At 35.3% G+C, this 136923-nt stretch overlaps 7 protein-coding genes and 2 pseudogenes across 16 annotated transcripts in view; 6 read left to right on the top strand and 3 right to left on the bottom strand.

The window, feature by feature from the left end:
* The first annotated feature begins 30346 nt into the window (after positions 1-30346).
* On the top strand, positions 30347-30973 carry LOC132269773 (uncharacterized). Its single transcript, XM_059771020.1, has one exon. The coding sequence runs from the start codon at positions 30347-30349 to the stop codon at positions 30971-30973; it is 627 nt and encodes a 208-aa protein (XP_059627003.1).
* A 438-nt stretch (positions 30974-31411) lies between these two features.
* Positions 31412-32869, top strand: LOC132269772 (uncharacterized). The gene is made up of 2 exons (XM_059771019.1): positions 31412-31756; positions 32723-32869. Exons 1-2 carry the CDS (start codon positions 31412-31414, stop codon positions 32867-32869), a joined length of 492 nt encoding a protein of 163 aa, XP_059627002.1.
* Positions 32870-39615: 6746 nt separating this feature from the next.
* On the top strand, positions 39616-44718 carry LOC132269771 (auxin response factor 22-like; annotated as a pseudogene).
* A 427-nt stretch (positions 44719-45145) lies between these two features.
* Positions 45146-45717, bottom strand: LOC132269770 (protein NRT1/ PTR FAMILY 8.1-like). Its single transcript, XM_059771017.1, has 3 exons — positions 45589-45717; positions 45273-45479; positions 45146-45175 (listed from the first exon to the last, which is right to left on the bottom strand). The coding sequence occupies exons 1-3, from the start codon at positions 45715-45717 to the stop codon at positions 45146-45148; spliced, it is 366 nt and encodes a 121-aa protein (XP_059627000.1).
* Positions 45718-47949: 2232 nt separating this feature from the next.
* LOC132269570 (uncharacterized) lies at positions 47950-88602 on the bottom strand. Of its 10 annotated transcripts, XR_009469531.1 has the most exons (10): positions 88154-88596; positions 87942-88044; positions 86443-86508; positions 86120-86180; positions 84242-84684; positions 49224-49293; positions 48800-49137; positions 48664-48723; positions 48273-48575; positions 47950-48197 (listed from the first exon to the last, which is right to left on the bottom strand). XR_009469531.1 is itself a non-coding variant. In XM_059770806.1 (9 exons), the coding sequence occupies exons 5-9, from the start codon at positions 84554-84556 to the stop codon at positions 83282-83284; spliced, it is 933 nt and encodes a 310-aa protein (XP_059626789.1). In that variant the 5' UTR covers positions 84557-84684; positions 86120-86180; positions 86443-86508; positions 87942-88044; positions 88154-88595; the 3' UTR covers positions 83059-83281. The 10 variants fall into 10 exon arrangements, 4 of the variants coding, with proteins under 4 accessions (XP_059626789.1, XP_059626790.1, XP_059626791.1 ...); XR_009469529.1 differs by having other exon boundaries at positions 47950-48575; positions 88154-88599; XM_059770806.1 differs by lacking the exons at positions 47950-48197; positions 48273-48575; positions 48664-48723; positions 48800-49137; positions 49224-49293 and adding exons at positions 83059-83395; positions 83472-83829; positions 83920-84162 and having other exon boundaries at positions 84242-84440; positions 84538-84684; positions 88154-88595.
* A 2869-nt stretch (positions 88603-91471) lies between these two features.
* Positions 91472-102199, top strand: LOC132269569 (auxin response factor 18-like; annotated as a pseudogene).
* Positions 102200-109795: 7596 nt separating this feature from the next.
* Positions 109796-110983, top strand: LOC132269769 (GATA transcription factor 6-like). Its single transcript, XM_059771016.1, has 2 exons — positions 109796-110134; positions 110858-110983. Exons 1-2 carry the CDS (start codon positions 109796-109798, stop codon positions 110981-110983), a joined length of 465 nt encoding a protein of 154 aa, XP_059626999.1.
* Positions 110984-123359: 12376 nt separating this feature from the next.
* LOC132269568 (auxin response factor 18-like) lies at positions 123360-131768 on the top strand. The gene is made up of 3 exons (XM_059770805.1): positions 123360-124162; positions 124290-125510; positions 131460-131768. Exons 2-3 carry the CDS (start codon positions 124425-124427, stop codon positions 131538-131540), a joined length of 1167 nt encoding a protein of 388 aa, XP_059626788.1. The 5' UTR covers positions 123360-124162; positions 124290-124424; the 3' UTR covers positions 131541-131768.
* A 2688-nt stretch (positions 131769-134456) lies between these two features.
* LOC132269567 (uncharacterized) overlaps positions 134457-136923 on the bottom strand; it is a 3398-nt gene continuing 931 nt past the window's right edge. The window contains exons 2-5 of the mRNA XM_059770804.1: positions 135658-136111; positions 135309-135578; positions 134964-135226; positions 134457-134793 (exon numbers count right to left, since the gene is read on the bottom strand). Of these exons, the coding sequence (XP_059626787.1) occupies positions 134777-134793; positions 134964-135226; positions 135309-135578; positions 135658-136100 (993 nt within the window). The 5' untranslated portion in view covers positions 136101-136111 and the 3' untranslated portion in view covers positions 134457-134776. The remainder of the gene's footprint in view (positions 134794-134963; positions 135227-135308; positions 135579-135657; positions 136112-136923) is intronic.

Genomic DNA, 136923 nt, shown 5'->3' with positions numbered 1-136923 from the left:
AAAGCTCTCGTCGTGCTCATTAACTTTGTCTTTAGTGGCAAAGTCGAATTCCCAAGAAAAAATGAGAGATCTAAGCTTTAAATGAAGAAGAAAAAAAAAAGAAAAAAAAAAAAAGGAAAAGCTGTAGAGAAAGAGAGAAATAGCGTAGCAGAAGAGAAAGATTGATGGTCTGATAATGACCATGGTCATCTATGGGTCCCACGCAAACAAATATTTGTTTGTCCTTTATGTAAACATATATATACATACACTAAATACACTACAACCACACCTCTAAACATATATCCATATAAACATGCATCAAATAAATATGCATAAAATACAATGGTCCCAAAACATAATCCCCATGCACAACAAATCTGGTTACGAGTCCCACTCAGGACCTCCTGGCCTGAAAAACTGAAAATTGTCGAAATGACCAATAATGCATTTCTAAGAGTCCCGAACTTGAAGAAATGTCCCATCTAACTCCCGGAACTCACCCGGCACACCCCGCGGTTCCCGACACGCAAAACGAGAAAAATGAAAATAATCCCAAAAAATCCCAAAAAATAAAAAAATAAGAAAAATAAGAAATACTACATTGGAGCTCTAGCAACAAAGTTGTTGATAATAGAAGTTAGGGCATCAATAACAAAGATGAATGGGGAAATTGGATCTAATTGCCTTAATTATTTCTTCCCTTAAAAAAATCTTAGAATTCTCCATTTAAAGCAATTGTAAATGAAGGGGATGAGATACATGCTAGGATTAGGGAGATTAATTTTTTGAGAGAACTTGATAAAGGTGAGACAGTTGGTAATGAAGTCCCAATTTACTGAGTCAAAAGCTTTGATGAGATCAATTTTGATAGCACACCTTGAAGAACCTATTTCTCTGTGATAACCCCTTAATAGTTCATGAGCCAAATGGAGTCTATAATCTTCCTGCCTTGAATAAATGTTGTTTGAGATGTGTCAATCATGTGAGGAAGGGTAAGTTGGAGCATGGATGTAACGACCCGAACCAGTGGGTCCGAATCACTAGCCGGGTCCTTACCCGAACCCGAGAACATCCAAGGGTAAAATGGTCAACTAAGGTGTGGTAATAAATAATGTAACTCTAAATGAGTCTAAATAGGTCAACATAAGTCATAAGGGTCATTTAAACCCATGACACAAGGTCCTGGATATAAGGATAAAGATTTCACACAATTTCCGCCTTCGTTTTCAAAGAATTCTGGAGCAGTCTACTCTAAAAAGGTTATAACTCTCTCTATAATTGAAATTTTTGAGTGAAATTAATTTCATTGGAAAGCTAACTTAAAATCCTTGAAGTTAGACTCAAATTTGACCCAATTTGGAGTTAAAATGAGTGAAATATGATCATTTGAAGTCTGGAATTCAAAGTTGTCATAATTTTATTTCAGCAGACTTGTAAGTGCTATACCGATCGACCAAAATGACCTACCGGTCGACCGGTTGTGGCTCTGGAGTGTCTGAGGCTACTGGTTTCAATTCCAAATGGTACCGGTCGACCGAAATGGCCCAAAAATGTGAGTTTCTCACTGTTTAAGTGCCCAAGGCAACCCTATGGTTTTGCTTGTGACATCTAATATGGTTAAAATTTGTTCAAAAATATCCATAAACATGCTTACATTGATAAAATAATATTCGTATATCATAATGAGATTAAATTACATCATTATACATCAAAATAAATTCAATTACATTAAATATAGATACATGAACTTCAAATTATAAATTTTCAACTATGTATAAGCATGTGAAGACGTCTCATCCATTCCTCCACTCTTAAAACCCTGAAAATGTTTAAGATAAGAGGGGTGAGCATGTAGAGGATGCCTAAATGGTGTTTCCTCATGTCAAGTAAGCATGACACATAACACAAAAGAGCATAATAAAATGAGTGAGCATCAACACATTTTCCATCATTCCATACAATTACAATATGAATAATGACTTTACTTTAGCAACAATTTAACAAGAAGTCCTCTTTAACAACTAAGCAACACGTAGATAGCATTGATCTCAATTTAAACAACAACTTAACAAGCAATAATCATAAATGAAACCTATAATCCAATTCAGCCAATTCATGTAAAAATTCAGCATGCTTTTTAAGGGAAACACAATAATCACTTATAAGGACTTGGGACTACACAAGTTCGATAACCCCTACCTCAAGAAGTTAGCCATGCCAAAAAAGCCATAAGGCCTCCAAAATTTTGAAATCCTTAACCCCTTGGAATATTGGTCTCAATTAAAAGCTCTCCTCAAGCTCATCACTTCTTCATCTATGGCTTCATCAAAATCCTAACATAACTCACTCAAAAGGAAGCTTGAAAGCATGGAGACATGAATGTAAAAATATATAGAGAGAAAATGGAATATTGAGAAAGTGAGATTCATTCTGCCGAGGAGAAGAAGAAGAGGAAAAAGAGGTGGTCAACTTTTGACCTTGTGGCTAATGGCTTGCCACTTGTCAAAATGTGTGTGATTGTAACTTTTTGGTTAGTTACTCTTTTGCCCATCTACATCCATTTCAATACCAACAAGGTCCCTAAAATATCTCCCACCAAAATAGATACACACACACAAATAAATATATATATACATATAAAGTGACTACAATGCCCCTCACTTAAAATGTGAAAATCGGGAGAAGTTCCCGAACCCAAAAATCGTCTTGACTTCTGAAAATTCTAAAAATAGTCCTATCGCCTCTAAATAACTTAAAATAAATAAAAATTACATTTCTAAAATTCTCGACTTAAAAAAATGACCAAAACGACCCTCGGGGCCCACGTGACACGCAAAACGAGGCAATAATTAAAATAATCCAGAAAGTCAAATAAATTTCAGAAAATAGGAAAAATAAGTAACATTACATTAGATGCTAGCAATTTTGCTATACACTTATATATGGTATTACAACGGGAAATTAGTCTATAATCATTGAGGGATGAGGGGTTAGGACACTTGGTGACCAGTGAGATGTAGGTTCAATTCATTTCAGAGAGTAGTTTTCCATTCCTAAAAAATTCAGAAATGGCTATAATGACGGAGTTCCCCACAATGTGTCATGTCTTATGGAAGAAATAAGTATTCTAGCCATTTGGACCAGGAGCCTTATCCCTATTGAGAGACAACATGCATTCTTGGATCTGAAGAGGTAAGAGTGGGGACTCCAGAAAGCCATGCAAATGAAATGGCACTGATTTGATGATGAATGGGGAGAGATCAAAGATTACATGAGATGTAAGGGGAGGACACCCTAGTAAATTCTAAAAATGTGAGATGATTTCATGCTTGATGGACTCTGGATCAACAATCTTTATCCCAACAACAATAGTCAGACTAATAATCTTATTTCTATTATTTCTAGAAGTGAGGGGCTTGTGAAAATAAGAAGAATTGCAATTTCCTAATTTTAACCAAGTCATCCTAGATTTCTGACAAAGCATATCCTCTTGAACCTTTCCAAGCCTTAAAAATTCAGAAATTAGAGCTTTCTCTAACTGTTTAAAAGAAATGTCATTTGGGGTTGTATCATGATCATATTGGCAGGAGTCTAATTCCATCTTAACAACATCCAACTTTGAGTCAATCTCAAAAAATGCTTCCCTACAGTTGGATTTGAGGATGTGCTTCAATCTTTTGAGCTTTTAGACTACTTGAAACATAGAGGTCCCCTTGATATAGGAGATCCAAATACCTTGGATACTATAGTAGAAAAGAGGATGGTGGACCAAGCATTGAATAACTTGAATGGTATGCATTTCTTTTAGAAGTTGAAGTTCATAGAGAATAGGATTAGGCTATAATCAGAGATACCTGGGGGAAATGAAAGGTTTCATTGACAGTTTACTAAAGCTCTGTCAATTTTCCTGGCAATGCATGCATCTCCCAAACTTCTGTTGTGTCAAGTGTACAAAATGCCATTGTATTTGAGGTTCTCAACTTCAGCCTGCTATATACAATCTCTGAAGTTAGACATTGAGGGGCACCACTTCACTGATCCACCAAACCTTTCTGTAAAACTTGTGATTGCATTGAAGTCTTCCATGATGATCCAAGGAGAGTGTGAGAAGAGAGTTAAGTGGTTGATGATGTCACTTCAGAGAGAGAGTCTTTCATTCACAAGATTAGAGGCATAAACAAATGAGAAGAAGAATGATATATTCTGACCAATGATGGAAACAAAGCAATGTACGACTTGCTTATTGATGTTAATGATATTGAGATCAATGGAGTTGGGATTCCATAGAATCCAGACTCTCCCAAGGTTGGAGAAAGTATAGTTGTGAGCAATGGACCAATGAGGAACTACGAACTGGTGAATAGTTGCAACATTGTCATAAGACACTTTTGTTAAAATGGGATTCTTTTTATTTTTTTCTTTAAACTATTAAATTTGTTTTTGGTACTATAAAATTTTCACTTAAATTGTCTTTCCAAATCTTCCCTCTTTTCAATAACAAGTGAGAAATTTTAAGGGTTTGACTATTTTTCCAAATTAACTCTTTATTCTTTTTTTTCTCTCTCTGAAACCAAACATACAAAATCACCTTCTCTTACTCTCTTTTCATTTTTCCCCCTTCTCTCTTCAATATCATCCACCCAAACAAAGCCTTGGCCAGTGTGAGTGAATTGGTTTTCCTTCCAAGTCAAAGTTAGGACCACGTGACTAGTTGGACCCAGTCATCAAAATTCCACTTGCCAACAATTGGTCCCACTTCCTCAGCCTACAAAAGGAAATTTGGAGCCTAATTTTTTCGTATTTCTCCCACTTTTTTCTTCTTTGTTGTATATACCAAACTGCAAACTCTGATTAAAAACTGCAACTGGCATAGGAGGACGAGTCTTAGGGATGAATTTACCAATATATTCCTCTTATGCCATATATATATACATACATATTCATATTTCATACTATGCTCAAGGATTCATTTGCGGGTTTAGGGTTTATCAAAGGTTTGTTTCCCTTATTAAACCCTTGAGGGCTTTTGCTGAATATAAAGTCTTAAGTTTTTCAATTTACTTTTACCCTCTTTTTCATTTTCTGGGTAGGTATGAATGCATTTCTCTTACCTATGTTTGGTTAATGAGAAAATGGAAGGATTCTTCAATGTGAAAACATAACTAAAGTTGGTTTAGTTTGAAGTATTTAGTTTCCTTCGCTCTACAATCTTCAATTTTCTTTTCTTGTCTTCTTTTTCCCCTATTTAACCGCAAACCAAACAGTGGTTCTTGATAAATCAAGACTCTACAACGTTGTTCCTTATTTTGTATTCTAATCAGAGTTCTTCTTTTGGTATAATTTTAAACAATACTAAGATTTTAAAGGGCTTATAAAAAACAATTCACTTTTACCCTCTTTTTCTTTTTCTGAGTATGAATGCACTTCTCTTGCCTATGTTTGGTTAATGAGAAAATGGAAGGATTCTTTTTTTTAAAAGCATAGCTAATGTTGGTTTAGTTTGAAGTATTTAGTTTCCTTTGCTCTAAAATCTTCAATTTTATTTTCTTATCTTCTTTTTCCCTTGTTTAACTACAAACCAAACAAAGGTTCTTGATAAATCAAGACTCTACAACGTCGTTCCTTCTTGTGTATTCTAATCAGAGTTTTTTTTTTGGTATTATTTTAACTAATACTGAGATTTTAAAGGGCTTATCAAGAAAAAAAAAAAATTAGTGAACACGTTTTGTACAATACAAACGTATAATATTCTGTTTCTCACCTTGTTGACAAGCAGTAATATTCATATTATCCATACATGTGTGTATATGTGTTGGGTTGCAATGTATATGCTTGTACATGTTGAATAAAAGACAACATAGCTTGTTTGGTTTGTTGCTTTTTTTTATTGTTACAATCTGTTTGTTTATATTTCAGAATGAAAAGAAACAGTGGTTGCGTCTGGTTCTTTGGATGGAATTGACAATGGGGTCAACCTGGACAATTTTTTTGATTTCTCAATGGAAAGCTTGGAAATGAGTGAAATGGAAAAAGAAGGAGATTGGGATGATGATGATGATAAGTTCCAATGCCTGTAGCCAATTCCTTCTGTGCAGGTAGGGATGGCAATTTCCTCTAACCCGCGGGTTTCTACCCCACCCCTAATGGGGTGGATATGGTGTTCCCCTAAATGGGTTTGGGACAGATATGATAAAATAATTGAAAATCCAAAGCAGGCTTGTGGCTGGGGCGGATTTAGTGATAAACCTGTCCCGACTCTGCCCCAATTATATATGTACTTTCTACTTTATATATATATATATATATATATATATATATATAATATTTTATCTTTTTAAGACTCTTGTTATTTTGTTGGAAGTGTCCGTTAATATATTAATATTTATTATTTAGTAATTTAAAAGTTGAGTTAACTTATTTATCAGCCCAATTTGAATACATTAGGCTAGTTTTTTTTACTACATAATAAAAGTGGCATAACCTGACCGCCCCCACTGTGCCCTGTAATTAAATGGAATACATGGGGCGGAGTCTGTACTTTATCTACTGGAGTAGGAGCGGGGATGGTATAACAATTAAAAACCCGTTCCGGAGTATGGGCGGGGTTGGTATGGCAAATTTTCTAACAGGGCAGAGTAGGATTTAGCCAAACCCACCCCAACTCCCCGTTGCCATCCCTAGTTGCAGGATCGTTTAGCCTCTATTTCCAACGGCTAGTTGAAAGTTGTGCCTAATCTCTCTGTTCTGGTAAGTACACCACTACTACTATTATCTAACTCATTAAATTAGAAATTTGAATACCTGAATATCTTACATTTTTTATTATTATTGAATTTACTTCCTCATTTTCCAAACTAGAAGGTGGAGGGTTCATTCCGCGTAGGGGCAACGTGGGTGTATGAGTTTATTGCTTCAAAATTAGGAATTTAAAGGGTTCATGTGTGACGCAAACACTTTGTGCAAATAATGTCAAATGTGGGTTTATATTCAGTAACATTTGTTAAGTTCTTAAAGCAAATTTTGTAATAGTTGAAATGGCCTTATAAGCTATCATCTAAGCTTATGAAATAAATTTTATTTAGGTGTAGTAACTTTCATTATGAACAGAACCTTAGACTAAAATAACTGCTACCTTGAAAAATTTGGGTTTCAATCACTATTGCTTTGGCACCCAATCCAATGCTGAAATTCTTTCAAGAATGAAATTCCATTACTGTCAAGACTATGTATCATCTATATAGAGAAGCAAGGTAATGCTAGGAAAAAGACTTGGAATACATAACAACAAAGAATGCATATAGCCATATACCTCAAAACTTTGAAGAGTGGGTGGTTGCTAAAGTGATCGTATGATGTTTCATGAGTAGGGATGGCAACGGGGGTAGGTTTGGGGGGGTGTACCCTCCCCCGCCCCTGCAACCATTTAAAAACCCAGCCCCTGTTCCTACCCAAAATCGCAAAAACAGAGGGACTTTCCACCCTATCCCATAACTGTTTAACATTTTTACCTTCGTAGGTACCCGCCCTGCCCCGTTTAAAACCATAATTTATTTATTGTTGAAATAGATTTGCTCTTTTTTTCCCCCCTCGTCTTCAGTTCTTCACCATTGCAAATTTCCTTCTAATCAAATTCATTTGTTACTTTAATATTGTTATATAGGATACTTAATATATATACTGGGAAATATATATACTAATGAAATAGGGTACTTAAGTAACTTGTCTATCTAAATGAGGTGGGGCGGCCCCCGCACCAAATCAGTACAGGTTTTCATTACATCAAACCATTCCCACCCAAATAAGCTAAAAGGTTCCCCAAACCAGCCAAAAATGGGGCGGGGCGGGTAAGTGTGGGGGCGGGTTAAATTGACATCCCTATTTATGAGTCTTAATAATTCGAGACTTTATGAAACTTGATGTAACCAGCAAATGAGGCAGGATAGATTTTCTAATTTCTGCTATAGAAGTTTCAAAAATGGCATTAGCCATGAGAGATTATGGAAAAAAATATGTTGATCTATAAAATCGGTCAGTTTTTATCCGTTGATCACTTGTTAGATTTTGTTGCCCAAGTATTGACTCTAGAAGGGGGGTTAATAGAGTCTATGGTAAACAATGGCCAATTTTCGGATTTGCAAATTCTACTTAACACCCTCTAACAATTATGCCATAATTAAGATATGGACATAAGCAATTAATACCATAAATGTAAAGGAGATAAGGGAAGAGAGATTGCAAACATTCACACGGCGATTTTAGCGAGGTTCGGAAACTCCTACTCCTCGGCTCAAGACCCCTCTTGAGACTTCCCAATCCACTATGGCACCTCCTTACTGGTGAAAAGCAAACCTTTACTTGAAACAACTCATTGCTTCACTTTGCTAAGAGACAACCTCTCTTAGTCTTCCTTTGGGGTCACACCAACCCTTACAAATATGAAGCTAGCTTGCTTCTTCTTCCTTGGGCCACAACAGCCCTTACAAATTGAAGATCAAATTTGTTGCATACAAGTATATCTCTCAAATAGTGATATGCAAATCAAAGCTTACAACTTTCAGCTCACTCTAAAGTATATATATGAATAGATTGAAGCTCAAGACTCTATGAATGATGTGGGATGAGAGAGTATGATATAAAATAAAGAACAAAAGCTCTTTGGATGCTATATAATGTTTCTCAATGGTAACAACTCTTAATCCCGAAGTCCCCCTACTCTATTTATAGAGTTTCAGCAGCTAATTCAAAAATAGTGCTGTTATGCATACTGCCCGAGAGGAAATAGCCGTTTGAGTTTGAATCTGTGCAGGTTCGGTCGACCGAAATGAAACACTATTGTGTTTCGGTAAACCGAAATGACTTTAAGGTTGGTCATCATCCTCAGTATCTTTGTTTCGGTAGACCGAAGTAAAATCCTTCTCTGTTTCGGTAGTCCGAAATGGTTTAAGGCTGCCCATCAATCTTTATTTCGGTAGGCCGAAATGAAACACCCTTTTGTTTTGGTCAACCGAAATACCTTCAACCTTTAATCCAAAACTCTCTATTTGAATCGGTCGTCCGATTCATATTGCTTCTCCATTTCGGTCTGCCGAAATGGAACTGCTACCTATTGAAAACATTTAAGTAAATGTCTCTACTTTAATTTATATGTCCATTTACTTTAAGTTTACAATGTAAATAAGGAAATACCCCCCATTTGGATTCAATAAAAAATACTAGAAAATTGAAATCCAACTAAATCAAAATGTAGAAATTCAGTTTTAGTACAAATTCGGAATTCCGACAGTTTTGGTAAAATTGAATCCTTATGTAGACCAATGTAGACTTGGTCAAAAATTCTGATAAAATCAGTTAGGCTAGTTTAAGTATAAAGAGTTCTTACCGGGAAAAATTATTTTGAAATAATCATTATTCCAAAAATTCATTTTTCACACTTAGCCAAAAACACATTTTTTCATGTCGCGCATTTTGGGGTCCTAATATTCGTTACCAACTCATGGTAATGAAGGCTTTTCATGCTTTAATTGTTGACCAATATGAATTATATGAATGATGTGCATGGTCTTAGCATTTCTAACACAAGTGATGAGTTCTTTCAAAGCTTATGCAAGCTTGAACTAACTCACTCTTTAGCAAAGACTCCATACGTCAATTGTATATGAATGAAGTGCATAGTCTATTGCTAATGGATATAGGAGCATATGAATGATGATATGATATGCATAGTCCTATAGAGATGAGTTTTAAATGGACTCATAAATACTTTGACATTGAATCCTAAACACTCACCACCCTATCTACCTTTTTTCTTCAAGTTTTGTCAATGATCGTGTAGGCTTTTAAGTAGACTTGCTTTCTTCTTTTCTTTGAGTTGCTTTCTTGTTCGTTGTAGTCCAAGCTATCTTTGGATGGACTTTGCATTTGCTTCTTTGCAACTTCATGTCTTCTTTGTATCCATTGCTTTCCTTGGTGTGATCTTAAATAATGGAATACTTGGAATGATCTTTCGTGCTTCATTGAGGTCATCCTTTGAATGTGAATAATCTATAACTCTCAATGTAAACATTAGTCCTTAAACACCATTAATGGTTTGTTATCATCAAAACCTCTAGATTGTCCTTGGATGGAATCATTAAGGTCAACAGATTTGATTTAGCTCTGATTGAACTGATTTTGCGTGCTTATTGATACTCCTTAGTTGTAGAATTCAATTAACTTTAATTTGAAATGTCTTGTAAGGATTAAAGGATTCTATTTCCTTACTATTTGATGTTGTATGAAATATGAAATGACTGTTAAAAGAAATTGTTTACTGCTTCAGACACAACCATTTGATCAGTGTTCAGTTTTTGGTCATTATTCACCTTGAAGGTGGTTTATTGATATATATATTCCCAAGTCTCATTACTAATCCTCTGATGATATTAAGGTGATTTTATGCTAATGGTAATAGAATTGAATATTTTAGTTAATTTGACATTCTTCTAAACCATTAAAAGGACCATCGTCTAATTATTTATATTCAATCGAGTGTATGATTGCCCACGGTAAAAAGAACAAATAGGCTAGAATTGTTCAGCCAAAGATTTCTTAGGTCAATGTAATGTATTTATCTGTCTATTTCATCCGAATTTTTTTATTTTTTTCATTGTTAATTAATATTTTCGTCAGAGTGAAGAAATTTCTCATTCAAAAAGGCTTCAGAATGATACTTATGATATCCTGAAATCCAGTGTTGTGCAAACACCTAGCGCAGCTTCTGTCCTTGAAAATGGCATGATCCCAGCACACATTCGCAGCACGTAATCATCACTTGAGATGCCTTTCAGTTCTTCCACTTCCAGAAAATCTCATCATTTTGCTGCCTCTGAAGCATTTTCCCAATTACCTGACTTCCCTAAATCTAACCTGTACAGGAAGATGGCAAACCACATCAAAAGACAACCAAAGAAAAAGAAGCTATCACAGCTATTAAGTGCCACGGGGATGAAGGAAAAAAGCTTGCAACAACCGGTGGGAACCAAAAAATGCACACATTCTAAGATAACAAAGACCCCACAATAGAGGGATGGACCTATGGGGCCAAATACCATTTACAATGCTTGTGGGGTTCAATATAAATCTGGTACTCTCTTTCCATAGTATCACCCGGCAGCAAGTCCAATGAAAGAAAAAGCTTGCAGTAACCTGTGGGAATTAAAAAATGCATATATTGTAAGAGTACAAAGACCGATAATGGAGGGAAGAACCTATGGTGCAACAAACCCTTTGCAATTCTTGTGGGTTTTGATATAAATCTGGTGCTCTCTTTCCATAATATCACCCGGCAGCAAGTCCTATGAAGGAAAAAAAAACTTACAGCAACCTGTGGGAACCCATAAATATACACATTGTATGATAACAAAGATCACACAATAGATGGAGGGACCTATGGGGCGAAAGACCCTTTGCAATGCTTGTGGAGTTCGATACAGATCTGGTTGTGTTCTTCCAGATGATCGCCCAGCAGCAAGTCCTACGAAGGAAAAAAAACTTGCAGCAACCTGTAGGAACCAAGGCAACAAGTCCTACGAAGGAAAAAAGGTTGCAGTAACCTGTGGGAACCAAACAATGTACACATTGTAGGATAACAAAATCCGCACAATGGAAGAAAGGACCTATTGGGTGAAGGACCCTTTGCAATGCTTGTGGGCTTCCATACAATTCTGGTTGTCTCTTATCAGAGTATCGCGCGGCAGCAAGTCCTACATTTGTTCCATCTTTGCACACCAACTCCTACAAGGAGATTATACGAATGAGAAAAAGAGTTAGCCAGGAGGCCGCAGTATCCGAGACTGACCATGCATTGTCACCCATCATTTGAATTTGTTCCTATGAGTGGGCAATATTCATAGTCTCAAACTCTTTTTTGTTTCATTTATGTTTTGGGTGGGGGCTTAATATTTTGTGTACAAAGTTTGAGTAAAGGTAGCAGTGCAGTTGAATATATGTTTTTGTTTTGGTAAATGAGGAATATGGGAAATGGAATGTATAGATCTTTAATGTTCTGTTGTTACTTTTTGGGAATTTAAATATTGCAATCTCTGACTTAGCCCAATGACGGAATAGTTAGTGCTCAATTATATGTATTGGGAGAAGTCAATATTTCTAATTTCTAATTAATTTTATATGATACAAGATGCTTAGCTTCATATGTCTCTCTCATCAGCAATGGTTGGTTGTTGTGACTTGTAACCCATTGGCTGACTTCTTAAGCCCACCACTATACACCTAAAAAGGATAAACATACCATATTAAGAATTGTTGTTAGAAACCCAAAGGTCTAGAGTTCGAATGCCCTTGGGACCATTGTTGGGAATTTTTACGATAATTATTTGGTGCATGTTAGATGATGAGACTGATTGGGCATGGGATATGATCTCCTTATTTATTTTGCTTTATTTAGGCGTTTTTCATAATTAACATGGCTATTTATTTAAGGTTTTTTTCATAATTAACATAACACAACCATTTGACCAGTGTTTAGTTTTTGGTCATTATTCACCTTGAAGGTGGTTTACTGGTATATATATTCCCAAGTCTCATTGTTGCTCCTTTAATAATATTAAGGTGATTTTATGATAATGGTAATAGAACTGAATATTTTAGTTAATTTGACATTGTTCTAAACCATTGAAAGGACTGTCATCTAATTATTTATATTTAGTTGAGTATATGATTGCATATGATAAGAAGAACAGATAGGCTAGAATTGTTCAGCCAAAGATTTCTTAGGCCATTGTAATGCATTTATCTGTCTGTTTCATCTGAATTTTTTTTTTTTTTTTTCATTATTCATTAATCTTTTCCTCATAGTGAAGAAACTTCTCATTCAAAAAGGCTTCAAAATGATACTTATAATGGCCTGAAATCGAGTGTTCTGTAAACACCTAGCTCAACTTCTGTCCTTGAAAATAGCATGATCCCAGCACACATTCGCAGCACGAAATCATCACTTGAGATGCTTCTCAGTTCTTCTCCTTCCAAAAAATCTCATCATTTTTCTACCTCTAAAGCATTTTCCGAATTACCCGACTTCCCTGAATCTGATGTGTAGGAAGATGACAAACGACATCAAAAGACAACCAAAGAAAAAGAAATTATCAAAGCTATCAAGTGCCACAGGGATGAAGGAAAAAAGCTTGCAGCAACAGGTGGGAGCCAAGAAATGCACACATTATGAGATAATAAAGACCCCACAATGGAGGGATGGACCTATGGGGCGAAATACCTTTTGCAATGCTTGTTGGGTTCAATACGAATCTGGTATTCTCTTTCTAGAGTATCACCCAGCAGCAAGTCCTATGAAGGAAAAAAGCTTGCATCAACCTGTGAGAATTAAAAAATGCATACATTGTGAGAGTACAAAGACCCGACAATGGAGGGAGGGACTTATTGGGCAACAGATCCTTTACAATTCTTGTGGGATTCGATACAAATTTGGTACTTTCTTTCTAGAATATAACCGGGCAGCAAGTCCTACAAAGGAAAAAAATTGCAGCAACCTGTGGGAACCAAGGCAACAAGTCCTACGAAGGAAAAAAACTTATAGCAACCTGGGAAAACCATGGCAGCAAGTCCTACGAAGGAAAAAAAAACTTATAGCAACCTGTGGGAACCAAGCAATGCACATATTGTGGGATAACAAAATTCGCACAATGGAGGAAGGGACCTATAGGGCGAATGTGATGACCGTGTGGGCAGGTGCGAGACATTAACAGGCTACCACACTGGCGAGCTACGGGTGCACAATCCCACATCGCCTGGGAAAGGGAAAGATGAAGTGCTTATATGTAGGTGTGTCACTCCAATGGGTATGAGGCCTTTTGAGTAAATCCCCTAAGAGCAAAACCGTGCGATCTCAGACCCAAAGTGGATAATATCATACCATGTGGTGGAGTGGGTCGTTACAAATGGTATCAGAACCTGACCCAGATTGAAGTATGTCGACAGGGACGTCGGGCTCCAAGAGGGTGGATTGTGATGACCTTATGGGCGAGTGTGCCGTTGGCGGGTGTGAAACATTGACAGGCTACCACACTGGCGAGCAAAGGGTACACAATCCCATATCACCTGGGAAAGAGAAAGGTGAAGTGCTTATATGTAGGTGTGAGGCCTTTTGGGGTAAAGCCCAAGAGAAAAATCGTGCGGGCTCAGGCCCAAAGCGGACAATATCATATCATGTGGTAGAATGGGTCGTTACAGCGAAGGACTCTTTGCAATGCTTATGGGTACAATTCTCGTCATCTCTTACCAGAGAATCGTTCTACAGCAAGTCCTACATTTGTTCCATCTTTGCACACCAATTCCCACAAGGAGATTATACGGATGAGAAAGAGAGTTAGCCAGGAGGCCGCAGTGCTTGAGACTGACCCTGCAGTGTCACCCACCACCTGAATTTGTTCCCATGATAGTGGGCAGTATCCGTAGCCTCAAACTCTTTTTTGTTTCATATATGTTTTGGGTGGGGGCTTAATGTATACAAAGTTTGAGTGAAAGGTAGCAGTGCAGATGAATATATGTTTTTGTTTTGAATGAAAAGAAGGAAAATGACCGGTCATTACAACCTACCCTCCTTAAAAGGGATTTCATCCCCGAAATCAAATCGTACCTGAAAAAAAGAACAAATGGGGAAATTCTAAGAGTACACGACTCAACAAAAAGTGAAAATGAACCCCATACGAGGATCTAGGCTCAAAACAAGGCATTTAGCAATAACTTTCATTAATTGTACAATGACTCCTCCAGAAAGTAAAAACTACGTAACTACTTCCACACAGGCATTGGGCATAAAAAAACTAGCATGAACACAAAAAATGGTGTGTGAAGTGTGCATATGCAAATCTATGAAGTTCGATCGATCATGACTGACCAATGCTTTGAGAAAGTTAAAATTAATAAAAAATTCATAATTCTAATAAGTCAATTCATAAGTCAAAGGCAATAAGGTACTTTTAATTTGATTTGGGAGTTATATTTGAAACTATGAGTGCTAATTGCAATTGCATATGCGATTGTTCTTGCACATTTGCACCCCTTATTGGTCAATATTCCTAAAATTACAAATTTGTATTGCTATTAAGACACACAAAGGGTATTTTAATCTGTTCTTGAATATGTTTTGAGAGTTCTTGAAGTTGTTTCATGTGTTCTTTTGTGTTGATGATTAAAGTTGTATTTTTATTTTTCACCATAGCTAATGCATTGAATACTAGAGATGTTGGTAAATTACCTAACCAACCCGAGAGAAATCCAAAAGCCCAATATTGTCCTAAATAGTCCAATAATATTTATTTTTTAACCATAACCCAATAGAAAGAGTTGTTCATCTGGAAATGATTCATGAATTTCAAGATTTAGAGAAGATTCAACCATTAATCTAGACAGATGATTGGCAACGATATTGTCGGAGCCCTTTCTATCCTTGATTTCAAAGTCAAATTCTTGAAGAAGGCATTTGTTTGTGGTAAAGTCAAAAGTGTGAAAGAATATCTTGTATTTTTTGGAAAAATGAGAAAGAATATAATATTTTGAGAAAGTGAAAAAAAAAAAAAAAAAAAAAAAAAAAGACCAAATAATCTCTTTACTAGCCTTTGTCATCGCCACATACTCTGCCTCTGTAGGAGATAACGCTACAATCCTTGTTAGAGATGGATTTTTTGTCATAGAACAATGAAGAAGCGGATCGGGGGAAAGGGCAAAGAGGAGAAGCTAATTCGTAAGTCCAGGGAAGTCAAACACTTTTTGGATCTAATGAGAGGTCTGGAACGGAGTGACTCCGGGGGCCATTGAAGGGTCGTATCGGAGTTGCTGTCGGAGTTGGTTTAGGAGTTGACGTAGAAGGCAAGTCGGATGAGATCATTATATAAGAGTTTAGTGACTTCGCTAACGAGCGCGTTGAAGCAATCCATATTAAACCACCTAATCCACTGCCATCACTGCCACCATAGCATCAACCAATCGAGCCTTAAACTTCTCTCAAACCCAATCGAATCCTACTCTGCCCGCCTCAACTGTTTCACCATACGGTCAACAATGCGAACAGGTGTCTCAACATAGGTTGTATTAGAGCACAACTGAACCGAAGCTTACCGTCATTGCCAGTCGTTCAGAGCAAGCTGAGAGTTAAATTGGTGAAGGCAGAAGAGTTATGCTGATAGAAGGAGGAGATCCTTGTCTTTTGAGGTAGGGGACCATGTCTTTCTCAAGATTTCTCCACGAAAAGGAACTGCAGCAAATTCAAAAGATTTCTCGATGAGCAAACGAGAGAGATGGTCAGCGACAACATTGTCTCACCACCAGACCAGCATCATCGCATTATCGCCGCCACGGCGAGATCAATCTCAACGTTAACCCCAAACCTCACCTCGTTTTGAGTCTGGATCCTCGTACGGGATTCATTTTCACTTTTCGTCGAATCGTGTACTCTTAGAATTGCCTTCTGGTCGTTTTCCCCTATACAATTCTTGTCATCTCTTACCAGAGAATCGCTCGACAGCAAGTCCTATATTTGTTCCATCTTTGCACACCAATTCCCACAAGGAGATTATACGGATGAGAAAGAGAGTTAGCCAAGAGGCCGCTGTGCTCAAGACTGACCCTGCATTGTCACCCACCACCTAAATTTGTTCCCATGATAGTGGGCAGTATCCGTAGTCTCAAACTCTTTTTTGTTTCATATATGTTTTGGGTAGGGGCTTAATATTTTGTATACAAAGTTTGAGTGAGAGGTAACAGTGCAGATGAATATATGTTTTTGTTTTGGTAAATGAGGAATATGAGAAATGGAATGCATAGATCCTTAATGTTGTGTTACTTTTTGGGAGATTTATATATTGTAATCTCTGACTTAGCCCAATGAGGGAATGGTTAGTGCTCAATTATATGTACTGGGAGAAGTCAATACTTCTAATTTTTGATTAATTCTATATGATACAAGATGCTTAGCTTCATATGTCTCTCAAATCAGTAGTGGTTGGTTGTTGTAACCCATCGGCTGAATTCTTAAGCCCACCACTATACAGCTACCATATCAAGAATTATTGTTGGGAACCAAAGGTCAAGAGTTCGAATGCCCTTGGGACCAATGTTGGGAATTTTTACGATACTTATTCGGTTCAAATGAGATGATGAGATTGATTGGGCATCAGAAATGATCTTCTTATTTATTTATTTTGCTTTCTTTAGGCATTTTTTGTAATTAACATGGCTATTTATTTAAGGTAGCAACATTTCATTCGCTTTGTTAGGTTAGTTTCTTGGGTTGAGTGCAAATTTTGCAGGCCAACACACATTACAAATTTGTTAGTGAGAAGGTATTGTTGAGGTATCATCTCATGTAGTATGCTAATACTAGGATCCAAAATGAGAAAAATTGGCACCTTCCAATCCCAACTAAAAAAGTCCATTGACACATAGTTTAGTCCAGCCCATTGAAATTACTTAAGTTGTCCAAAATTAAATTGTTAAAAAACTAACATATGGTGTTTTATTAAAAATTAACGACCTAAAATTCACTACATAATTTGTTTTTCTAAACTATGTCATTTAACTGACGTAGGCAAGGAAAACTATATCATTTAATTTACAAAAGTATAACATAGGCAGGCGTAGAACCAATGTTTGGCTAGGAGGGCACGCATCCCTCGACCTAGCCTTGCCTATATAGTTAATTTTTTTATTTTCTTACATATATATGAAAATTTGTATACAGTGACTCTAAAATTATTAGTTTCTATCATTTTTTTCCTTCTGTTTTTTTTACTTCTTAAAATTATCCTCCTTCTTCATAATTCTTTTTCCAATTAAAATCCTGTGCCCCTAATATATAATGTTTTACCATTAAAAATACATTATATATAGTGACATGTAGGACTAATCCGAAAGACTTTTCAATTGATAACAATGGAAAAAGGGACCTATAGGGCGAGGGACTTGCAATGCTTGTGGGCTTCGATACAATTCTGGTCGTCTCTTACCAGAGTATCGCCCGGCAGCAAGTCCTACATTTGTTCCATCTTTGCACACCAACTCCCACAAGGAGATTATACGAATGAGAAAGAGAATTAGCCAAGAGGCCGCAGTGCCCGAGACTGACCCTGCATTGTCACCCACCACCTGAATTTGTTCCCATGAGTGAGAAGTATTCATAGTCTCAAACTCTTTTTTGTTTCATATATGTTTTGGGTGGGGGCTTAATATTTTGTGTACAAAGTCTGAGTGAGATGTAGCAGTGCAGATGAATATATGTTTTTGTTTTGGTAAATGAGGAATATGGGAAATGGAAATGCATAGATCCTTAATATTCTGTTGTTACTTTTTGGGAAATTTATATATTGCAATCTTTGACTTAGCCCAATGAGGGAATGGTTAGTGCTCAATTATATGTACTGAGAGAAGTCAATATTTCTAATTTCTGATTAATTCTATATGATACAAGATGTTTAGCTTCATATGTCTCTCTCATCAGCAATAGTTGGTGGTTATAAATTGTAACCCATCGGCTGACTTCCTAAGCCAACCACTATACACCTAAAAAGGAAGGTCTAGAGTTCAAATGCCCATGGGACCATTGTTGAGAATTTTTACGATAATTATTCGGTACATGTGAGATGATGAGACTAATTGGGCATGAGATATGATCTCCTTATGTATTTTGCTTTGTTTAGGCGTTTTTCATAATTAACATGGCTATTTATGTAAGGCAGCAAAGTCCAGCCCATTTCATTGGCTTTCTTAGCTTAGTTTATTGGGTTGAGTGCAAATTTTGCAGCCCAACACACATTACAAATTTGTTATTGAGAAGGTATTGTTGAGGTATCATCTCATGTAGTCCGCAGATACTAGGATCCAGAATGAGAAAATTTGGCACCTTCCAAGCCCAACTAAATAAGCCCATTGACACATAGTTTAGTCGAGCCCATTGAAATTACTTAAGTTATCCAAAATTGAATTGTTAAAAAATTGATATATGGTGTTTTATTAAAAATTAAATAACTTACAATTCACCACATAATTTGTTCTTCTAAACTATGTCATTTAACTTTCGTAGGTAAGGAAACTCTATGTCATTTAATTTACGAAAGTATAACATACACAGTCGCCGAGCCAATGTATGCCCAAGAGGTCACGCGTCCCCTCCCCTAACCATTACAAAAACATTATATATAGTGACTAATCCGAAAGACTTTTCAATTGATAAAAATGAAGTGCACGAATTGTTGTCTTCTTGTTTAATGAAATGGGTCGCATGTTGGTGGTTCACATGGGACATCTCTTGTCCTACCGATGGGATTCAACGGTTACGATTTGTGCAGTGGTCCAAAACATTTTCAAGATAAATAAATAATTATATATCATCATTTGACATACAAAATTAGAGTGGATATGTCTACTTTTTGGTGATATTTTTAGAATTAATGTAATGCATGAGAAGAGATCACCAATATATTGTTTTTAATCTAATCAACAACCATTACTAATTAGTCTAAAAATAAAATGTATCACGAACAAAACGAGTGTACAATTTATGGTCGTGACTACAAATTAAAGTGGTGGTTATGGGTGTTGTGAACGCAGAGATGACTCGGAAAAGCATTTCAATTAATTTAGTGCGAAGCTGCTGTTGACTGCCAACAGAATCACGAGGAATCTGTTACACTACTGACTGATCTAACATATATATACTAGTAGATTATAGACACAACGTGTGTGTATATGTATATATATACGTGTATATATTATGTATATGAAAACAATGCGAAATGATAGAGAAAGAAACGAGGAAGCGAGGGCGACGGCCACGGTCGTGGGATCGGCAACCCAACCGCCTCCTCCGACGAGTTTGCACCGAAGTATCTCTTTGAACTACATATGTCATTAGATGATGGGTCCTTAGCTTTCTGTTTTATTCACGTGGACTTGTTTGAATTCATTCACATAAAAAAATAAAATAAAATAAAATAAAAAATAAAAAATTAATGGAGTGAAAAATTAAAATTAGCGAATATTTTAACTTAAGTAAATGAAATTTTTTGGAAGATCAATTCAGATTCTATAAATATGTAGTAGAGACTACACTCTTCTAAACCTAATTAATACTTTGTCACTAATTTTCTACCAAATTAATTTTCGAAACGATTATAGCTAAATAATTTTAAATTGATTAGATATTCTTTTTAATGTAAGTTAATTACAATGATCTCCTTATGGGGTTTGGACAAATTACTCTTAATGTTTTTTATACAATAGATTTTGTCCTTCCCTTATATAAAAATCAGGATTAATTTTTCACACTTAAATAAAAGGGAAGAGATTCAAAGGAAGTTAAAGTAATAAATGTTAAACGATCTATTTTATATAATTTACCCAAATTTGAATTTTTTTTTTTTTTAAAGTTAATGTAATTTATCCTTTTAATATTTTCGTGTTGATTTTTTGATCTTTAAAATTGTAGAATTTTAGTTGAAAAAAATAAAAATAAAAATAAAAAAACAAAAGGTTAAAGAAAATTATGTACAACATCACAAGCGGAAGTGGTCTTATCGGACAGTGCTGAAAACGTTGGTTGTCGTGTGAGTGTCGGGTTGATGACCTAAAAAGCATGTTTTTGTGGTTCGTTTTAAGGCTTCCCTCACCAATCTACCCTCCATCATATACATGAAAGGCACTACCCTTCACTCGAAGGCGAAAACTCATCCGGCCACTTTGAGTGGGGACTTGGACCTATTCATTTGCCTAATCAAATCCGGCGACTCATCTTCTGTTCCTACAAACATTTTGAAAGGTAATTCCACAGGGATTTCTGAACTATCAAAATTTCGTATTAAAATTCATTTGTAATAGATCACACGACCATCTATCATAATTTACTAACTTTAAGTTGTGATATTTTTAGCTCTACTACATTTAAGTTATGATATTTTAAGCTGATTTTTTTTTTTTTTTTTTTTTTACAGTGTAATCATTATTTTTTTCCACCCAAAATATGCTAATTTAAAATAGAGCTCATGACAATTATCATGAAATCAATCTCACATTAACATTACTCAAAATAATATATGAAATACAGACCTGTTTGTTTCGATTTCAGGTAAAATGTATTATTTTATTTTTATTTTTTGATATTTGGCAAAGGTTGAGGTCGATTTCATCGGGTGGAGCGTGTAAAATAGTTTATTGATGAATAAATTATTTTTGTTAAATTTTAATATTTTTTTTCTTCCTAAATATTTTACGACAACCAAACTCCTTAAAATATAAAAATATTTCTCAAGCAGGTATAGTAGTAAAACCCGATTAGTTGCTTCCAAAATCATTTACAGTGAGGTGTATTAGAAAACAGTGGGAGAACTAATGACAGACTTGATTCACTTGACCATGTGCTTTAAAAAGTTCACAAATAAACCAAATTTTAAAAAAGAAAAAAAATAATAATAATAACTTGCAGGTATGATGAGGATTACCAGGCTCGTAAAACACATTCCTTATCTACAAAATATATCCATTCTGAACTTCACAGTGTCGCATTTAAACATCCAATTTGTATCATTTGTCTCATAAACTTGGCTAAATTTTACAAATTAACAAAAATAATTGAATGATAAATATTTTCATGAATTTGGAATTGGAATTCCCCTAAATTGTAGCAAAGATTTGGATTTCAAAGTTGAATTTTCATATATTGTTTGACAAATTCAAAATTGAACTACCTACCAAAAATTCAAATTTAGCTGAATATACAAATAAATTTCCAATTTTTTAAGAACACCATGTTGAAATTCTTTAAAGCTGCGGCACTTGCTAAACTATTTCTTCCTTTTGAACCATACGGGCAGAGGGAGGGGTGGGTGAGAGGGTGCATGGCCACCCAAACTTTTCGACACCATTTTATATTTTTAATAATACCATTCTAATGACAGATGTATTTCTCTTGCAAAATTAATTTTAATTTTATTTATTTATTTATTTATTATTATTTAAACTCAAGTGTTTGATACACCATTTTAATAAACATAAGATTTGTTAGTGATCCATGTAAGTGATCCATGTAAAAAATGATTACATTACTATTGTATAAATTCCTATTCTAAATAGATAAAAATATTTGTCATTTCCATTCTAAATTCGTTAGAGATGATATCAGGAATACAATTCTTCTTTTAATTCTTCTTTTGTGGTGATGTCTCGAGTAATCATGATTTCAGTAGATAAGTACCTAGTATCTTCCTATACCTTATATGATTATGAATGCAAATTAATAAAGATTAATCATCTTAAAGTTGAATAATCTGAAGTTTTTTTTTTTTGGGCACCAGGAACTCCCCTAGGCAGAACTCCTTCTATACCCACTCTAAGTTACAAATCTGGGATGTTGTTGACAGCTCACACCTCAACACGAATAATCTGAAGTTGAATATTGATTATGAATCATATTCGTCCATTACTTGTATTGATAAAAGTTATCAAAAGCCACTTCTACTTGGGTGGAAATATATTTTTGTTGTGACAATTTTTTTTATAATTTTAATCTTGCTCTGAATTCAAAAGACAAACATTTACATGTATATATAGACATTTATTCTTAAATGGACATTATAATCGATGATTGAGATTTACTTTCTAAAACTCAACTCAACTATATATATATATATATATATAGGATACCAAAGGCGGCATGGGTCGGATCTAACCCACGTGATGAAGAATGGGCCAGGCAAATCGCTTGGGCCCAAATCAAGTTGTCGTGAGGCAAGCCCAATGCCGAAGAGTGAAGTTGAAGGCCTGAAAGATGAATAGATCCATGGATACAAAAGCCTCAATGATGAGCCCAATGGAGGAAGTTAGTTAAGGATCTTCTAGAACATTGTAAACAATCTATAAATAGGTGAAAAATGAAGGAAAAAGGGGATCGAAATATTTGAAGTGTAATGAAACTCTGTCAATTTAGAAAGAGAAAATTTCTTGCATCTTCAATGGCGCCGTCCATGGGAATCGACGAGAGTTCATTGATGATTCACTCAGATTGATTTGATCTAGTAGTGTAGTGCGTGAAGACGAAGCCTGATCATTGAAGGCGGAATCAAGATCGGTGAAATCATGATCGGAGAAGTTGGCGTTCGATCTACGCAGTTCTGATTTGTGCTTGTTTTGGAAAGCTCTGCGGTCGAAAGTTGCTGAGATTGCTGAATTTGGCAAGTTCGTCGCCGGAGCAACTCAAATCTAGTTAATCACAATCAAAATTCAGCTGAGCTAGAATCCAGATCTAGAGCGTCAGCATTGGCAAAACTCAGATTTGATCAGAAATTTGCGGTTGATGACTTTGCTACAATCCAGAATGATGATCAGAGAAGAGAGTTCGAATCCAGTGGAGAATAACCAGCAGATGAAGCTTGATGAACTGATGAACATGATTGAGGCACTGAGAAAAGAAAATGCAGAGTTGAGAGCTGGAATGGAATGCCGAGAGGTTCCAGTTGCGCCGCGACCGCCTCCGATGGGTGAAAGAGGCGTACGACCTGATGACGCATATCAAGGTGAGCAAGAAGGAGATAACCACGTCAATCTCCACCGCGAGGAGGTTAGGATGGAGAATTTATCGCCAAACGCTCGTCGAGCTGAGGATCGAGAAGGATCTGTACATCTCGATCCACATCGTGAGCATATCAGGCGAGACAAAAATACAACTTTCAATCTGCATCAGGAAAGGCACAACCACGAACAGGATATGGAGTTTGATTGTCACAAGATTAACTCGCCGTGGCAGAAACAATTCACTAAGGAAAGGTCGTTCGATCCACCTTATCGGCCTTCAATGGCCACATATGATTATAGGAATTCGGACAGAAGATCTACAGATCAAAGAGTTGTCATGAGGTTTGAAAGAGAGAATGAGGCCCTCCATTCGGTAGCACGGACGATTGATTCGCCGTTTACTGACGAGATCCTGAATGCTCCAAGCCCGAGGAAGTTTTCCATGCCTATTTTCATTCTGTTCGACGGAACGACCGATCCGATTGATTATGTGTGATACCCCTCGATTCTAGAGCCACGGGTAATCAAGTCCGAGCACAGATCCGAGGGAATATCAAACAATTAATATTTTTAAAGCGAACACAGAATACAAAATTGAATTTAAGAAATAAAGTTTAATAGCTGACGGAAACTAAATTAAATCCTTTAACAATAAATACTTAAATTCGGTAATCCAAAACTCCATCAGTTTAACAACTCGGGAATCCATCTCTAGTGGACCCCTAATAAAAATCCCAAACTGAATGAAAGTAAGATCTGAAGATAAAATCCAAATCTAATATCTGGAAAGAAGTCCTACATCGTCGGTAGAATGGAAGACCGTCTCTGCTCAGCACGAACAAGCTCTAGACTGGAAATGTCCGATACCTGAAAAATGATGAGTGGGTCAGGCCTACATGCAAGTTCTATACTACTACTACCCAAGCAGAGACCCGATACGCATGTACATCCTAACCAATCCAACAATAGTTAATAGTCCGTAAATAAATATATATATATATATATATATATATATATATATATATATATATATAATCACACTACAGGACTCTCACTGGACTACAGGCCCGTCTCAACCTGACTAGTAGGCACCATGCTAAAACGCACCCAAAGGTGGGCATGACTACCTAGTCCTAGCAGGGTACATATCAAACCATCATAGCCAGCTATGCATCCCAATGCATATACGCTCCCTAACCAACGACTCTGAGACTCAGACTCATATCGTGGTATCATAAAAATATATTTAAATTCCATTCCAAACCAAAGTGCCACTCAATTATTTATTGATCTGACACAAAATATAGGTAGGACTTAACTTTTGTAGTTAATCCGTCCCTTAATCCAGAGTAGGTAGGACTTAGCATTTTTGAGCTAATCCCCCTAGTATGACACTGTCCCATACCGGTACATACGATCCATCCATCCAGTGTTGATAATATAAAAGACAGTAAGCATTACAATATCAACAAATTCATAAATAGTCTAATACCATCCATCCAATTGTTGATAAAACAGATGACATTATAAACATCAATACCAACACATCCATAACAAGTACAGCAAGAAGGTATAAATAGCATGCTTGTCATACACGAACAGTACATAATTCTCTTAATAGTTTAGAAACGTAGGGCACAAGTGTAATCCATCCTTTAATCCCCTATCTACATACTAATGTCAATATTAGAATTAATATGCTCACTTAAACCATTCCATATCATCCGGTAAGTTGATAATACAAAACATTGAATGTAAATACCAACTAAACCATATTAAGCAGTGTCAAAATATATGATCGAGCATGTTTAACTTACACACTTCTTAATTATCCAAGAACTGAAAATACATTTTGATATATGTAGACGTCAGTTTGTCCATTACAAATATATAATCATTCTGTAATCTAATATGCTTAATTTGAATTACAGAAATATGATTAAACAATATGTCCATTCCCAGATAAATAGCAACCCATAAGGCTCTGCACTTGAAATCCTCTACCTCCAAAAACAATTCACAAGTTCCCTTAAAACCATAACAGTTTAATCTACCGATTTCCTTGTGATTTATTATATATTAACACACCCTCAGAATTTCTTAATAAGACTTAGATGCTACTGAAAAATCCCTGTGTAGCTCCTAATTGCATCTGAAAACACCAAATTCTGAAACCCGTAGCCAAAACCATCACTGAAAAGGCGAAAAACTGAAACCTGTTGAAGGAGCCGGCTCCACACAAAGTGGAGCCGCCTCCACTACCAAGTAGAGCCTGCTCCACTTTTTAATTGAGCCTGCTCTACTTGAAATAGAGCAGGCTCCTTCCCCTGTGCGTCATCTTCTCCAGTTCCGGCGGTGTCCGACATCTGTATTCCTCCGACTAAGTTTATTACTGATTAAAACTAAGTCTTAGGGTGTTCCAAAGTTAATTAAATTCATAACTTATTAACCAAATCATATGGAACAAGAATTACACAAAACTGCTTCTAAGTGGATTAAAATCCATACAAGAACACATACTGTTTCAGGTATCTAGCCCTACGACCCAGATTAATTTTAATATTTCCCACTATGTTTTAGAACTATTAAAATTCTTAATCCTTCAATTGAAATCATTAAAATCGTGAATTAAGTAAAAAAAAAACAGTAAAATCACAACACTGTAAAACAAACAATTTAACAGATCATACACATATGGTTATTAAACAATGCAAGCATGCGAACCAGATTTGTTTTAATCCTTATTTCATCCTGAGATTGTGTTAGGGATGCAAAGAACACAAGTCAAAGAGGTAGAGCTAGTTATAAAACTTGCCTGTGAGACTCGGTTCAGAAATCTCAGAGCCTTTCTTCTAAGTTTTCCCGGCGCCCCTTTGGTTTTCCTTCTCTCTGTTTCTTGTTTCCAGTATGCCGTGAATAGGACTTTTAAAGCCCTAGGCAGATGCTCATTACATATATTTATAGGTTTTCACAAAACCCTAATCCATGTCTAATTCGGCCCATAAGCAAACCTAGGATATACAATGTCGGCTGCCTATGAAAACTATAAACCCCATGAAAATATATTCACGTTGCCACCTAACTAAAACCAACTAAATGTAATTTAACTAATCTAATTAAATTTAATTTTAACTTAACACAATTAAACCCATATGTAAGACAATTAAATAAATTAACTCAATTACATGCAAGTAACCTAAACCAGTAATCAAATGCAACAATTAAATCCATCACCAATCCAATTAAATTAAAACAAAACAAATTTATTAAACAATTACATCCAATAATTAAAACCCAATTAAATAAACAATTAAATAAAAACAAATAAAATAAAACAAACAAAGAAAAACAAGTCATTTAAATAATTCACAATTAAATCAACAAATTCACAACTAAATCAATAAAACACAATTTAAACAATTAAATAAATTCCCAAAGTATCCTTGTTAAATTAGGGGTATTACATTATGTATATCATATTTAGTTGAAGATGGCACTGAACACAGAGAATGATCCTTTGATGTGCAAATGTTTTCCTACAAGCTTAGCTGGACTGGCGCTCAACTAGTTTAAGAACCTGCCGAAGGGCTCAGTGGACAGCTTCCGTAGCTTGTGTGATCGGTTCATAAGCCAATACTATGGGAATAAGCGCCCGGCAAAAGATATCTCTAGCTTGTTCACCATGAAACAGCATGATGATGAGCGTCTCCAAGCTTTTCGTACCAGGTTTAACCTAACTAAGAGCATGGTGATAGAGTGTCATCCTTCCACAACAGTTCAGGCGTTCAAGTTAGCTATGACCCGAGGGACACTATTCCATACCAATCTGATGGTGAACAACCCGAAGACAATGGACGAGCTGAATGAGAGAGCTGATGGTTTCGTGCACCAGGAAGAGGAAGAAACAGCTAATGCTAGGAAGACGTCTATCATCTCCACGGAAGAGAAGTCCAAAGCGAAGATACGGCAGAAGCAAGTTCCTACGCAGCGTCAGACCTCCTGGAAGACAGAGAAGAGACCTAGGGAGGATGACTTGGTTACTTCACTCAAAGTTACACTGGTAAAGCTATACCAAGAGAACAAAGATAAGTTTTGCCCTCCCTTGCCAATTAGACAACCTCTTGAACAGAGGGATCAATCTAAACATTGTGTTTTTCATAGTGATTTTGGTCATCAGACTAATGAATGCAGGAACTTAAGGAGACAAGTGGAGATGCTAATCGCTAGGGGAGAGTTTGCAGGGTATGTTCAAGGACCAACCCAAGAGCAGAATCGACCAATTGTGCAAGTCAAAAAAAATCAAAAGTCGAATCACCATAACACTCAGCCCGTTTGGATTATAAATGCTATTCATGGTCGACCTAAACGAGCCGAAGAGTCCAAAGAATTGACCCGAACGCATCTTTGACAAGCACAAATGAAGAGAAGAATAGGTAGTGTCAACACTTTGCACCAGCAGAGCGCATCAACACAGATAAGATTCGATATAGCGGACTTGATGCGAGTTCAGATCCCTCATGAAGACCCCCTGGTGTTAGTTTAACAGTGGCAGAGTGTTTGGTATGAAGGGTGCTAATTGATCCAGGAAGCAATGCCAATATCATGCATAGAGTCACCTTCGATCGGCTGGAAATCAAGCAAGAAGAGCTCAAGTGTACTGGGAATCCACTGTTGGGATTTGATGGAAAACGAGTTGAACCGATCGGTACAGTAGAATTGCTTGTTCGGGCAGCCGAACGGGACCTTATCGAGAGCTTTGTAGTGGTGGAAATCCATCCCTCTTACAATCTACTGATGGGGAGAGGGTGGATTCATAGGGTACAGGGAGTCCCATCGACCTTGCACAAAGTGATGAGATGCTTGGGTCCGGACGGGAACAAAGTGATTGACATCCATGGAGATCAGGTTGCCGCAAAAGAGTGTTACTCAGTGACTTTGAAAGCTGCAGGGAAAGGGAAAGCTCCCATTCGCCCAGCTATCCCACAATAGCAATTAAAGAAACCTCCCCCCGGCACGAGTGGGGAGGAGCTTCCGGTGCAAACCGAGGAACCCCTAGTTGAAGTTTAAATTGATCATTTAAGGCCAGATCGAATCACAAAGGTAGGTTCAGGGTTTGCCGAGGAAGAAAAATGTCGATTGGTTGATTTCCTCTCCCAGAATGCCGATGTATTCGCTTGGAGCCTTCTCGACATGTCAGGGATCGACCCCTCAGTCTTCTGCCATTCTCTTAATCTAGATCCGAATGTCAAGCCAGTGAGGCAGAAGTAAAGAAGTTTTACCCCGGAGCGCAACCAGATCATTACAGACGAAGTTAATCGATTGCTGGAGGCTGGGTTCATTAGAGAAGTACAGTACCCGGACTGGTTGTCGAATGTGGTTGTAGTGCAAAAGAAGAATGGAAAATGGAGAGTTTACATTGATTTCACTAATCTGAACAAAGCCTGCCCAAATGATAGTTTTCCACTTCCAAAGATTGATCAAATAGTGGATGCAACAACCGGGTATGAGCGACTGACCTTTCTGGATGCATATTCATGCTACAATCAAATCCCAATAGACCCAGGCAATAAGGAAAAGACTTTTTTTGTCACTGAACGAGGGATCTATTGTTACAAAGTTATGTCGTTCGGACTGAAGAATGCTGGAGCCACGTACCAGAGGTTGGTTAGCAAATTTTTAAGGATCAAATGGGTAGGACAGTAGAGGCTTACATCGACGACATGGTGGTCAAAAGCAGACAAAAGGACCATCACTTACAACATTTACAGGAGGTGTTCAGCGTGCTAAGAAAGTATGGAATGAGGCTGAATCCAACTAAATGCTCGTTCGGCGTGGGATCCGGGCAATTCCTTGGCCACGTGGTCAACAACAGAAAAATTGAGGTTAGTCCAGCCCAAGCGGAAGCTTTGCTAAAAAATGTTGAACCAAGTACTATCAAAGAAGTCCAAGCTCTCACCGAACGCATAGCAGCACTGAGTCTATTCATTTCTAAGTTATCCGACCGATGCAAACCATTCTTCGATATAATCAGGGGTCATGGAAAACAGTCCTGTGGGGATGAGCAAAGACAAACGCTGATCAAGCTGAAAGAATATATGCGGAACCCACCAGTCCTGAACGCCCCAGTGCCAGGCGAAAAGCTTTTCCTGTACCTTAGAGTTTCTAACATTGCAACCAGTGGTGTGCTGATATGATGTGCTGAGGTAAGCAATTCCCGGTTTTTTATATAAGCAAAACGTTGACCAAGCCAGAGAAAAGGTATTCAAAGGCCGAACGAGTAATCTTATCCTTGGTAAACGAAAAAAGGAAGCTCAGGCATTACTTTGAGTCTCATCCTATAGTCGTCCTGACCACATTTCCTATAAGGGTGATCCTGCATAAGCCCGATTTGTTCGGACGAATGACGAAGTAGGCAATAGAGCTTAGTTCTTTTGACATAGCTTATGAACCCCGAATGGCTATTAAAGGGCAAGCTGTGGCTAATTTCTTACTGGAATGTGATGTAGATGAGCCAGATGAATGCCTTGAAGAATCTTCATGGAAGCTCTTCGTTGATGGCTCCTCAAATCAGATGGGGGCAGGAATCGGAATCGAGTTACAAACACTAGAAGGCACTACACTGAGCCAAGCGATTAGGCTTGAGTTCAAAGCAACCAACAATGAAATAGAGTATGAAGCGCTGCTGGCTGGCTTAAGGTTGGCCAATGAGCTAAAGGTCAAAAGTTTAGTTGCCTTCAGTAATTCGCAGTTAATAATTCGACAAGTAACTGGGGAATATTGAACAAAGGATGAGACAATGGAGGCATACCACTCCGCTGTTATGCAAGAAGCTAGAAGCTTCAATCGGATCAAGTTCATTCAATTGCCGAGGGAGCGTAATGAAGATGCCGATCGGTTAACCTGTAGTGCGTCAAGTTCAGGTGAAACATTGGCAAGGGTAATTCCAATCGGGGTGCTATGCCAGCTATCTATCCTTGAGGAACCGTCAAGTTCGGACCCATGGCAGGTGAATGCTATACCATGTGAACCGAGTTGGATAGATCCAATTATTACGTATATACAGGATGGTATTTTGCCAAAACAGAGGGATGAAGCAAGAATGATCAGATCGAATGCTGCAAAGTATGCCATAATGCACAACCAACTTTACAGGAGGTCTTATTTAGGACCATACTTAAAATGTGAAACCCCTGCAGAAGCTCAGCAGATATTGCGGACTATCGATGAAGGGGTTTGTGGCAATCATTCAGGGGGAAGGTCTCTAACACATAAGGCGATGACACAGGGTTACTTCTGGCCGAATATGGTACGAGACGCAGAGGAATTTTCGCAAAGTTGCGATAAGTGTCAAAGGTTTGGACCACTGATCTACCAACCACCAGAAGATTTGCACGTAATGGCCAAACCATGGCCTTTCGCGTAATGGGGGATAGATGTGGTTGGCCCGTTACCGACCGCCAGATCGCAAAATAAGTACGTTCTGCTTGCAACAGACTACTTTACCAAATAAGTGGAGGCAGAACTGTATCCCAGTGTAACTCAGACCCATGTGAGACGCTTCATCTGGAACAATATCATTTATCGATTTGGTGTGCCGAGGTTAATCATCATGGATAATGGAACTAACCTTGATTGTAAGCAGGTGAGGGAGTTGCTGGACGAATATGGAATTAATCAAAAGTTAGCGGCGATCAGCCACCCACAGGCGAATGGTCAGGCTGAAATCACAAACAGAACGATCTTTGTTTATATAAAGAAGAAGCTTGAAGAAGAGAAAGGGAAGTGGTTGGATGAACTCCCGAACGTCCTGTGGGCGTATAGAACAACTCCAAGACGACCGACTCGAGAAAGCCCATTCGCCATGGCATATGGTACTGAGGCAATAATACCGATAGAACACCAAGTTCCTACCATTCAGAGTTTAGCGTGGAATCAGGAGCAGAATGATCATATGCTGAAATTCAACCTCAACCTGCTTGAAGAAAAGAGGAATGGTGCAGCAGTAAGGCTCACATCATATCAACAAACGCTCATGAACAGTCACAACAGAAAGGTGAGGCATAAGGGTTTTGCACCTGGTGATTTGGTTCTGAAAAGAAAAATTGGTATTATTAAGAAAATTGTGTCACCATGGAAAGGTCCGTATAGAGTTGCAGAGGTTATCGGAAAGGGGGCATATGTCTTAGAGACCATGGCTGGAAGGCTGGTAAACAAGCCTTGGAATGCCACTTCTTTAAAAAGGTATTATCAATAAAAATTGAGTTTCAGTTTAACCAATGTCTACCTTCAATTGTATACTTGCAAGAGAGCAAAACTTTGAAAGATTTATAAAAAAGTACCGTCTTCTTCTAAACAAGGTGACTGAGTATGAGCAAAGTCAAGTGGTAAGTGACATTCTAGCCGAACGCCAGGCACTTAAGCAAAGTAAGTGGCAACTGGCACCACGAGCCGAACGCCAAACACTTGCTAAAAAATAATGAAAAAGCCAAGTGGAAAGTGGCATTCTAGCTGAGCGTCAGGCACTTAAGCAAAGTAAGTGGCAACTGGCACCATGAGCCGAACGCCAAACACTTGCTAAAAAATAATGAAAAAGCCAAGTGACAAGTGGCATTCTAGCCGAGCACCAGACATTTAAATAAAGTAAGTGGCAGCTGGCACCACGAGTCGAACGCCAAACACTTGCTAAAAAAAATAATGAAAAAAGCCAAGTGGCAAGTGGCATTCTAACTGAGCGCCAGACACTTAAGCAAAGTAAGTGGCAACTGGCACCACGAGCCGAACGCCAAATACTTGCTAAAAAATAATGAAAAACCAAGTGGCAAGTGGCATTCTAGCCTAGCGCCAGACACTTAAGCAAAGTAAGTGGCAGCTGGCACCACAAGCCGAACGCCAAACACTTGCTAAAAAAAAAAATAAGGAAAAAGCCAAGTGGCAAGTGGCATTCTAGCCGAGCGCCAGACACTTAAACAAAGTAAGTGGCAACTGGCACCACGAGCCGAACGCCAAATACTTGCTAAAAAATAATGAAAAAACCAAGTGGCAAGTGGCATTCTAGCCGAGCGCCAAGCACTTACTAAAAGTAATGAAAAAGACAAGTGGTTGGTGTTATGAGCCGAAGGCCACACACTTGTGTTAAACAAAAATTATTATTAAGTACTACCAAGTGATGCAGAGATTCAGATCAGATGTAGTCAAAAAGTATCCTTTCATTCATATTAAGCTGAAAGATTACAAAGAGATACATAAGATGAGTACAATCAAGTTCTATCTGTCTCCTTGTTCACTTGTTCACCCTCAGCAGCCTCCCCAGGATGGTTAGCATTCCCCTCCCCATCATTGGTAACGACATTCCTGTGAGGGGGGGAGTCAAGTTGAATCACCACTTCATTCTACTGAGTTCCACCTTCAGTGGAAGTCACAAGGGGAATTACAGTAAAGAGAGGAGATATGTCTAAAGGCTGAGTGGGAGGAGAAACAGGGATAACTCCAGATGAGGCAATCCCATCACATTCTTCAAAAATGTGTTCGGCAGGAGTGGGGTCTGGATCAGCATAGACTCCTAGAGGATCAATTCCCAGCTCCTTGTCAACATCATCCAGGCCTGTGCCTGAGATTGTCTGACCCTTAGCTAGAAGGCAATCGTTGAAACCTTCTCGATATCCTTCGGCATACCTGAGGGCCCCAGTGCGAGAAAAATGACTGTGCAGAGCCATCATCCCTCCATTGACCCTGCCGATGACACCAAGCAGGGCATTACGCTCATCCAGAGCCCTCTTTTCAAAGGCCATACACTCTGCTTGTTCATCATGAAGCAGGCGCTGAAGATTGTCTCTTTCAGCCTTGAGCGCTTCGCGCTCGGTCTGCCAGACACTCTTTTCGATCTGAAGGGCGTCTTTTTCGTCTTAAAGGGAGTTTATTTCCTTCTTCAAACTATCCATTTTCCTTCTCAACCTTATCCAACTGCACCATGAGTTTAGCATTTTTGGTGCTGATGATCTTGTTCTCTTTGTGACCCACTTCAACGTCTTTGGCAAACTTTCGTACCTTAGCATTGGCAGCCTCAACATGTTTTTGCATGGCCATCATGCCAAAGAGAGTCTGTAAAACAATGCATGAGTACTAATTAAACCGAATGCATGTCTGTAGGAATTGTAATGTAAAGACATTTCAAATGCAACAAAGAGAAGGGTAGGGAATTACCTCCATAGCCGCAAGGGGAAAACGGCTGAAGACCTCCTTCTGAGATAGAGATTTGGCAACCTCAATGTCTTTGGGATCCGTCAGCTCGGACTAGTTTGGGGGTCCACAGAGCCTCTCCAAAAGAGGAACTAGTGGCATTGCTGGACCCGAAAGGAGCAGTTGGCCTAACCTGAGGAGGGATAAGCAAACCAGGCCCGGAGGTAAGAATCCTCCTTGTCAGATGAGCGTCATCAGGGTTACCTTCGCTTTCAGGCTGAGGCCTTTTTCCCCATTCTTTATCCTGAACGGATGCAATGAGGACAGTGGTACTCCGAGTTTGAGGGACGGAGTTCTGGTTAATAGGTAGAGTGGTGACGATCGGGCAAACAGTCACCACGTTCGGGGTAATGCTGGATGTGGTGGCAGATGAAGATGCTGAAGCTGGAGAAGAAGAAGCTGCGGGAGCAGTATTGACCCTGGGAGGATCCTTCCTCCTACTGAAGGATGGAATCCGAAGCTGGCTCATTGTGGTACCGAGGAGAGATATATCACTTAAATTCTCGAATGTGAGGAGTTCTGAATAGGAAGGGATGTCGTTCAGAACGTAGTCCTTCAGGTAGTTGGTCCTATCCCTGCAAATGTTATAACTAAGTTCGTTATCCTGCGGGATACCCAAAGAATTGCAAAGAAACGAACAGAATCGAGGAATGCAAATTTCACAAGGGCAATCTATCTTATGGGTTTTGAATTTCTTATACGAAGACACGGAGCATTCGCCGAATGCGGTAGGGATAGGATAGTCCTTGGCAGCCGGAGTAAACCAAGCACCCCGAACGCCAACAATACCCTTTTTTCCACCCCTTTTCAGAATTAAGCTTGTCTGTACAGATGGATTTCTTTTCCAGAGGGTAAAGATGGTAATATGCATCCTCCAGCCTAATTTTGCTGACCTTGTAACAGAGGAAAAGATCAACCAAGTCAAGATCTAGGCCTCTGTCACGATTCAGAAGTAACAGAATGGACAGAACCCTAACAAAATTGGGGTTAACTTGAAGAGGAGAAAGTTTCAACCTATTGAACACGTAGCAGAAGAAAGGGTGAAGAGGGAATCTAATAATGTTGAGGTGATGAAGGGAAAACAAGACTTCGCCGAGAAGAAGACCGGCAATAGTTCTGACATTAACGTCTTTGGGACATTCTCTAAGGTGAATATTGGAAGGAAGATAGAGCTTCATACGTAGAATATCCAAATCTATAGGCATGATGCTGATGATTATGATCTTTGGGAAAATGTGCAAATACTTTAAGAAAAAGAAACAGAACTAACCTTGAAAAGATGAAGATCAGCGAGGGATGTTGCAAAAGAATTGAGAGTGAAGAACCTTTCATTGGATTCGTCGGAGAGTATCTGGATTGACTAGAAAAATCTAAGTTGCCTTGAGAGAACAAACTGAAATCGATTGACAGTGATTTGTGGGGGGTACGACAAGGGAAGATGTGGATATGAATGAGTGGTTTATAAAGGGGAAGTGGTCCCGCTAACCAAGGCGTCAGGGAGTTAAGAAGATTCAAATTTCAAAGACAATAATTCCGAGGCCAACTGCTTGATGCCACACGTGATCATCTCGACCCGTCGAATCATCATTAGCCATCAAGTCATCATTAGGTCTATTGATAATCACACCCTAATTAATAAGGGAGTGATTATGGGGGCAGATGAGGATACCAAAGGCGGCATGGGACGGATCTAACCCATATGATGAAGAATGGGCCAGGCAAATGGCTTGGGCCCAAATCAAGCTATCGTGAGGCAAGCCCAATGCCGAAGAGTGAAGCTGAAGGCCTGAAAGATAAATAGATCAATGGATACAAAAGCCTCAATGATGAGCCCAATAGAGGAAGTTAGTTAGGGATCTTCTAGAACATTGTAAACAATCTATAAATAAGTGAAAAATGAAGAAAAAAGGGGATCGAAATATTTGAAGTGTAATGAAACTCTGTCAATTTAGAGAGAGAAAATTTCTTACATCTTCATATATATATTTACAAAACTCTCAAACTTATAGAAGTTTCTCTAATCAAGAAATTTACACAAGCTCTTTAATGTTCTAGACATGGCATGGCCAGCATGGGCCTAAGGGCAGTTGCACCCATGCTGGCCTATTAATTTTTATTTTATATTAGACATTTAATTTGTAAAAAATTATAAAATGCCCCCTCAAATTGTTATTTTTCCCTAAAAATCTCTTTAATTTTTCTTCCTTCCTACCCTTATTCTTTTTCAAAAAAAAAAAATCTTACATTTCCTTTCTTCAATCAAAACCTAATTTCTTCCCTTCAAACTTCTCTCATATATTTTTCTTCTTTTTTTTTTTTTTTTTTTTTTAAAACTTTCGTGCAATTTATATTCGATAACCTTATTCTATCTTTTCTTATTTATTTTTTATCTACTTATTCTTTAAACTTATTACTAAAATTTATACACTTAGGGCATATTTGGCAATGGCTGTGTTTTTGTAAAAATTAATGTACTATTACAACACTAATATTTTTCGATTTGTTGTGCACTATTGGGTTGTTTTGAATTATCATGCTAACACTAATATAACTTTACCTCCATACATGCACTTTGAGCAATCATATATAGACTATGTGGCATAATCTCCCTGCAAATAAGGCAAATAGAATTAAATAGATAAAAAGATTTCGAAATAGTCTGCCTTGAATATCTATTTATAATCTTTAGCAACCAATCCAGCCTTGAGCCTTTCCATTGTATCATCAAGTTATTAGATGGTAATGGTATACACGGATGAACGACTGAGCCTTTCCCTGTTTGGTTCTAGTTTTGTATTTTGCGTTTTGTTTTAATCTGAAACAAAATAAGTATTTTGATATAGAGTAATTTGAATAATAATCATAATCACATTTGACACGGATGAACGACTGAGCCTTTCCCTGTTTGGTTCTAGTTTTGTATTTTGCGTTTTGTTTTAATCTGAAACAAAATAAGTGTTTTGATATAGAGTAATTTGAATAATAATCATAATCATATTTGATAATGTTCATTTGTTGCAAGATTTTTTGAAATAAAAATATGAAAATATGTTTGATTAAAAAGTGTTGTAAGTTTGAAAAATATAATGGTTAATTTAAAAATGTTATTTAAGGGTTTTTCAAAAATAATTTAATTTATTTTTTTTATTTTCTGGTGTTTGATTATAGTAAAATATTTACGAAGAAAAAATATTAAAATTTAACAAAAATACTTTACTTATTAATTTTCGATAAATTATTTTATATGTCCCACTCAATGAATTTGTCCTTAATCTCGACCTGAACTTTTACCAAACATCAAAAATGTAAAAATAAAAAATATATATATTTTATCTAAGAAGACATCGAAACAAAGGAGGCCTCCAAGTCGAATTTTCAATTTTTTTTTTTTTTTTTACCAATTCAAATTAAAATACTCAAGCAAAACTCAAAAAAAAAAAAAAAAAAAAGACCACCATGTTGAAAGTCTTTAAAGCCACTATACACTTGTGTGGTCCTCGTAGCTAGCTGTTTTGATTTCTGAAGCTTCATTCAAACTGCTCTTTTACTTTTCGACTATATGAGTGTACAAAACTACTTTAAATAATTATTTTTATTTTTTATTTACTTTTACAACGCATTTCCTTCCTAACATACACATACATCATGGTTTACGGTTGTGATAGTGATGTAACGGATTCAAATAAATATTGATGTAAACGGATCGAATCGATCAATTTATGAAAATGTGTAATAATATCGAACCCTTAAAAAAAAAAAATTATAAACCGATCTATACGAAAAACCATGACATACACCCACATATGTATAATAAGAAAATGCTATTGGCAAAGTGCTGTTAATCTTGTGCCAACATTGTTGGAATTTTTTTTTTTTTTTTCCCATTATAATGTCGAAATATAATGTAGAGACACTAAAGGTTACTCCATAGCAATTGTGACATTCATCATTTTCGGTGTCTCGGACGGTCCAATATATTGAAAAAGAGTGTCATTTTCTTTGGATGAAATGACTAACCAAAACATTAGATACTCTAGTTAATATAAAAATTATTGAATTACCAAAGGTTAAATATAAAAAAGAATACCATTAAGTTATACTTTTTTATTGTAATGACAACAATGTCCTTTTATTTTTATTTTTTTTAAGACAATGAGTCTTACATTTGGACGGTGCAAAAACTTGAGAAGGGTATCATTAGAAGATTGACACTTTCAAAATTTACATGAAAAAATATTTCAAAAAATATTATAACTTAATGGTTTTATCAAAACTTTAACTGATTCGTCCTTACAAATAAGAATAAACTATATTCACTTGTTATTCAATTCTAAACACTTAAAATTAAAATAAATTAATTAATTAAATTAAATTTACAAATATTGCTTAAAAATTTTCATACTTATTTTCACTTTGGTCAACCAACACCTATAAGAGGTTGATAATTTTGTGTTTTAATAAATGGAATTGAAATAAAACAAAGAATTGAAAGTAGACTTGTAAAGTCAGTATGGACCTATCCCAAAAAAACAACCAAATAATGTCAGCATTGTGTACACTTCTCTCTCTTCGCTCAACCAAAAGATCGCAAACGAGTAGGCACTTATCCATTACTCTAAAGTTTAAGTTATTGGATTGTATTGCATACTCATCCATTTATACCTAATTACTTTTCCATCCAAATTCGATGTGAAATAAATGATTCTTGTTACACCAAATTATACTGTCTATTTCGTTTAATTCAGGATGTACCTTATAAAAATATTTAATAAATATCATAACTTTGTTATCACGTATAATGTATTGAAAGACGGAATAATTGCTTCATATTTTGGTTTTCAACAATGCATTTCTCGTTTTTAACACTTTTGTTTTTATTTTGTTTTGGTTTTTTTCTATTTTGTTTAATTCAAGATGTGCCTTATAAAAATATTTAATAAATATCATGACTTTGTTATCACGTATAATGTATTGAAAGACGAAATAATTGCTTCATATTTTGGTTTTCAACAATGCATTTCTCGTTTTTAACACTTCTGTTTTTATTTTGTTTTGGTTTTTTTGTTTTTGTTTTTTTGTTTTTTTCTTTTATATGCATTTAAAATGAATTTAAGTAGGTTAAACAACATACACTACCAATTGTCACATATTGCATGCCTGTTATGGCATCATTAAATTAATCATCTAACAGATTACATCACAATATCACATGTAGAATACTCAAGCAACAACAGTATAGATTACAATATTAAATAAATAATTCAACACATTTGCATCGTTATTATGTTGTGGATTTATAAAAAGGTTTCTCTAATAAACCTGAACCCCTCAAAATAATTTTTCTAACGGAAGTGAATCCGGATCCTAATTTAACCTACTCAAGAATCTAGTTAACCATGGTTAAAATGATTAACTACAGTTAACTGTGTAGTTATGACCGTTCTGCTATGGTTTCAGAGCAGTACAAACAGACTGTCCAAAAAACTCGCGATATTTTCATGTGCCATACAACGACACGAGATCAACATATTATGAATTTTATCCAGAATTAAATACTGAGTAAATAATTTTCTAAATTTTAGGTTTTAGAGAGAGAAGAGATAGATAAGAACAAAAGACCTGATCTTCAACTCTTGCTTTTGGATTGTTCCAATGGCAAGAAAGATTTTGAGGTCTCTTTTCTTTTGAAAGGAAGACGGCGTCGTTCTGAGTTTTTGAGTCTCTGTACTTCCCTCCCTCTCCCTCTCCCGGCATATTGAATCTGATCCACCATGATTTTCTCTCTCTACTCTGAAACTAAATAGAAAGGCGGTGACTGTGGAGTTGTATATGACTATAATCAGCGTCATCATCGACCTTCAAGTGTTTTCTGAAGGTTTTTAGGTTTATTTGTGAGCTTTAATTGTCAGAATCTCATATTACTATTGTTTCAGATATTGCATTTCTTAGGTACTCTGTGAGGAAGAAAATTTGTTATATATATATATATAGAGAGAGAGAAAGAGAGAGAGAGAGAGGGAGAGAGAGATTTAAACTGGAATCTGAATAAACCGAAGTGTCTTATGCTGGCTTAGATTCGACCTTTGATTGATAGCAAAAAAGCGTTGGACATGTGTGTGTGTGAGTGTGTGTGGATGAAGACTAGAGGGAGACGTGTAGTTTTGTTGAAGTGAGAATCGAGGAAGCTATTGAAGATTTGTGTTTGTTTGGCACATTCTCAAATTCTGGCCTTTGGTTTAAGGAGGAACGCCGAGCACGCCCTTGCTAGTGTTGATTTTGGGGCCTCACGGAGGGTTCCGTCGCTAATCCTTTGCAGGGTTGCTGCTGTGAAGTTCATGGCAGACCCTGAAACTGATGGAGTTTATGCCAAGATTAGGTTGGTTCCGATTGGAAACAAAGAGCTTGATTATGGTGAAGATGGTGTTTTGGGGAGTAATGGGTCTGAAGCCCCTGAAAAACCTGCCTCTTTCGCGAAAACTTTGACTCAATCGGATGCGAACAACGGTGGGGGTTTCTCCGTTCCTCCGATACTGTGCAGAGACTATATTTGCCCCCTTGGATTACTCAGCTGATCCCCCAGTTCAAACCTTAATCACGAAGGACGTTCATGGTGAGATTTGGAAGTTAAGGCATATCTACAGAGGGACAACTAGGAGGCATTTGTTGACCACAGGCTGGAGTAATATTGTGAACCAGAAAAAGCTTGTTGCTGGGGATTCAATTGTGTTCTTCAGGGCAGAGAATGGGGATCTATGTATTGGAATACAGCGGGCCAAGAGAGGAATTGTTGGCGGCTCTGAATCCCCATCTGGATGGAACTCTTCTGCCGGAAATTGTGTTATGCCTTATGGGGGATTTTCAGTCTTCTTAAGGGGAGATGAGAATAAACTAATGAGAAATGGTAGTAGTGGGAATTTGAACTCCAGTGGTTCGAAAGGAAGGGGAAGAGTGAGACCAGAATCAGTTATCCAAGCCGTGTCCCTTGCTGCTGAAGGGCAGCCCTTTGAGGTTGTGCATTACCCTCGTGAAAGTACTCCGGAGTTTTGCATCAAGGCTTCGTCTGTTAGGACTGCAATGAGGATTCAGTGGTGCTATGAGACGACATTCAAAATGGCATTTGAAACCGAGGATTCTTCCCGGATCAGCTGGTTTATGGGAACTATAGCTTCTGTTCAGATTGCTGACCCCAGCCACTGGCGTAATTCCCATGGCGGATTCTCCAGGTATCTTTGTATAAAGATAGAGCTCTATTTTCTCAAATTTTTTATTCTGAATTTTGGATTAACTTCTATTGATGTATTTATATTTGTTTTAGCAATGTCATTTTGTTAATCATGTTACTTTGCACATTTAGCTTTCGATCTTCTTTGTTGATATTGTTGAACTGCATGTAAAAATAACTCAGATGTTCGGTAATGGAAGTTTTAACCTTCATAAATGCTGTATCAGTGCATAAAAACTCATTACTTTGAAATCTCTTGATCTGTGAGTTATCTTTCATTAATATCTTATAGGTTTCCTAATTTGCTTTTGATGAGTTTAATTTAGCCTGCTGAATTCATATTTCCACCTCACTTCCTAGCAGCTTATGCCATATGGTTGTATTTGTAATTGAATGCCAACTCACTCATAGCTGTTAGAATAAGCATGTAGTATTATACCGGCATATATTCTTGGATCAATGATAGTGTACTTCTATTATAATACAAATATTCCAAACATTTTAACTAAACTACACGACATCTAGTCCATCAGCTACTCAAATTTAGAAGTTTTATTTCCTCCTTCCCGCGGTGACTGACAGAAACCACATGCTGCATTTTCCTTAATATTCCATCTGCAAGTTTTATTAAAAAACTGACTTTCTCTGCAGTTTGACAATTTTGCACTATAGGCTTACTCTTCATGTGAAGTAATCTGTTGATATGGTTAGAATAGGAATACTAGCTGAAAAGTACATCTATTTACATGGATTTCTTATCTTCTAGTTCTGACACATCAAGATGCTTGAGATGTTACAAAATAAAGATGCCCTTATCGCTTGAGTACTTGTAGGATTCCTGTGAACTGCATGGGTAAAATGCTTAGTGTAGGTGTTTATGCACAATTATGAAGCTAAATTACTCTTCAATGTTCTTCTAACTGGTCTCTCTAATTCTTACTATTGTTAATATGTTTGATTCCTTTACGTAATTCTTGATTTTGCTAACTACTTATTTTGGCCTTTTCTGTTCTTTAAACAATGATGTGAAGAAACTTTTTGTTCTAACTTTTGTTTCCTTATTTCGTTCGCGGTGGTTATGATATGCCATTTAATGAGCCCCATCTTCGTCTTTATGTAGTCCAAGATCTGTTGTTGTTAGATGATTTTTGCATCTTTTGTCACTCAGTTTAGAAGTCTGCATGTGCTTATTTTCATAGTGAAGTTGATACCAAACTGTTTAAGAAAGATTTGGATAATCATGTCTATGCTCTTGGGATCTTGCTCTTGTTGGCCTCTTGTTCTTACATATTTGGAACCAATTGCAGGTGACATGGGATGAGCCGGATTTGCTGCAAAATGTAAAGTGTGTCAGCCCATGGCTGGTTGAATTGGTTTCAAACATGCCAGTCATTCATCTCTCACCCTTCTCACCGCCAAGAAAGAAGTTGCGGTTCCCGCAACACCCAGACTTTTCCTTTGACGGCCAATTTCCAATGCCGTCATTTTCAGGCAACCCCCTCGGTCCCAGCAGTCCCTTGTGTTGTCTCTCTGACAACATTGCTGCAGGCATACAGGGAGCCAGGCATGCTCATTTTGGAATACCCTTACCAGATATCCACCCTAGCAACAAATTGCAGCTGGGCCAATTCTCATCTAGTTTCCAGCGGCTTGATTTACGTGCTAAAATCACTGATGGCATCATCCCAGGCAACACAAATAGCAATGAGAATATATCTTACTTGCTAACCATGGGAAACTCTGTTCATAACTCAGAGAAAACTGATAATGTAAAGACACCCTTCATACTATTTGGTCAACCAATACTGACCGAGCAGCAGATATCCCATAGCTGTTCCAGTGATTCAGTTTCACAAGTTCCGACTCGGAAACATTCAGTAGAAAGGATTCCAGAAAAGGAAGAAAGATCTGCAATTCACCGGCAAGATCACGAAGTTGAGGAGGTTACTTGGGAGCTCGAGCAGGAGGTTCGCTCCGGGTATCCCGCATTGTTCTCTTCACCAAGTATGGTTTGATTTCAGGAACGAAATCCTTTTAAGTTGGGGAGATTGTAGTGCTCCTGTTTTTCGCCATTTTTTATTTTTTAGGAATTTTTGTTTTTACGAGAGCCCTTTCGTCTTTTCTTGTTTTGCGTGCCGGACACTGTGGGGTGTGCCGGATGTTTTTGAGAGTTGCGTGAGACATTTCCTTGGGTTCAGGACTCTTGGAAATGCACCGGTTGTCATTTTGGTATTTTTTCGTTTTTCAAACCGGAAAGTCCCGGGTGGGACCCGCTACCGGAATTGTTGTATATGGGAATTGCGTTACGGGTCCATGGCATTTCATGCATAATTATTTTGTGCATAATTTTATGTTGTAAGTTAAATTGGGTGGTTATGTAATTTGAGCATATACATATATTTTGTGGTGGGAAATTAAAGGTGGGATTTTTGTGTTAGTGGTGGGACCCACCAATGTCCCTTTCCTCTTTATGGCCAATTGCCATTGCATGGCCTCATTTGATTGGAGTCGAGCACCATTTAGCCAACCATTGGATTTTTGAATTTAGGGCTTGATTTTAGGGCTTTTCTTATCTTTTGAGGTAGAGATCTTTAATACACAATTTCTTCTGCTTTTGTGGGTTATTCTTTCTTAAATTGTTATCTAGCATGCTTAACTTGTGTAAATTCTTGCAAAATTACTTAAATGTTGTATATGGAATGTGTGACTATGTGTTAGTTGATATGTTGTGAAAAAGCATACTTCTTTGAAATAGAATTCATGTTTTATATGCCTATTATGTTAGATCAATATTAAATGAAAGCACGAGTTATGAAATTTATTTTGACAAGTATGTGTGAAATTCTTTGGTTGAATTGGTGATTAGAAGTATGAAACATTTATGCATCCATTGGGAAATGAAAAGATAAAAGTATTTTAAGACAAATGAAATTGTTTTGGGAAAAATGTTTTCTAAAAGTGTTTGCGAAAACCGAACACCTAGGAGTTGCCTAGTGGTCCGTGGCGTTAATGTGGTCTACAGGGGACTAGGGAGAGACCCTAGCGTGGTTGAGCTAACTAGGCTAGATACGACGCCTTAGAGTTTCCTTATGGTCTTGGATGGTTAGCCAATCATCCTTTCGTGTCGCCTTGGGTCGGATTGCACTAACGGTTTGGAAGATGAAACGGTATTGCTTCGAAAATGGGAAATGGCATTGCATGACATAGCATTCCATGACATGGCACGGCTTGTTTATGACTTGGTAGTTGTTGTTGATTTTGATGTTGAGTGCTTCCCCGGTAAGGCATGATCCCATTTTCTTTACTTTCTATTCATTGTATTGATTCACGGGGTCACAAAAGGTGTGTCTTAGGCTCCTCCTACTGAGCTTATACTCACCCCATTATCTTAACATTTTTCAGGTTCGAGAAAAGAAGTAACAGATGAAAATCCACCACAAGCCTAGTCGGGTTGAAAGAGATTTGGACTTCTTTTGTGTTTGATGTGTATATTACCCCTTTGTTGTAAATTGTATTAGGTGGCATCGTGTATCTATTCAACGGGTAGAAATGGTTTTGAGACCTCAGCACTATCTTTTGGGGTCTCATTAGGATTTTTATCTTCTTTTAGGTTTATAGCTTTTCAACGATGTAAATTAAAGTCATTTTGTTTATGAACATTGTAATCGGACATGTATGATGAATGTATGATGAAATCAAAGTTTTCCTTACGTCGCCATGTTGTAGAATTCATTGAATTAGCTTGCTAAATTGTTTATTTTACCATTCATATATGTTGGGACTGACAGAGTTGAATGTACAGCTTAGAAATGCATTGGGGTAGCAAAATTTCAGACGTCCCAAGTTAGGAGCCGGCTCTTCCTCTTTGGGAGTCTACTCTTTTTAGTCCAGTAGCCAAATTTCATCAAAATCATAGCATGGAGCCTGCTCTTTTGGAATGGAGCCTGCTCCTTTGGAATGGAGCATGCTACTTTGGAGTGGAGCCGAATCCTTCTGCAGAAAGGAGGCGGTTCCATCCAAAATGGGAGCCGGCTCCATCCAAAATGGGAGCCGGCTCCCTTGCTGCTTGTCTCTTTTTTTTAATTCAAACTTTGGATGGCTATAACTTTCTCGTTTCAAATCCAAATGGGTTCATTCTTAATTCAAATTTCCAGTATTTTCAGTCACCTTTCCAATGAAATCAATTTCACTCAAAAATTCAAACCGTAGAGAGAGTTATGACCTTTTTAGTGTGGACTGCTCCGGTTTCACAAACATAACTTACAATGACATAGATGATTGAGAAGCAAGCAATTGTCCAGTATCTTCCTAGATATGCGTCAGCGAGAAATGCTCCTATTAGTGGTGTGATGTAGTAGGTTCTAGACCAATTCAAATCATTCTTAGAAGTGGTAGCACTGTGCTGGTGCAGACGATGCTTGAAATAAAGTACCAGATTGATGTTACGGCAACCTTTCACAGCATTCATTTCCTGCCAATCACCATAAAAACCTATAAAAATTTTGACACAAATTTCAGATTCTTTAAACTTGAGTAACTGATTAATAAGATGCATACATACGTAGGATAAAGGGACATGCCTTCCATGTTCCTGTTTTCTTCTTATTGACAGGATTATTTTTGTAATCCACCGTCCCATCTTTCATATACATATCATCTTCTGCCAGGCTTACCTTCCCATCTTTACTATAGATATCATCTTCTGCCATGGAAGTCTAAAAAGTGTTCTATGCTTGATTTAGCATTCTATTTGTTTAGCTGGACATTGGGCACAGACAAACAAATTCATTTCATGGAGGAGACAACATGAAAAAATTGGTAGAATTATGATTCCTCTCCTATATAGGGCTGCAAGTTGGACTGGCCCAACCCAGCCCAGCCCCAACCCAACCCAACCTCAACCCGAATCGGGTTGGGTTGGGCTAACCCGAATTGTACTTAACATGGGTTGAAATCATAACCCGGACCAAATATATATTTTTTTTTTTAAATTTAATTATATATAGATATAATTTTTTTTTTGAATTTATATATATTATATTATATATATATATATATATATTTGATTATATTATTATAAAAAATATATATTTTTTTAGGGCAATCATTTCTGCCTTCCCAATCGCCTCAATCTCTCCTCGTTCTCTGCTCTCTCAACTCTCAAGCTTGCCCCCCTCTCAACTCTCAGGTTTCGTCCATGGACGGCGGCAGAGACAGAGAGAAAGAAGAGAGAAGGAGAAAAAAAAAAAAAAAAAAATTGGGTTTTGGGTTGGGTTCGGGTTGAGCTCGAGCCCAACCCGAATATGTCTGGGTTTTGATAAAACCCAACCCGAACATGAACCCGATTTGTAAATATAAGTCCCAATTTCAAATTTTCTGGGTTGGGCTGGGTTAACCTGCCCAAGTTGCAGTCCTACTGCTATATGATTGCTAAGAGGAGAGAAGAAAAGAAAAGAGAATTTTGGCAGATTAGGAATTTTTTATTCTCAGTTTTATTTTCTTCTCACTTTTAGCAACCATTAGGTTCAATCCTAAGATTACTGAAACACAAATTGAAGGTAAACGTACAAACAATATAGACTATAAATACCCATTTACAGATAATTCAGAGGTCTAGCCATCATCTCAGAGGCTCAGAAATCAAAACCACCCCACCCCAATATATATATGGGAAGCTAACTTTGAATGAATGAATGGAATTTTGTTACGACAGATGCAGCGAATCCAAGCAACAATCACAAAACACGACATAAAAATAAACACACCATGCAAAGAGTTTTACGTGGAAACCAGACGAAAGTCTTCACTATATGTAAAATGAGAGATTACAAGTTTCAGCCCTCACTCTCTTTTCTATATAATTTTCAGTGTCTCTGGATAATACACTTCAAACCCTAAACACCCTTATATATCGGACTACAATAGTACTAATTAAGCTCCACAACCCACAAGCAAAACGGGTCAAAAAATTTCCCATCGCAACACGACCCGGCAACAAATTCGGGCCACAACATTACATCTTAACAAAATGAATGAATTTAAACATAAAAAAATAAAACTTTACACAACTAGGAAAAAAAAAACTTTACACATTTTTCACATAAAAAGTTTATGTTTTCTCATTTCACTCAACTTGAAAGCATAATGAATAATTAAGTAGATAGATAAAAAACAAATAAATAAATAAGGTGGAATGAAATATAAGATGAAGCCCAAATATTCATCAAATCATACTTTTGCAATGTCCCAATCACAAGAAATGATGATGATGATATTGAAGATCACGTTACAAGAGTTGAAAGTCGTGCCAGTTATTCAGGGACTGCAATGTGATCTCTACCATCACAGTGCAGAACATGTAGGATAGGAAACATTTTTGTGTTAGGACATTCAAACACAAATACAGCAAGAAGGCTGCATTTCTGATTTCTCCAATAACTCATTAAAACAATTCCCATGAGCTCTACCTTTTCTATAAAGCAAAAATGCACACACTTTCATCTAACTTCATACCAAAATATATGTGTGTGTAACACTATCCTTTGCTGGACCCAAAAAAATATACTAACTCACTCGTGTTGTCTCCCATGCTTTATTCTATTTCTTTAGTGTTTTGTGCAGAATACAACCCAGAATCTTATTATTAGCCTGATTCTTGGTGCCAATGACAAACATGAGACATAAGCCCACCATTAAATTGAAAAAAAACCTACTAAATTTATTATTAAGAAGATTTATAGATATATTGGTTTAAATTAGTATAATTACAGAAATAAACAAATATGCACATGTCCTTCTGTCAATGCAATTTTTACCGCATGAATCGTCAACAAAACAAAGTACAATATAATTTAAAAGGATTGTCTATCAAAATAAAATGCATCCATAATACAATTTTTAAGTTTGTACTATGCAGTTGTTGAAGGCATAACCACATTACATACAATAAATTGAAATTCCTTGTCAGGACTTGATAGAAAATATATTGAAATAACACCAAATTTCAGAACAAGTTCTTGCAAAGTTGAGTTGAGTATTTCAGGATATTCACAAAAAATTTAATACTACAAAGCATTCAATCTAATAAATCATGGCTGCCCAAATCCTGAATGAACATCTCATTTAGCTTTGACAAAAACCCAGGAAAAAAGAATCCGATTTCCAATGCTGCATCAGTTTTCATATAGTCCTAGGCAAACAAAAATATGTAATAAATAATTAAACATTAAAAATAAATAAAAATTTTAAAAAATTAAATTCATACCTTTCTCTCCCAATGATTTGTGGAAATATTTTCCGGAATGCTTCACAAATTTTGTTATCAACATAATTAGCTGAGACAATGAATCACCGTACTCGCACTGGTCTATGACTTGATTTGTAAATGTAAATCCCATCATATCATATCCAAGAAATTTATTTCCATTTGGATGAGTTTCATCTTCTTTTATGTTACGCCACGATGGTTGAGTCTGCTAGATATTTTTATTAATTAATTGGACGGACGTTTCTCCATATAGTGCCCAATTGTCATGTAATAGTTGAATCATTCCTCATATTTTTTGAGCTAAAACACATTAAACCAATTTAATAAAAGTGGGATCTAAAGAAAATACAAAAATGATATTATTGAATGATATAATTAGAGAACTCACTTGACAAAAACCAGGAAAAAAGAATCCGATTTCCAATGCTGCATCAGTTTCCATATAGTTCTAGGGAAACAAAAATATGTAATAAATAATTAAACATTAAAAATAAATAAAAATTTTGAAAAATTAAAATTCATACCTTGTTCTCTCCCGATGATTTGTGGAAATATTTTCCGAAATGCTTCACAAAATTTGTTATCAACATATTTAGCTGACACAATGAATCACCGTACTCGCACTGGTCTATGACTTGATTTGTAAATGTAAATCCCATCATCTCATATCCAAGAAATTTATTTCCATTTGGATGAGTTTCATCTTTTATTATGTTACGCCAGTCGAGTCTGTTAGATATTTTTATTAATTAATTGGACGGTGTTTTGAAGACGTTTCTCCATATAGTGCCCAATTGTCATGTAATAGTTGAATCTCTCTTTATCAGTCATGAGGACTGGGTGATTCTTCAGATTTTTTGCGCTAAAACACATCAAAGCAATTTAATAAAAGTGGGATCCAAAAGAAAATACAAAAATGATATTATTGAATGATATAATTAGACTCACTTGGCCTTATCCAAATTACGAAATATTAAACTTCTTCGCATGAATATCCTGGATGGCACCCAAGATGTTTCTGTACAAGTACGAAATATTAAACTCTAATATTAACAATTAAAAAATATATATGAATAACACAAAACAAAATAAAATTAAAGAACCCTATGGATGTTTTCCAGAAAGGGTACAAGTCCAAGGTGTCGAAACTGTTCTTCATGAAGAAAGCCTTAATATTGTCCTCTTTCATTGCCCATTCTAAATAGTACTCATCAAAGTGGTGATAAACAACTAGTGCATTTTCCCCTTTAAAGTCGAGATATACATCTTTTGGTGATAGGAGATCAGGAGTTCTGATATCTAATAAAAATGATGACACAAGTGAATCACAATACTCTGGCGGACGACGGAATATTCTAACTTTTTCACGCTTGTTTGCAAATCTTTGCCACCCACCCATGATTTGCTCATGTCATTCTCCCATTCCCATTCGTATTTAAATTCAACATGTTTTTATAGCAACGCTCTTAAATTTACCCATTCTTAGCTTTCTCAACTAGATCCTTCGGATTGGTGTTTAACATTAACTTGTAATTCGACAAAGTAATTTTAGCTAAAACACACACATAAGAAATTCAAGTATACCAACTCAATCTCATCAATGCGGATCAATTTGAACAAAATAAAGAGCGAGATCAAAAGAAGACAGCAACAAAACAAAAAAAAACAAAAAACCAGAAAAAAAAAGGGGGGGGGGGGGGGGGGGGGGGTGGGGTGTGGAAGATCATTCTTTCAGAGGAGAGGGGTTGCAACCCTATAAATCATACAGAGGAGAGGAGAGGACGCCACCCAGCCAAGGGCGGATCCAGGATTTCTTAATGGGGTGGGCTAAATCAAAATATATCAACCAAAATCAACTGTTGTTTAATTCAATTTTAGTTAATTAACAATGTTTCTTTAGATAATTGACTGATTAAGGCATAGAAAATCCTATTTGGGTAATTAATAAAAAAAATTACCAATTTATTTCTAAACAATTCTCAGTACCCTATATCTTCTTTTGACCAATTTACTAATCCTATCTAAGAATCTACTAGTGGAAGCAGAGTGTGAGGTAGTTCATGGCAAGCCCCTTCCAACACTATGGAATTCACTCAAAACCATGTTTTTTGTTAAGTATTTTAATTTTCAAGAAGTAACTTTAGAGATTTACCCTATACTAATCAAAGTTCTTGTTATGATTTTTTTTTTAGTTCTGAAAAGATTTACATCTTAAAAAAGCTAGGCATGTTGATAAAAATTGTTTCAGATTCAATCTCGGAAGACTTCCAATCCAAGTCAGATTCTTCTTTTTTTCTTTTTCATGCCCAGATTCAAATTTTCTTGTAGACATAATTGACAACAAAAAAAAGCAGAAATAGAAGTTATAGAAATATATATATATATATATTTAGATTATGATATGTTTGGTTAGCGCAGGCCAATCGACAGCATGTGGAATCAAAGTAATAAATCCTGCAGAGGATGTTTCCAAAGATGAGCACTTATCAACATCATCAGTAGTCATCACTAGGATATTAACATCCTCCATCTAGAATCGTCATCTAGAATCACGTAATTCTAGAATTACGTGATTCTGTTGCATAGCTATACATTTGATTAAGATAAACTGGAAAGAGACTCTCTCATAATTGGTCATTTTAAAACCAACATCACTGCTACAACGGTTATATAATTCAATTAGCTAGACAAAAAAACATACCTATTTTCTTTTTTGCCGACTCCACCCATTCCTATCTACTCTCGTCTTTCAGAAAAGAGACCTATATTATTAGGACAAAAGAGGAAAAGTTTTAAAAGCGTTAATAAACTTATAAAACATATATTCTGAAATTGAAAACTAAACTTCCAAGTCTTTAATTCCCATTAATAAATCGTTCGAGCATCACATCATAACAATATTATATATATGTATGTAGAAAAAAAAAATAAACAACAGTGTGTAAAACTTGAATAAATAAACGTAACCAATAGCTAAAAATGCCAATTAAAATTTTAGAAAAAATAAGAGTTTGTTACCTGATGACTGAGGAGGCATGTTTCTTGAACCTTGTTCTTGCTAAATGTTAAGGTCCGATGCTAACCCTAAAAATAAGAAAACACTAAGTTGCAAGGAAGAGGTTTCACAATCTCACTCATAACAATTAAAACACCACCATCTAAGTATTATTTGTATTATGTATCAACCCAACCCAAATATGCTTTCAGTCAAAATGTTGGACACCTATCTGTAAAAAGAGGTGTAATTACAGATAGGTGTATTATACTAGGCTCTTATGTTATATTAATCCAGTAACAAAGTACAATGCATCAGTTTAAGAATAATCTTCAAAATTAACAAATGAATATCCTCTATTATGCATTCTAATAACAAAAGAAAATCAAAAACCAAAATATGAAAATAAAAATATGACAGAAAGATTGAATATATCCTTCGTGCATTACACATATTGTATTTCTATGTGAAACAAAACATTATTAGTAGGGCGGATCCAGGATTTCTCAATGGGGTGGGCTAAATCAAAATATATCAACCAAAATCAACTGTTGTTTTATTCAATTTTAGTTAACTAACAATGTTTCTTTAGACAATCGACTGATTAATGCATAGAAAATCCTATTTGGGTAATTAATAAAAAAAATACCAATTTATTTCTGAACAATTCACCACTCAGTACCCTATCTCTTCTTTTGACCAATTTACTAATCCTATTTGAGAATCTACTAGTGGAAGCAGAGTGTGAGGTAGTTCATGGCAAGCCCCTTCCAACACTATGGAATTCACTCAAAACCATGCTTTTTGTAAGTATTTTAATTTTCAAGAAGTAACTTTAGAGATTTACCCTATACTAATCAAAGTTCTTGTTATGATTTTTTTTTAGTTCTGAAAAGATTTACATCTTAAAAAAGATGGGCATGTTGATAAAAATTGTTTCAAATTCAATCTCGGAAGACTTCCAATCCAATTCAGATTCTTTTTTCTTTTTTTTTTCTTCATGCCCACATTCAAATTTTCTTGTAGACATAATTAACAACAACAACAAAAAAAAAAAAAAAGAAGAAAGAGAATTAGAAGTTATAGAAATAAATAAATAAATATATATATATATATATATGTTTTGCTGAAATAAAATATAGTCCATGGGGGCATTTTGTAAGAAAAAAATGTGATAGTTAAAGAGTATTGCCTAAAAAATATAGTTCAGAAAGTTATTTATTTATTTATCTATTTTTTTTTTCAGAAGCTCAGAAAGTTATTTGTAAATTTAATTAAGCATAGTTGAGTGAGATTTTTTGCACCCTACTCAAAAAATTTGCCATTTTACTTTCCTCTGAACAACGGAAAATGAACCAATAATTTAAATAATAAAAGACGTAAAAATTTCAATAAACCGTATCTCTCTCAAATATTGGTTTATAGGTAATAAAATGCTTAATAAGTACAAACAAATCATAAATAAGTCAAATTTGGTCACGATCTGGTCACGATCTAAAAGTTAGCATGAAGGGGTCCACTTTTTGACTCAACAAAATCAAGCTTTACTAAGCACTGGTATTGACTGAGTCCATAATGGGGTAAAGAAATTAAAACAAAACCCATACATACAAGTTAGCAGTTGCAGATAGACAGGGGGCAAGCTTGAGAGTTGAGATACAGCGGACCAGCGGCTGAAGCTTGCGAACGGCTCAGATCTGATAAATGTTACGTGCTAATAACATCAACAACAAAAATAGTAACCAAAAAATAAATTAACATAAAAATCTAAAAAAAAAAAAAAGAGAAAAGATAGAGACACAGAGAAAGATCTATACTAACTCAGATCTGATAAATAGTTCGGCTGAAGCTTGCGAACGGCGAGCTAGAACTGGAACAGCGGCCAATGGAAACTGAAAGATATGGGTTTTGATTTTTTGAACAATCTGAAATGATACGCCGATATGGGTTTTTGATATAGGTAATAGGTTTTGATTTCTTCCAGACAGATAGATAAACTGAAATATATGGGTTTTGAACTTCTGATTCTTGTCGATTTTGTAGTTTGCAGTTGCAGAGAGAGAGGGAGAGAGAGGAGGGGGCAAGTTCAGAGTCGAGAACGAGAATAGAGATGGAGGCGATTGGGGAGGCTGAAATGATTTGCCCTAAAAATATTTTGTTTTTAGGTGACCTTTAAATTTTGAGCCCTAGACGACCGCCTTTGTCGCCTTGGGTCAGGCCGGCCCTGGCTTTTTTGGTTTGGGCCTTTAATGGTGGCCAACTTAACGCCCTTACAATAAGGGTGGTACTTGTTTTAACATGCTTGACAACTTATTTTATAATTTTAAGGGTGCCAATTTAGGTATTTAACTAATTTCAATAAATGGGATTTTTTTTTTACTCAGGCTTCATGAAAAATAAAATTACTAAGGCCCAAAACTTGAAAAGCCACACTTGAGCCCAGCAGACTTATATAGCATGCAGTAATAATTGAACAATAACAACAGGAAAAAAAAAAACAGGATAGGTCATGTGTGACACTAATTACTAATATTGAATCTAATACAAATTAATTAAAACAAATACAGTTATCAGATTATATAAATTTGACATATACTACTTTGTTATTTAATTAAATAAATAATAATTAAACTAACAACCAAAGAAACAATTAATTGAATTAGCCTTTAAAAAAACAATTAATTGAATTAGATTTTTAAAAAGTAAAAAATAAATAAAAAAGGAAAACCAATGGCATACCAAAAGTAGTCAACATTGTGGAGATTTCCAACACCATCGGAGTACAACCGTTGACCCAGTCGACCGGACACTCCATAAAGAAGAAGAAAGATGAAAAAATTATATATATTATGCCACACCATGATGCTTCTTTTTGTACTTTTTTGTTAAGTACTTATAATATATTTCATGAAATATTGTCAAATATATCTTTGAATATGATTAACAACAAACTGAATCTTATTGCATGAAGACAAATACGAAGTGGTATTGTCGAAACTAGAAAATCAAAGTCATGGTACATGTTCTTCATCTAATTATTCTTTCTTTTTTTTTTTTTTCTTCTAACTTACTCAATTTGATTTATTTTTCTAATAATATTGAATATGTAGGTGATAAATTTATTGTTATTGGTTGGTTGTCATATAGGCACACAATTATTTGTTAGTGGTGATAAATTTGTAATTATTAGTTAGTTAACTTATGTACACTACACATGCGCACAATTATTTATTGATGGTGAACACAATTATATTGTAGTGTGTTAAGGGTCTGCTTGGCATCTACTTTGTTTTTGTTGTTTTTGTTTCAGGCCCACTACAGTAGCCCAAATGAAGCCCAAAACATATTTGGATGGTTATGTTTTGTTTTGCATAGTGGTAAAACAATTCAATAAAGATGCCCAATACTTGGAACACCAAAATGGTGTTTTATCTTGTTTTAGCAATGTCTGTCCATAAAATTCACTGTAGTGGAGGAAACAGCCGGCCCAACTTAAAACACACTTTCTTTAGGTATATAAACATTTTAGGTCATTTTGGGCAAATTTTCTCTCTCCTCTCCCGATACTCTCTTTGCTATTCAAGGGCAATTTCAAAAAATTTCATCACCACCGATCCAAGTTAGGCCCTCAATTTGTTGGATTTTATCAAATACAACACCTATCAAAGCTGGATATGCTGGATTCAAACTTGACACATATACAACACCTATTAAATACAACACCGTTCTCTATTTTGAACTTGCCCTCTCTCTGTCTTTGCAACTGCAAACTACAAAATCTACAAGAATCAGAAGTTCAAAACCCATTTATTTTAGTTTATCTATCTGTCTGCAAGAATCAAAACATATAATTACCTATAAATAATGCCTCCATCTCTATTCTCGTTCTCAGACCTGAACTTGCCCCCTCTCTCTTTTTGCAACTGCAAACTACAAAATCTACAAGAATCACAAGTTCAAAACCCATATATTTTTTATCTATCTGTCTACAAAAATCAAAACCCATATCTTTCAGTTTCCATCGCCCATTGTTCCAGTTCGGCCCGCCGTCTCTCAACTCTCAAGCTTGGCCCCCTCTCTCTGCAACTGCTAACACCTATTAAATACAAACTTGACACATATACAACACCTATGAAATACAACACCGTTCTCTATTTTGAACTTGCCCTCTCTCTGTCTTTGCAACTGCAAACTACAAAATCTACAAGAATCAGAAGTTCAAAACCCATTTATTTTAGTTTATCTATCTGTCTGCAAGAATCAAAACATATTATTACCTATAAATAATGCCTCCATCTCTATTCTCGTTCTCAGACCTGAACTTGCCCCCTCTCTCTTTTTGCAACTGCAAACTACAAAATCTACAAGAATCAGAAGTTCAAAACCCATGTATTTTCTATTTATCTGTCTACAAAAATCAAAACCCATATCTTTCAGTTTCCATCGCCCATTGTTCCAGTTCGGCCCGCCATCTCTCAACTATTAACATGGAAATGTCGAAAACAAAAACGTGCAAACATGTTTGGTCACACAAATATATATATATAAATAGTTTATTGCAAAAATTAAACACCAAAAACTATATATATATATATATATAGTTTTTGGTGTTTAATTTTTGCAATAAACTATTTATATATATATATTTGTGTGACCAAACATGTTTGCACGTTTTTGTTTTCGACATTTCCACAACAAAGTATCGTTTCCAAACGTGCTTTCAAATTTTTTCCAAAACATTCCTACAACAAAAACATTGTTTCTGTTTTAGCCAAAAACAAAACGCATGCCAAACGGGCCCTAAGTTTTGGTTGAATGTATTACTTCTAGAAATTAAAAATATCCTGTGAATATATTTTATGTACTCATCGTCTATAATTTTCCCTTTTTTTTTTTTTGCATGTAAAACTTTATGTGTAAAGGGCCTCATATATAAGAATTCGCCTCGGGCCACTCAAAATTTTGAGAGTCTCAAGCCGGCCCTGTCTGAAACTAAGTAGAGGGGCGTTGACTATGGAGTTGTATATGACTATAATCAGCGTCATCATCGACCTTTAAGTGTTTTTTAAAGGTTTTTAGGTTAATTTGTGAGCTTTAATTGTCAGAATCTGATATTACTATTGTTTCAAATTTTGCATTTCTTAGGTACTCTGTGGAAAAGAAAATTTGTTGTATATATATATAGGGAGATAGAGATTTAAACTGGAATCTGAATAAACTGAAGTGTCCTATGCTGGCTAAGATTCGACCTTTGATTGATAGCAAAAAAGCGTTGGACATATGTGTGTGTGAGTGTGTGTGTGGGGATGAAGACTAGAGGGCGAAGCGTAGTTTTGTTAGGGTTTTCGTAAAAACACATTAATGTACTGTTATAACACTAATATTTTTTGATTTGTTGTGCGCTCTATGCCCATGCCCCCTCTTGAACCCAATTCTTGAGAGGGGTTGCAACCCCAAATCATAATGGGGTGGGCTAAATCAAAATATATCAACCAAAATCAATTGTTGTTTAATTTAATTTTAGTTAATTAACAATGTTTCTTTAGATAATTGACTGATTAAGGCATAGAAAATCCTATTTGGATAATTAATAAATAAAAAAAAATTACCAATTTATTTCTAAACAATTCACCACTCAATACCCTATATCTTCTTTTGACCAATTTACTAATCCTATTTGAGAATCTACTAATGGAAGTAGAGTGTGAGGTAGTTCATGGCAAGCCCCTTCCAACACTATGGAATTCACTCAAAACCATGTTTTTTGTAAGTATTTTAATTTTCAAGAAGTAACTTTAGAGATTTACCCTATACTAACCAAATTCTTGTTATGATTTGTTTTAGTTCTGAAAAGATTTACATTTTAAAAAAGCTAGGCATATTGATAAAAATTGTTTTAGATTCAAACTCGAAAGACTTCCAATCCAATTCAAATTCTTCTTTTTTTCTTTTTTCATGCCCAGATTCAAATTTTCTTTATAATAACCCGGTCATTTTCCTTCCTTTCCTTTTTCTCAAATTTTCACGGATATTTTTTTTTCGTTGATCTTTTCCTTTCTGAGTTCAGTTTCTCGTCGTCTCAGGTGCTCTAGAATGATTTCCGAGACTCTTTTCTTTGGATTGACAACTTCCTTTGAGGACCACGTCATTTCCACATTTTCATTTTTTCAACACTATTCACTTTTCGTCTTTTTCCCGATTTTGTCTTTTCCCCATTTGTCACTTTGCTGGCATAACCTCACTTTTTGTGTTCGAAGTTGGTTTTTGACTTCACGGATCTTCATTCTAAGTGGTTTCCATGAAATACGTATCTTTACTTTTGCAGTAAACTACTCTTGTTACTCCCGGTGTCCATAGGAGCATGGATGCATAGTTTTTCAGAATCTTTATCTTTTCTTGTGGTGTTTTTCGCAAATATCTTTTGAAGATATTTTATTTCAATTGTTTTTAAGCAAATATTTTTGAAAGATATTTTCATTCTGGGTCATTAGTGCAGTTTTTACTTTTTGGAGGGACCATTGTGTAATTAATGAAAGTTATTGCAAAAATGCCTCGTTTTGAGCCTGAATTCTTGTACGAGATTCATTTTCACATTTTGTCAAATTGTGTGCTCTTAGAATTTCCTTCTAGTCGTTTTTCTCCGGTTTCAGGGTTTCTGGCCCCGGTTGCCGCCGAACTTGTTCCGGGTATATCTCTCTACTTGGTACTCGATTTTCGACGTCATTTCTTCCGTTATTCATATTTTCTTATTTCAGTTCTTTTTCGTTAACGGAGTTTTGCCGTTTGAGTGCGTCTGCTCAAATTCCATTTTTTCGGACCCGGTAGGGCCCTTCCGGGGCACTTTTAGGGTTTTTCTATAAATAGAGAACTTAAAGTCAAAAAGTCAGATGTTGTATCTTCCTCCCCTCTCTTGGCCGGCCATCCTTGGCAGCCATGGCCGCCACCTTCTCTCTCTTCTTTTGAGCTTCTTCCCTTTGTTAAAAAGTCGTAGTGCCTTTGTTTTTTATGTTTGTCTTGCCTACGCGCATCTTTCTCCCTTATTAGAACCCGTTTTTGACCATTTTTTGAGTTCGAGTTTGAGGTAAAGTTAGGATTTGGTATGTCCTCTTTGGAGTTTATCGTTCACCGTGTTGTCCCCGGCAAAACCCCGAAATTTCGTCGGATTCGGAGCGGTTTCATTTTGGTGGCATTTGAGATTTTCATCTCAAATTGAGGTGGGGTGTTATAGGTTATTATTTTTGTTGTCTTGCATGCTATTGATGCTTATACAACTTGTATACATGCTTTTGTTCATAATCTAGAATATAATTTAATTATTTTCTATGTTTAAAATTTAATTCTTATGATGATATTCAACTTAGAATTAAATTGTGGCATGCTAGAAAATTAGACTTTGGTATGTTTGTTAACATATATTAAATTGAAATTAATTGAATAAGAATTGTATTTATTATTTAATAATTATATTTTGTGAAAGTTTAATTCTCATGGACGTATCTTGCATGAAATTAACTTGTGATAGGCTATTAAATTAAGTCTTGATATGCTCTTTAACATACTTTAAATTTGGAGCATTTGGATGAGTATGAAAATGTAGAGATTTTAATTAAAATCGATTTAAGGGTTCCGTTGACTTAATTGAGTTTTAAACTTGATATTTGAAATGACTAGGACTTGTTTACTAGCATATATATTAATTTAGGACCATTTGAAGTTGCTTTAGAAGTTAAAGATATAATTATCATGATTTAATTAAATTCTACTTTGTTGTTCCATTGACTTAATTAAGATTTTAAATGAATGTATGTAATGACCATGCAATGTTGTTTAACATGTGTTAATTAGGGGTCATTTGATTGAAATTTGAAACTTAAAGAAATTAATTAGTTAATTTAATTAATTTTCGTTTCTATAGCGTTAATGATTTAATCATGTGTTTGACATTGATTATATATTTAAATCATGATTTTGGATTTGTATTAGATTCATTAATTTATGTTTTCAATGTTAAAATATATTGCCATAGTATGTAATGAATCGCACACTGAAGATTCGACATTTGTCATCCGATAGTAGTTGTGGACTCAGTGCATGTATTGTATGTGTTTCCAAATTTAATTATGCATGGTGGATAGTTAATTATCTTGTATATACATGTTGATATATACGTTGTTGCATAATTAGTTGATTTTGGAAACTTGGGGATGTTGTTGTTTGACCACGACTAGGACATGGTTCTAGTACAGGGGATAGTCCCTCTATAGTCTAGTGCGGACATAGGGAGGTTACCCATGGGCTAGTAACCCTAAAATAACTATGGTGTCGGTCTGATCCGGCGTGATGTCCAAGTATTCACTTTGTTTGATTTCACATTTCATTTAAAATTGATAACTAGATGATATCGTAATTTGTTGTTCCTTAATTGATTTCCCATTTTGAGTTTCAAGATGTTAACTTAGAGAAATCATGCTTTATGCGTTGTATTAGAAGTTTCAATGTTAGTTAAATTGCATCGATATCATGATTTGTGTTTTGATGTTCAAATGTAGCTTAGGAATGATCCTATAGATTCATTTGGAACACAGACGTTAGGTGGCATAACCCACTTTAGTTGTTTTCGTATCCTAGATTGCAAGTTGATACTTTTGAAAACCTATATCTTGTTGCGTTGTATAGTATGCTTTTATATTGTTTAATTGCATGAATGATGTGATTTATGTTAGAAATGATCTAAGGTAGCGTAGGATGCTCCCTGAGTCTCATTTTGACATAGACGTTAGGTGGCATGAACCCCTTTAACATGTTTCACCTTAAGGTGATATTATTGTAAAATGTTAGGTCTATGCATGCTCATTTCCTACGAGTAGCTTTATGTTACTCACCCCGAAGTTATTGGGGGTATTGTTCAGGTACAGATTCAAGACTCTGAGATTTACACTTGCCTTGGGTAGTTTGGAGATTTAAAGTTTCTTTTAAAGTGTCCTTGTTCATATGCAAATGTTAGCATTTTAAGTTTAACTTTTGATGTTGTAATACTTAGTTAGGTTCAATATGCTCTTCTTGCCTTATTATATGTAAAGTGTACTTAGATACACTATTTGGGACCTATTTGATATGTATGACATGAGGCCAAAGGTCACAAACCTTAAAGTTTAAGTGTATGCATTTAGATTCCAAGTTTTTCCTTTGAAATGTAGCTTTTTCAATTTTGGAGGTTTAATATTTGATTTGGAGTAAATGACATGTAATGAAGCCATGGGCCATTGTAATACACTTCAATACTTAAAGAATACTTGTTGGCAAGCTTACATAGCTTCAAATCTTATTTTTGGACCAATTTCATGTTGGGGTTTGAGGCTTGGATGAAGCCTCAACATTTCCAGTGCATAACAGGTTATTCAGCACCATCTCGAGTCATTTCGGTCGTCCAAAATACTAGTTCGATCGACCGATGGCTTTTTGAAACTTTATTGCACAGTTTAAACACTTGTTCCAGTAGCCATTTTCATTGTTTGGGCCTATTTCGGTTGACCGATGGCTTATTTCGGTCCACCGAAGTGACCTCCCTTCAAAAATATGTTTTCAGGAAAGTTTCTGCCCATTTCGGTTGATCGAAATAGCTTTCATTCACCAGCCTTTTCAGTTTTGTTTCAGCACTGATGTTCCGACTTCAAACGGTCATATCTCCTTCATTTCTAATCTAAATAGAGTGATTCTTAAGCCTAAATTCATGAATTTTGAGTCAGCTTTCCAATGGTTCCAATGCCATTCTTAGATTCAAATCACAGTGGGAGTTATTAAAGTTTTAGTGAAGTAATGTCAGGATTTGCTTGAACCAAGAATGGGCGTTTTGTGGAATTCGTGTCCAAAGTTCTTAGAACCTCTTGAAATGTTGTGAAATGATTATTTTAGGTTGCATGGACCTTATTTGACTTGCTTGGAGTCAAATATCTCTTCTTAGTTGTAAATTGACCATTTTTGCCCTTGATTAACGGGTTTTACTCGTTTTTTTTTATCTTGTCATTTCTTCTTCGTTCGGACTCCAAATCAAGCGATTCTTGAGTCTATCTTGATTAGTCTCCAGCGGTGTGCTTGGTGGCACCCGAATCCATATTTTTAGAAATGACTATTTTATCCCTAGGGGCTTAATTGTTATTTTTCCTATCTCTTGCCTACACACTTTATTCCTTTGGGTTCCGTGACCTCATGGAAGGTCATATTAGGGTCTTAGACGTGTGTTATGCCTTGGGAGACCATTGTCTTGTGTCTTGCTTCCACATCTGGATTCGTTAACAGGTCAATCTTCGGTTCATCATTGATGCACCGGGTTGAAAAAAACTCGGGTCATTACATTCTTGTAGACATAATTGACAACAACCAAAATAAAAAATTAAAAAAAAAAATAATCGAAATTATAGAAATTAAATATATATATACAAATATATATGTGTTTTGCTGAAATAAAATGTAGTCCATATGAGCATTTTGTAAGAAAAAAAATGTCCATGATACACGATCTGGTCAAACAAATGCTTAACAAGTACTAACAAATCATAAATAAGTTAAATTTGGTCACGATCTAAAAATTAGCAAAAGTAATTAAGGATGTAGAAAATAATTTTCATATGATTAAAGGGTAAAAAACATTTACTAATGAATAAAACCATAGTATTAATAACAAAATGGTAACTAATCAATAACATCCACAACAATAAATCTAATGAATAGGGACAACAACATCTTAACCTTGCAATATTAAAAGTATGAACAAAGGCTCTTTAATGAACAGGAGGCCTCTTTCTCTCTCTACACTTTCCCTCTCTAAATTTTCTCTCTAAGAAATTAAAAATTAAAATGGAAAGAAATAAAGTTCACTTTGAGCATTGTGACTCACAACAATATGAGAGTAATGTTTAGAGAGTGATAATAAAATAGAAATAAATAAAATTACCTTTGAGAACTGTGACTCACAACTATATAAGTGTAGTATTTAGAGAGTGAGAATTCACTCTTGACTAGTAGGTTAAATTTTTTCCACCTACCAGTCAAAAGGTTTGACTGAATGACTATAATCTTATGAATTTTATCCTGAATTAAATACTCAGTAACTAATTTTCTAAATTTAACATTTAGGTTTTAGAGAGAGAAGAGATCGATAAGAACAAAACAAAAAATCAGGTAGAGAGAGAGAGAGACCTGATCTTCAACTCTTGCTTTTGGATTATTCCAATGGCAACAAAGATTTTGAAGTCAATTTTCTCTTGAAAGGAAGACGGCGTCGTTCTAAGTTTTTCAGTCGGACAATACTTGTGTCCAAAGAGCCCTGATCTTCAACTCTTGCTTTTGGATTGTTCCAATGGCAACAAAGATTTTGAGGTCCATTTTCTCTTGGAAGGAAGATGGCGTCGTTATGAGTTTTTGAGTCAAACAATACTTGTTTCCAACCCAGGTTTTTCCCTTGAAATGTAACTTTTCCAACTTTGGAAGTTTAATATGTGATTTGGAGTAAATGACATGTAACGAGGCTATGGGCCATTGTAATACACTTCAATACTTAAAGTATACTTGTTGGTATGCTTACATAGCTTAAAAATCTTGTTTTTGGACCAATTTTATGTTGGGGTTTGAGGCTTGGGTGAAGCCTCAACATTTTCTTGTGCATAACAGGTTATTCAACACCATCTCGAGCATTTCGATCATCTGAAATGTTAGTTCGGTCGACCGACGGCTTTTGGAAACTTCATTGCACTGTAAAACACTTGTTCCAGTAGCCATTTTCACTGTTTGGGCCAATTTCGGTCGACCGATGGCTTATTTCGGTCTACCGAAGTGACCTCCCTTCAAAAATATGTTTTCAGGAAAGTTTTTACCCATTTCGGTCGACCGAAATAGCTTTCATTCACCAGCCTCTTCAGGTTTGTTTCAGCACTATTGTTCCGACTTCAAACGGTCATATCTCCTTTATTTCTAATCCAAATGGGGAGATTCTTAAGCTTAAATTCATGGATTTTGAGTCAGCTTTCCAATGGTTCTAATTCCATTCTTAGATTCAAATCACAGTGGGAGTTATTCAAGTTTTAGTGAAATAGTATCAGGATTTGTTTGAACCGAGAATGGGCGTTTTATGAAATTCGTGTCCAAAGTTTTTAGAACCTCTTGAAATGTTCTAAAATGATTAGTTTAGGTTACATGGACCTTATTTGACTTGCTTAGAGTCAAATATCTATTCTTAATTGTAAATTGACCATTTTGCCATTGATTAACGGGTTTTGCTCGTTTTTCTTCATTTTGTCGTTTCTTCTTCATTCGGACCCCAAATCATATGATTCTTGAGTCCATCTTCATTAGTTTGTCGTTCTCTCTCCAACGGTGTGCTCGATGTCACCTGAATCCATATTTTTTGAAATGACTATTTTATCCCTAGGAACTTAATTGTTATTTTTCCTATCTCTTGCCTACACACTTTATTATTTTGGGTTCCATGACCTCATGGAAGGTCATATTAGGGTCTTAAAGGTGTGTTATTCCTTGGGAGACCAATGTCTTGTGTCTTGCTTCCGCATCTGAATTCGTTAACGGGTCAATCTTCGATTCATCATTGACGCATCGGGTTGAATAAAACCCGGGTCATTACATTCTTGTAGACATAATTGACAAAAAAAAAAAAAAAAAAAAAAGTAGAAGTTATATATATATATATATATATATATATATATATATATATATATATGTTTTGCTGAAATAAAATGTAGTCTATAGGGCATTTTGCAAAAAAAAAAAATGTCCATGATACACGATCTGGTTAAACAAATGCTTAAGAAGTACAAATAAATCATAAATAAGTTAAATTTGGTCACGATCTAAAAGTTAGCAAAAGTAATTAAGGATGTAAAAAATAATTTTCATGTGATTAAAGGGTAAAAAACATTTACTAATGAATAAAACCATAGTATTAATAACAAAATGGTAAATAATCAATAGCATCCACAATAACAAATCTAATGAACAGGGCAAACAACATCTTACCCTTGAAATACTGAAAGTATAAACAAAGGCAATTCAATGAACGGGTGGCCTCTTTCTCTCTCTACACTTTCCTTCTTTAAATTTTCTATCTAAGAAATTAAAAATTAAAATGGAAAGAAATAAAGTTAACTTTGAGCATTGTTTGATATGTGATTTGGAGTAAATGACATGTAATGAGGCGATGGGTCATTGTAATACACTTTAATACTTAAAGTATACTTGTTGGCATGCTTACATAGCTTAAAATCTTATTTTTGGACCAGTTTCATGTTGGGGTTTAAGGCTTAGGTGAAGCCTCAGCATTTCTTGTGCATAACAGGTCATTCAGCACCATTTTTAGTCATTTCGATCGTCTCAAATGGTAGTTCGGTCGACCGAAATGGTAGTTCGGTTGACCGATGGCTTTTAGAAATTTTATTTCACAGTAAAACACTTGTTTCAGTAGCCATTTTCACTGTTTGGGCCTATTTCGGTCGACCGATGGCTTATTTCAGTCTACCGAATTGACCTTCCATCAAAAATACGTTTTCAGGAAAGTTTTTGCCCAGTTTGGTTCTCCGAAACTCCATTTTGATCGACCGTAATAGCTTTCATTCACCAGCCTCTTCAGTTTTGTTTCAGCACTGATGTTCCGACTTCAAACGGTCATATCTCCTTCATTTCTAATCCAAATAGGGTGATTCTTGAGCCTAAATTTATGAATTTTGAGTCAAATTTCCAATGATTCTAATTCCATTCTTAGATTCAAATCACAGTGGGAGTTATTCAAGTTTTAGTGAAGTAGTGTAAGGATTTGTTTGAACTGAGAATGGGCGTTTTATGAAATTCGTGTCCCAAGTTCTTAGAACCTCTTGGAATATTGTAAAATGATTAGTTTAGGTTGCATGGACCTTATTTGACTTACTTGGAGTCAAATATCTCTTCTTAGTTGTAAATTGACCATTTTGTCATTGATTAACAAGTTTTACTCGTTTTTCATCTTGTCGTTTCTTCTTAATTCGGACCCCAAATCATGCGATTCTTGAGTCCAACTTGATTAGTTTTTCGTTCTCCCTCCAGCGGTGTGCTCGATAGCACCTGAATCTATATTTTTTGAAATGACTATTTTATCCCTAGGGACTTAATTGTCATTTTTCCTATCTCTTACGTATACATTTTATTCCTTTGCGTTCCGTGACCTCATGGAAGGTCATATTAGGGTCTTAGAGGTGTATTATTCCTTGTGAGACCATTGTCTTGTGTCGTGCTTCCGCATCTGAATTCGTTAACGGGTCAATCTTCAGTTCATCACTGACGCACCGGGTTGAATAAAATTCGGGTCATTACATTCTTGTATACATAATTGACAAAAAAAAAAAAAAAAAAAAAAAAAGTTATGGAAATAAAATATATATATATATATATATATATATATATATATATATATTTTGCTAAAATAAAATGTAGTCTATAGGGGCATTTTGTAAGAAAAAAATGTCCATGATACACGATCTGGTCAAACAAATGCTTAACAAGTACAAACAAATCATAAATAAGTTAGATTTGGTCACGATCTAAACATTAGCAAAAGTAATTAAGGATGTAAAAAATAATTTTCATGTGATTAAAGGGTAAAAAATATTTTTTAATGAATAAAATCATAGTATTAATAACAAAATGGTAACTAATCAATAGCATCCACAACAACAAATCTAATGAACAGGGCAAACACATCTTATCCTTGCAATACTAAAAGTATGAGCAAAGGCCCTTCAATGAATGGATGGCCTCTTTCTCTCTCTACACTTTCCCTCTCTAAATTTTTTTCTCTAAGAAATTAAAAATTAAAATGGAAAGAAATAAAGTTCACTTTGAGCATTGTTTCATATGTGATTTGGAGTAATGACACGTAATGAGGCGATGGGCCATTGTAATACACTTTAATATTTAAAGTATACTTGTTGGCATGCTTACATAGCTTAAAATCTTGTTTCTGAAACAATTTCATGTTAGGGTTTGAGGCTTGGGTGAAGCGTCAGCATTTCCTGTGCATAACAGGTCATTCAGCACCATCTTTAGTCATTTTAGAAGTGTCATTTCACTGTAAAACACTTGTTACAGTAGCCATTTTCACTATTTGGGCCTATTTCGGTCGACCGATGACTTATTTTGGTCTACCGAATTGACCTCCCTTCAAAAATATGTTTTCAGGAAAGTTTTTGCCCAGTTCGGTTGTCCGAAACTCCATTTCGGTCGACCGAAATAACTTTCATTCACCAGCCTCTTCAGTTTTGTTTCAGCACGGATGTTCCGATTTCAAACGGTCATATCTCGTTCATTTCTAATCCAAATGGGTTGATTCTTGAGCCTAAAGTCATGGATTTTGAGTCAGCTTTCCAATGGTTTCAATTCAATTCTTAGATTAAAATTACAGTAGGAGTTATTCAAGTTTTAGTGAAGTAGTGTCAGGATTTGTTTGAACCGAAATGAGCGTTTTATGAAATTCATGTCCAAAGTTCTTAGAACCTCTTGGAATGTTGTGAAATGATTAGTTTAGGTTGTATGGACCTTATTTGACTTGCTTGGAGTCAAATATCTCTTCTTAGTTGTAAATTGACCATTTTGCCGTTGATTAACGGGTTTTGCCCGTTTTTCTTCATCCATCTTGTCGCTTCTTCTTCATTCGAACCTAAATCATTCGATTCTTGAGTCCATCTTGATTAGGTTTTCGTTTTCTCTCTAGCGGTGCTCGGTAGCACCTAAATCCATATTTTTAGAAATGAGTATTTTATCCCTAGGGACTTAATTGTTATTTTTCCTATCTCTTGCGTACACACTTTAATCCTTTGGGTTCCGTGACCTCATGAGAGGTCATATTAGGGTCTTAGAGGTGTGTTATTCCTTGAAAGACCATTGTCTTGTATCTTGCTTCCGCATTTGAATTTGTTAACGGGTCAATCTTCGGTTCATCACTAACGCACCAGGTTGAATAAAACTCGGGTCATTACATTCCTGTAGACATAATTGACAAAAAAGAAAAAAAAAAAAAAAAAAAAAAAAAAGGTGTAGAAGTTATAGAAATAAAAAAATGTATATATATATATATATATGTATGTATATATATATATATATATATATATTTTGCTAAAATAAAATGTAGTCTATAGGGGCATTTTGTAAGAAAAAAATGTCCATGATACACGATCTGGTCAAACAAATGCTTAACAAGTTCAAACAAATTATAAATAAGTTAAATTTGGTCACGATGTAAAAGTTAGCAAAAGTAATTAAGGATGTAGAAAATAATTTTCATGTGATTAAAGGGTATAAAACATTTACTAATGGATAAAACCATAGTATTAATAACAAAATGGTAACTAATCAATAGCATCCACAACAACAAATCTAATGGATAAGGAAAACAACATCTTACCCTTGCAATACTGAAAGTATGAACAAAGGTTCTTCAATGAACGGGTGGCCTCTTTCTTTCTCTACACTTTCCCTCTCTAAATTTTCTCTCTAAGAAATTAAAAATTAAAATGGAAAGAAATAAAGTTCACTTTGAGCATTGTTTGATATGTGATTTGGAGTAAATGATATATAATGAGGCGATGGGCCATTGTAATACACTTTAATACTTAAAGTATACTTGTTGGCATGCTTACATAGCTTAAATTCTTGTTTTTGGACCAATTTCATGTTGGGGTTTGAGGAGTGGGTGAAGCCTCAGCATTTCTTATGCATAACAGTTCATTCAGCACCATCTTTAGTCATTTCGGTCATCCATAATGCTAGTCCGGCCAACCGAAATGGTAGTTCGGTCGACCGATGACTTTTGGAAACTTCATTTCATAATAAAACACTTGTTCCAGTAGCCATTTTCACTGTTTGGGCCTATTTCGGTTGACCGATGGCTTATTTTGATTTACCGAATTGACCTCCCTTCAAAAATATGTCTTTAGGAAAGTTTTTGCCCATTTCGGTCGACAAAAATAGCTTTCATTCACCAGCCTCTTCAGTTTTGTTTCATGTTCCGACTTCAAACGGTCATATCTTCTTCATTTCTAATCCAAATGGGGTGATTCTTGAGCCTAAAGTCATGGATTTTGAGTCAGATTTCCAATGGTTTCAATCACATTCTTAGATTCAAATCACAATGGGAGGTATTCAAGTTTAAGTGAAGTAGTGTCAGGATTTGTTTGAACCGAGAATGGGCGTTTTATGAAATTCGCGTCCAAAGTTCTTAGAATCTCTTGGAATGTTGTGAAATGATTAGTTTAGGTTGCATGGACCTTATTTGACTTGCTTGGAGTCAAATATCTCTTCTTAGTTGTAAATTGACCATTTAACCGTTAATTAACGAGTTTTGCTCGTTTTTTTTCATCCATCTTGTCGTTTCTTCTTCATTCGGACACCAAATCATGCAATTCTTGAATCCATCTTGATTAGTTTTTCGTTCTCGCTCTAATGGTGTGCTCGGTAGCACCTCATATTTTTAGAAATGACTATTTTATCCTTAGGGACTTAATTGTTATTTTTTCTATCTCTTGCGTACACACTTTATTCCTTTGGGTTCCGTGACCTCATGAAAGGTCATATTAAGGTCTTAGAGGTGTGTTATTCCTTGGGATACCATTGTCTTGTATCTTGCTTCCGCATCTGGATTCGTTAACGGGTTAATCTTCGGTTTATCACTGACGCACCGAGTTGAATAAAACTCGGGTCATTACATTCTTGTAGACATAATTGACAAAAAAAAAAAAAAAAAAAATAGAAGTTATAGAAATAATATATATATATATGTTTTGCTAAAATAAAATGTAGTCTATAGGGGCATGTTGTAAGAAAAAAATGTCCATGATACACGATCTGGTCAAACAAATGTTTAACAAGTTCAAACAAATCATAAATAAGTTAAATTTGGTCACGATCTAAAAGTTAGCAAAAGTAATTAATGATGTAGAAAATAATTTTCATGTGATTAAAGGGTAAAAAATATTTACTAATGAATAAAACTATAGTATTAATAACAAAATGGTAACTAATCAATAGTATCCACAACAACAAATCTAATGAACAAGGCAAACAACATCTTACCCTTACAATACTGAAAGTATGAACAAATGTTCTTCAATGAACGGGTGGCCTCTTTCTCTCTCTACACTTTCCCTCTCTAAATTTTCTATCTAAGAAATTAAAAATTAAAATAGAAAGAAATAAAGTTCACTTTGAGCATTGTTTGATATGTGATTTGGAGTAAATGACATATAATGAGGCGATGGGCCATTACAATACACTTTAATACTTAAAGTATACTTGTTGGCATGCTTACATAGCTTAAAATCTTGTTTTTGGACCAATTTCATGTTGGGGTTTGAGGTTTGGGTGAAGCCTCAGCATTTTTTGTGCATAACAGTTCATTCAGCACCATCTTTAGTCATTTCGGTCATCCGTAATGCTAGTTCGGTCGACTGATGGCTTTTGGAAACTTCATTTCACAATAAAACACTTGTTCCAGTAGCCATTTTCACTGTTTGGGCCTATTTCGGTCTACCGATGGCTTATTTCAGTCTACCGAATTGACATCCCTTCAAAAATATGCTTTTAGGAAAGTTTTTTCCCATTTCGGTCGACCGAAATAGCTTTCATTCACCAGTCTCTTCAGTTTTGTTTCAACACTGATGTTCCGATTTCAAACGGTCATATCTCCTTCATTTCTAATCGAAATGGGGAAATTCTTGAGCCTAAAGTCATGGATTTTGAGTCAGCTTTCCAATGGTTCCAATTCCATTCTTAGATTCAAATCACAGTGGGAGTTATTCAAGTTTTAGTGAAGTAGTGTCAGGATTTGTTTGAACCGAGAATGGGCGTTTTACGAAATTCGTGTCCAAAGTTCTTAGAACCACTTGGATTGTTGTGAAATGTTTAGTTTAGACTGCCTGGACCTTATTTGACTTGCTTGGAGTCAAATATCTCTTCTTAGTTGTAAATTGACCACTTTGTCGTTGATTAACGGGTTTTGCTCTTTTTTTTTTCATCCATCTTGTCGTTTCTTCTTCATTCGGACACCAAATCATACGATTCTTGAGTCCATCTTGATAAGTTTTTTGTTCTCTCTCTAGCGGTGTGCTCGGTAGTACCTGAATCTATATTTTTAGAAATAACTATTTTATCCCTAGGGACTTAATTGTTATTTTTCCTATCTCTTGCGTACACACTTTATTCCTTTGGGTTCCGTGACCTCATGAAAGGTCCTATTAAGGTCTTAGAGGTATGTTATTCCTTGGGAGACCATTGTCTTGTGTCTTGCTTCCGCATCTGGATTCGTTAACGGGTCAATCTTCGGTTCATCACTGACGCACCGAGTTGAATAAAACTCGGGTCATTACATTCTTGTAGACATAATTGACAAAAAAAAAAAAAAAAAGAGTAGAAGTTATAGAAATTATATATATATATATATATATATATATATATATATATATATATATGTTTTGCTAAAATAAAATGTAGTCTATATGGGCATTTTGTAAGAAAAAAATGTCCATGATACATGATCTGGTCAAACAAATGCTTAACAAGTTCAAACAAATCATAAATAAGTTAAATTTGGTGACGATCTAAAAGTTAGCAAAAGTAATTAAGGATGTAGAAAATAATTTTCATGTGATTAAAGGGTAAAAAACATTTACTAATAAATAAAACCATAGTATTAATAACAAAATGGTAACTAATCAATAGTATCCACAATTAAAATGGAAAGAAATAAAGTTCACTTTGAGCATTGTTTGATATGTGATTTAGAGTAAATAACATATAATGAGGCGATGGTCCATTGTAATATACTTTAATACTTAAAGTATACTTGTTGGCATGCTTATATAGCTTAAAATCTTGTTTTTGCACCAATTTCATGTTGGGGTTTAAGGATTGGGTGAAGCCTCAGCATTTATTGTGCATAACAGTTTATTCAGCACCATCTTTAGTCATTTCGGTCATTCGTAATGCTAGTTCGGTCGACTGAAATGGTAGTTCGGTCGACCGATGGCTTTTGAAAATTTCATTTCACAATAAAACACTTGTTCCAATAGCCATTTTCACTGTTTGGGCTTATTTTGGTCTACCGAATTGACCTCCCTTCAAAAATATGTTTTTAGGAAACTTTTTGCCCAGTTCGGTCGTCCGAAACTCCATTTCGGTCTTTAGGAAAGTTTTTGCCCAATTTGGTCGTCCGAAACTCCATTTCGGTCGACCGAAATAGCTTTCATTCCCCAGCCTCTTCAGTTTTGTTTCAACACTGATGTTCCAACTTGAAACGGTCATATCTCCTTCATTTCTAATCCAAATTGGGTGATTCTTGAGCCTAAATTCGTGGATTTTGAGTCAGCTTTCCAATGATTCCAATTCTATTCTTAGATTCAAATCACAATGGGAATTATTCAAGTTTTAGTGAAGTAGTGTCAGGATTTGTTGGAACCGAGAATGGGCGTTTTATAAAATTCGTGTCCAAAATTCTTAGAACCTCTTGGATTGTTGTGAAATGATTAGTTTAGATTGTATGGACCTTATTTGACTTGTTTGGAGTCAAATATCTCTTCTTAGTTGTAAATTGACCATTTTGCCGTTGATTAACAGGTTTTGCTCTTTTTTTTTTCATCCATCTTGTCGTTTCTTCTTCATTCGGACACCAAATCATGCGATTCTTGAGTCCATCTTGATTAGTTTTTCATTCTCTCTCTAGCGGTGTGCTCGGTAGCACCTGAATCTATATTTTTAGAAATAACTATTTTATCCCTAGGGACTTAATTGTTATTTTTCCTATCTCTTGCGTACACACTTTATTCATTTGGGTTTCGTGACCTCATGAAAGGTCCTATTAAGGTCTTAGAGGTATGTTATTCCTTGGGAGACCATTGTCTTGTGTCTTGTTTTCGCATCTGGATTCGTTAACGGGTCAATCTTCGGTTCATCATTGACGCACCGAGTTGAATAAAACTCGGGTCATTACATTCTTGTATACAAAATTGACAAAAAAAAAAAATTAGGAGAAGAAGAAGTTAGAAGTTATAGAAATAAAATATATATATAGGGGCATTTTATAAGAAAAAAACGTCCATGATACACGATCTGGTCAAACAAATGCTTAACAAGTACAAACAAATCATAAATAAGTTAAATTTGGTAACGATCTAAAAGTTAGCAAAAGTAATTAAGGATGTAGAAATAATTTTCATGTGATTAAGGGGTAAAAAACAGTTATTAATGAATAAACCATTATATTAATAACAAAATGGTAACTAATCAATAGCATCCATAACAACAAATCTAATGAACAGGGCAAACAACATCTTACCCTTACAATACTGAAAGTATGAATAAAGGCTCTTCAATGAACGGGTGGCCTCTTTCTCTCTCTACACTTTCCCTCTCTAAATTTTCTCTCTAAGAAATTAAAAATTAAAATGGAAAGAAATAAAGTTGACTTTGAGCATTGTTTGATATGTGATTTGGGGTAAATGACATGTAATGAGGCGATGGGCCATTATAATACACTTTAATACTTAAAGTATACTTGTTGGCATGCTTACATAGCTTAAAATCTTGTTTTTGGACCAATTTCATGTTAAGGTTTGAGGCTTGGGTGAAGCATCAGCATTTCTTGTGCATAACAGGTCATTCAGCACCATCTCTAGTCATTTTGGTAGTCCGAAATGCTAGTTCGGTCAACCGAAATGGTAGTTCGGTCGACCGATGGCTTTTGGAAACTTCATTTCACAGTAAAACACTTGTTCCAGTAGCCATTTTCACTGTTTGGGCCTATTTCAGTCGACCAATGGCTTATTTCGGTCTACCAAATTGACCTCCCTTCAAAAATATATTTTCAGGAAAGTTTTTGCCCAGTTCGGTCGTCCGAAACTCCATTTCGGTCGATCGAAATAGCTTTCATTCACCATCCTCTTCAGTTTTGTTTCAACACTGATGTTTCAACTTCAAATGGTTTTATCTCCTTCATTTCTAATCCAAATGGGGTGATTCTTGAGTCTAAATTCATGAATTTTGAGTCAGCTTTCCAATGGTACCAATGCCATTCTCATATTCAAATCACAGTGGGAGTTATTCAAGATTTAGTGAAGTAATGTCAGGATTTGCTTGTACCAAGAATGGGCGTTTTGTGGAATTCGTGTCCAAAGTTCTTAGAACCTCTTGGAATGTTGTGAAATGATTAGTTTAGGTTGCATGGACCTTATTTGACTTGCTTGGAGTCAAATAACTCTTCTTAGTTATTAATTGACCATTTTGTCCTTGATTAACGGGTTTTGCTCGTTTTTCTTTATCTTATCGTTTCTTCTTCGTTTGAACCCCGAATCATGCGATTCTTGAGTCCATATTGATTACTTTTTCATTCTATCTCCAGTGGTGTACTCGGTGGCACTCGAATTCATATTTTTAGAAATGACTATTTTGTACCTAGGGGCTTAATTGTTATTTTTCCTATCTCTTGCCTACACACTTTATTCATTTGGATTCCGTGACCTCATAGAAAGTCATATTAGGGTCTTAGAGGTGTGTTATGCTTTGCGAGACCATTGTCTTCTGTCTTGCTTCCGCATCTGGATTTGTTAACGGATCAATCTTCGGTGTTATAACATGTTTATGTGTTTCTTGATAACACGTTTGGTATTATGACATGTCTCTATGCTTATGTGTTTAAAAGCATCCTTGTTTGACATGTACGCTTATTTGCTTAAGTACTTAATTGTTTAAACAGCTTTCTTTGATTACTTTTTCATGACCGTATGTTGCATACCCTGTCTTGCTTTGTGTTTGGTACATTCATAGTGTGAGTTGTATTCAATCATAATAACTCGTGTTATTATTGATCTCGTTTCTTTTCCACGCATATAGCGTCACAATCTTGACTCGCGGAGAGTCTTCTTGTTAAGGCTCAGGTGAGCAGTTATAGTTCCGTCTGGCGAGATGAGACATAGGCCACGGAGGCAACGTTTAATCTCATTTTCTTTTATCTTTTTGTGATGTGGTCATGGTGGTGTTGGAGGTGTCGGTGTCATCTCTTAGGACTTCATAGTGGTCTTGATGTCATGACGGCATTGAGGTCTTTGTTTCTAGTGTCGTGGGACGATGAGTCAGGACTGAGTCGAATCCTTCCTTAGGGAGTTGGGAAGTTGCCTTGTGAGCCTCAGGGTGAGGTTCTCGTGTCTTGTCTTCTTAGGGCGATGGTTTCAGGATTTGGATGGGTGTGTTGACCTAGGATCCTTCTTGTGTTGCCTTGGTTAGCTCTTACGGGCTACGGCTGGGATGTAAGTGGTTTCGTGTAATTAATTGCATTGGTGTAATTAATTACTCTCTCTTGTCATTAGAGACTTGGGGGCATTGTGTTAGGGTTCTGGTAGAATCCTGTAGAGTTCCTATCGAGCTCATTGGCAGACGTTTGGGGGTTTTCTCATTGATGTCTTGTAACGGTTAGCCTTGGGGTTGTCCATTTCGTTGTTGCCTTGTTTCGTGTAGTGTTGGGATTCCATCAAGGTATGAGCTGGTCTTGGGAAAGACGTGCTGACCCTATGTTTAGTAGACATTAGTGGTCATTAGGGGGAATGATTCCTTTCCTCGTAGTGAGAGATTGGACTCATCCAGGTTTTGTGTTACCTTTTCTAAGAGGTTGTTCCTTTTGAGAGGCATTCCATTCATTTCTTTTGATTTTACGAACTTGCCATTTGTATGATCACTTTTGCATGTTTATGAGCCCCATTGTTTTCAGGCATGCCTTAGAAATATGTTTAGGATTTATGACTATATGGTAATTATATGAAGATGTATATGATACGTTGCTTATACAGTATCTGCTTACCATGTTTATGCCGTTAGTGGGGTATAGCGCGTCGCTTTTTGTTTGACCCCTATGTGATAGGTGGTTTATTTGGTTCACCTTATGTGTACTGTGTATTTAGTACTATGATATTATTTGATTTATGTCATTTAATTTTTGTGAGTATGCACTATGTGAGTATTTGGTTTATACTGTTTCATCTTTCCTGCACTTATGTTGGGTTTTGTGACCTTGGTTGTTGGGATAGAGATGTATGAGCTACATTGTAGACTTATATTTTGAGGTTTTAGCTGTCCACTATAAGGATTTTGACCCAACATTTTGTCTTTTATATGTAGCCTTATGGTAGGTTTATTTCGGATTTCTGCTAGGGTGTTCGGTTTTGTGGGTCCAGTCCATTGGCTTGAGAGCACAAACTTATCAGGCTGTGGGTTCGTGACTGGTGTTGTTGTTATGGCATTTTCAGATGTGGGGGTCGCTGTTACTCCAGCGTTACGGATTTAAGGCCTTAAGCGTAATGGTACCAATGACATTGTTGTTAGAGTTTTGGGATTAGCTACCCCAACTTTCCCAGAGGCTTGGTTCCCGTAGTGCTTTTGGTAATGATCATTTTTGACATTGATGTCATTTGTATCGAAAAGTTTCTTTCTGAGTTGATCTGTTGGGGGCAAGTTATGAACTAGTGCCTTATACTGTCATACTACCTTACTGATAAGTAAGTGTGGACGGGTTCTGGTCATTGTTCGTACTGCCATATCATTCTTAGCCATCTGTCATGATTTGACTTGTCGTTGTCTTGGGGATTCTCTCGGTGATTGACTTTGAGTTGATATGCTGATTCGTTCGGGAAGTGTCACCCAGTTCTGGGTTTTTGTGTTCTTTCAGGTGACCTTTAGGCTTTCGGAGTTGTCTTTTACCACCTTATGGTTTGTCCTTTGGTTTGATCTTGTTCGGTTCTCTTTTGTCTGTTCCTGATTTTGGGGACTAAATCCCTTTAAGAAGGATAGGTTGTAATGACCCGATCATTTTCCTTCCTTTCCTTTTTCTCAGATTTTCACGTATATTTTTTTTCCGTTGATCTTTTCTTTTTTGAGTTCAGTTTCTTGTCATCTCGGGTGCTCTGGAATGATTTCTGAAACTCTTTTCTTTGAATTGACAACTTCATTTGAGGACCGCGTCATTTCCACATTTTCATTTTTTTGACACTATTCACTTTTCGTCATTTTCCCTATTTTGTCTTTTCCACGATTGTCACTTTGCTGGCATAACCTCACTTTTTGTGTTTGAAGTTGGTTTTTGACTTCACGTATCTTTATTCTAAGTGGTTTCCACGAAATATATATCTTTACTTTTGCAGTAAAGTACTCCGGTTGCTCCTACTGTCCATAGGGGCATGGATGCATAATTTTTCAGAATCTTTTTTCTTTTCTTGGGTGTTTTTCGTAAATATCTTTTGAAGATATTTTATTTTAGGGGTTTTTAAGAAAATATTTTTGAAAGATATTTTCATTTTAGGTTATTAGTGCAGTTTTCACTTTTTGGAGGGGCCATTGTGCAATTAATAAAAGTTATTGCAAAGACGCCTCGTTTTGAGCCTGGATCCTCGTACGGGTTTCATTTTCACATTTCGTCAAGTTGTGTGCTCTTAGAATTTCCTTCTGGTCGTTTTTCTCCAGTTTCAAGGTTTCTGGCCCCAGTTGCCGCCGAACTTGTTCAGGGTATATCTCTCTACTCGGGACTCGATTTTTGACGCCGTTTCTTCCGTTGTTCATATTTTCTCATTTTGGTTCTTTTTTGTTCACGGAGTTTTGCCGTTTGAGCTCATCTGCTCAAATTTCACTTTTTCGGACCCAGCGAAGCCCTTTCGGGACACTTTTAGGATTTTTCTACAAATAGGGGACTTAAAGTCATAAAGTCAGATGTTGTCATCTTCCTCCTCTCTCTTGGCTGGCCATCATTGACAGCCATGGCTACCACTTCTCTCTCTTCTTTTGAGCTTTTTCCCTTTGTTAAAAAGTCGTAGTGCCTTTGTGTTTTATATTTGTCTTGATTATACGCATCTTTCCCCTTTATTAGAATCCGTTTTTGGCCATTTTTTGAGTTCGGGTTTGAGGTCAAGTTAGGATTTGGTATGTTCTCTTTGGAGTTTATCGTTCACCGTGTTGTCCCTGACAAAACTCTGGAGTTTCGTCGGATTCGGAGCGATTTCATGTTGGTGGCATTTGAGATTTTCATCTCAAATTGAGGTAGGGGGTGTTATAGGTTATTATTTTTGTAGATTTCCCATAGTTGTTCCAGTGATTCAGTTTCACAAGTTCTGACTCTGAAACGTTCAGTAAAAAGGATTCCAGAAAAAGAAGAAAGATCTGCACTTCACCGGCAAGATCACGAAGTTGAGAAGGTTACTTGGGAGCTCGAGCAGGAGGTTCGCTCCAAGTATCCAGTGTTGTTCTATTCCCCAAGTATGGTTTGATTTCGGGGACAAAATCCTTTTAAGTTGCGGAGATTGTAATGTTCTTGTTTTTTGTCATTTTTTAGGAATTTTTGTTTTTACAAGAGTACTTTAGTCTTTTCTCGTTTTGCGTGCTGGACACCGTAGGGTATGCCGGATATTTCTGAGAGTTGGGTGAGACATTTCCTTGGGTTTAGGACTCTTAGAAATGCACCGGTTGCTATTTCAGCATTTTTTCGTTTTTCAGACCGGAAGGTCCCGGGTGGGACCCGCTACCGGAGTTGTTGTGTACGGGAGTTGCGTCACGGGTCCATGGCATTTCATGCATAATTATTTTATGCATAATTTTATGTTATAAGTTAAATTGGGTGGTTATGTAATTTGAGTATATACATATATTTTGTGGTAGGAAATTAAAGGTGGGATTTTTGTGTTAGTGGTGGGACCCACCAATGTCCCTTTTTCTCTTTATGGCCTATAGGCCATTGCATGGCCTCATTTTCCTCTCTCCTTCCCAGGCAATCTCTTTCTCCCTCTTCATTTCTTTTTCTTTTTCTTTTCAATCAAGCTTTCAAAGCTTGATCTTTCCCACGTCTTTGGGAATTTGATTGTACCACTTGAAGCAAAGTCGGAGAGCTCATCGAGGCTGTCAATTTGATAGGAGCTAAGCACCATTTAGCCAACCATTGGATTTTTGAATTTAGGGCTTGATTTTGGGACTTTCTCATCTTTTGAGGTAGGGGTCTCTAATACACAATTTCTTGTACTTTTGTGGATTATTCTTTCTTAAATTGTTGTCTAGCATGCTTAACTTGTGTAAATTCTTGTAAAATTACTTAAATGTTATATATGGAATGTGTAACTATATGGTAGTTGATATGTTGTGAAAAGTATGTGTGAAATTCTTTGGTTGAATTGGTGATTAGAAGCATGAAGCATTCATGCATCTATTGGGAAAAGAAAGGGGAAAAGTATTTTAAGACAAATGAAATTATTTTGGGAAAAATGTTTTCTAAAAGTGTTTGCGAAAATCGGACGCCTAGGAGTTGCCTAGTGGTCTGTGGTGTTAGTGTGGTCTACAGGGAACTAAGAAGAGACCCTAGCGTGGTTGAGCTAACTAGGCCGGATACGACGCCTTGGAGTTTCCTTATGGTCGTGGATGGTTAGTCAATCCTCCTTTCGTGACGCCTTGGAGTTGCCTTGGGTTGGATTGCACTAATGGTTTGGAAGATGAAACAGTATTGTTTCAAAAATGGGGAGTGGCATTGCATGACATTGCATTCCATGACATGGCACGGCTTATTTATGACTTGGTAGTTGTTGTTGATTTTGATGTTGAGTGTTTCCCCGGTAAGGCATGATCCCATTTTCTTTACTTTCTATTCATTGTATGAATTCACGGGATCACAAAAGGTGTGTCTTAGGCGCCTCCTACTGAGTTTATGATCAGCCCATTATCTTAACATTTTTCAAATTCGGGAAAAGAAGTGGCGGACGAAAATCCACCACAAGCTTAGTCGGGTTGAAAGAGATTTGGACTTCTTTTGTGTTTGATGTGTATATTACCCCCTTTGTTGTAAATTGTATTAAGGGGCATCGTGTATCTATTCAACGGGTAGAAATGGTTTTGAGACCTCGGCACCATCTTTTAGGGTCTCATTAGGATTTTTATCTTCTTTTGGGTTTATAGCTTTTCTACGATGTAATTTAAAGTCATTTTGTTTATGAACATTGTAATCGAACATGTATGATGAATGTATGATGAAATCAAAGTTTTCCTTACGTTGCCATGTTGTAGAATTCATTAAATTAGCTTGCTAAATAGTTTATTTTACCATTCATGTATGTTGGGACTGATAGGGTTGAATGTACAGCTTAGAAATGTATTGGGGTAGCAAAATTTCAGACGTCCCAGGTTGGGAGCCGGCTCTCCCTTTTTGGGAGTCTACTCTTTTTAGTCCGGTAGCCAAATTTCATTAAAAACATAGCATGGAGCGTGCTCTTTTGGAGCGAAGCAGGCTCCTTCTACAGAAAGGAGACAGCTCCATCCAAAATGGGAGTCAGCTCCCTTGTTGCTTGTCTCTCTTTTTTTCTTTTTTTTTAATTCAGACTTTGGATGGCTATAACTTTCTCGTTTCAAATCCAAATGGGTTCATTCTTAATTCAAATTTCAAGTATTTTCAGTCAGCTTTCCAATGAAATTAATTTCACTCAAAAATTCAAATCGTAGATAGAGTTATGACCTTTTTAGTGTGGACTGCTCCGGAATTCCCTGAAAACGAAGGGCGTAATTGTGTGAAATCCACATTCTTATATTCGGGACTTTGTGTCATGGGTTCAAATGACCCTTATGACTAATGTTGACCTATTTAGACTCATTTAGAGTTATATAATTAATTTACACACCCTAGTTGACCGTTTTGTCCTCGGTTGTTTTCGGGTTCGAGTAAGGACCCACGAGTTCGGGTCGTTACAGTACGTTGAGTGACATTGACCCAAACCTTTAGGTGCATCAGTGCAATTTACCCTAATTTCAAAAACCAATTTTGTATAAGCCTGGATTTTTCTTCACGTATATAAAACAAAACTGTCAATTTCAAAAAAAATGTGCTCCTTTCACACATCTTTTTCCATTTCCATTAAGGTTCATATATATGTGTATGTATATATGTAAGCATATGTGAATGTTTCTATTATACGTGATTCAAATTTCTGCGCATATTGCTGTAGAAGGAAACAAATCCGATGTCATTTTAGATAACCCCATATGGATTTCATACGACCAATGCAAATTACCAAGTTGATATTTAAGTTGATAAGGTTTCACAAACATAACTTACAATGACATAGATGATTGAGAAGCAAGCAATTGTCCAATATCTTCCTAGATATGCATCAGCCAGAAATGCTCCTATTAGTGGTGTGATGTAGTAGGTTCTAGACCAATTCAAATCATTCTTAGAAGCGGTAGCACTGTACTGGTTCAGACGATGCTTGAAATAAAGTACCAGATTGATGTTACGGCAACCTTTCACAGCATTCATTTCCTCCCAATCACCATAAAAACCTATAAAAATTTTGACACAAATTTCAGATTCTTTAAACTTGAGTAACTGATTAATAAGATGCATACATACGTAGGATAAAGGGACATGCCTGACATGCCTTCCATGTTCCTGTTTTCTTCTTATTGACAGGATTATTTTTGTAATCCACCGTCCCATCTTTCATATACATATCATCTTCTGCCAAGCTTACCTTCCCATCTTTACTATAGATATCATCTTCTGCCATGGAAGTCTAAAAAGTGCTCTATGCTTGATTTAGCATTCTATTTGTTTAGCTGGACATTGGGCACAGAGACAAATTCATTTCATGGAGGAGACAACATGAAAAAATTGGTAGAATTATGATTCCTCTGCTATATGATTGCTAAGAGGAGAGAAGAAAAGAAATGAGCATTTTGGCAGATTAGGAAATTTTATTCTCAGTTTTATTTTCTTCTCTCACTTTTAGCAACCATTAGGTTCAATCCTCACTCACCGGTATCTGAGCAATTCTTCTGTTGCTTTTACAGAACTTCCTTCTTGTATCATCAAACCGTCACCCATTAATACAACACCAACATTGTTTGATTCCAAATTCAAAGCAATGCCTATTGTCCCCTCTTCAAATTCTACTAATTCACCTGCCATTACTTTATCAAGACCATGAAAACGAGCAATGCCATCGCCTACTTGAGGTACAGTACCGGTATTTACAATCTTTACTTCTCTATTATATTGCTCAATTATGTTCACGGATAATATTACTTAAGATTACTGAAACACAAATCGAAGGTAAACGTACAAAACAATATAGACTATAAATACCCATTTACACATAATTCAGAGGTCTAGCCATCATCTCAGAGGCTCAGAAATCAAAACCACCCCACCCCAATATATTTATGGGAAGCTAATTTTGAATAAATGAATGGAATTTTGTTACGACAAATGCAGCGAACCCAAGCAACAATTACAAAACACGACAAAAAAATAAACACACCATGCAAAGATTTTTACGTGGAGATTAGACGAAAGTCTTTAGTATGTGTAAAATGAGAGATTACAAGTTTCAGCCCTCACTGTCTTTTCTATATAATTTTCAGTGTCTCTGGATCATACACTTTAAACCCTAAGCACCCTTATATATCGGGCTACAATAGCACTAATTAAGCTCCACGACCCACAAGCAAAACGGGTCAAAAAATTTCTTGTCGCAACACGACCTGACAACAAATTCGGGCCACAACATCACATCTTAACAAAATGAATGAATTTAAACATAAAAAAATAAAACTTTACACAACTAGGGAAAAAAAAACTCAACACATTTTTCACATAAAAAGTTTATGTGAAATATAAGATGAAGCCCAAATATTCATCAAATCAAACTTTTGCAATGTCACTATCACAAGAAATGATGATGATGATATTGAAGATCACGTTACAAGAGTGGAAAGTCATGTGCCAGTTATTCAGGACTGCAATGTGGTCTCTACCACCACAGTGCAGGACATGTAGGAGAGGAAACATTTTTGTGTTCGGACATCCAAACACAAATACAGCAAGAAAGGCTGCATTTCTGATTTCTCCAATAATTCATTAAAACAATTCCCATGAGCTCTACCTTTTCTATAAAGCAAAAATGCATACACTTTCATCTAACTTCATACCAAAATATATGTGCGTGTAACACTATCCTTTGCTGGACCCAAAAAAATATACTCACTCACTCGTGTTGTCTCCCATGCTTTATTCTATTTCTTTAGTGTTTTGTGCAGAATACAACCCAGAATCTTATTATTAACCTGATTCTTGGTGCCAATGACAAACATGAGGCATAAGCCCACCATTAAATTGACAAAAACCTACTAAATTTATTATTAAGAAGATTTATAGATATATTGGTTTAAATTAGTATAATTACAGAAATAAACAAATAAGCACGTCCTTCTGTCAATGCAATTTTTACCGCATGAATCGTCAACAAAACAAGGCACAATATAATTTAAAAGGATTGTCTATCAAAATACCGCTAGTGGTGCTTGTAACTTGGTGCAATTGATCTTAAACCTGCGATGCTGAAAAGACAAATTTATTGAAAAATCATTAAACTAATCATATTTTATGTGATACAATGTTAAAAAACTGATAAACATGTTCGTAAAATGAGCAGCCCCCTGCCTTGCAATGCACAAAAAGAGATGTCCATGCGGACATACAAGAAATCATAAACTAAGAAATGAGGCACATTATCAAGTCCCACGTTACGAAACAGAAATGAACTTGTATAGAGCCCATAAAGCACTAATAACGAAAACATGCAGCATATAAGTCCATCCACCTCCCATAGCTTGGAAATACAGATATTCAATATGAAGATAGGTGCCCGCCTAGGCACTTGGAGTGGTGCCACAAGTCAAGTTAATGCCAGATCAAGAGGAAAAGAAAAAAGAAAATAAAACGCATCCATAATACAATTTTTAAGTTTCTACTATGCAGTTGTTGGAGGCATAACCATATTACATACAATAAATTGAAATTCCTTGTCCGGACTTGATAGAAAATATATTGAAATAACACCAAATTTCAGAACAAGTTCTTACAAAGTTGAGTAGAGTATTTCAGGATATCCACAAAAATATTAATACTACAAAGCATTCAATCTAATAAATTGTGGACGTCCAAATACTGAATGAACATCTCATTTAGCTCTGACAAAAACCCAGGAAAAAAGTATCCGATCTCCATTGCTGCATCAGCTTCCATATAGTCCTAGGCAAACAAAAATATGTAATAAATAATTAAACATTAAAAATAAATAAAAATTTTGAAAAATTAAAATTCACACCTTTTGGTTTCCCAATGATTGGTGCAAATATTTTCCGGAATGCTTCACAAAGTTTGTTATCAACATATTTAGCTCAGACAATGAAGAACCGTACTTGCACGCGCTTATGACTTGATTTTGAAATTTAAAATTCATCATGTCATATCCAAGAAATTTCTTTCCATTTGCATGAGTTTTATTTACGATTATGTAACGCCAGTCCATTCCACAGGGAGGATACGTGAGTGCGTTCATCGTTTGCCTAACTGAAGTGACGGAGCTTTGAAGACGTTTCTCCATATAGTGCCCAATTGCCACGTAATAATTGAATCTCTCTTTATCAGTCATGAGGACCGGGTGATTCCTCAGATTTTTGGCGCTATAACACAATAAAGCAATTTAATAAAAGTGGGGGATCTAAAGAAAATACAAAAATGATATTATTGGATGATGCAAGTGGAGAACTCACCTGGCCTTATCCAACTCAAAAAATTTCAGGAATAATTTCCAATCCAAATTTGTTGTATTTGGCTGCTGACATTGTTGGGTTAGAAAACTCTTGAGGGCCTGCAAGTCTTTAGGCGTTATCAATTGGCTGGAAAAAATGAGATACATAGTGTTCCCGCCTCTCATCACATATGAAGAGGCGTCATCGAGAGCACCATGTATCATGTCCTTCTCATGAATATCCTGGATGGCACCTAAGATGTTTCTGCAAGTACAAAATATTAAACTCTAATATTAACATTTAAAAATATATATATGAATAAAACAAAACAAAATTAAAGAACCTTATGGATGTTTTCCAGAAAGGGTTCAAGTCCAAGCTGTTGTAACTGTTCCTCACGAAGAATGCCTCTTTTGAGTAGTGCTCTCTCATTGTCCACTCTGAGTAGTGCTCATCAAAGTGGTCATAAACCACTAGAGCATTTTCCCCTTTAGAGTCGAGAATTACGTCTTTTGGTGATAGGAGATAAGGATTTCTGACATCTAATGAAAATGACGACGCAAGTGAATCACAAAAATCTGGCGGACGACGGAATACTCTTAACTTTTTCACGCTTGTTTACAAATCTTTGTCACTCACCCTCCCATGATTTGCTCATGTCATTCTCCCAATGATTTGCTCATGTCATTCTCGGATTCGTATTTAAATTCCGTTCTTAAATTTACCCACAGCTTTCTCAGCTTTCTCAACTAGATCCTTCGGATTGGTGTTTAACATTAATTTTAGCTGAAACACACAGAAGAAATTCAAGTTTACCAACCCAATCTCATCAATGCGGATCAATTTGAACAAAATAAAGAGCGAGATCAAAAGAAGACAGCAACAAAACAAAACAAAACAAAAAACCAGAAAAAAAAATAATAATAATAAAAAATAAAAAAATAAATAAGATCATTCTTATAGAGGAGAGGGGTTGCAACCCTAAATCATACAGAGGAGAGGAGAGGACGCCACCCAGCCAAGGGTGGATACAGGATTTCTTAATGGGGTGGGCTAAATCAAAATATATCAAACCAAAATCAACGGTTGTTTAATTCAATTTTAATTAATTAACAATGTTTCTTTAGATAATTGACTGATTAAGGCATAGAAAATCCTATTTGGGTAATTAATAAAAAAAATTACCAATTTATTTCTAAACAATTCACCACTCAGTACCCTATATCTTCTTTTGACCAATTTACTAATCCTATTTGAGAATCTACTAGTGGAAGCAGAGTGTGAGGTAGTTCATGGCAAGCCCCTTCCAACACTATGGAATTCACTCAAAACCATGCTTTTTGTAAGTATTTTAATATTCAAGAAGTAACTTTAGAGATTTACCCTATACTAATCAAAGTTCTTGTTACGATTTTTTTTTAGTTCTGAAAAGATTTACATCTTAAAAAAACTAGGCATGTTGATAAAAATTGTTTTAGATTCAATCTCGGAAGATTTCCAATCCAATTCAGATTCTTCTTTTTTTCTTTTTTCATGCCCAGATTCAAATTTTGACCAATTTACTAATCCTATTTGAGAATCTACTAGTGGAAGCAGAGTGTGAGGTAGTTCATGGCAAACCCCTTCCAACACTATGGAATTCACTCAAAACCATGCTTTTTGTAAGTATTTTAATTTTCAAGAAATAACTTTAGAGATTTACCCTATACTAATCAAAGTTCTTGTTATGATTTTTTTTAAGTTCTAAAAAGATTTACATCTTAAAAAAACTAGGCATGTTGATAAAAATTGTTTCAGATTCAATCTCGGAAGACTTCCAATCCAATTTAGATTCTTCTTTTTTACTTTTTTCATGCCCATATTCAAATTTTCTTGTAGACATAATTGACAACAGAAGAAGAAAAAAAAAAAAATATATATATATATATATATATATATATATATATAGAAATAAAAATATATCAAAGTAATAAATCATCCATGAGCCGAGGATGTTTCCAAAGATGAGCACTTATCAACATCATCAGTAGTCATCACTAGGGTATTAACATCCTCCATCTAGAATCGTCATCTAGAATCATTTCTGTTACATAGATATACATTTGATTAAGATAAACTGGAAAGAGACTTCTTATCATAATTGGTCATTTTAAAACCAACATCACGGCTACAACGGTAAGGGGATTTATATAATTCAATTAGCTGGACAAAAAAAACATACCTATTTTCTTTTTTGCCAACTCCACCCATTCCTATCGACTCTCTTCTTTCATAAAAGAGACCTATATTATTAGGACAAAAGAGGAAAAGTTTTAAAAGTGTTAATAAACTTGTAAAACATATATTCTGAAATTAAAAACTAAACTTCCAAATCTTTAATTCCCATTAATAAATCGTTCGAGCATCACATCATAACAATATTATATATATGTATGTAGAAACAAAAACAAAAACAAAAAAATCAGTAAGTAAAACATGAATAAATATACGTAACCAATAGCTAAAAATGCCAATTAAAATTTTAGAAAAAGTAAGAGTTTGTACCTGATGACTGAGGAGGCATGTTTCTTGAACCTTGTTCTTGCTAAATGTTAAGGCCCGATGCTAATTCTAAAAATAAAAAAACACTAAGTTGTAAGGAAAAGGTTTCACAATCTCACTCATAACAATTAAAACACCACCATCTAAGTACTATCTGTATCATGTATCAACCCAACCCAAAAATGCTTTCAGTCAAAATGTTGGATACCTATCCATAGAAAGAGGTATAATTACGGATAGGTGTATTATACTCGGCTCTTATGTTAAATTAATCCAATAACAAAGTACAATGCATCAGTTTAAGAATAATCTTCAAAATTAACAAATGAATATCCTCTATCATGCATTCTAATAACAAAAGAAAATCAAAAACCAAAATTTGAAAATAAAAATATGCCAGAAAGATTGAATATATCCTTCGTGCATTACACAGATTGTATTTCTATGTGAAACAAAACATTATTAGTAGGGCGGATCCAGGATTTCTCAATGGGGTGGACTAAATCAAAATATATCAACCAAAATCAACTGTTGTTTTATTCAATTTTAGTTAACTACCAATGTTTCTTTAGACAATCAACTGATTAATGCATAGAAAATCCTATTTGGGTAATTAATAAAAAAAATTACCAATTTATTTCTGAACAATTCACCACTCAGTACCCTATCTCTTCTTTTGACCAATTTACTAATCCTATTTGAGAATCTACTAGTGGAAGCAAAGTGTGACGTAGTTCATGGCAAGCCCCTTCCAACACTATGTTATTCACTCAAAACCATGCTTTTTGTAAGTATTTTAATTTTCAAGAAGTAACTTTAGAGATTTACCCTATACTAATCAAAGTTCTTGTTATGATTTTTTTTAGTTCTAAAAAGATTTACATCTTAAAAAAGCTAGGCATGTTGATAAAAATTGTTTTAGATTCAATCTCGGAAGACTTCCAATCCAATTCAGATTCTTCTTTTTTTCTTTCTTCATGCCCAGATTCAAATTTTCTTGTAGACATAATTGACAAAAAAAAAAAATAGAAGTTATAGAAATATATATATATATATATATTTGTTTTGCTGAAAAATAGTTAAGAAGTATTGCCTAAAAAATATAGTTCAGAGAGTTATTTATTTATTTATCTTTTTTTTTTTTTTTTTCAGAAGCTCAGAAAGTTATTTGTAAATTTAAACATAGCAGGGTCAAATTTTTTGCACCCTACTCAAAAAATTTGCCATTTTACTTTCCTCTAAACAATGGAAAATGAACCAATAATTTAAAAAATAAAAGACGTAAAAATTTCAATAAACCGTATCTCTCTCAAATATTGGTTTATAGGTAATAAGATGCTTAACAAGTACAAACAAATCATAAATAAGTCAAATTTGGTCACGATCTAAAAGTTAGCATGAAGGGCTCCACTTTTTGACTCAACAAAAGCAAGCTTTACTAAGCACAGGTATTGACTGAGTCCATAATGGGGTAAATAAATTAAAACCCAACCCATACATACAAGTTAGCAGTTGCAGAGAGACAGGGGGCAAGCTTGAGAGTTGAGATACAGCGGACCAGCGGCTGAAGCTTGCGAACGGCTCAGATCTGATAAATGTTGGGTGCTAATAACATCAACAAAAAAATAATAACCAAAAAATAAATTAACATAAAAATCTATAAAATAAAAAAAAGAGAGAAAAGATAGAGACAGAGAGAAAGATCTATACTAACTCAGATCTGATAAATAGTTCGGCTGAAGCTTGCGAACGGCGACCTAGAATTGGAACAGCGGCCGATGGAAACTGTAAGATATGGGTTTTGATTTTTTGAACAATCTGAAATGATACGCCGATATGGGTTTTGATATAGGTAATAGGTTTTGATTTCTTGCAGACAGATAGATAAACTGAAATATATGGGTTTTGAACTTCTGATTCTTGTAGATTTTGTAGTTTGCAGTTGGAGAGAGAGAGGGAGAGAGAGGGAGAGGGAGAGAGAGAGAGAGAGGATGGGGCAAGTTCAGAGTCGAGAACGAGAATAGAGATGGAGGCGAATGGGGAGGCTGAAATGATTTGCCCTAAAAATATTTCGTTTTTAGGTGAACTATAAATTTTTTGAGCCCTAGACGACCGCTTTTGTCGCCGTGGGTCAGGCCGGCCCTGGCTTTTTTGAGTTGGGACTTTATTTTAGTATGGTGGTCAACTTAACGCACTTACAATAAGGGTGGCAGTTGTTTTACCATGCTTGACAACTTATTTTCTAATTTTAAGGGTGCCAATTTAGGTATTTAACTAATTTCAATAAATGGGATTTTTTTTTTTTACTCAGGCTTCAAGAAAAATAAAATTATTAAGGCCCAAAACTTGAAAAGCCACACTTGAGCCCAGCAGACTTATATAGCATGCAGTAATAATTGAACAATAACAACAGGAAATAATAATAATAATAATAATGAGGATAGTAGCATGTAAAGTTGATGCCGTGGTGTGATACTAGACCTTCTTTTTTTTTTTTTTTTTCACGTGTGACACTAATTACTAATACCGAATCTAATACATAGTAATGAAAACAAATACAATTATTGGATTATATAAATTTGACATATACTACTTTGTTATTTAATTAAAAAAATTAATAATTAATTAAACTAACAATTGAAGAAACAATTAATTGAATTAGCCTTTAAAAAAAAAACAATTAATTGAATTAAATTTTAAATAAGTAAAAATAAATAAAAAAGGAAAACCAATGGCATACCAAAAGTAGTCAATGTTGTGGTGATTTCCAACACCATCGGAGTACAACCGTTGACCCTGTCGACCGGACACTCCATTAAGAAGAAGAAACATGAAAAAGTTATATATATTATGCCACACCATGATGCTTCTTTTTGTACTTTTTTGTTAAGTACTTATAATATATTTCATGAAATATTGTCAAATATATATTTGAATATGATTAACAACAAACTGAATCTTATTGCTTGAAGACAAATACGAAGTGATATCGTCGCAAGTAGAAAATCAAAGTCATGGTACACGTTCTTCATCTAATTATGCTTTTTTTTCTTCTTCTAACTTACTCAATTTGATTTATTTTTCTAATAATATTGAATGTGTAGACTATTTATTGGTGGTGATACTTTATTATTATTGGTTGGTTGTCATATGGGCACACAATTATTTGTTAGTGGTGATAAATTTATAATTATTAGTTAGTTGACTTATGTACACTGCACATGCGCACAATTATTTATTGAAATTGAACACAATTTATATTGTAGTGTGTTAAGTTTTGGTTTAATGTATTACTTATAGAAATTAAAAATATCCTGTGAATATATTTTATGAACTCAACGTCTATAATTTTTTTATTTTTTTGCATGTGAAACTTTATGTGTAAAGGGCTCAAACGTAAGAATTCACCTAGAACCTCTCGAAATTTTGAGTCTCAGGGCGGGCCTGTCTAAAACTAAGTAGAGAGGCGGTGACTGTGGAGTTCTATATGACTATAATCAGCGTCGTCATCTACCTTTAAGTGTTATTTAAAGGTTTTCAGACATAATTGAAAAAAAAAAAATGAAATAGAAGTTATAGAAATAATATATATATATATATATATATGTTTTGCTGAAATAAAATGTAGTCCATGGGGGCATTTTGTAAGAAATTTTTTTTCATGATACACGATTTGGTTAAACAAATGCTTAACAAATACAAACAAATCATAAATAAGTTAAATCTGGTCACGATGTAAAAGTTAGCAAAAGTAATTAAGGATGTAAAAAATAATTTTTATGTGGTTAAAGGGTAAAAAATATTTACTAATGAATAAAATCATAGTATTAATAACAAAATGGTAACTAATCAATAATATCCACAACAACAAATCTAATGAACAGGGCAAACAACATCGCAATACTGAAAGTATGAACAAAGGCGTGGCCTATTTATCTTCCCTCTCAAAATTTTCTCTCTAACAAATTAAAAATTAAAATGAAAGAAATAAAGTTTACTTTGAGAGTAATGTTTAGAGAGCGAGAATAAAATAGAAAGAAATAAAATTACCGAGAACTATGACTTACAATAATATAAGTGTAGTATTTAGAGAGTGAGAATTCACTATTGACTAGTAGGTTAAATTCTTTCCACCTACCAGTCAAAAGATTTGACTGAATGACTATAATATTATGAATTTTATCCGGAATTAAATACTCATAACTAATTTTCTAAATTTAAGATTTAGGTTTTAGAGGGAGAGAAGAGAGCGACAAGAACAAAACAAAAAATCAGGTAGAGAGAGAAAGAGAGACTGATCTTCAATCCTTGATTTTGGATTGTTCCAATGGCAACAAAGATTTTGAAGTCTCTTTTTTCTTAAAAGGAAGATGACGTCGTTCTAAGTTTTTCAGTCGGACAATGCTTATGTCTAAAGAGACCTGATCTTCAACTCTCACTTTTGGATTGTTCCAATGCCAACAAAGATTATGAAGTCCACTTTCTCTCGAAAGGAAGACTGCGTCGTTATGAGTTTTTGAGTCACTTGTGTCCAATTGTTACAAGTGAAACTTGTCCCACATCGAATTTGGATGGGGTTAAAGTGTGTATAAATGGGTGGGTATGCAGCACTACCCAATAGTTCGAGCTTTTAGGTAAATGGACAAGCGCCCACCGGTTACAGTTGGTATCAGAGTCAGACTCAGTCTTTAATCCTGTGTCACGCCAAACGCCCGGCCCGGAAGGTGTCTGGGTCTGCCTCCGGATAGGCAGGGTGGTCCAACCGCAACGAGGGCATTGCGTGGGTTCGGGTGGGGAAGAATGTTACAAGTGAAACTTGTCCCACATCGGATTTGGAAGGGGGTTGAAGTATGTATAAATGGGTAGGTATGCAGCACTACCCAATAATTCGAGCTTTTGGGTAAATGGGCAAGCGCCTATCCGTTACACCAACCTAGTAATACTTCATCCAACCCAGTGACGTGGACAGGGTCAAAAATAAAATATAAATTAAGTTGGTATTACCCAATTTAATTCAGATTTGACCCAGGGACCAAAATAACCATGTCTTCTCCCTCTTCATTGTCTCTCTACCGCTTCTCCAACCAAAACAATCCACTGGCACTTAAAATTCGATCGATATCAAACATTAAGAACTCCAATTTCTCCGGCTGGCCCCCAATATCCAATCCACTTGCGGCGTGAACCAAATCAAACACATTGTCATAAAAGGGAGTCTATGATCTAAACTCAAGAACAGGGGAAAAAGCCCTCTCGCCGCAAAGACTAGAGGGAGAATCGTAGTTTTGTTAGGGTTTTGTTGAAGAGAGAATCGAGGAAGCTATTGAAGATTTGTGTTTTTTTGACACATTCTCAGATTCTGGCCTTTGGTTTAAGGAGGAACGAAGTCCATAGCAGAGCATTTTGTCTCTCTGTGTTGAAGCTATGCTTTTAGATGGTCACTATTGGCTCTGATCTGTGGCATAGACAGGTAATAATAGTATTTTCTCTCTTCATATATATGTTTGTGTGTGTGATATTTATTGTAGTGGCTATCTCTTTCTATTTCTTTGTTTGGAAATGAGATGTCTTACATGATTATATATATGTTGTAACTTTGATTCTTGACAGCATTTATTGAGAAAGAGAAACAAGCAATTAAGTAGAGATTTCTTGTTCATTCCTTTTGAAGAACACTGTTTGATTCTGTACCGACTGAAAATTGCAACAATTGGGTTCGAGAACAAGCAATGGAGGACAAAGAGAAGATTTTGGACTCTCAACTATGGCACGCTTGTGCTGGAGGTATGGTTCAAATGCCTCCTGTGAATGCCAAGGTATTCTATTTTCCTCAGGGCCACGCCGAGCACGCCCTTGCTAGTGTTGATTTTGGGGCCTCACGGAGGGTTCCGTCACTAATCCTTTGCAGGGTTGCTGCTGGGAAGTTCATGGCAGACCCTGAAACTGATGAAGTTTATGCCAAGATTAGGTTGGTTCCGATTGGAAACAACAAGCTTGATTATGGTGAAGATGGTGTTTTGGGGAGTAATGGGTCTGAAGCCCCTGAAAAACCTGCTTCTTTTGCGAAAACTTTGACTCAATCGGATGCCAACAACGGTGGGGGTTTCTCCGTTCCTCGATACTGTGCGGAGACTATATTTCCCCCCTTGGATTACTCAGCTGATCCCCCAGTTCAAACCTTAATCACGAAGGACGTTCATGGTGAGATTTGGAAGTTTAGGCATATCTACAGAGGGACACCTAGGAGGCATTTGTTGACCACAGGCTGGAGTAATTTTGTGAACCAGAAAAAGCTGGTTGCTGGGGATTCAGTTGTGTTCTTTAGGGCAGAGAATGGGGATCTATGTATTGGAATACGGCGGGCCAAGAGAGGAATTGTTGGTGGGTCTGAATCCCCATCTGGATGGAATTCTTCTGCCGGAAATTGTGTTATGCTTTATGGGGGATTTTCAGTCTTCATAAGGGGAGATGGGAATAAACTAATGAGAAATGGTAGTAGTGGGAATTTGAACTGTAGTGGTTTGAAAGGAAGGGAAGAGTGAGACCAGAATCAGTTATCCAGGCCGTGTCCCTTGCTGCCGAAGGGCAGCCCTTTGAGGTTGTGTATTACCCTCCTGCAAGTACTTCGGAGTTTTGCATTAAGGCTTCATCTGTTAGGACTGCAATGAGGATTCAGTGGTGCTATGGGATGAGGTTCAAAATGGCATTTGAAACCGAGGATTTTTCCTGGATCAGCTGGTTTATGGGAACTATAGCTTCTGTTCAGGTTGCTGACCCCATCCACTGGACTTATTCCCCATGGCGGATTCTCCAGGTATCTTTGTATAAAGATAGAGCTCTATTTTCTCAAATTTTTTATTCTGAATTTTGGATTAACTTCTATTGATGTATTTATTTTTGTTTTAGCTATGTCATTTTGTTAATCATGTTACTTTGCACATTTAGCAATGTCATCTATTTTCTCAAACCCATTATGCTTGCTTTTAAGTTTAATATAACCAATTTGAAAGATTCACTATCATTGTAAAAGTCGTGATACAATATAGATAATTGGTGTTTGTCAGTGGATGATAGTAGTTATTTCATTTCTGGTGCCATAAAATATACATTTTGCTTTTTGTCCCAAATTTTTCATGTTTCTTAGGTATTCTTGTTAAAGGCTTAAGGTTTGAGTTTCATTTGGTTGTATCTTTAGATTGTTTTCACAATTCTGTGTTTGTCAAGTTTCTTTTGTTTCTTTGCGTGCACCCATGTTTGGATGGACTAGAATTGGTAGGTGGGGGTCTGGATTTGTTGGCTTATAAATTTTATTATAGAAGAGAGAAGTCCATTCTCACTTTGAAAGTATTTTGATGTATGCGTTTTAGCATACAGACAATGGTGAGTGCAACAGAGATCCAGCACTGTGAAAAAGCAAAAAAAAAAAAAAAAAAAAAAAATTTCATTCAGAAAAATCTCTCCTACCATGAGATTCCAATTGATTTTGGCATGTGGGTTAGCTTTATAGGTAATTGCAGTTTCCTAATAAAGAATGTTATGGGTCTTTCAGGATCTGAAAAAGAAGCCAAAGTACTTGGTGACATTCACTGTTGGTTTCGAACAGAAGGATCTCATTGATGCAGCAGCTAAAAAGGTTGTGCTAGTTGACACTTCCATTATTGTAATTTATTTTTATGACATTGCAGGCCTCCTGAGTTTCTTCAACTCGTAATATTTTTTTTGTAGTTTTCTGAGGATTTCCAAATTTTACTTTTGGCCGGACAAGTGAATGGGAAGAATTTGAGTGGTCAAAGACCGCGGTTCACGTCAGCGTGAGGAAACAATCAAAATGGTAAAATTCTTTGGCTTTTTACATGGTTTTTAAGGTGCCAATTTATCATCTTCTGGAATTCATAAAATAGTTTATATGAATTTATTCTTGTAATTACAAAAATGCATGTGGGACAGGTGGGCCACATGTGGGGCAGGACACTTTTCAAATGCTCAAAGAGGGACATATACCTCCTCATTAGCAAATAAATAATAATAAAAATAAAAACAGAAACATTTGAAGGCCTTCTGTGAGGAAAATAAAAGGGAAAGAAAAGATGAAACTTCTCATTAGCTTGTGCATCCTTTGGTAAATTCAAAGTAACTGCTGTATAAGAATAGCTACCATGTCTTTTCCCACTGGTACCAATGCAATATGTTTTGCAGGCTGTTTTCTCATCCATAACCTTCCGTCTTTTGTAGGTGGTATGCAAAGAGGTTTTTGCATCCTGATGTTGTAGCAGCTTATGATTACATTTTGTTTGGGATGATGACCTTGGAGTTGAACACTTTGATGCTGAGAAGTAATTTTTCTCACTTATTTTATCAATCTTGGTTCCTGGTTAGTCAACTTAATCTAAATTGTTATATTTCCTATTTAATCTACCAGGTATATTCAGCTAGTGAAGAAACATGGCTTGGAGATTTTTCAACCAGGTCTTGAGCCAAACAATGGACTAACATGGGGAGATGACAAAGAGGAGAGGTGACAGAGAAGTTCACAAGTAGGCTTCCTCAACCCCCACCCCCGCCGCGCAATGAATTATTAGATAATACTTGTTTAAAAATAACTCATATCTGCGCACAGTTTTAAGTTGTATATGTGTGGCTTGCCCAACAGGAATACAGAAGAGAAACCAGGCTGGTGCAGTGATCCACATTTGCCTCCATGTGCTGCGTAATCTTCTCTCTCTCTCTCTCATCTAAATTCATTTGATTAAGTTTCAACTTAACTGTATTGTCCCTAGAAACGTGTTCATTAAACCCACATTTGGCTTGGTTGAAAACTTCAATTTTTTAGAGAAAAAAATAATTTTCAATTCATTTATACTCTGCTATTTAATTATATTAAAATAAACTAAGTGTGAATATAATTCCTACATATATAACATTTGGTAACTCCTTATTGTGCTCTCACAGCTCACTTGGTTATAATTTTTTTTATATATATTAATAGTTTTGTCTTTTAAATTAAGTGTACATTAAATGCATATTTAGGCAACATGAATTTCTTCCAAAGGATTAATAGTAGATCTCTAGATATTGTAGAAGCCATAGCTTTATAGTGTAGTACATGTAGACGTTGGTGGTTGCAGTACAACTTCCATAAAAGAAGTACAAGCGCATGAAACATGTTTGAGTGGTATTACTAATATCCTATGCCACCCTTTCCCATTAGCCAATCATGGTTCTTAGGCCCTCCATAGATCGGCGGAGGCTCAAAGCATTACTTTTTATCTTTATCATGTTGGCATCTTTAATATATATTGGCCGATCCCGAGCACAGTGAAGAGGAAGAAATCGCCGCCGGCGAGGATGAAGACACCGAAGCACCGATAACTCCAATCATCACCCTCCAAGAGGTCGCTGTCACCACCAGCGAAGAAGACAAGGACGCCAGCCGCCAGCGAGGATGGCGCTTCATCGGTTGTATACTCTGTCCTCCGGCTACCGCGTACGGCGGCCCCTGACCGTTCGAAGCTCGAACGCTGGACATGAATAATAAAGAAAGTTCCAGAAATTTTTTGGGATTGAAGAGATCAGAAAACAAATCCTCACTTGTCTTCGATGATTAAACTATCAAGGAAGAAGGTAAAGATTTGACGAGGGAGAGAAAGGGTAGGCGATTTAGAGAGAGAAAGAAAAGGGGGATGGGGAGGGGTCTGGAGGAAAGTGGGTTTGGGTGTCTGCGATATCATTCTTTAGGTCAAACCATTCAATTGTTAAGATTGGGGAGTTTTCTTTAATTTTGGGTTTTGGGTTGGGTTCGGGCCCAACCCGAGCTTTCTCAGGCTTGAGGAAAACCCAACCCGGTTTCAGCCCGGCTTAGGAATTAGCATGCCCAAGCTTGAAATTTTTCTGGCTGGGTTCGTGTTGGACCCGCCCAAGTTGCACCCCTGCTTGGCGTGTTACCCAACAAGCAAATCTGCAATTGCAATTGTACCAAGGTCTTTGAAAAATCATATCATTTAGGTACGATAAGTTTGAGGAAAAACTGCTTTTTGGTCATGCATTAAAATCAGACCAGTGAAGAAAAAGTTTCCATGGTATGTGATTGTTATCAAAGATGATATTACTGCAGCTTGGTGGAAGAAGCGAATTTTTTTTTGGTGGAAATGGTTGTTCACTTAATATTATGGTCAAAATCCATTACAATCTTGGAATTGCTGTTTGGCTTGATTTTGTCAGCTTTAAAAATCAGTTTTAGCTGTGAATTGATTTAACATATTCTGTACAAAATCAATATTATAGCTTTTAATTGTTCCTCAGTCTGCTTACCTGTCAACCCTTTGCCCCATTGGTCTGATTTTTTGGGTTGAATGTCAATCTATTGATATTGTGTGAGAGTGGAAGAATGTTTGGGAACTTTAGAAATTTGCTAAATTACTCCCAAATTAGTGGAAATTACATCTTCTTAGAACTTGCGTCCTGGACATGAACTGTTTTGTACATATTACCTGGTGCTTAAATTTAAACCATCAAGATGCATGGACCTATCTTTAGGAGCTTTCTCGTTCTGTTTAGACATTATCTCTGATTCATTTCTCTCTCTAATTCCTTACCCTAATCTCATGGCAGCCCTTCCAAAGAAGGTTTATCAGTTATCCCTCTGGCATCTTTATTTGTTTACTTTAATATATATATATATATATATATATATATATATATATATATTCCTCGATGCATATGTTGCTTCATCACGTATTGTACAAAAAAAACTTTGCAATATAAATAGATAAAGAACAATTATTTCCCCTATATGGTAGTCATTGTGTGTTTTGAGGTACTATAAAATTAATGGCAGGGGTGAATCAATTCCAATAAATAAATTAATAAATAGAGGAAGGATTTTTTTTAGGAAGGGGATTATATGAAGCACAATATGTTTGGAATGCATTTGAGAGACATGAGGCTTTGGGAGATCGAATGCCTGAACACTCAGAGACTCCCGTGAGTACGTATATTCTATAAAGCACCTTACTTTATACATTATGTGTAATGTAGCATAGTAATTAATTATCTTTTTTTTTTTTTTTTTCAATTGGGAGAGATGGCTGTTCTTTACTTATTGCAGAGAAATCAGTTCATAAATTTAATTGACTGAATTTTAATATGGTGTTGAATTTCATTTCTAAAAGAATTTAAAGGTCTTAAAGGAGCATCGCTTTTGTTTTCTTTTGGAAAATTTAAGTGATATATGCTATGTATGTTTATTAAAGAAAATTTTATATTATGTCAAGCAAATTTTGCAACATTAGAGCTCATGCAGATGTGAATAATTATAATCAACAAGCTAGGTGGTGTGTTTTGTGTGGAATTTAATTTATGAAATGATTTCACAAATGATTTGAGTGCACGTCACACTTCCCAATACTTTGTTTTCCTTGCTTTATTCAGATTCGTAGAGATCATGGCTCCAGTTTTCTCTAGGGATGCTTGGCGTTGTGTGTGGCATATGATCCAGGTATTGTTATATTTTTAATTGTATGTTTTAATTGAACTGTCTGTTATATATATTGAACTTATGAGTGCTCTCCCGTGTTCAGCTGCAGTAATGGAAATTCTTTTCGTTTAGTATTTTTCAATTTTCAGATATGCTGACTAATGTTTTCGCCTACATATTTGTAGAATGATTTGGTACATGGATGGGGATTGGATTTTGCCCTCAGAAGATGTGTAGACGTAAATAGTTTGTGTTGTTGTTGCAAATGTTTCAGGTGCATTCTTCTGGACCTGCATATTTCAGTGCAAGTTCAACGTGTTCTTGTTTCTTTTTGGACAAATGTGATAGCATCTAAGACATGTTTCCATAGGGTTATAATATCATGTTTTTCTATTCTATAAGACATTTGGGTGCTTTTCTGATTGCACTACATATTTATAACCCAAGCAGGTTGGATAAATGAAATTCTAAGAAAAAAAAAGAAGAAAAAAAAACTTCTATAGGAAAATATAAATATATGTACACATATATGAATGTAGTTGTGTGTAGGAGACTATCTGTTTTTGAAAATGCGGCTTTGCTGGTATTTAAAATTGTAAGATAAATAATGTGGAACCAATGGTCTGATCTGATGATGGGGGAAAAAATGTTTTATAAAATGATTCTAATGTCTGATTTTGGCCATTTCTTTTTCAAAAATGTTTGTTATTTGGGTCATCCAGAATGTTTATGTTAGTAGGTGTCAAAGATAATGTAATTGAGACCAAAATGTTTATTGGGGCTCGCATGAATGCTTTCACACTGGTAAGGATGGACTTGTTTTCTCAAAAATATGGTGTAACAGGAACTAGTTTATATGGACTGCTTGGAGTCTTTCTGGTTTTTTTATGTGCTGTAAATATATACAACCAATGGGGTTTCACCATTGGCATATATTTGTGAACATGTAAAGCACTTATCTCTTAGATTAGCAGGGCACCATCTATTTGGTAGTTCTTTGTAATTACTTTTGTTTCGCCCCTGCAGCCGGCACATGAGAAAATTGGTGTGGTTGACTCACAATGGATTGTTCATCAAGTAATTCCTTCTCTGGGGAATCAAGTGAGTCACTATTTACTTTTGATGAATTAATACTTATATTGTTGTATATCCGTTTAGTGCTTTATGAATTAGATGAAGTTTGGTTGCATGGAACCTTTTTTATCTTTATCAATTTCTTCTTCAATTTGTTGAGTACATGATGTCTCAAATGAAGTTTAAAACTCTCTCTCTCTCTCTCTCTCGTGCGTATGTGTATCCATGTTGGTAAACAAAAATATGTTTTGATAACAAAAGAATTTTAATACGGGATAGAGTTTCACCCCTGGGGGATGGGTGGGGTGGTTGTGGTTTAAAACTGAACAAGGCACCCACAATCTAGTAAAAATCATGAGATGGTTGAGAATATATCTCTAAGGAGACTTAGTTCTTAGTAGAAATTGTAGCAATATTTTTTTTTTTCCCCTTCAGAAATGGGAAACTCTTTTGCAAAGCTGGAAACAAGTTCATTGGCAATCATGGTGCGTGGATATAGTAAATATATTGTTTAGGAGACCAAGTCCTTGGTAGGAAATGCTTTTCTTCTGAAATACTGAATGCGTTCCGGAAGTGGGGAGAAAACATATGGGAGTGTCGAGGGGAAATCATGAAAACTTCATATGAGCTTTATTTTTCCTTCTTTTATTTTAAGAGAGGGATTTGAATTTGAAGCTTCTGCAATAATACCTTGGTGATTTCTCATAAAAAGCTTGGAATGTGCCTGGAAAGTGGAAACTTACGAGAAATGCAGATATTATAAATCATTTGAAAAGAAAAAAAATAAAAACATTTTTTGTAATTATTCATGAGCAAATCTTACTAGTTTCTTTAGTCCTGTCTTGAAGATCACTGTTTCATTTTAAAGCTCATATTTGTTTAGTAGAAGTTTCTCATTAGAACTTTTTAGTGTCCAAATTAGTATCAAATTATAATAGTGCTTCTTGTCCAGTTGTCCTCTTAATGTTTTTAAATTCACTTCCAGCTTCCTTTATCGAATCAGTTCCATTTTTCTACTTTGCTAATTAAGGGAACCAATAATACATGAATAATATCGAATCAAAGATTTAGAAAGGTATTAAACTTTGTATTGTGTTTCAGTTTTCCTTTTTTCAATTCAATATAACAAGTCTTAATCCCAATTTCTTGGGAAGTATCATGATTATGTCATCTTGAGTCAATTGTTTGTTAAACCACATCCTCAGTTAAATCCAAGCAAGAATGTCCTTTCTTGCGTTTTTAATTGACGTTTCCTTTCTTCCTTGCTGGACAAATTCACTCATTTGTACGGGTTATCTTTATAAAACTTCCCCCTCTTCTCGGTCGGAATTTTAGTCACAGAACACCCAAAAAAAAATAGTTTCTCCATTTTTTACGTGCTGCTTTATTTTTATGGATGATGTCTTTAATGTCTCCCTCCTGACAGATAATCCATCATAGATATGAAAAAATATTCACTTTTGGACATCTCTTGGCATAAATTTTCACTTTATTTCGCTCCATTTTTTATTTTGCTAAATTACACTTTATATATTTTGTCCTCGCAAAACTAAAGAATTAGATCCAGACAAGTACTTATGGGCGTGTTATTTCTATTAACACCATTATATGAGTATGCGTTTATGACACGCCCATAAGCACTTGTTTAGAAGCTGAATTTCATTTAACATTTTGTCCTCAAAAGACTAAAGAATTAGATCTAGAAGCCACTATGTCTCAAGTCATTAGATCACTTGAAATGACATTTTGACCTTTGTGAGTCTGGATAATGGCAAGGATCATGAAGTTGCTATTCAATGTTATTTGGGAGTACTTAAATTTAGGAGCTGGTCTATCACTCTTCTAGAAATTTAGGACGACACAACCCTTTCATTATTTTAATCATAATATATATAGGCGATAATAATATAGACTGTGTTTGGACTTTGGAGAATATGATGGGAATTAAAAAGGCCTATAACATGAAATTTACCCTCTAGTAACATTATTTCTTCCTGTGGCATTTTTTCACAGCACGCCAAGGTTACTACTCTTGCATTTCCTTCGTTTTATTGATATTTTCTTGATATTTTGGTCTTATCGGTGAATGGAATCTGCTTGCTGGATTTGATTCTCATTTTCCAAATTTACTTTAAATTTCAGGGCAAGGCTGAGAATGGTAAAGCTCCGTGGCAAGGGGTAATATATATCTTTTAACTTATGTACTTCAGTTGTTTTGGAAAGGTTTTCAAAATTTTTTTTTTTTCCCTCTCCCTCCAATTAGCGTCTACTCACTTTTCAGTGTCACCCTTTGTTGCTCCCTTTCTTCTAAATTAAGGGGAAAATGGAATACAAATAAAAGATTTTTCTGTTTCATATAAAAATTTGAAATTAGTAAATTGTCTCCTCCTCGTTCATCTTTAATAGATGAAGTAGAAGATTTTTGTAACTAGCGTCCTCCATGCACAGGTGAGAGAGAGGTGCAGAAGCGAGTGGGCTCAATTCCAGGATCGCCTTGCCAATGCAGACAAAGCATTCCTTGCACAAACACAAAGGCGTTAACTTTGACAATGGTCTCAGCCCCCTCTACCCTGTACATTGCTCTGTTATCTTCTTCCTTCTTTCTTCTGTCAGAGTATCCTGAGGAGTGTTCATCGCCCAATTCCTTCTAGCGTTGTTTTATTTATTCTCTAGGGGTGGTAGCCACATATTCTGTAGTAGTAGTAGACATCAACAATCAGAAAAGAGAGTTGAGAGATTTTTGTGTATAAAATACCTTATCCGTAATTGAACTTGTGTGTGCTTTTTGTCATTCCAGCAATGCCATGTTCTTCTGTGAAGAACCTACCCCTACATTGGTTTTACTCCCCACTTTCCGGATGTTTGAATTGGCACCCTAAGTTTTGTATATGAATGCGTCTCCTCTTGATTGGTGTTGCGACGAATTACAACACCATTCTTTACCTTCATTTTTTGCACAAACCAGTAGAAAGTTGCTAGCTATGATTTTCTTCAGGGAACTGTGTTTAATCTTTTTAGTATATTAGAGACCGGGAGATGGATAATGCTAGTGCTTTGCATGGTAAGTGAACAGTATTTTGACGATTTTAGTTTGACAATTGACAATATGGAAGGAGAATTTGGATTTAGCTTGAAATCTTTGGTGAATATAGCTAATCTTAGGCTTTCCTGATATTTACAGGGTACCCATTCAAGTAAATTATTGGTCATGTTGGTGCTATTTTTCATTTCGATGAATGAAATTTTAACTGCCACTTCAAATTGCATTCTTGAAATGAGCCTATATATATATATATATATATATCAAATTGCAATCTGTACTTTGCGGGAGTTGACATCAAATCGATAATGGGTCTCACCTGCAACCTTCGTAGAATTTGAAAACAAATCAAATTGCTAATCCAGCCATCAAAGATTACAATGCACATTATCATTTTTATTTTATTTTTTATTTTTTTTATTCCTGTGTTTTTAGCTTAGAACAAGTTTAATTAGCTATTGAGGAATTGTTTCGGATTTATAGATATTTCATGTGGTACGTTGAGATTCTTAGGTCAAATGCAAGCTGCACTTGTGTTCCATTTTTTTGTTTTTCGTATTTTTTTTTTCTTTTCATTTTCAAATTTTAATTTTAATTTGTTATCGAAACAATCGAGGAATTTTCTAGTTGTTTAGAAGAGAGGAGGATGTCTAGTTTGCGTCCATCGAGTGTAGGCTGTGTAGCTGGTAAGAGTAAATGTAGAGTTTATTTATTTTTAGCAAAAATTCTTCAAAAATAGATGTGAAAGCAAGAATCAAAAGAAATCATGAAAATCTGAATTTTGCTAGGCGAAATTTTGAGTAAAAATGTGTAGAAAATGTGACGAGATAGGTCTGTTGATAAATTTATTGTGGGTAATGTTGAGGGATTATTATGATTTTTTATTTTTTATTTTATTTTTTTTTATTTTTTATTTTTTCTTAAAATGAAAGATTGTCGGTATTGAACGGTATAAAAATAATCCAATGAAACATTCATTCAGGTGGAATAAACGAAATTCAAAAACAACTTCGAGCTCGGCTCTTTTTATAAACAATAAGTTTGAATAAGCTTTCTAATGAGCATTATTATAGTTTAATTAATTTTTATTTTTTATATACATGTTTTATAAGTTTAATTGTAAACTCCTATTATTATATATATGTATATTATTTATAAGTTTAATTGTTACCAACTCCTATTCAATTTGGAATTCTAAGAGAAAATTAAAAATAAATAATTAATTAAGTATTCTAAGAGATAAAAAAGAATTAATCAAGCAAAAGTCTCCTACAAACGTAAGCAATTTATTTTTTATTTTTTTCTTAAATATACATTAAGTGGTTCAATTTGAGGTTTTATAAGACACCAAATTAATGGCACCAAAATCTCCTCCTAGAAATTGAAATTTTGCCCTGTGTAATAAACTCAGACCTTGAACTTCGTTTAGATAAATTGTAGGGAAAAGAAAATAAAGCAGGGGAGGAAGAGAGAAGAAAATAAAAGATACCAATAATATGCATTTATATTTAAATAAATTGTGAAGGAAAAGAAAGCAAGGGATATCATTTTGTTTGGGAAGAGATAAATGGGATAAAAGATAAAAAAACAAATTTAACCAATTTTCTATCAAACCCTTTTGTTAAAATGGGATTTATGTTTAAACTCTTAAATTTATTTTTGGTACTATAAAAGTTTCACTTAAATTGTCTTTCCAAATCTTTCCTCTTTTCAATAGCAAATGAGAAGGGTTTGACTATGTTTCCAAATCAATTCTTTATTCTTTCTTTTCTCAGAAAATCACCTTCTCTCCCTCTCTCTTCAATTTTTTTTTCCCTTCTCTCTTCAATTTCATCCATCCAAACAGAGCCTGGGCCGTGTGAGTGAATTGGCTTTCCTTCCAAGTCAAAGTCGAACCACGTGACTAGTTAGATCCCGGTCATCAAAATTCCACGTGCCACCAGTTGGTCTCATTTCCTCAGCCTACAAAAGGAAATTTGGAGCCTAATTTTTTCGCATTTCTCCCATTTTTTTCTTCTTTGTTGTATATACCAAACTGCAAACACTGATTAAAAACCGCAACTGGCATAGGAGGACGAGTTTTTGGGTTGAATTTACCAATATATATATATTGTTAGGGCTGAATGGCATAGGAGGAGGAGTGTAAGGGGCTTTTGTTGTTGTGGGTTGTATACACACACACACACATATTCATATTTCATACTGTAGGGGTTCTTTTTTATTAACACAGTAAACAAATGTATAATGGTGATATCAAAGATACAAATATAAGGGAAATCAGAGAAGATGCTTAATGAAGGAGGAGAACAAGACCAACCTTCAAGATTAAGATGGTGGTAGGGCAAGTATACAATATTTTTGACAGTTCTTTTTCTTGTCCTTTTATTCTTTTATGGGATAGTGCTATTTATGGGCCAGGACTGTGTTGGTTATTAACCAGTAGATCCTCGCATGCCTGGCTCTTAACCATGATCACATGGGTGGTCTTGATAGACCTAGGAGCCTAAGAGGTCCAATCCTCTCATTGAGTCATGCACTATGTTGTTTCTCCCTCATTTGGGGCATTAAATGCCTTATGTGCTTACTTGGCCGCTGGTTGGTCAAGTCTGTCACAACATTAAATGTGATTTTAAGTTTTACTGTCATACTGTATGTATAATCCTATCATCTCGTTGATTGGGCCTAGCTAGGAACGAAGGTACTTCTTTACTTCTCATCCATCAATCCAAGATCCTTCTAAGTTTCCCAAGTTTTAGATTCTTCACAGCCGCAAAGGCCCTACCTTCGTTTCGTGCTGTGGCTGGACCTGCGGCGTTTTGCATGCGAGCTCTCTGGGGCTCTAATATTTCGAGACGTTATAAGGACTGACCTAATGCAGTATCAAGGTTTGAGTTGTTCGAGGGTTGGTTCCTAGAGGCTTGAGGGCCCGGTGTGGAGTGAGGGATTGAGGTACTCGAGGGTTAAACCCTTGAAGCTTGGTGGGCCCGGTGGGATGCCAGGGCTTGAGGTGCTCGAGGGTTAAGCCCCCGAGGCTTGGTGGGCCTGGCGCGATGCCAGGGCTTGAGGTGCTCAAGGGTTAAGCCCTCGAGGCTTGGTGGGCCCGGTGCGACGCCAGGGCTTGAGGTACTCGAGGGTTAAACCCTCGAGATGTGGTGCGCCTGGTGCAATACCAGGGCTTGAGTTGCTCGAGGGTTAAGCCCTTGAGGCTTGGTGAGCCCGGTGCAATGCCAAGGCTTGAGGTGCTCGAGGGTTAAGCCCTTGAGGCTTGGTGAGCCCGGTGCGATGCCAAGGCTTGAGGTGCTCGAGGGTTAAACCCTCGAGGCTTGGTGAGCCCGGTGCGATGCCAGGGCTTGAGGTGCTCGATGGTTGAGCCCTCGAGGCTTTGTGGGCTCGGTGCGATTTCAGGGCTTGAGGTGCTCGAGGGTTAAGCCCTCGAGACTTTGTGGGCCCGATACAATTTCAGGGTTTGAGGTGCTCGAGGCTTGGTGGGTCTAGTGCGATGCGAGGGTTTAGTGTGGCTCTTTGACTTTTCAACCTGCCACGAGGTCCCAGTTAGGGGTTGCACTGACTTGTTAACGCACCATGTCATCATCTGATAAGTGACGGCCACACATACTATGCTCAAGGATTCATTTGCGGGTTTAGGGTTTGTCAAAGGTTTGTTTCTCTCATTAAAACTCTTGAGAGCTTTTGCTGAATATAAAGTTTTAAGTTCTTCAATTCACTTTTACCCTCTTTTTCTTTTTTCTGGTTATGAATGCATTTCTCTTGCCTATGTTTAGTTAATGAGAAAATGGAATGATTCTTCAATGTAAAAGCATAACTAGAGTTGGTTTTGTTTGAAGTATTTAGTTTCCTTTGCTCTAAAATCTTCCACTTTCTTTTCTTGTCTTCTTTTTCCCCCTGTTTAACCGCAAACCAAACAGAGGTTCTTGATAAATCAAGACTCTACAACGTCGTTCCTTATTGTGTATTCTAATCAGAGTTCTTCTTTTGGTATAATTTTAACCAATACTAAGATTTTAAAGGGCTTATAAAAAACATTTCACTTTTACCCTCTTTTTATTTTTCTGGGTATGAATGCATTTCTCTTGCCTATGTTTGGTTAATGAGAAAATGGAATGATTCTTCAATACAAAAGCATAACTAGTGTTGGTTTAGTTTGAAGTATTTAGTTTCCTTCGCTCTAAAATCTGCAATTTTCTTTCTTGTCTTTTTTTTTTCACCTGTTTAATCGCAAACCAAACAGAGGTTCCTGATAAATCAAGACTCTACAACATCGTTCCTTATTGTGTATTCTAATCATACTTTTTTTTTTTTTTTTGGTATAATTTTAACTAATACTAAGATTTTAAAGGGCATATCAAAAAAAAAAAAAAAAAATTAGTGAACACGTTTTGTACAATACAAACGTATAATATTCTATTTCTCACCTTATTGACAAGCAGTAATATTCATATTATCCATACATGTGTGTATATGTGTTGGGTTGCAATGTATATGCTTGAACATGTTGAATAAAAAGACAATATAGCTTGTTTGGTTTGTTACCTTTTTGATTGTTACAATCTGTTTGTTTATATTTTAGAATGAAAAGATATAGAGTGGTTGGGTCTGGTTCTTTCTATGGAATTGGCAATGGGGTCAACCTGGACAATTTTTTTAATTTCTCAATGGAAAGCTTGGAAAGTAGTGGAATGGAAAAGGAAAGAGATTGGGATGATGGTGCCTGGAGCCAATTCCTTTTGAGGTGTTGCAGGATGGTTTAGCCTCTATTTCCAACGATTGTTTAAAAGTTGTGCCTAATCTCTCTGTTCCTGTAAGTACACCACTAACACATTAAATTAGAAATTTGAATACGTGAATATCTTACATTTTTTTTATTATTATTGAATTTACTTCCTCATTTTCTAAACTAGAAGGTGAAGAAGGGTTCATTCCGCGTAGGGGCAATGTGGGTGTATAAGTTTATTGCTTCAAAATTAGAAATTTAAAGGGTTCGAGTGTGAGGCAAACACTTTGTGCAAATAATGTCAAAGGTGGGTTTATATTCAGTAACATTTGTTAAGTTCTTAAAGCAAATTTTGCAATTGTTGAAATGGCCTTATAAGCTATCATTTAAGCTTGTGAAATAAGTTTTATTTATGTGTACTAACTTTCATTGTGAAGAGAACTTTAGACTAAAATAACTGCTGTAGGGGTTCTTTTTTAGTAGCACAGTTAACAAATGTATAATGGTGACATTAAATATACAAATATGAGGGAAATCAGAGAAGATGCTTGATGGAGGAGAAGAAGACCAATCTTCAAGGTTAAGATGGTGGTAGGAAAGTATAAAGTATTTTTGACAGCTCTTTTTATTGTCATTTTATTCTTTCATGGGATAATGCTATTTATAGGCTAAGACCGTGTTGGTTATTAACCAGCAGTCCCTCGTATGCCTGGCTCATAACCATGATCACATGGGTGGTCTTGATAGACCTGGGAGTCTAAGAGGTTCAATCCTCTTATCGAGCCATGCACTATATTGCTTCTCCCTCATTTGGGGCATTAAATGCTTTCTGTGCTTACTTAGCCGCCGGTTGGTCAAGCCTATCACAACATTAAATGTGATTTTAAGGTTTGTTGTCATACTGTAAGTATAATCCCATTATCTCATTGATTGGGCCTAGCTGAGAGTGAATGCACTTCTTTACTTCTTATCCACCAATCTAAGATCCTTCTAAGTTTCCCAAGTTTTAGATTCCTCATAGCCGCGAAGGTCCTACTTTCGTTTCGTACTGTGACTGGACTTGTGGTGCTCTGCAGGCAAGCTCTCTGGGGCTTTAATACTTCAAGACGTTATAAGGACTGACCTGATGCAGTATCAAGGTTTGACCTGTTCAAGGGTTAGTTCCTCGAGGCTTGAGGGACCAGTGTGGAGTGAGGGCTTGAGGTACTCGAGGGTTAAGCCCTTGAAGTTTTGCGAGCCTGGTGGGATGCCAGGGCTTGAGGTGTTAGAGGGTTAAGCCCCCGAGGTTTGGTGGGTCTGGTGTGATGCCAGGGCTTGAGGTGCTCGAGGATTAAACCATCGAGGCGTGGTGGGCCTGGCGCGATATCAGGGCTTGAGGTGCTCGAGGGTCAAGCCCTCGAGGCTTGGTGGGCTTGGTGCTCGAGGGTCAAGCCCTCGAGGCTTGGTGGGCTTGACGAGATGCCAGGACTTGAGGTGCTCGAGGGTTAAGCCCTAGAGGTTTGGTGGGCCTGGTACGATCCCAGGGTTTGAGGTGCTCGAGGGTTACACCTTTGAGACTTGGTGGGCCTGGTGCGATGCCAGGGCTTAAAGTGCTCGAGGGTTAAACCATCGAGGCTTGGTGGGCCCGGTGCAATGCCAGGGCTTGAAGTGTGCTCGAGGGTTGAGCTCTCGAGGCTTGGTAGGCTCAGTGTGATGCCAGTGCTTGAGGTGCTCAAGGGTTGAGCCCTCGAGGCTTGATGGGCCCGATGCGATGTCAGGGCTTAAGGTGCTCGAGGGTTGAGCCCTCGAGACTTGGTAGGTCTGGTGTTTAGTGTGGCTCTTTGACTTTTCAACCTACCACAAGGTCCCGGTTAGGGGTTGCGTTGACTTGTCAACACGCCACGACATCATCTTATAAGTGACACTCACAACTGCTACTTTAAAAAATTTGGGTTTCAATCACTATTGCTTTCGCACCCAATCTAATGCTGAAATTCTTTCAAGAATGAAATTTCATTATTGTCAAGACTATGTTTCATCTATACAGAGAAACAAGGTAGTGCCAGGAGAGAGACTTGGAATACATAACGACAAAGAATAAATATAGCCATATACCTCGAAACTTTGAAGAGTGCGTGGTTGATAAAGTGATTGTATGAAGCTTCATAAGTATATTTGAACAATTCGAGACTTTGTGAAACTTGATGTAACCTGCAAATGTGGCAGAATAGATTTTCTAATATCTGCTATAGAGGTTTAAAAAATAGCATTAGCCATGAGAGATTATTGAAAAAAATATGTCGATTTATAAAATCGGTTAGCTCTAATCCGTTGATCACTTGTTAGATTTGATTTAGCTCTGATTAAACTAATTTTATGTGCTTATTGATACTCTTTAGTTATGGAATTCCATTTAACTTCAATTTGAAATGTCTTGTAAGGATTAAAGGAATCTATTTCCTTACTATTTGATGTTGTGTGAAGTATGAAATGACTGCTAAAAGAAATTGTTTACTGCTTAAGACACAACCATTTGATCAGTGTTCAGTTTTTGGTAATTATTCACCTTGAAGATGGTTTACTGGTATATATATTCCTAAGTCTCATTGCTGCTCCTCTGATGATATTAAGGTGATTTTATGCTAATGGTAATGGAACTGAATATTTTAGTTAATTTGACATTGTTCTAAACCATTGAAAGGACTATCGTTTAATTATTTATATTCAGTTGAATGTATGATTACATATGGTAAAAAGAACAAACAAGCTAGAATTGTTCAGCCAAAGATTTCTTAGGCCAATGTAATGCATTTATCTGTCTGTTTCATCTCAATTTTTTATTTTTTATTTTTTTCATTATTCATTAATCTTTTCGTTAAAGTGGAAAAACTACTCATTCAAAAAGGCTTCAGAATGATACTTATGATAGTCTGAAATCGAGTGTTATACAAACACCTAACCCAACTTCTGTCCTTGAAAATGGCATAATCCCAGCACATATTCGCAACACGCAATCATCGCTTGAGATGCCTCCAGCACACAATGGAGGGATGGACTTATGGGGCCAAATACCCTTTGCAATGCTCGTGGAGTTCAAAATAGATCTGGTTGTCTCTTTCCAGAGGATCGCCCGACAACAAGTCTTATGAAGGAAAAAAGCTTGCAACAACATATAGGAACCAAGACAGCAAATCCTATGAAGGAAAAAAGCTTGCAGCAACCTGTGGGAACCAATCAATGCACACATTGTGGGATAACAAAATCCCCACAATGGAGGAAGGGACCTATGAGGCGAGGCCTTTGTAATACTTATGGGATTCGATACAATTATGATCGTCTCTTTCCAGAAGATCGCCCGACAGCAAGTCATATAAAGGAAAAAAGCTTGCAGCAACCTGTGGGAACCAATCAATGCACACATTGTGGGATAATAAAATCCCCAAAATGGAGGAAGGGACCTATGAGGCGAGGCCGTTGCAATGCTTGTGGGATTTGATACAATTCTAGTCATCTCTTACCAGAGTATCGCAAGGCAGTAATTTCTACATTTGATTAGTGTTTAATTTTTGGTCATTATTCACCTTGAAGGTGGTTTACTGGTATATATATTCCTAAGTTTCATTGATGTTCCTCTGATGATATTAAGATGCTAATGGTAATGGAATTGAATATTTTAGTTAATTTGACATTATTCTAAACCATTAAAAGGACCATCGTCTAATTATTTATATTCAGTTGAGTATATGATTGCATATGGTAAGAAGAACAGATATGCTAGAATTGTTCAGTCAAACATTAGGCTAGTGTAATGCATTTATCTGTCTGTTTCATTTGAATTGTTTATTTTTTTCATTGTTCATTAATCTTTTCGTTATAGTGAAAAAACTATTCATTCAAAAAGGCTTCAGAATGATACTTATGATGGCCTAAAATCGAGTGTTGTGCAAACACCTAGCCCAGCTTCTGTCCTTGTAAATGGCATGATCCCAACACACATTTGCAGCACGCAATCATCGTTTGAGATGTCTTTCAGTTCTTCCACTTCCAGAAAATCTCATCATTTTGCTTCCTCTAAAGCATTTTCCCAATTACCAAACTTCCCTGAATCTGATTTGTGCAGGAAGATGCCAAACGACATCAAAAGACAACCAAAGAAAAAGAAACTGTCGCAGCTATCAGGTGCCACGGTAATGAAGGAAAAAAGCTTGCAGCAACCGGTAAGAACCAAGAACTGCACACATTGTGAGATAACAAATACCCCACAATGAAGGGATGGACCTATAGGGCCAAATACCCTTTGCAATGTTTATGAGGTTCAATACAAATCTGATACTCTCTTTCCAAAGTATCACCCGGCAGCAAGTCCTATGAAGGAAAAAAGCTTGCAGCAACATGTGGGAATTAAAAAATGCATATATTATGAGACTACAAAGACTTAACAATGGAATGAGGGACCTATGGGGCAACAGACCCTTTGCAATTCTAGTGGGGTTCGATATAAATCTGGTACTCTTTCCAAAATATCACCCGACAGCAAGTCATATGAAGGAAAAAAGCTTACAACAACCTATGGGACCCAGAAATGTACACATTGTGAAATAACAAAGACCACACAATGGATGGACAGACCTATAAGGCAAAAGACCCTCTGCAATGCTTGTGGAGTTCAATACAGATCTGGTTGTCTCTTTCCAGAGGATCGCCCGACAGCAAGTCCTCTGAAGGAAAAAAACTTGCAGCAACCTGTGAGAACCAATGTAGCAAGTCCTACGAAAGAAAAAAGCTTGCAGCAACTTGTGGGAACCAAGTAATGCACATATTGTGGGATAACAAGATCCCCACAATAGAGGAAGGGACCTATGGGGCGAGGCTTTTGCAATGCTTGTGGAATTCGATACAATTCTGGTCGCCTCTTTCCAGAGGATCGCCCGGCAGCAAGTCCTATGAAGGAAAAAAGCTTGCAGCAACCTGTGGGAACCAAGGCAGTAAGTTCTATGAAGGAAAAAAGCTTGCAGCAACTTATGAGAACCAAGCAATGCACATATTGTGGGATAACAAAATCCCCAAAATGGAGGAAGGGACCTATGGGGCGAGGCCTTTGCAATGCTTGTGGGATTCGATACAATTCTGGTCGTTTCTTACCAGAGTATCGCCCGACATCAAGTCCTATATTTGATCAGTGTTTAGTTTTTGGTCATTATTCACCTTGTAGGTGGTTTACTGGTATATATATTCCCAAGTCTCATTGTTACTCATCTAATGATATTAAGGTGATTTTATGCTAATGGTAATGGAATTGAATATTTTAGTTACTTTAACATTGTTCTAAACAATCGAAAGGACCATCGTCTAATTATTTATATTTAGTTGAGTGTATGATTGCATATGGTAAGAAGAACAGATAGGCTAGAATTGTTTAGCCAAAGATTTCTTAGGCCAATGTAATGCATTTATCTGTCTGTTTCATTTAAATTTTTTATTTTTTTTCATTGTTCATTAATTTTTTCGTTATAGTGAAGGAACTACTCATTCAAAAAGGCTTTAGAATGATACTTATGATGGCCTGAAATTGAGTGTTGTGCAAACACCTAGCCCAATTTCTATCCTTAAAAATGGCATGATCCCAGCACACATTCGCAGTACGCAATCATCGCTTGAGACATCTCTCAGTTCTTCCACTTCCAGAAAATTTCATTATTTTACTGCCTTTGAAGCATTTTCCCAATTACCCGACTTCCCTGAATTTGATCTGTGCAGGAAGATGCCAAACGACATCAAAAGACAATCAAAGAAAAAAAAATTGTCACAGCTATCAGGTGCCACAGCGATGAAGGGAAAAAGCTTGCAACAACAGGTGAGATCCAAGAAATGCACACATTGTGAGATAACAAATACCCCACAATGGAGGGATGGATTTATGGAGCCAAATACCCTTTGCAATGCTTCTGGGGTTCAATACGAATCTGATACTCTCTTTCCAAAGTATCACCTTGCAGTAAGTCTTATGAAGGAAAAAAAGCTTACAGCAACCTGTGGGAATTTAAAAATGCGTACATTGTAAGAGGACAAAGACCCGACAATGGAGGGAGGGACCTATAGGGCAATAGACCCTTTGCAATTCTTGTGGGGTTCGATACAAATCTTGTACTTTCTTTCCAAAATATCACCCGGCAGTAAGTCCTATGAAGGAAAAAAGCTTACAGCAACTTGTAGGAACCCAGAAATGTATACATTGTGAGATAACAAAGGCTACACAATGGATGGACGGACCTATGGAGCGAAAGACCCTTTACAATGCTTATGGAGTTCGATACAGATCTGGTTGTCTCTTTCCAGAGGATCGTCCAACAGTAAGTCCTATGAAAGAAAAAAACGTGTAGCAACCTATGGGAACCAAGACAGCAAGTCCTGTAAAGGAAAAAAAGTTTACAGCAACCTGTAGGAACTAAGCAATGCACACATTGTGGCATAACAAAATCCCCACAATGGAGGAAGGGACCTATGGGGCGAGGCCTTTGTAATGCTTGTGGGATTCGATACAATTTTAGTCGTCTCTTTTTAGAGGATGGCCCGGCAGCAAGTCTTATGAAGGAAAAAAGCTTGCAGCAACCTGTGGGAACCAAGACAGCAAGTCTTACGAAAGAAAAAAGCTTACAGTAACCTGTGGGAACCAAGCAATGCACATATTGTAGGACAACAAAATCCCCAAAATGGAGGAATGGACCTATGGGGTGAGGCCTTTGCAATGCTTGTGGGATTCTATACAATTCTAGTCGTCTTTTACCAGAGTATCGCCCGGCAGCAAGTCCTACATTGGATGGATGGACCTATAGGGCGAAAGACCCTCTGCAATGCTTATAGAGTTTGATGCAGTTCTGGTTGTCTCTTTCTAGAGGATCGCCCGGCGGTAAGTTCTATGAAGGAAAAAAGCTTGCGGCAACCTGTGGTAACCAAGGCAGCAAGTCCTACAAAGGAAAAAAGGTTACAGCAACCTGTGGGAACCAAGCAATGCACACAATGTGAGATAACAAAATCCCCACAATGGAGGAAGGGACCTATGGTGCGAGGCCTTTGCAATGCTTGTGGGATTCGATACAATTCTGGTCGTCTCTTTCCAGAGGATCATCTTGCAGCAATTCCTATGAAGGAAAAAACTTACAGCAACCTGTGGGAACCAAGGCAGCAAGTCATACGAAGGGGAAAAAACTTGCAGCGGCCTGTGGGAACCAAGCAATGCACACATTGTGGGATAACAAAATCCCCAAAATAGAGGAAGGGACCTATGAAGCGAGGCCTTTGCAATACTTGTGGGATTCGATACAATTCTGGTTGTCTCTTACTAGAGTATCGTCCGACAGCAAGTCCTACATTTGTTCTATCTTTGCACACCATCTCCCACAAGGAGATTATACTGATGAGAAAGAGAGTTAGCCAGGAGGCCACAGTGCCCCAGACTCACCCTGCATTGTCACCCACCACCTGAATTTATTCCGCTGACAGTGGTCAGTATTTATAGTCTCAAACTCTCATTTGTTTCATATATGCTTTGGGTGGGGTTTGAGTACAAAGTTTAAATGAGATGTAGCAGTGCAGATGAATATAAGTTTTTGTTTTGGTAAATGAGGAATATGGGAAATGGAATGCATAGATCCTTACCTTAATGTTGTGTTACTTTTTGGGAAATTTATATATTGCTATCTCTAATTTAGCCCAATGACGGAATGGTTAGTGCTCAATTATGTGTACTAGGAGAAGTCAATATTTCTAATTTCTGATTAATTCTATGTGATACAAGATGCTTAGCTTCATATGTCTCTCTCATCATCTCATGTAGTGTGTTGATACTAGGATCAGAATGAGAAAAATTGGCACCTTCCAAGCTCAACTAAAAAAGCCCATTGACATATAGTTTAGCCCAGCCCATTGAAATTACTTAAGTTGTCCAAAATTAAATTGTTTAAAATTAGCATATGCTGTTTTATTAAAAATTAATGACCTACAATTCACCACATAATTTGTTTTTCTAAACTATGTCATTTTAACTTAAGTAGGCAAGGAAAACTATGTCATTTAAGAGCCAATGTATGCCCAGGAGGGCACGCGTCCCCCCGGCTTAGCTCTACCTATATAGTTAATTTTTATTTTTATTTTTATATATATATATATATTACCTCTGTCCCAAAAAAAGTGTCATGTTTTGAAAATCGTGACAGTTCAGTTTGTGAGAGTCACGGTTTCCTAAAAGTGACACTTTTTATGGTACGGAAGGAGTATAAATTTGTATATAGCGACTCTAAAATTATTAGTTTCTATCATTTTTTTTCTTTTTCTTCTCTCTCTCTTTTTTTTTTTTTTTTTTTTTTTTCTACTTCTTAATGTTATCCTCCTTGTTCATAATTCTTTTTCCTAATTAAAATTCTGACTGTGCCCCTAATATATAATGTTTTACCATTGCTAATACATTACACATAGTGACATTTATCCTCCTTGTTCATAATTCTTTTTCCTAATTAAAATTCTGACTGTGCCCCTAATATATAATGTTTTACCATTGCAAATACATTACACATAGTGACATGGAGGACTAATCCGACAGACTTTTCAATTGATAAAAATAAAGTAGACGAATTGTTGTTGTCTTCGGGACGCATCTTGGTGTTCACATGGGACATCTCTTGTCCTACCGATGGAATCCAACGGTTACGATTTGTGCAGTGGTCCAAAACATTTTTAAGATAAAGAATTAATTATATATAATCATTTGACATGCAAAATTAGAGTGGTTATGTTTTACTTTATGGTCATATATTTAGAATTAATGCAATGCATGAGAAGAGATCACCAATGTATTACTAATTAGTCTAAAAATAAAGTGTATCACGAATAAAACGAGTGGTACATTTTATGGTCGTGACATTAAAGTGGTGGTGGTTACGGGTGTTGTGAAGCGCGGAGATGATTCGATCAAAAAAACATTCCAATTAATTTAGTGCGAAGTTGCTGTTGATTGTCAACAGAATCACGAGGAATCCATTACACTGTTGACTGATCTAACAATGATAAATATGTGTGTGTGTATGTATATATATGCGTGTATATATTATGTATATGAAAACAAAGCGAAAATGACAAAGAAAGAAATGAGGAAGCGAGGGCGACAGCCACGGTCACGGTCGTCTCATTCGACGTGTTTACACGGACATATCTCTTTTCCCAATTTTCTGTTTTATTCACGTGGACTTGTTTGAAATCATACACACAAAGAAAAGCATGGAGTGAAAAATTAAAATTAGCAAATATTTAAACTTAAATAAATGAAATTTTTTGGAAGATCGATTCAGATTCTATAAATATGTAGAAGAGACTACACTCTTCTAAACCTAGTTAATACTTTGTCACCAATTTTCTTCCAAATTAATTTTGGAAACGACTATACCTAAATAATTTTAATTTGATTAGATATTCTTTTTAATGTGAGTTAATTACAATGATCTCTTATGAGGTTTGGACAAATTATTTTAAATATTTTTTATACAGTAAATATGGTGATCAAATTTTACAAAATAACAATTTTGTCCTTCCCTTATATAAAAATTAGGATTGATTTTTCACACTCAAATTAACTAGTAACCGATTCAAGGGAAGTCAAAGTAAATTCAAAGGAAGTCAAAGTAATAAACGTTAAAAAATTTATTTTATATAATTTGCCCAAATTTAAAAAAACAGTTAATTTAATTTACCCTTTTAATATTTCGTGTTGATTTTTTAATCTTTAAAATTGTAGAATTTTAGTTGAAACCCAAAAAAAAAAAAAAAAAAAGAGGTTAAAGAAAATTATGTACAACATTACAAGAGAAAGTGGTCATATCAGACAGTGCTGAAAACGTTGGCTGTCATGTGAGTGTCGGGTAGAGGACCTAAAAAGCATGTTTTTGTGGTTCGTTTTAGGGCTTCCCTCACCACTTCATCCTATACATGGAAGGCATTACCCCTTCACTCGAAAGCGAAAACTCACCCAACTACTTTGAGTGGGATTGGACCTATTCATTTGCCTAATCAAATCCGGCAACTCATCTTCGGTTCCTACAAACACAGGGATTCTTGGAGTGTCTCCACTTTTCAGCATCAAAGTTACGTCTTTGAATAAAAACTTCTACCCTCTCCGATGCACTAATGGTTTCGGTTTTGTCTACTGTCAAAATTTCGTATTAAAATTCATTTATAATAAATCATACGATCATCTATCATAACATACATATTACAATTACAGTCTGATCTACTAACTTTAGGTTATATATATATATATATATATATATATATATATATATATTTACAGTGTAATCATTTTAATATTAGCTATGTTGTAATTTTTACACTATTTTTTTCCTCCCAAAATATGCTAATTTAAAATAGAGTTCATGACAATTATCATGAAATCAATCTCGCATTAACATTACTCAAAATAATATATGAAATGCAGGCTCGATTTGTTTCGATGTAAAATATTTTTTTCGAAAAATATTTTCTTTTTTCAAGTAAAATGTATTCTTTTATTTTTTGATATTTGACAGAGGTTGAGATTGAGTCCATCGGAAATGACGTGTTAAATAATTTGTCAAAAATTAATGAATAAATTATTTTCGTTATATTTTAATATATTTTTTTCTTCGTAAATATTTTACGACAATCAAACACCTTAAAATATAAAAAATATTTTACACTCAAACAAATAAAGCAGGTATAATGGTGAAACGCGATTACTTGCTTCCAAAATCATTTACAGTGAAGTGTATTAGAAAACAGTGGGAGAACTAATGACAGACTTGAATCACTTGACCATGTGCTTTAAAAAGTTCATAAATAAACCAAATTTTAAAAAAGAAAAAAAAATAATAATAATAACTTGCAGGAATAATGAGGATAAACCAGGCTCGTAAAACACATTCCTTACCTACAAAATATATCCATTCTGAACTTCACTGTGTCACATTTAAACATCCAATTTGTATCATTTGTCTCATAAACTTTGGCTAAATTTTACAAATTAACAAAAAGAATTGAATGATAAATATTTTCATGAATTTGGAATTGGAATTCCCCTAAATTGTACCACAGATTTGGATTTCAAAGTTGAATTTTCATATATTGTTTGACCAATTCAAAATTAAAATACCTAATAAAAACTCAAATTTAGCTGAATATACAAATTAATTTCCAACTTTTTAAGATCAACATGTTGAAATTTTTTAAAGCCTGCGGCACTTGCTCGAAACTCTTTTTTCCTTTTGAACCATACTGGCAGAGGGAGGGGTGGGTGAGAGGGTGTACAGTCACCCAAACTTTTCCACACCATTTTAATAATACCATTCCAACGATGGATGTATTTCTCTTGCAAAATTAATTTTAATTTTAATTTTATTTATTTATTATTATTATTATTTAAAGTCAAAGGGTTTGATCCACCGTTTTAATAAACTAATACAAACCGTAAAATAAAAATTTAGAAATCTGGATACACATAAAATTTGTTAGTGATCCATCTAAAAAATGATTACACTATTATTGTATAAATTCTTATTCTAAATAGATAATAATATTTGTCATTTTCATTGTATGTTCGTTAAAAGTAATGTCAAGAATAAAATTCTTCTTTTTTGGTCGTATCTTGAGTAATCATGATTTGAATAGATGTGTACCCATTATTTTTTTATCCATTATATGATTATGAATGCAGATTAATAAAGATTAATCATCTAAACTTGAATATTGATTATGTATCATATTCCTCAACATTAGTTGTATTGATAAAAGTTATCAAAAGCCACCCCTACTTTGGTGGAAATGTATTTTTGTTGTGACAATTTTTTTTATATTTTTAATCTGGCTCTGAATTCAGAAGACAAACATTTACATATATATAGACATTTATTCTTTAATGGACATTATAATCAATGATTGAGATTTACTTTCTAGAACTCAACTCAAATATTTATATATTTACAAAACTCTCAAAACTTATAGAATTTTCTCTAATCAATAAATTTACAGAAGCTCTCTAATGTTCTAGACAATGGCATAGCCAGCATGGGACTAGGGGCAGTTGCGCCCATGATGGCCTATTAATTTTTATTATATATTAGACATTTAATTTGTAAAAAATTATAAAATGGCCTCCTCAAATTGTTATTTTTCCCTAAAATCTCTTTAATCTCTCCTTCTTCTTCTTCTTTTTTTTTTTTTTCTTTCTTTCTTCCTACTCTTATTCTTTTTCAAAAAAAATAAAAAAATCTTACACTTCCTTTCTTCAATAAAAACCTAATTTCTTCCCTTCAAACTTCTCTCATATATTTTTCTTCTTTATTTTCATTTTTTTTCTTTTTAAAACTTTCCTTTTCCTTGCACTCATGTGCAAATTATATTCGATAACCTTATTTTATCTTCTTTTTTTTTAATTTTTTTTTTATCTACTTATTCTTTAAATTTCTTACTACTAAAATTTATACACTTAGGACATGTTTGGCAATCGCTGTGTTTTGTATTTTTGTTGATAATTTAGTGAAAAGGATAAACAAGTCATAAAAACACATTAATGTAATGTTACAACACTAATATTTTTCGGCTTGTTGTGCACTATTGGGGGTTGTTTTGAATTATCATGCTAACTATGTCCATGCCCCCTTGAACCAAATTCTTGGTCCGCCACTAGTTCTAGAATCTTTGTCAACTTTCTCTACAATCCATATTATTCATGCAAAATGAAAGACAATATAACTCTAGCTCTACTCATGTCATGCAGACTCTTTGTACAATCGTATATAGACTATGTGGCATAATCTCCCTGCAAATAAGGCAAATTTTATGTAGCCGCAACTGATTAAAAAGTACAAATAGAATTAAAGTGTGCAACTAGAGAAAAGATATTGAAATAGTCTGCCTTGAATATTTATAATCTTTAGCAACCAATCCAGCCTTGAGCCTTTCCATTGTACCATCAAGTTGGTATAAGATGGTATACACATGAATGGACAACTAAACCCTGTTTGGTTCCAATTTTGTTTTTTGTGTTTTGTTTTAATCTGAAACAAAATAAGTATTTTGTTGTAGGGTGATTTGAATAGTAATCGGAAGCATGTTTGGTAACGTTTATTTGTTGCAAGATTTTTCAAAAAAAAATATGAAAACATGTTTGATAAAAAAGTGTTGCAAATTTGAAAAATATAATGGTTAATTTAAAAATATTATTTAAGGGTTTTTCAAAATAATTTAATTTAATTTTTATCGTTCATTGCTACATTACTGTTGTTATAATGCTCAAACAAATAAAAATACTAAATTAGTGTTTCAATTTTTTACAACTATTCACTAAACGTTTCAACAATACTACACAAAACAAAATATTTTTTACCAAATATATTTTTTTCACTGTTTACTATTACAAAACCCAACAAAAACAATAATAACAAAAATAAAACACATAGCAAATAAAACCAAATTTATGCTTCTTGGAAGTAAGGGAGTGAAGTCTATATATACTAAAAATATGATATTGGATAATGATTAAAGTTTAAGTGCTCCAAGTGGAAGTTGGCAGTGTGGAACCATAACTCTTAAAAATAATATACGAAAGGTATTATAGAATGCTTGAAAAAAATATACCACGTATCTATTATGGACTTCACTACCACACACATTTAAACATCCAATTTAGAGATTACGTGACAATTTTGTTAGACACGGCTCTATAGTTTATTTTAATTTTTTCTTCTTATTTCCTTACTTTGCATAGAAATTAATTCTTTTTTTTTTTCTTTCTTTTTTTTTTTTTTATCATATATAGAAATTACTTATTATTTATGTAGTCTAGTCTGTACATGTATTTCCACGAGTTACGCCATGGTAGATAGTAACTACAATCCAAACATTTCTTGCAAAATTATTTTTATCGTTTTTTATCATAATGATCACGCTAAGAGTATGAGAAAGCCATCAATAAACTTTATATCCATTTTTCGCTTACAAGGTCTATAAAATCTAGGTTTTTCAAAAAAATAAAAGGAAAAATTCAAAATATTTTCATCAATTTAGAAAAGAAAGCAAAAAAAAAAAAAAAAACAATTCAAATTTTTTGTTTCTAGACTTCATGGTCGGATATAGATAAGAATTTGTATTACGGTTTTTGAATTAATTATTTATTTATTTATTGTCAGTTTTTCAATTGCATAACTAAGTAACCAGTAACCCCATAACTGTTGCGTCATTTCCACGTGAATTCAAGATGTGAATCCTCATTTGTGTTCATGTATTACAACTCAAACTTGGTTAAATTGCACAAATGAACAAAAGAATTGACTAATAATATTTTCATAAAATTGGAAAGAATTGGATTTCAGGCTCCTTTGTTTGAATATATATATATATATATATATATATATATATATATATATATAATTGTCGTAAATTTTATTTACAAAAAAAAAAATATTAAAATTTAACAAAAATAATTTACATATCAATTTTTAATAAAGTTATTTTTCTTGCCTCATCTAATTGACTTGTCCTTAACTTCAATCTAAGCATTTACCAAACATCAAAAATAAAAAAAATACTTTATCTAAAAAAGACATCAAAACAAATGGAGGCCTCAAAGTGGAATTTTCAAATCTTTTTTTTGACCAATTCAAATTAAAATACTTAAGCAAAACTCAACTTTAACTAAAAATACACGTAACTTTTCAAAATTATAAGACCGCCATGTTGTCAGTCTTTAAAGCCACTACTACACTGGTGTGGTCCTCGAAGCTAGCTGCTTTGAAGCTTCATTCAAACAGCTCTTTTACTTTTGGACTATAAGAGTGTACAAAACTACTTTAAATAATTTTTTTTTATTTTTTATTTACTTTTACAAAGCATTTCCTTTCTAACATACACATGATTTGTGATGGTAGTGTAACGGATTCAAATAAATATCAATATAAATTGATTGAATCGATCAATTTATGAAGATGTGTAATAATATCAAACCCTGAAAAAAAAAAAAAATTTATAAGCCAATGCAAACCATGACACCCACCCACATATTTATAATAAGAAAATGTTATAGGCAAAGTGTTGTTAATCTTGTGCCAACATTGTTGGAATTATTTAACTTTTTTTTTTTTTTTTTTTTGCATTATAATGTCAAAATATAATATAAAGACAGTAAAGTTTTCTCCATAACGATTGTGAAATTCATCATTTTCGGTGTATACGGTCTAATATATTGAAAAAGAGTATCATTTTCTTTCGATGAAATGATTAACCAAAACATTAGATACTCTAATTAATATAAAAATTATTGAATTACCAAAGGTTAAAAATAAAAAAGAATACCATTAAGTTATACTTTTTTATTGTAATGACAAAAATTTCTTTCTATTTTTTTTTTTTTTAAGACAATGATTCTTACATTTGGATAGTGCAAAAACTTAAGAAGGGTAAAATTAGAAGATTGACACTTTCAAAAATATTATAACTTAATGGTTTTATCAAAACTTAAACTGATTCGTCCTTACAAATAAGAATAAACTCTATTAACTTGTTATTCAATTCTAAACACTTAAAATTAAAATAAATAAATAAACTAAATTAAATTTACAAATATTGCTTAAAAATTTTAATACTTATTTTCACTTTGGTCAACCAACACCTAAAGAGGCTAAGACTTATTGATAATTTTTGTGTTTAATATATGGAATTAAAATAAAACAAAGAATTGAAAGTAGACTTGTAAAGTCAGTATGGACCGATCCCAAAAAAACAACAACCAAATAATGTTGGCATTGCTACGCTTCTCTCTCTTCGCCCGACCAAAAGATCGCCTCGTATACACCTTTACAATATGGTACACGGACCAACACGCTACCAGATCACGTGGACTCCACATTCCCTATCTGACCTTTTTTCACCATCAAACCTAAGCTAAGCCTCACTAGTGGCTAAATCCTAAGGTCTATATCGTTTAATTTGGAATGTATTTTATAAAAATATTAAAATATTTAATAAATATCATAATTTTGTTGTCATTTAGAGTTTGAATTCGTTAAAAAATAAAGTATCAAGAAATAATGTATTCAAAGATTAAATAATTGCTTCATATTTTGGTTTTTAACAATGTATTTCTTGTTTTAACACTTTTTTTAATAACGATACACTACCAATTGTCACATATTGCATGCCTGATAAGTATCATTAATTTAATCATCTAATATATAACATCACAATACATACCGCTAGGTCACATGTAGAACACTCATGCAACGACAATATAAATTACATTATTAAATTTGCATAGTTTTTATGTGATCGATTTATAAAAAGGTTTCCCTAATAAACCTGAACCCATCCAAATAATAGAAGTGAATCCTGATCCTAATTTAACTTACTCAAGATTCTAGCTAACCATGGTTAAAATGCTTAACTACAGTTAACTGTCTAGTTATGACTACTCTGCTATGGTTTCAGAGCAGTACAAAGAGACTGTCCAAAAAACTCGCGATATTTTCATATGCCATACAACGACACGAGATCAACATATTATGAATTTTATCCAGAATTAAATACTGAGTAATTAATTTTCCAAATTTAAGATTTAGGTTTTAGAGAGAGAAGAGATAGATAAGAACAAAAAAAAAAATCAGGTAGAGAGAGAAAGAGAGACCTGATCTTTAACTCTTGCTTTTGGATTGTTCCAATGGCAACAAAGATTTTGAGGTCTCTTTTCTCTTGAAAGGAAGACGGCGTCGTTCTGAGTTTTTGAGTCTCTGTACTTCCCTCCCTCTCCCTCTGTAGGCATATTGAATCTGATCCACCATGATTTTCTCTCTACTCTGATTTTCTCTCTCTTTACTCTGAAACTAAATAGAGGGGCGGTGACTATGGAGTTGTATATGACTATTATCAGCGTCATCATCGACCTTCAAGTGTTTTATGAAGGTTTTTAGGTTAATTTGTGAGCTTTAATTGTCAGAATCTCATATTACTATTGTTTCAGATATTGCATTTCTTAGGTACTCTGTGAGGAAGAAAATTTGTTATATATATATATATATATATATATATATATATAGAGGGAGAGAGAGATTTAAACTGGAATCTGAATAAACTGAAGTGTCTTATGCTGGCTTAGATTCGACCTTTGATTGATAGCAAAAAAGCGTTGGACGTGTGTGTGTGTGAGTGAAGACTAGAGGGAGAAGTGTAGTTTTGTTAGGGTTTTGTTGAAGAGAGAATCGAGGAAGCTATTGAAGATTTGTGTTTGTTTGACACATTCGCATACTCTGGCCTTTGATTTAAGGAGGAACGAAGTCCATAGCAGAGCTTTTTGTCTCTCTGTGTTGAAGCTATGCTTTATATGGTCACTCTTGGCTCTGATCTGTGGCATAGATAGGTAATAATAGTATTTTCTCTCTCTTCATATATATGTTTGTGTGTGTGTGGTATTTATTGTAGTGGCTATCTCTTTCTATTTCTTTGTTTGGAAGTGAATGTCTTACATGATTATATATGTGTTGCAGCTTTGATTCTTGACAGCATTTATTGAGAAAGAGAAACAAGCAATTAAGTAGAGATTTTTTGTTCATTCCTGTTGAAGAACACTGTTTGATTCTGTACCGACTGAAAATTGCAACAATTGGGTTCGAGAACAAGCAATGGAGGACAAAGAGAAGAGTTTGGACTCTCAACTATGGCACGCTTGTGCTGGAGGTATGGTTCAAATGCCTCCTGTGAATGCCAAGGTATTCTATTTTCCTCAGGGCCACGCCGAGCACGCCCTTGCCAGTGTTGATTTTGGGGCCTCACGGAGGGTTCCGTCGCTAATCCTTTGCAGGGTTGCTGCTGTGAAGTTCATGGCAGACCCTGAAACTGATGAAGTTTATGCCAAGATTAGGTTGGTTCCGATTGGAAACAACGAGCTTGATTATGGTGAAGATGGTGTTTTGGGGAGTAATGGGTCTGAAGCCCCTGAAAAACCTGCTTCTTTTGCGAAAACTTTGACTCAATCGGATGCCAACAACGGTGGGGGTTTCTCCGTTCCTCGATACTGTGCGGAGACTATATTTCCCCCCTTGGATTACTCAGCTGATCCCCCAGTTCAAACCTTAATCACGAAGGACGTTCATGGTGAGATTTGGAAGTTTAGGCATATCTACAGAGGGACACCTAGGAGGCATTTGTTGACCACAGGCTGGAGTAATTTTGTGAACCAGAAAAAGCTGGTTGCTGGGGATTCAATTGTGTTCTTCAGGGCAGAGAATGGGGATCTATTTATTGGAATACGGCGGGCCAAGAGGGGAATTGTTGGTGGCCCTGAATCCCCATCTGGATGGAACTCTTCTGCCGGAAATTGTGTTATGCCTTATGGGGGATTTTCAGTCTTCTTAAGGGGAGATGAGAATAAACTAATGAGAAATGGTAGTAGTGGGAATTTGAACTCTAGTGGTTCGAAAGGAAGGGGAAGAGTGAGACCAGAATCGGTTATCCAAGCTGTGTCCCTTGCTGCTGAAGGGCAGCCCTTTGAGGTTGTGTATTACCCTCGTGCAAGTACTCCGGAGTTTTGCATTAAGGCTTCGTCTGTTAGGACTGCAATGAGGATTCAGTGGTGCTATGGGATGAGGTTCAAAATGGCATTTGAAACCGAGGATTCTTCCCGGATCAGCTGGTTTATGGGAACTATAGCTTCTGTTCAGGTTGCTGACCCCATCCACTGGCCTAATTCCCCATGGCGGATTCTCCAGGTATCTTTGTATAAAGATAGAGCTCTATTTTCTCAAATTTTTTATTCTGAATTTTGTATTAACTTCTATTGATGTATTTATATTTGTTTTAGCAATGTCATTTTGCTAATCATGTTCCTTTGCACATTTAGCTTTCGGTCTTGTTTGTTGATATTGTTGAACTGCATGTAAATAACTCAGATGTTCGGTAATGGAAGTTTTAACCTTCATAAATGCTGCATCAGTGCATAAAAACTCATTACTTTGAAATCTCTTGATCTGTGAGTCATCTTTCGTTAATATCTTATAGGTTTCCTAATTTGCTTTTGATGAGTTTAATTTATCCTGCTGACTTGATATTTCCACCTCACTTCCTAGCAGCATATGCCATATGGTTGTATTTGTAATTGAATGCCAACTCACTCATAGCTGTTAGAATAAGCATGTAGTATTACATCCATAGATATCACATGCTAACATAGTTGAGCATTACTGCTTATTATACGGGCATATATTCTTGGATTAATGATAGTGTACTTCTATTATAATACAAATATTCCAAACATTTTAACTAAACTACATGACATCTAGTACATCAGCTACTCAAATTTAGAAGTTCTTATTTCCTCCTTCCCGCGGTGACGGACAGAAACCACATCCTGCATTTTCCTTAATATTCCATCTGCAAGTTTTATTCTTTCCAAAAACTGACTTTCTCTGCAGTTTGACAATTTTGCACTATAGGCTTACTCTTCATGTCAAGTAATCTATTGAACTATGGTTAGAATAGGAATACTAGCTGAAAGGTACATCTATTTACATGGATTTCTTATCTTTTAGTTCTGACACATCAAGATGCTTGAGATGTTACAAAATAAAGATGCCCTTATCGCTTGAGTACTTGTAGGATTCCTGTGAACTGCATGGGTAAAATGCATAGTGTAGGTGTTTATGCACAATTATGAAGCTAAATTACTCTTCAATGTTCTTCTAACTGGTTCTTTAATTCTTGCTATTGTTAATATGTTTGATTCCTTTACGTAATTCTTGATTTTGCTAAGACCTTATTTTGGCCTTTTCTGTTCTTTAAACAATGATGTGAAGAAACCTTTTGTTCTAAACTTTCGTTCACTTATTTCGTTCACTTATTTCGTTCACGGTGGTTATAATATGCCATTTAAGATTACGAAGTTGAAGAGGTTACTTGGGAGCTCGAACAGGAGGTTCGCTCCAAGTATCCAGCGTTGTTCTCTTCTCCAAGTATGGTTTGATTTCGGGAACGAAATCCTTTTAAGTCAGGGAGAATGTTCCTGTTTTTCCCCATTTTTCATTTTTCAAGAATTTTTGTTTTTACGAGTGCACTTTCGTCTTTTCTCGTTTTGCGTGCCGGACACTGTGGGGTGTGCTGAATGTTTCTAAGAGTTGGGTGAGACATTTCTCTGGGTTCAGGATTCTTGGAAATGCACCGGATGTCATTTCGGCATTTTTTCGTTTTTCAGACCGGAAGGTTCTTGGTGGGATCCGCTACCGGAATTGTTGTGTACAGGAGTTGCGTTACGAGTCCATGGCATTTCATGCATAATTATTTTGTGCATAATTTTATGTTATGTTAAATTGGGTGGTTATGTAATTTGAGCATATATATATATATATTTTGTGGTGGGAAGTTAAAGGTGGGATTTTTGTGTTAGTGGTGGGACCCATCAATGTCCCTTTTCTCTTTATGGCCAATAGGCCATTGCATGGCCTCATTTTGATAAGAGTCGAGCACCATTTAACCAACCATTGGATTTTCGAATTTAGGGCTTTTCTTATTTTTTGAGGTAGGGGTCTTTAATACATAATTTCTTGTGCTTTTGTGGGTTATTCTTTCTTAAATTGTTGTCTAGCATGCTTAACTTGTGTAAATTATTGCAAAATTACTTAAATGTTGTATATGAAATGTTGTGAATAAGCATACATATATAAAATAGAATTCATGTTTTATATGCTTACTATGCTAGATCAATATTGAATGAAAGCACAAGTTATGAAATTTATTTTGAAAAGAATGTGTGAAATTCTTTGGTTGAATTGGTGATTAGAAGTATAAAACATTCATGCGTCCATTAGGAAAGGAAAGAGGAAAAGTGTTTTAAGACAAATGAAATTGTTTTGGGAAAAATGTTTTCTAAAAGTGTTTGCGAAAATCGGACGTCTAGGAGTCGCCTAGTGGTCCATGGCGTTAGTATGGTCTACAGGAGACTAGGGAGAGACCCTAGCGTTGTTGAGCTAACTAGGCTGGATACGACTGTGATACCCCTAATTTCGGAATACGGGTTGATCAAATCCGCGCACAAAATTAAAGGATATCAAAACAATTAAAGTATTTCAAACAAGTACAGAGTACAAAATGAAATAAAAGAATAAATAATACGCTGAAAAAAAACTAATAAATAAAAATTTATTAATAATTCTCCAATAATTACAACTCGGAAATTCCATAACTCAAGGACCCCTTAAAACATTATCTAATAATTTAATATTACTTAAAAAAAATACACAAGATGAATAGATGAATGACAGTCTCCCAGTTGCGGATCCTCAACCTCGAGACTGAAACCTCTAATAACCTGAAAAAATCGTGGGTTAAACCCTACGAGCAAGTTCTCTCTACTAAATCTCTGAAAATCAATAAGTAGATCATCTCTGATCAAAACCAAACCTAAAAAAAAATTTAAGTTTAATAAACAATGATACACATACGTATAAATAGTTATATATAGTAAAACCTTCACATCCCTTAATAGTTTCATTAATTTTCAAAATCATTAAACCATGATTAAATATAATCATACTTAAACTAATTCAAAACTCCTTTTCTTTTAAAGAGAAACCCCTTCAACCTTAACTCCATTTTAAATAATTATTTAATCATTTAAATACTAAAATATAATTCAAAAAAAATTATATTTAATCCAAAAGTCAATAATGAATTTAATTATTTAAACCATATAGTCAATACCTAAACTTTGACAAATAATCTATATCTTTACCAATATTATTTTATTAATATATATAAAATAATACACTAACATGTCACTACTAAATTATTCTAATTTAAGAATATTTAATCCTAATCCAACTTATACATACAGTATCCATTGATAAATTTTAATCATCTAATACACAAAGCAATTTAATTATGCTTTAACAATTCAACTATGCCATTATAAACATATTTATTTATATATTGGTAACTCAACCATGTCTCCTTAAGTATATATGTTTATACTTTGGCAATTCAATCATACCTCCATAAGTATATTTATTTATACATTGGCAATTCAATCATGCCTCTACAAGTATATATCTTATACTTTTAAACTAGCAACTCATCCATGCTTCATATGTATGTATTTTATTCATACAAATACTTAGGCACTATATTTACGCCTATGACAACTCATCCATGTCTACTACTTAACTATGTATCAACTTTAAATTTAATAGTAAGCTAATTCATACGTAAACATCTCCTGCAGATTATAAGTATATCACAAATTTACTAACCAACATCTCCAGATATATCAAATAAGGATAATAATAATCATCATCTTAATTGATATATATATACATACACATATATTATATAATATATAAATATGTATAATATCATCCATAATAATCTTTGATTATTTAAATCATATATATGTACATATATATCAATATATATATATATACACATCCCTCCATCTTTATCCTAAATAATTAAACCATATATACACACACACACACACACACACACACACACATATATATATATATATATATTTATATGTGTATATATATTTATATGTGTATATATATATATATATATATACTTCCTTCCATATCAATATATTAATTTAATTATATTTACGCTATTTAAATGCTACTAAATATTGTCAGAAATAGTTTCCTATCAATACCCCATCTCGACCATTTAAATTTCGAGTAACAAAACAAGCAAAAATAATAAGTTGAGCTCAATCGATATTGTGAGCGCGTCCTCACTGGATTAAAGACTAAGATGCTGACACGTGGCGCACTCTGATTCAATGCTGCATCAACTCTGATGGTGCGCACCGCACTAGATCTTTTCTCGCAACTGCATGGTTCTCCATGGCCTGCGCTGCACTAAATCCGTTCTCTATTCAATCAATCAACATCTATGGCTCAGACTTGTGGTACACTGAATCTCTATGAACTCGCACCACACACAATCAATCCACACATATTTAAATACTCCAATGGGCTAGATTAGTGTGTGCACCATGATAATATGGACCGTCTAACACTGGATTAAAATCCTATTGTTCTAACCCTATTGTTAGGTCGATAGTACACAGACGCCACTTATACAAATATAAATAGACAGTATATATATATATATTTCCAATAAATATAGAAAAATAAATTCTAATAAATTCCCAAAAATACCAAAAAAATATCAGAAAATTCCAGAAAATTTTAAAAAAATTCTAGAAAATATAGAAACCCTAATTAAGCCTCTTGGGACACATATCAACTTATAAAATTAATTTTTAAAATATATGCAACACATATATACAACAATAAAAATCTAAAATTCCAAAAATAAATTATAATAATTCATATTTTAAATATTCCGTTTTAACCATCATTTAATTAATAAATTTAATCTTAAATTTTGATACTCAAAGTGAAATCCTTATGAGTTCTAAGAAGAAAGTTAGAGAAGAACTCGCCTGAAGGTTTCGAAACGAAACCGACGCTTTAAGCTTTAATTGTTTCTTCAAATTTTAGCATCCTCTTTCTCTGATCCGGCCTCCTCTTTGTCGGCCTTCTCTTATTTTCTCTCTCTACCTCTCTTATTTTTTCTAACGTGTCAACCTTTAACCCTAAAGCCTTGTGTATATTTATACACATAAAAAACCAAATCCTATTCCAATTAGGACTCTCAAATAATAATCTTTAAATAATATATATCTATAAACATATATTATATTACCTGTATATATATATATCTTCCATAATTAACCCATTGGTTAATTAAATTTTATATATCAATATATATATATATATATATATATATATATATATATATATATATATATATATATATTTTCATAACAATTATTAATTAATTATATTTATATATATTTATAATTAAAACAAAAATGATCATTTACATAATTAAATAACTATGGGCCTTTATTAATTAACCCAATAAGGCTTCATACAAGCCTAAGACCACGTCTTTTGGTCCAACTTCCCTTAAGCCCAAATCTAATTAATTTAAATAAACCAAATAATTAAATAAATACTTAAATTTAAAAATAAAAATAAAAAACTAATTACACTAAATACATAAACAAAACAATAAATTACAACCAAGTCACACCATACCAATAAAATCAATACGCCAACAATTCAATCAATAATTAAGCACACGCACAACAATCATCATATCAATAATTCACGAAATATATATAAAATAAAATAATTAATCTAAGCACTCGATAAAACAAATCAATTAAAAATTAAAATAAACGCAATTAATTCAAATTGAATCAAATAAATTATTTAAAAATAAAATAAAAGTAATTAATTTCAATTAATAAATCTTTTAAAATATCGGAGTATTACAACGACGCCTTAGAGTTTCCTTATGGTCGTGGATGGTTAGCCAATCCTCCTTTTGTGACGCCTTGGGTCAGATTGCACTAACGGTTTGGAAGATGAAACGGTATTGTTTCGAAAATGGGGAGTGACATTGCATGAAATTGCATTCCATGACATGACACGGCTTGTTTATGACTTGGTAGTTGTTGTTGATTTTGATGTTGAGTGCCGTGATCCCATTTTGTTTACTTTTTATTCATTGTATGGATTCACGGGGTCACAAAAGGAGTTCTTAGGTGCCTCCTACTGAGCTTATGCTCACCCCATTATCTTAACATTTTTTAGGTTCGAGAAAAGAAGTGGCAGACGAAAATCCACTACAAGCCTAGTCGGGTTGAAAAAGATTTGGACTTCTTTTGTGTTTGATGTGTATATTACCCCTTTGTTGTAAATTGTATTAAGTGGCATCGTGTATCTATTCAACGGGTAAAAATGGTTTTGAGACCTCGGCACCATCTTTTAGGGTCTCGTTAGGATTTTTATCTTCTTTTAGGTTTATAACTTTTCAACGATATAATTTAAAGTCATTTTGTTTATGAACATTGTAATCGGACATGTATGATGAATGTATGATGAAATCAAAAGTTTTCCTTACGTCGCCATGTTGTAGAATTCATTGAATTAGCTTGCTAAATTGTTTATTTTACCATTCATGTATGTTGGGACTGATGGGGTTGAATGTACAGCTTAGAATTGCATTGGGGTAGCAAAATTTCAGACGTCCCAGGTTGGGAGCTGGCTCTCCCTCTTTAGGAGTTTACTCTTTTTAGTCCAGTAGCCAAATTTCATCAAAAACATAGCATAAAGCCCGCTCTTTTGGAGTGGAGCCTACTCCTTTGGAATGGAGCATGCTACTTTGGAGTGGAGCCGAATCCTTCTGCAGAAAAGAGGTGGCTCCATCCAAAATGGGAGCCGGCTCCCTTGCTGTTTGTCTCTTTTTTTTAATTCAGACTTTGGATGGCTATAACTTTCTCGTTTCAAATCCAAATGGGTTCATTCTTAATTCAAATTTCAAGTATTTTCAGTCAGCTTTCCAATGAAATTAATTTCACTCAAAAATTCAAATCGTAAAGAGAGTTATGTGACCTTTTTAGTGTGGACTGCTCCTGAATTCCTTGAAAACGAAGGACACAATTGTGTGAAATCCACATTCTTATATTCGAGACTTTGTGTCATGAGTTCAAATGACCCTTATGACTTATGTTGACCTAGTTAGACTCATTTAGAGTTATATAATTAATTTACACAACCTAGTTGACCGTTTTGCCCTCAGTTGTTTTTGGGTTCAGGTAAGAACCCGGCTAGCGATTCGGACCCACGAGTTCGGGTCGTTGCAGTCCGTTGAGTGACATTGACCCAAACCTTAAGGTGCGTCGGTGCAATTTACCCTAATTTAAAAAACCAATTTTGTATGAGCCTGGATTTTTCTTCACGTATATAAAACAAAACTGTCAATTTCAACAAAAATGTGCTCTTCTTTCACACATCTTTTTCCATTAAGGTTCATATAAATATATGTGTACGTATATATGTAAGCATATGTGAATGTTTCTATTATACGTGATTCAAATTTCTGCGCATATTGCTGTAGAAGGAAACAAATCCGATGTCATTTTAGATAACCCCATATGGATTTCATACGACCAATGCAAATTACCAAGTTGATATTTAAGTTGATAAAGTTTCACAAACATAACTTACAATGACATAGATGATTGAGAAGCAAGCAATTGTCCAATATCTTCCTAGATATGCGTCAGCCAGAAATGCTCCTATTAGTGGTGTGATGTAGTAGGTTCTAGACCAATTCAAATCATTCTTAGAAGCGGTAGCACTGTGCTGGTTCAGACGATGCTTGAAATAAAGCACGAGATTGATGTTACGGCAACCTTTCACAGCATTCATTTCCTGCCAATCACCAAAAAAACCTATAAAAATTTTGACACAAATTTCAGATTCTTTAAACTTGAGTAACTGATTAATAAGATGCATACATACATAGGATAAAGGGACATGCCTTCCATGTTCCTGTTTTCTTCTTATTGACAGGATTCCACCGTCCTATCTTTCATATACATATCATCTTCTGCCAGGCTTACCTTCCCATCTTTATAGTATAGATATCATCTTCTGCCATGGAAGTCTAAAAAGTGCTCTATGCTTGATTTAGCATTCTATTTGTTTAGCTGGACATTGCGCACAGACAAAGAAATTCATTTCATGGAGGAGACAAATGAATGAAATTTTGTTACGACAAATGCAACGAACCCAAGCAACAATTACGTAACACGACAGAAAAGTAAACACACCATGCAAAAAAATTTACGTGGAGACTAGACGAAAGTCTTCACTATGTGTAAAATGAGAAATTACAAGTTTCAGCTCCTCACTCTCTTTTCTATATAATTTTCAGTGTCTCTGGATAATACACTTCAAACCTTAAGCGCCCTTATATATCAGGCTACAATAGTACTAATTAAGGTCTACGACCCACAAGCAAAATGGGCCAAAAAAATTTCCGTTGCAACACGACCCGACAACAAATTCGGGCCACAACATCACATCTTAACAAAATGAATGAAATTAAACATAAAAAAAAAAAAAAAAAACTCTACACAACTAGGAAAAAAAAACTTTACACATTTTTCACATGAAAAGTTTATGTTTTATCATTTCACTCAACTTGAAAGCATAATGAATAATTAAGTAGATAAATAAAAAACAAATAAATAAATAAGGTGGAATGAAATATAAGATGAAGCCCAACTATTCATCAAATCATACTTTTGCAATGTCCCAATCACAAGAAATGATGATGATGATGATATTGAAGATCACATTACCAGAGTAACCTAAAAGGATTGTCTATCAAAATACCGCCAGTGGTGCTTGTAACTTGGTGCAATTGATCTTAAACCTGCGATGCTGAAAAGACAAATTTATTGAAAAATCATTAAACTAATCATATTTTATGTGATACAATGTTAAAAAACTGATAAACATGTTCGTAAAATTAGCAGCCCCCTGCCTTGCAATGCACAAAAAGAGATGTCCATGCGGACATACAAGAAATCATAAACTCAGAAATGAGGCACATTATCAAGTCCCACGTTACGAAACAGAAATGAACTTGTATAGAGCACATAAAGCACTAATAACGAAAACATGCAGCATATAAGTCCATCCACCTCCCATAGCTTGGAAATACAGATATTCAATATGAAGATAGGTGCCCGCCTAGGCACTTGGAGTGGTGCCACATGTCAAGTTAATGCCAGATCAAGAGGGAAAGAAAAAAGAAAATAAAACGCATCCATAATACAATTTTTAAGTTTCTACTATGCAGTTGTTGAAGGCATAACCATATTACATACAATAAATTGAAATTCCTTGTCCGGACTTGATAGAAAATATATTGAAATAACACCAAATTTCAGAACAAGTTCTTACAAAGTTGAGTAGAGTATTTCAGGATATTCACAAAATTATTAATACTACAAAGCATTCAATCTAATAAATTGTGGACGTCCAAATACTGAATGAACATCTCATTTAGCTCTGACAAAAACCCAGGAAAAAAGTATCTGATCTCCATTGCTGCATCAGCTTCCATATAGTCCTAGGCAAACAAAAATATGTAATAAATAATTAAACATTAAAAATAAATAAAAATTTTGAAAAATTAAAATTCACACCTTTTGGTTTCCCAATGATTGGTGCAAATATTTTCTGGAATGCTTCACAAAGTTTGTTATCAACATATTTAGCTCAGACAATGAAGAACCGTACTTGCACGCGCTATGACTTGATTTTGAAATTTAAAATTCATCATGTCATATCCAAGAAATTTCTTTCCATTTGCATGAGTTTTATTTACGATTATGTAACGCCAGTCCATTCCACATGGAGGATACGTGAGTGCGTTCATCGTTTGCCTAACTGAAGTGACGGAGCTTTGAAGACGTTTCTCCATATAGTGCCCAATTGCCACGTAATAATTGAATCTCTCTTTATCAGTCATGAGGGCCGGGTGATTCCTCAGATTTTTGGCGCTATAACACAATAAAGCAATTTAATAAAAGTTAAAGAAAATACAAAAATGATATTATTGGATGATGCAAGTGGAGAACTCACCTGGCCTTATCCAACTCAAAAAATTTCAGGAATAATTTCCAATCCAAATTTGTTGTATTTGGCTGCTGACATTGTTGGGTTAGAAAACTCTTGAGGGCCTGCAAGTCTTTCTTCATTGTCAGTTGAGAAGGCGTTATCAATTGGAACTTTCTGCTGGAAAAAATGAGATACATAGTGTTCCCGCCTCTCATCACATATGAAGAGGCGTCATCGAGAGCACCATGTATCATGTCCTTCTCATGAATATCCTGGATGGCACCCAAGATGTTTCTGCAAGTACAAAATATTAAACTCTAATATTAACATTTAAAAATATATATATGAATAAAACAAAACAAAATTAAAGAACCTTATGGATGTTTTCCAGAAAGGGTTCAAGTCCAAGCTGTTGTAACTGTTCCTCACGAAGAATGCCTCTTTTGAGTAGTGCTCTCTCATTGTCCACTCTGAGTAGTGCTCATCAAAGTGGTCATAAACCACTAGAGCATTTTCCCCTTTAGAGTCGAGAATTACGTCTGATAGGAGATAAGGATTTCTGACATCTAATGAAAATGACGACGCAAGTGAATCACAAAAATCTGGCGGACGACGGAATACTCTAACTTTTTCACTCAGGTCTGCAAATCTTTGCCACTCACCCTCCCATGACCTGCTCATGTCATCCTCGGATTTGTATTTAAAATCAACATAATAGGTTTTTTTAGCAGCGTTCTTGAATTTAACCAGAGCTTGCTCAGCTCTCTTATCTAGATCCTTCGAATTGGTTTTTAACATAGACCTGTAATTCGACATGGTAATTTTTGCTGAAACAGAAGAAATTCAAACCCTATAAGTTTACCAACCCAATCTCATCAATGCGGATCAATTTGAACAAAATAAAGAGCAAGATCAAAAGAAGACAGCAACAAAACAAAAACAAAAACAAAAAACCAGGAAAAAAAATAAACAAAGGGAAGATCATTCTTACAGAGGAGAGGGGTTGCTTCTTAATGGGGTGGGCTAAATCAAAATTTATCAACCAAAATCAACTGTTGTTTAATTCAATTTTAGTTAATTAACAACGTTTCTTTAGACAATTGACTGATTAAGGCTTAGAAAATCCTTTTTGGATAATTAATAAAAAAATTACCAATTTATTTCTAAATTATTCACCACTCAGTACCCTATATCTTCTTTTGACCAATTTACTAATCCTATTTGAGAATCTACTAGTGGAAGCAGAGTGTGAGGTTGTTCATGGCAAGCCCCTTCCAACACTATGGAATTCACTCAAAACCATGCTTTTTGTAAGAGATTTACCCTATACTAATCAAAGTTCTTGTTATGATTTTTTTTAGTTGTGAAAAGATTTACATTTAAAAAAGCTTGGCATGTTGATAAAAATTGTTTCAGATTCAATCTCGGAAGACTTCCGATCCAATTCAGATTCTTCTTTTTTTTCTTTTTTCATGCCGAGATTCAAATTTTCTTGTAGACATAATTGCTAACAAAAAAACAAAAACAGAAATAGAAGTTATAGTAATAAATATATATATATATATATATATATATATATATATATATATATATATTTGTTTTGCTGAAATAAAATGTAGTCCATGGGGGCATTTTGTAA

This window comes from Cornus florida, unplaced genomic scaffold, assembly GCF_030987335.1.
Source record: "Cornus florida cultivar Cherokee Brave unplaced genomic scaffold, ASM3098733v1 CherokeeBrave_3.0.0_Hap2_Chr08, whole genome shotgun sequence".
Classification (NCBI taxonomy): Eukaryota; Viridiplantae; Streptophyta; class Magnoliopsida; order Cornales; family Cornaceae; genus Cornus; species Cornus florida.
This window is presented reverse-complemented; position numbering and strand designations above follow the sequence as displayed.

Bases quoted from the DNA above. Each gene is read 5' to 3' on its own strand.
- LOC132269769 (XM_059771016.1), top strand. From the start codon at position 109,796: ATGGGGCCAAATACCCTTTGCAATGCTCGTGGAGTTCAAAATAGATCT. The intron at 110,135-110,857 runs GTGGGAACCAAT...TGATTTGTGCAG, and splicing joins AAAAAAGCTTGCAGCAACCT to GAAGATGCCAAACGACATCA.
- LOC132269568 (XM_059770805.1), top strand. From the start codon at position 124,425: ATGGAGGACAAAGAGAAGAGTTTGGACTCTCAACTATGGCACGCTTGT. The intron at 125,511-131,459 runs GTATCTTTGTAT...AACATTTTTTAG, and splicing joins CCCCATGGCGGATTCTCCAG to GTTCGAGAAAAGAAGTGGCA.
- LOC132269570 (XM_059770806.1), bottom strand. The intron at 84,163-84,241 runs GTTCTTTAATTT...TTGTACTTGCAG, and splicing joins TTCTGGAAAACATCCATAAG to AAACATCTTAGGTGCCATCC. The intron at 83,396-83,471 runs GTGTGAATTTTA...TTGTTTGCCTAG, and splicing joins AATCATTGGGAAACCAAAAG to GACTATATGGAAGCTGATGC.
- LOC132269772 (XM_059771019.1), top strand. From the start codon at position 31,412: ATGGCATATGGTACTGAGGCAATAATACCGATAGAACACCAAGTTCCT. The intron at 31,757-32,722 runs GTAAACAAGCCT...CAAGTGATGCAG, and splicing joins AGACCATGGCTGGAAGGCTG to AGATTCAGATCAGATGTAGT.
- LOC132269770 (XM_059771017.1), bottom strand. From the start codon at position 45,717: ATGGCAGAAGATGATATCTATAGTAAAGATGGGAAGGTAAGCCTGGCA. The intron at 45,480-45,588 runs GCATGTCCCTTT...GGTGATTGGCAG, and splicing joins AGAAAACAGGAACATGGAAG to GAAATGAATGCTGTGAAAGG. The intron at 45,176-45,272 runs GTAAGTTATGTT...TTCATTGGAAAG, and splicing joins TCTCAATCATCTATGTCATT to GTGACTGAAAATACTGGAAA.
- LOC132269773 (XM_059771020.1), top strand. From the start codon at position 30,347: ATGGAGGCATACCACTCCGCTGTTATGCAAGAAGCTAGAAGCTTCAAT.